Source organism: Micromys minutus (assembly GCF_963924665.1).
Source record: "Micromys minutus genome assembly, chromosome: 21".
Classification (NCBI taxonomy): Eukaryota; Metazoa; Chordata; class Mammalia; order Rodentia; family Muridae; genus Micromys; species Micromys minutus.
The window spans coordinates 51,840,727-51,984,905 of record NC_137956.1 but is presented as its reverse complement, the minus strand read 5'-3'; the positions used below and the strand labels follow the sequence as shown (position 1 = coordinate 51,984,905).

General features: G+C 44.8%; 2 protein-coding genes and 1 pseudogene across 4 annotated transcripts in view; 1 reads left to right on the top strand and 2 right to left on the bottom strand.

The window, feature by feature from the left end:
- Nucleotides 1–27,603, bottom strand: part of LIMD1 (LIM domain containing 1) — a 49,790-nt gene extending 22,187 nt beyond the window's left edge. The window contains exons 1-2 of the mRNA XM_080934776.1: nt 25,775–27,603; nt 4,406–4,507 (exon numbers count right to left, since the gene is read on the bottom strand). Of these exons, the coding sequence (XP_080790902.1) occupies nt 4,406–4,507; nt 25,775–27,131 (1,459 nt within the window). The 5' untranslated portion in view covers nt 27,132–27,603. The remainder of the gene's footprint in view (nt 1–4,405; nt 4,508–25,774) is intronic.
- Nucleotides 27,604–42,856: 15,253 nt separating this feature from the next.
- LARS2 (leucyl-tRNA synthetase 2, mitochondrial) lies at nt 42,857–128,797 on the bottom strand. 2 transcript variants are annotated; one of them, XM_080934719.1, is made up of 21 exons: nt 128,667–128,797; nt 125,213–125,461; nt 119,237–119,365; nt 103,122–103,213; nt 100,928–100,988; nt 93,322–93,411; nt 90,850–90,993; nt 84,876–84,983; nt 84,371–84,530; nt 75,918–76,022; nt 71,448–71,563; nt 67,397–67,680; nt 65,733–65,831; nt 62,077–62,214; nt 53,454–53,554; nt 52,926–53,108; nt 51,600–51,769; nt 50,233–50,310; nt 49,355–49,466; nt 46,012–46,139; nt 42,857–44,220 (listed from the first exon to the last, which is right to left on the bottom strand). In XM_080934719.1, the coding sequence occupies exons 2-21, from the start codon at nt 125,441–125,443 to the stop codon at nt 44,041–44,043; spliced, it is 2,709 nt and encodes a 902-aa protein (XP_080790845.1). In that variant the 5' UTR covers nt 125,444–125,461; nt 128,667–128,797; the 3' UTR covers nt 42,857–44,040. The 2 variants fall into 2 exon arrangements, with proteins under 2 accessions (XP_080790845.1, XP_080790844.1); XM_080934718.1 differs by having other exon boundaries at nt 128,345–128,754.
- LOC308434155 (ATP synthase subunit g, mitochondrial-like) lies at nt 116,269–116,600 on the top strand (annotated as a pseudogene). Its single transcript has one exon. The product of its transcript is annotated as an ATP synthase subunit g, mitochondrial-like (transcript).
- Nucleotides 128,798–144,179: the final 15,382 nt, after the last annotated feature.

Genomic DNA, 144,179 nt, shown 5'->3' with positions numbered 1-144,179 from the left:
GCCTGCTAGCCTAGACTAATTGGTGATCCCTAGGCTAATAAGAAATCTTGTCTCAAAAGACAAGGCAGATGGGTCATCAAAATGTCTTAGTGGGTAAACAATGCTGGCCACCAAGTCTGATGGCCTGAGTTGGATCTCCAGAAGCCACAAGGTAAAAAAGAACAACCCAACAAGTTACTCTACAAGTAGCTACATTGTAGCATGTGCCCACACAAAATACATATTACAAGGAGACTAATAAGCAACACCTACAGTTCTCTCCTGGCCTCTCCATCTGTTCTCACATAAACCCCAACAACAACAAAAATTTTACCTTTTTGGATCCAAACTGTCTGGGGTGATTATATAAGGCCTTACCTACTTTCTCCCTTTTAGCCTACTCCAGAAAGTGTCAAAGGGAACTCCACACAATCGCCACAAGTCAGCACACTCCTTTCTTCTCGTTCCAACCCCAACACCAGAGATGAATGCTCAGCCAAGTTTCTTGACAGTGTGAGCCAGCGTTGCCTAGGCCACTCCTGCTTTCTCCTTTACGACGAACCAACAGCTTTCTAAGAGTATCCTGTTGGGGCCACAGCCACCACAGGTGGGTAGGGCATGAGCATGGACAAGGAAGACCACAGAACATGTCTCCATGGCAACCAAACACTCAAGAGCTGAGGAGTTCATCACGAAACAAGAGAACTTGAACAACCCACACAGATGTTCACACTTCCACTCCCTGAAAGCATATTTCTGGGAAGGAATGCCAAGGAAACAGCTCAGTGAAGGGAAAAAAGCAAGTGAACAAAGACACTGAATAACTCCTAAGCCTGACCACGCAGTGACTGAGTGGGTTACCATGTGAACACTGGGGCATTACTGCTGCTAAGTAAAGGACAAAGCACCATGAATGTATTCTGGTCCTGACTCTAAAATGTGTACAGATTTGGATAAAAATGGAGGGAAACCCTAAAATGAAGACAGATGTACAACAGAGCTAAAGCAACGGGCTTCTTCTGTCTTTAAATTGTTCTTTGTGGTGATCTTGTGGTTCTCACTAGCTAAAAATGAACTAAACAGAGCTAGTCATCAAGGGGTGGGTGTGCAAACCTGTGCAGGAGAACCTGTCATAACTCCCACACCTAAAAGTCGAAGGTCTGTTTTGATTTTGCTGAGATACCTCTTATGTAGCTTCCTAAACACAAAGCAGGTGAGAGAGAGCCTGCTGCCAGCCTCTCATTTCTACAGAGATGAGGCCTCCTGACCAGTGCTCAGAACAGACTGTACATGCTGAGGCTCCTTGATCACAGTGCAAAGTTGCCTCTCAGTGTCCTCCAACTGGCACTGTGGTCCTCCAACTCCTTTAATGTTAGGACAAAAACTCAGCAAGGTGCACTTCTCACGTATTATCTTCAGTTTTCAGTCTGTTTTCTATGCTATAACTGAATAGCACAGCCCAAATAATTTATAAGGAAAAAGTTTATTCAGTTCACAATTCTAAATGTCCTGGGTGGAAAGGCCATCTCTGATGAGGGTCTGCTTGCTAAAGGGGACTTTGCAGAGGCCAAAGGTAGCACAAGGCATCTCAGAATGATAGAGATCTGTTCTCTTACTATAGAGCAATTGGGGAGCTCCATCCTGATAACCCCAATTAACCCTAATCACCATCCAAGTTCTCCCACCTCCAAATACCAGAAACTATGGTTTAGGCCATCGCATATCAACATGAGCCTTAGAGGGAAAGACACTCAAGCCAGAACACAATGTAAGTTATATTCCAAACTTAAAAGAGCCTAGGTACCACCTTAGTCCACAGGTGTCTGTGAGCCGCCACATGAGGCAGTCTAAACAGTGCATGAAGGAATAGATGTTATTCAAGCAACTGCAGGTAAAAATGGCTGACACGTCTACACAGGACTAAATGTCTGCATTTCTCTAAAACTCTCATGCTGAGATGCCAGAGTCCAAAGTGTTCGCTGGGGGCAGGTGTTGGGAGATGGAGCCTTGTGAAGGAGGCCAGAGCTATGGGGTGACTGGAAGAAGTTTCCTTCTGAGAGCGTTCACCCCCCTTCTGTGAGGGCTACAGGAAGGCCATGTATGAACCAGGAAGCAGCCCCCTTAAAACACCAAAACACCAAAACACAAATATGCTGGTGCCTGACCGTGGTTTCCCAGACTCCACTGTGAGTATTCGGTGCAGCTGTTTACCAGCCACTGGTCCATGACATTTTGGTACAGTAGGCCCCATATTCATCAGTAGGCTGCTGCCTGCTAACAGCTTTCCTAGTTCAAACAATAACTGCCTGAAATTTTTTCAAAGACTGAAAAAAATAAGTATCTACTTGTTCCTCAGTAAACAGAGCAACCATTAAGACATAGTTGTTAAGTCTTCCCAGGGAAGAGCACATCAACTGGTTACCCAATAGCAAATGGTCAGTCCTGAAAACAAACATACAAGTAGCATCAGACAGGCTACAGCAGGCTGTGTTTAGGAATACATACTCACACACATGTGAAACAGCATTTGATGAAGAAAGGAAGCCAGTGACTTAAAAGGAAGCAAGGAGGGGTATATGGAAGTGTTTGGCAGAAGGGAAAAAAAGGGGGGGGGGGATGATGTAATTACATTATTATCTCAAAAACAAAAGGAAAATAAAAATTTAAAAAACAGTTGAAAAAGCTAAAGACCAAAGATAACTTTTCTTTTGAACATGTTGGTCAGGTTGTCCTTGAACTCACTGTGTGGCTAAGGATGACCCTGAACTCTTGATCTGCGTGCTGGGATTATAGGTGTCCACCATAATGTCTGATTCATGTGGTACTGGGAATGGAAACCAGGCCTTTGAATGCATGCAGGCAAGCACTCTACCAACTAAGCTGTACTTTTCCTCCTTCCTTCTCCCTCCTTCCCTTTTCTTCTCTACCCTACGTCTTCTCTCTCTCCCTCCCTGTCCCCCCTCTTATGCTTAAACTTGACGAATGTACTAACAGTCATCTCTACTTAATAAATTCGTTAACTTTACTTCACATTGATCCATCTTAAATATTTTTCTTTCTTTTTTTCTTTTTCTTTTTCTTTTTCTTTTTTTCTTTTTTTTTTTTTTTTTTTTTTTTTTTTTTTTTTGTGGTATAGTCAAGGGCCTGGATTTATCTGAATGAAGTCCCCAAGGCTACATCTCCCTGCCACCAATGACATTTTAAAATTTTTTTTTATTTTATATAATATATATGTGTGTTTAAATATTATATATACATATATATACACAGATATATCTTATATAATATATTATATATATTGATCTTTTGCCTGTCTGTATATCTGTGCACCATGTGCATGTCTAGTCCATGTGGAGACCAGAAGAAGGCATCAGATTCCCTGGAACTGGACATAAGAAACAGTTGAGCCTCTCTGTAGGTTCTGAGAAGCAAACCCTGGTCCTCTGAAACAGTAACTGATGGCTTCCTCCAGCCCCACCGATTGTATTTCATCTTGTGTTGTTCTATACACTGTTCCTTACTTCTCTCTAGAATGTGTGTGCTCTGATGTTCACATCATTCACATGCATTTATGTTTTGCCACTCTCCACCTTGGCAGAGTTGGCTCACTCTGCCAAATCACCTGGCAGCGATGACCAAACTCATGGAGTAGAATGCTACAGAGGAAATGATGAGTTGTTAGAGAAAGGTTCATTAAGTGAATTAAGACACAGAAAATTGTTCCTGTATGGCACTATGACCCCAGTAAAAAGATGACTGGCTTTCTTCCTTTCTCTTTTCCTCCTTGCCGCCCTTCCTCCCTCTCCCTCTCTCAGGTTCCTCTGTGTAGCCCTGGCTGACCTGGAACTCACTCTGTAAACCAGGCTAACTGAGCTGAGACCCACCCCATCACCACCCACCTCGAGTGCTGAGTGCTGAGATTAAATCTGTGAGCCACCAGGGCTCAGGCTACGAGATGACTTTCAAAGCAGGCAGGAGGGGAGAGGAACTTCATCTTCAGAGAGGCCGGAATCAATCCATGACTGAGTCCGACATGCACACATCAGGCCTGACAGACTCCACAAGGAGCAGCTGCTGTCAGCTCATTGGCTCACACGAGGTACAGAAACCGAACAATGGTCCTCTAGTCGTGTGGCCCTGAAGTATGGGAGATGACCGGCAGGCCACTGAGCTTCTCCTTACTAAACACTACTCTGAAACCACTCAACTTACCATCACTATCTAAAGTACTTAGAGATAAGCCACCTCACTTCATTAGCTTTGTATCAGGGGTTAAGAGTCCTTACGCTAAAGGATGCTCCACTTGGAGTATTGATTTCATGGTGGAGCAACTGGCTAGGGTGTAGGAAGCTCAGGGTTCCGTCCTTACAGTCTCACCTCCCCTCGGTCTGTGTTCCTCTTTCCACCCCCACTGCTGTACACTTACTGCAGGCTGCACAGGTGAAGCATGCATCATGGTAGAGATCCCCCATGGCCTGACAGGCCTGGCCAGCTCCAAACACCCCTTTGCTGCACTTCACACAGGCTCCTAGAAGGCAAGAAGACGCCAAGTCAGGAGAAAACTGGGATGTTTAAAAAGTCATGAAAAAGCCAATGAACAAAGAATACCCTCCCCTGCCACAACCCCACATCCAGGAATTTCTCAGGGCTCAGTTCTTCTTTTTTTTTTTTTAATATTTATTTATTTATTATATATAAGTACACTGTAGCTGTCTTCAGACACACCAGAAGAGGGTATCAGATCTTGTTACAGATGGTTGTGAGCCACCATGTGGTTGCTGGGAATTGAACTCAGGACCTCTGGAAGAGCTGTCAGTGTTCTTAACGACTGAGCCATCTCTCCAAACCCAGGGCTCAGTTCTTACAAGTGCAAAACCCAGCTACCTACCTACCTACCTACCTACACACACACACACACACACACACACACACACACACACAAACACTGTCCCAGAGCTTTCAAAGACTCCCACCATTCAGAAAATCAAATCCTAATTAAACCATGACAACATAGCTCAGGGAGGGAAAAAAATCTAACCTCAAAACTGTAAAAGTGTTTGCATATGTTTAAACGTATTGAGACAGGGTTTTACAGCCTTGACTGGAACTCATTATATAACCCACAATGACTTCAAACTCATGACAGTCCTCCTACCTCAGCCTCCTGAGTACTGGGATTATAGTTGAGTAAAATTTTAATTTTATGTGAATTATTTGTATGTGATTCAGAGCTTTCCCAGAACTCAGCAGGTAATCAACTTATTGCATTGCTTCAGAGTTTCTATTTTGATTGGTTTACTGACTGAGATAAAATCCCTCTATGTAGTCCTGACTATCCTGGAATTCGACAAGTAACCAGGCTGACCTTGAACTCAAAGAGATCCACCTGCTTCTGCCTCAGAGTTCCTTTTTTTTCTTCTGGAGAGAGGGTCTCATTATCAGAGTCCTGGAACTCACCAAGTAGACCAGGCCTTGAATTAACAGAGATGGGCCTGCCTCTACTTCATACATACTTGGATAAAAGGTGTGTGCCACTATACCCACCCAGAGTTCCTTTCTTAAATTGACAAACCAATTACTACTAAGAAAATCTAAGCTACTATACTCTTTATAAAATGTTTCCACATCAACCACTCAGGCAAAGAGAAAACATTACATACACACTTACATTACACAATACATCTGCCAGCCTAGACCCAAGAGGTTAACTCATCTCATTAAGGCTTGGGGGAAGGAGGAAGGTCAGATAGCAATCAAACCTTGCTCATGGGCTTAGGGCAAATCAGATGGCATCTCCAAGAGGAACTTCACAACCACCAGTCTCCCAGGACTATCAGGGGAGCAAGCCTTCCTCCCCAGTCTCTGTACCCCACCCAGCAATGTCCTCTAGTTCTTCTTCATCTGAGGCCTGTTACCTTGTCTTCCTCTCAGATCTCGTTTGTTTCTTTGGACTACAAGCACTGACACACACAGCAAGGAAGAAAACTCCCATGTTCAAACCGTTGCACATGAAGTAAGGAACATCCCATACAAAACCACATTAGTAGGACAAATATTTGGTGTGAGGGATGGGCGTGGTAAACAGATAGAAAGGTTCCTCTTAGAGAGAACAGGTAGGGGAAAAACAAGTGAGTCACAGTTCACACTCTGGGAAACGTGTGCCTATCACGAAGGCCTTCATAAAAGAGGCCCTACTGTCTCCTCCCCACAAGCCAAATTCTAGAAAGTTCATACCTCTCACAGGTTTGAAAGACAGAATCTGAGCCCATCGGATCTGTATAGCTATTCACACCATATACATGTGGGGCACCTCATGAAGAGATGGGGCTCCTTTCTTGCCTTGATCATTTGTCTTGCTTAGGATTAAATCCAAGAATAGCCATGCCCCTGACCTCCCACTGCCAGACTGGCCCACCTCCCATTTTGTCTTGTTGCCACCAAGCCCACACCAAAGGCATCTCTACCTGAAACCTCACCTACAAGGCCCCTCCCATAAAAAAGGCATCCTTCTGCAAGTGACAGTGCTTCCCTGTGTCCTGTTCCTTTTCCCAGTGCTCTATGCAGCACTCTTCCAATTATAAACACTTCTCTACCACTTGGAGACATGCTTTCTAGATCCTGCAATGGGGTGAACGGCAAAGGTGCCTGGATTCAGCCTACCTGGAGGAAACTGTTCTCCCACAGTGGGCAAAGGGGCTCCCACCTTACCTTGATCCTGCATGAGACCTCACAAAGAGGCTCAGGCTGGGACTCACCATTAGAAAAAAAGAAGCTGTTGCCTGTCCTTAGACTTTATACAATCCTGAGGCCACCAGATTTACATGAATACCCAAAAAGAAAACGAAATGTCAGCTATTGCTAAATCAAGAGGGAAGTGAGTGGGGCCTTTTCTCAGCTAATAACTATATAGCCTGTGGTCCTGGAGGCTCTAAGAGTTCTGGGTATCAACAGGTTCTAGAAATGGACCACACCACTGTATCAAAGGTAGACCAATGATCTCAGCACTACCCCATTCCTCCCACACTAAAGCTGAAATATCCCCAGAGACAGCTGGTGTTGGATGTATGCCTACCGTCGAGCACACCACCTCCTCCAGGCCCACTGTTCAGGGAAGGTGCTGATGGATGCCTAATATCACCTCCAGAGTGTCCAGAATCAAAGTTCACCAGCTGATCCTCATGTGCACATGAGGAAGAGTGTCCGGACAACACAACACAGCATTGCCTGACTCTCTGGATGCCCCTGCCTCTACCCTCTCCTGCGCTCTGCAGTCCCTGAGCCAATTTGTGAGGTCATCACTAACCCACAAAGGAAGTACTTAAAGCCACTTGGTGCTACAGCCATTGCACCAGACCTCTTTCTTCAGCTGCCACCAAGCACACGGCCTCACTTTGCTCAGTGAGAAAGGAAGTTCAGATAGCAACTTCCCAATCACTGTAAATTAGCCCTTGATCTCCAGCTTCTGGTCTCAATGCCCCGCCTCCCCCAAAGGAAGAGGGAGTTTAAGACATCCCCACTTCACTTCAACTAAGCCCACTGCCAGGTAATCCCTAGACACACTCTTCTGGGGAGGAATCCCAAAAGGATACATAGAATTTTTAGAGAACAATTAGACACAATTAGAACAATTTAGACACACTACATGACCCAATAATTTCACTGAATTCCTCCTGAAGGAGAAAGAAATCCAAGGCACTCATAAAAACAATACCACCAAGGGTGGAGAGACAGCTCACAAGTTAACAGCATGCAGTGCTCTTGTGAAGGACCTAGGTTCTGTAGGCATGAAGTTACAGTGTACTGTGTAAAGTTTATCCTCGTGTTGTTCAAATGCTGACTGCTCTGCCCTCACATCCAGTTGCCATAGGAACACGGCACTGTAATGCTTATGTCAAGAATCTCCTGTCTCAGGTTTGTGTAAACAATATTCATCATTTATTCATGTCTTGTCAATAAAAGCTGGAAAAGCCAGTAACTAGGCAATAGAGAGAAAAGACTTCTGCCAGCCCGAGGAGGAGGGAAAGAAAGGGGAAAAAAGTCACCTTGAGAAAAGGGTCCTGTCATGGTTTGTATATGCTTGGGCCAGGCAGTAGCACAATTCGGGAGGAGTAGCCTCATTGGAGTAGGTATGTCACTGTGGGCGTGGGCTTTAATACCCTAGTCTTAGCTGCCTGGAAGTCAGTCTTCTGCTAGAAGACTTCAGATGAAGATGTAGAACTCTCAGCTCCTCCTGCACCATGCCTGCCTGGATGCTGCCATGCTTCCTGCCTTGATGATAATGACTGAACCTCTGAACCTGTCAGCAAGCCCCAATTAAATGTTGTCTTTATAAGAGTTACCTTGGTCATGGTCTGTTCACAGCAATAAAACCCTAACTAAGACAGGTCTGGAGAGACATCAAAGCAGAACACAACTGAAGCCCAAAGGGCCAGAGCAATACAAAAATCCAAGTATCTTAGGGATTTTAGCTGGGAGGTAGCCAGATTGAATTAGAATTATAAATGATTAGAATAAAATTATAATGCCTAGTTATTGTATTTCAAGTAAAAAATAAATCTCAGTCTCTGTTTCTTGGGGGACTATCTAGAATAAAGAAAACAGACACTGCATTAATTTACCACATAATTTATATTAAAATTATTGTTATAGAATTCCATTCCTGGTACCCACATCGGGCAGTTTACAACTGCCTATAACTTCTATGCCTGGGGGAAATCTATTGTCCTCTTCTGGACTCTTTCTAACAATAAAAGTGTTTAGACACTCCTCCTGGCCATCCTTGGAGAAAGTCATTGTGGGAGTCAGGGTGGAGTCTCGGGTACTCTAAGTCTGCATTTATGGTTACCTGCATATAATTAGGATCTGGCTATCCCTGAAAGAAAAAGTGATACAAGTAACCAGATGGAAATGACTTTTTCAATAAGTGAATGGGGGGAAATCACTTCATTCGTAGGTTTTTAACTCTGGTTTTTCATCCCTAGAGTCTTCTGAAGGGTGGAAGAGTATGTTCCCTCAAACAGTTCCCTCTGATATAGGATTACTGGGTTATAGCATTTAAAAGCACACAAGTAGGGGCTAAGGGTGTGTCTCGTTGGGGCACAGGGTTTATCTAGTTTGGCATCCCAGCACTAAAACACAGACAGGCACATGCACAGGTACACACACACCACATTCATGTGTGCATAGTTAAACACTTAATACCTGTCAAGGGACTGTCAAGGTGGCTTAATGAGTAAAGGCACCTGAAATCCAATAATGAAGCCTGACAGCCTGCACTCCTTCCCCAGAACCTATGTAAAGGTAGAAAGAGTGAACCAGCTCTACGAAGGTGTCTCCTGCTTTCCACATATACCTGCCAAGAATGCCTACCTAACCACACACACACACACACACACACACACACACACACACACACACACACACACTGAGGCAAGCAGGCAGTGGAAGAGAAAAGAAAATCTTGTAAAAGATGCTTCCCTTGAGGCTAGAAAGATGGCTCAGAGGTTCAGAGCACTGGCTGCTCCTATAGAAGACTCAAGATCATCTTCCAATACCAACATCAAGCACTTCACAATCACCTGTAAATCCAGGTCCAGGGGATCTGATGCTCTTGTGTAGCCTCTTCTGGCACACTATACATGCTTCCAGACAGACACACATACTTACACACATACACATAAATTTTTTAAAAATAAGATCTTTTTCTAAAAAAGATGTCCTCCTTGTACCCAGAAATAAAACCCAGTTGAGATGTGGGGTCCCAGATGAGATAATCTGTTATCTACTAAACCTGAACCCTAAAAGAGGAGGACACCAAAGAGCACAAAGGGAGTAACAAAGCATCTGAGCTGTGAGTGTCATGGAAGCAACAGGCCACAACTCCTACCTCAGGGTTCAGCTTGGCTCAGTCTCTAACCCTAACACTGCCGACTTCAGCTGCCATTTATGTATCGATTCTAGATGCACCTCAGCCCTGTGGTCTCTGAAATCTTACACCTTACCTCTGAGCCTCCACTCAACCCTAAAATGCTGTGCTACAGCTCTGCCTTTCTTAAGCAACCCTCAAACTGTGCTCATTAACACCTTATCTAGGGATGGAGAGATGGCTCAGCGGTTAAGAGCACTGACTGCTTTTCCAGGGATCCAGAGTTCAAATCCCAGCAACCACGTGGTGGTTTACAACCATCTGTAATGGCAACTGATGTCCTCTTCTGTCTGAAGACAGCTACAGTGTACTTATATATTTACTTGTGGTGACTCCAGTCAGGCCTCTGAACTCTTGATGCAACCTTTGTAGCCTTCTGTCACACACACACACACACACACACACACACACACACTCGAGAGGAGGTGGGGGGAGGGAGACAGAAGAGAACTACTACATGAGATATGAGGTGAGTATGTGATTTGAGAGTTAATTAGTAATTTTAAAAAGGAATAAAAGATTCTGTTTGCCAGCGAAAGCAGGGTATTTAGTACTTCATAAATCTGCCTTTCAATTTCACTTAGAAAGGAAAATTCTTTTTCTTTATGGGTTATGTGGCATGTGTGTCACTTGTGTGTGACAGTTTTTGTACTTCTACTATGTGGGTTCTAGGTATCACACTCAGGTCTTCAGGCTTGACAGCAAAGCACTTTTATCTACTAAGCCATTGTGTTGGCCCTGTAAAAGGAAATTCTTTAAGAGAAATAAGTCAGTTCATGTATTTTATTTTTTAAAGAACTTTATTCAAATGTAAGTTTTGTTTAATCCCTAAACCATGTTATAACTAGATCCTCTGAACAATTTAAATTAGAACACCACAGGGTCAATACATACAGACACTGTAGACACCTAAATATGGTTTTCTTTCCAGAAGTTTGCACACATGTTTTGGGAATGTGTGCTCTCCTTTACCTATGTGTCTCTTTGCCAAAGCAGTGATTCTTAACCTTCCTAATGCTGAGACCCTTTAATACAGTTCCTCGCGCTGTGGTGACCCCAATCATAAAATTATTTCATTGCTACTTCCTAACTGAAATGTGCTACTGTCATGAATCATTAGTAAATATGATATGCAAAAGTGTCATTTGACACCCAAAGTGGTTCAGACCCACAGGTTGAAACCACCGGTCTTAAGATTTATTTTAATTATGTGTGTGGGCATGTAGATGTGTGAATCAGGTGATCAGAAGAGGATGTTTCTGGAATTCCCTGGACCTAGAGTTACAGGAAGTTGTAAACCACCTAATGCGGATACTACAAATCAAACTTGGGTCCTCTGTAAGAACAAGAAACATTCAAAACTGCTATCTCTTCAGTCTAATGTCTCTCTGCCTAAAAATTTACTAAGCTGCTAGCTTTGCTTCACCCTGACTTGTGCTTTCTGTTCAAAGATACCTTATCTAATTTATAGTGTTGATTTGTTAGCATTAAGCCACAAGTAAATGCAATATGAATTCATTTACATTACGGTTTAGAACAAGCAAAACTATTAAATGGGGCCAGTAGGACACCCTGGCAAGGTAAGGTACTTGCAAGGTAAGGTGCTTACTGCCTAAACCAGAGGGATGGCTATTCTTGAATGTCTTTTTTACTATATCTAGAATTAACTAAAACCAAATGGCTGGGCACACCTGTAAGGGACTTCTTAATTAAATCATTTGTAGTGGGAAGATCCACTTCTAATTTGACCTCTGAGGCAGAAAGATGTGCCTTTAGTTCAGATCTCCACCTTTAATCTGGAACAATATCTTCTACTGGCAGCCTATATAAAGGACATGGGAAAAGGAAGCACTTTTGCTTGCTCTCACTACAGAGCCCATTCCTTCACTGACATTAGCATCTACTTCTTTGGGAGTTCCAGCATGTACTGATGACCAACAGAGACATCCAGCCTCGTAGACTGAACAACCACTGGATTCTTGGACCTTCTGTTTTGTAGACAGCCATTGTTGGACTAACTGGACCATACCTGTAAGCTATTCTAAAAGGTCCCCTTTCTGGACAGGCAATAGATGACAGCCAGATGGATAGATAGATAGATGGATGGATAGATGGATGGATGGATGGATGGATAGATGGATGGATGGATGGATGGATGGACGGACGGACGGACAGACGAACAGACATATTCATTCTACCAGTTCTATCAGTTGTTTCTCTAGAGAACCCTGATAAGTAATACACCTGACAACCTGAATTTAACCCCCAGAACCCATATGACAGGAGAAAAATGAATCCCAAAAGGTGTTCTGTGGCCTCTAAATCCATGCTGCAGTATGTGTGCCTCTACACCCATAAATGAATGGAAATAATACTACTAAACGGGGCGGAGAGATGACCCAATGGTTAAGAGCATGCTTCCAGGTCATTTCCCAGCACTCACATCAAGTGGCTCACAGCTGCCTGTAACACAGGCCCAGGGTATCCACTGCCTTTGGCCTCTGGACTTTTGGAATTTGCACTCTCTTGTATATACCCACATGCAGACACATACATACATATAATTAAAATTCTCTAAAAATCTTAACTCTTAAATGTAGGCATAATGTTACTGTGCACTGTATAAAGATTATCCTTGTATTATTCAAATGCTGATTTCTGTGCCCTCAAATCTGGTTGCAATCCGGACATAGGATTGCAATGCTTATTCTGAATATCCCCGGCCTCAATTTTGTATAAGCATTGCTCCCCATTTATTCTCTGATTTGTCACTGAAAGCTGACCAGCCAATGTCTGAGCAAAGAATAAAATAGGGCTGGATTTCTGATCCCAGCTAGGGGGTTTGCAATGAGAAGGTTGAGGAGACACTGTGGGAACAGACCTATGGCAGAGAGAGCCAGACCAATACTAAAAGTATCTCAGAGATTTTTGGCTGAGACGTAGCCAGATAATTTTAGAGGATTAAGATAGATTATTTCTGCTCAGCTATTGGGCCAAAAGCTTGACTAAGTAAACCTTATAGTCTCTGCCTCATTTATTTGCGAGCTAGTCAGAATAAAGAAAAAACTGTCACTTTTAAATTGCACTAACACTTAAATGATGTTTTGAAAAAAAATCTAGAAGAGGGGTTGCCTGTGAGTGGGCACAAACTTGGAAGAGGTAACTTTCTGAAGAACAGAACTATTCTCTGTCAAGTACTCATGTGTCAAGATATTCCATATTTTGCTGCATGGAAACAAGGCACTTAGAAACCAGTCACAGCCAGGCATGGTCGTGCACACCTTCAATCCTGGCACTCAGGAAGCAGAGACAGGCAGATCTCTCTGAGTGTGAGGCCAGCCTGGTCTACAGTTAATTATAGGACAACCAGTTCCAGGACCTCTACAGAGAAATCCTGTAGCTACAGTCACAAACTCCTCTACAGAGAAATCCTGTAGCTACAGTCACAAACTCCTCAACTCTGCGATGGAGACTGGGCGTGTGACTGCTAAGAGTCACAGAGAGTATCAGCTGAGCTGGCACTAAAGGATGGCTGGCCCGGAAAAGGGAGAGGATCAGAGCCTCCAGTGCAGCAAAGACCTCCCAAGTACCATCGCCACTCTTTGCTCTCCGGCTATGAACTTGGGCAGAGCTGTCTCGTCCACACACCACACACCCACCTCCAGTCATGGGTCAGACAGAGAGCTGCAGTCATAGACCACAGGCTGAAGAGGGGTTATTGCCAGGTCCAGTCTATTCAGTTTCTCACACTGACCTCTGGCTGGCCAACAAGGAGCCTCTGTTAAAACCTTGCCACCGAGTGCACAGGCCCAGCTCTGTCAGGCCAAGCATGGAAGCTGCCTGGAACACCTCCCAGCCTGTGCCCCAACTTGGCTGCCTGCCTGCCACCTTCCCTCCCAACAGGCCTCTAGGGAGACTTAAGCCTGGCAAAGCTACAGAGTCTCATGCAGACAGAATATAGACAGACAGACTGGTGGTGGCCTGTGCTCTCCAGAGAGTCAATTCCCAAATCATCTTTCTCTGGACAGGAAGTGCTCCCTTTGATATCCTGGACCCTGTGGGATGAGCAGTCTTAGCACTGTGCCTTCACTCACTAAACAGAAGAGTACATTAAAGAACCAGCAAGTTATCTCAGCTGTAATCACCAACTGTTCCACCCTGCTCCGTGCAGGCAGCAGCTTCAGGCCCTCTATACCCTTTCCCTAGGGAGCACATACTCCAAGCAGCATCTGAACTCCTCCAATCCTTGCCTCTGGTGCATAGCCTTCTTGGCTGTGAAGTAGGTGACAATCCCGAAAACTTTTAAGATTCTGTGTGTTTGAACACATCACTTGGCATCATCTTTCAGAAGGGAAAAGGTAATGAGGCTTTGGTGCTTTTGAGAATAGGGCAATGCATTTTAAACAGCAAGGGACCCACACTATCTGCCATATTCTATCCTGAGTGCTTCCAAAAATTTGAGATGAGCCAGGTATGGTCTCACATTTTCAAACAGCCATACTCAAGAGTGAAACTACTGAATAACATTTGCGTGGCCTATCATGTCCAAAAGTAGGATTTATGTGATGCATGCCTAAACCACTGTCATTCTCAGGAATGTTCTCCTACTCACTGACCTTTAACTTTGCTATCTTCCTGCTTCTATCTCCAAAGTGCTGGGATCACAGGTTTGAGCCACCACACCTAGCTCACATAGAAATACTAACAAGCATTCTTTCTTTGCACCATTCTTCAAACTCCAGAGTACATTTCATGCTCAAAAGACTTCTGAGCTCAGCCCTTGCGATGTGCCTAACAGCTACATGTCTTCAGTTTCCCACACTGGATAGCTCAGATAGCTACACTAGCCACTCAGTTTTCACTACAGCCAGATGCTCATTTACTTATGGGAAAAGAGGCGCAGAGCAGACAGACCCAAGGCCCATGTTTGTGTGACTCTACATTCCCACAAACAGCTCCAAGTCTGACTTGCTCTAATAGGAATGTCTCTTCATCAAGAACCACATGTTCCAGCCAGCACGTAGCTCTGCATTATCCCAATCTGCCTGGGATGATTTGGTGAGCTTATCCCTGGGGATTTTGTGGGGTTCTCTAAGGGACCAGGCGGAAGCTACCCTACCACTCCCCGTCCCACCCCGTGTGAGTGCCTAAGCTGCCTGCAGCTTCCTCAGTTTCTTCCTCCTCTGTCCACTCACCCCACATCCTGAGCCATTCTTTCCCCTCACTAGAGCAGTCTTCAGAAATTACTTTCTGTCACACATGCATTTCTGGATGGCCAACCCTCACATAGTCTTGGAGACCTGGCCTGGGCTGCTGGGAGATTTCGAAGGTGATTTAAAAAGCACCTTGGGGTAGCATGGGGGGTCTTTCAACTGCTCTCTACTTCACCCCATCTCTGCCTCCCAGTTCACAGTACAACTCTTGGCTAGCCCCCTAAGTCTCTAGGGAACACAATGCCTCACTAAGATGTCAATCATCCAAGGACACACCAGCAAGGAACTAGAGAAAAGGGAGAGGTGGATCCTGGTACTTCAGGGAAGTCTCATTCAGCCAGTGACCTAAGCCTGGTCCATTATCATCATCGTCGTCTGAAGATTCTGCCTGAATCACTGTCACCCCCAGAGATGGGACTGTTCTATTCAACAGTAGGAAAAACTCTCACAGCCTGAAAACACAAGTCATCCAGTCTCCAAAGTGCAGAAGGTTTAAATAAAATGCTCGAGCTCACACTAGGGTCCTTCTCCCCACATAGTTGGTTAATACCAGGGACAACTCTGTCAGCAAACTGTGGAGTCAGCCACAGCTGCCCTGAGGTCCAGTTCTTCCTAAAATTGCCACTATGCTGAGTCATCAGGAAGCATTGCAAACTGCGGAGGAAGGAAAGCAGAAGACATGAGCAGATTCAAAAACCTCAGGGTGTGGCCTGACCATTTCTGTGAACCAAGTGGTCCCACCCTGCTAAGAGGAAAGCCTGGAGGCTCAGGAGAATGGGCAAGCTGCAGTTAATGTCAGAAGTCAACAGAAGCAAATCTGCTATTGACACTGTCTGAAATGGCCACCACCTGTTGTCCAGCACAGGGCTGCTGTAATACAATCACCCGATTCGGGCTCTGCACGATGGGGGTGGGGAACTTGTCCACTTGACCCTCCATGGACCTTGGTCATCATAGCTCCCAAACTTAAAGGACAAGCAGCATCTGGCAGGCTTTTATAACTTGTACAACAGGCTTCTGCCTGATACATTCTCCTCAAACCCCCAATAACCAGAGTAACCTGTTCTCCCTCTTCCGGGACACAGAGATAGACCACACAGAGCAAGAAAGATGAAGAAGGAACTAAAACCAAGTCTACGCTCAAAGCTTATACAACTTAAAAAACAACCCAGGTGCAGATCCTAAAGTCATCTACTTGAAATGGTCACGTAGAAAGTCTCTGACAGCATGATAGTCAGGTCCCACGCCCAGCTGGTTTCCCCAGGAGGGATAAAATGAAAAACAAACTCTAGAGTAGATATAAATATTCTCTGGCCAATATACTCCCTGTTTTGGAAACTCCAGTGACCTGTTTTGTTTCAGCATAAAGCTTCTGTTCAGCTTGCCAGATATACTCAGAATAGTTTCATCTAAGTTTGGTCCGTGTCCCTCTGGACACTGCCTGGGGACAAGTGTACAGAATGTTTCCAAGCAAAGTGTGGTCTAGTACACTCCAGCCATGCCTACAGCACTCTGGGAGGTCACACGTGCACGTCCAATGGTACAGCCCATCCATCGAAGCCCACATGCCTGAGAGCAACACGCACAGAGGCTGGGCACTGGGCAGCCACGTTCCCTGTACACACAGACATACAATCCTATCACAGCATGGTAGAAAACACTCCTGGGCAGAAGAAGACATAGATGCTGGGAAAAGCTGCAAGACAAGGATCCAGCTACTCTAGATAGTGTGGGTGCCCGAGAGGAACAAAGCTCCAGTAAGCTCTTTGGTCAGGAAGCCCTTGAACTTCCAGAAATACTGGACGGAGTTCATGGTCTGCAGCTTGGTATTGAGGCCAGCAAAGGTGCTTGCTCAGTGAGCTAAGCAGATTACTCTACTCTCCTGTACCTGACTTCCCCATCTGAAAAAAAGGGGAGATAATGGGGTTGTAGAGAGGATTAAAAATGCATGTTGTATGCTATGAAAAGTAAGTTCCTGGCAAATTTTACCCAACTATTAAGTGTGCTAGCTCAGTTAAAAAGCCAGTCCTTACACCTTCCCACCCTAAAAGGCATCCCTCCTGGGATGCAGAAGCAAACAGTGTGAGGCCCCAGGCCATCAATCTGTGTCAGATGAGGCCCAGCATTGTCTAGAGTGCCTCAGGCATCCAGGGTGGTGGCCAGGGACATGCCAGTAAAAAGGGACAAGTGCCACAAACCGGTCCCTGCAGTTCTTAAACCAATAACTATTATTAAGGTAAACTCCAAGTTCTTTCTAAACCAGTTAATTATGTTGGTTCCTTAATAATTATTTAATGTGTACACACACATAGACAAACACACACACACACTTGCTCATATCACAGCATGCCTATGGAGGTCCAAAGACAATTTATGGGAGTCAATTCTCCATTTCCACTATGTGGTTTCAGGTCACAAGCCATGGCAGCAAGCATCTTTACCCACTAAGCCATCTATCTCCCCGGCTCTTTAATACACTTCTAATTGTGTTTTTTTTTTTTTTTTTTTTTTTCTTTTTGAGACAAGATCTCATGACATAGCCCAGAATGATCTTAAGCTTAGAGCAATCCTCCCACAGAATACTGGGGTTTAGTTGTATAATACTCCCCACATACACTTTGTCTTTTATGTTTTCCAGCTGAGCATAATAGCTATTTCCTTTGATCAAGCGGTTCTCAGCCTGTGAGTCAAGACTCCCAAAAGGGTGAATATCAGACAGCCTGCATATCAAATATTTACATTATGATTCATAACAGTAGCAAAATTCCAGTTATGAAGTAGCAAAGAAATAATTTGATGGCTTGGGGTCACCACAACATGAGATACTATATTAAAAGGTCAAAGCATGAGGTTGAGAACTACTATTTTAATCCAGCATTCCAGAGGCAGACAGGTGAATCTCTGTGAGCTCAAGGTCAGCCTGGTCTAGGACAGCCAAAACTACATAGTAAGACCCGGGCTCAAAAAGATACAAAGGTAATTATGTGTTTTTCAGAATATACAAAGAAAAAAAATTGGCTACTATTTGTCATTGAAAATGTTACTAAAAACAAAGCTTTTACTGATTCTGTAGGGTTTGGAAGGTCTAGGAAACCAGACCTGGATTTCTCCAGGTGTCCAAAAGACTAAAGATGTTACTCAGACTATCTTGGCTGACCAGCTAAAATCCAGATGTTGATCATACCCAGTGCCACATCTTAAGACTTCTGGTTGCTGAACAAGATGCTAGAAGGCTGCTGGCTCGGCAGAGATGGGGCTTCTCAGCATCACCCTTTGGGCTGTTGGCACCATTAAGCCTGAATACCTGGCTTTCTGACTTCCAAATGAGTCCTTTCTTTCACAGTTCTGCCTCCTAGCAGCAAGTAGGCAGCAAACAAAAAGAAAGAGAAATTTCTAGAAGCTCTAGCAAGAATGGTCATGTCAAAAGATCAGCTCTGAAAGGGGGGAATGAAGGGTGGGGTTAAGGGAAAAGAGTAGGAGCACACCCTCCCAAGGATGGGAGGACCTCAGAGAGAAGGCATGATGGGACAGAGGTCTGCTGGTGAGGAAGACAGGTCAGTTACAGATGTTTCCAGAAAATCAAGATGCCTAGAGGGAGATCAGCAGGCAGGTGTCTATCTGTGGAGCAGCCAGGGCAGCTGAGGGAATACCAGTGGGGGAGGATCGCAGAGTGAGCACGGCCAAAGTACTCAAGAGGCCTTAGAGGAAGTGCAGATTTTATCATGGTACCAGACGGAACTCTGACCCCTGTGTCCTTTCCTATCACCTCAGCCAAGAGCAAAGGGCCCAGCAGGGACTGCCCCAGGTACCCAGTGTAACTATGAGATTGACTGAGGGCTGTGCAGCTCTGAATGAAGCCCAGAAGATGCCTGGTCCATGCACCCCTAATATCTCTGAAGAGAGAGATCATAAAAGCACTGCTGGGCAGGCACAGAGCTGAAATTAGGGTAAGAAGTCTTTCAGAAGACACAGAGGATCAAATGTCTGAATCCTAACCACTGACCCCACAGAAGGTACCCTGTCAATTCCTCATGTCAAATCCTGCGGTAGAGCTTTCTGTGAACCAGTGTCACCAATTCCTGGCCATCCCTAGTCCTCATTTCACTCAGATGACCCATGCAATTTCCATTCATTCCCAAATATACTGTGATGTTGCTGTTGTTTTTAATATGCTTAGTCTATGGGGAGTGCTACTATTAGGAGGTGTGGCCTTGTTGGAGGAAGTACATCTCTGTGGGGGTGGGCTTTGAGGTCCTATGCTTAAGCTCCGCCCAATGCGGAAGAGACCCTCCTGGCTGCCTGCTGAAGACAGTCTCCTTCTGGCTACCTTTGTCAGCTCCTTGTCTAGCATCATACCTGCCTGAATACTGTCATGCTTCCCACCATTATGATAAATGAACTGAATCTCTGAAACTGCAAGCCAGCCCCAATTAAATGTTGTCCTTTATAAAAGTTGCCTTGATCACAGTGTCTCTTCACAGCAATATAACCTTAACTAAGACAGAAATTGGTACTGAAGTATTTCTGTGACGGGCCTGACCATGCTTTTGTTTGGAAGAATGTGGATTTGGGGACTTTGGATTTGGAAAGCAATGGAATGCTTTAAGTGGGGCTTAGTGGACTATCCTAGTAGGAATATGAGGACACTGATGTTGATTTGAACTGTGGAGACCTGGCTCAAGAGGTTTCAGAGAAGAATTTTATAATATGTTGCCTAGAGAACATTCTTGTGATATTTCTGTGACGAATGTGGCTGCATTTTGCCCTTATCCAGAGTCTGCCTGTGGCGAAGGTGAAGAGACTCAGACTAACTGCAGTGATAGAGGAAGTCTCAGAGCTACCTATGTTAGACCTTGTCCTCTGGTTCAGTCTTATGAGGAACATTTTGATCAAGCCTAGAAAGGAAAAATACAAAACGTATGGCTCAAGAGTAAAGGGGTACCTGGAAGTAGAATGGAGCTAAATCCTGTGATCAAGGAGAGAAACAGATTTAGGGAGTGGTGACCCTCAGGGTGACCCACCCAGCTAAGTTTAATATATATGTTTGCAGTAGAACAAGTGATAGTTATATCTAGGCATTATTATGACCTGGCTATTGCTTTCATTTCCTTTTAAGGAGATATGATTTGTGCCAAGTTCACAAGGAGTGGATTTTATACAGAAGACAGCAAACCACCCAGCCTCGTGGGATTGAGCAACTATTAGATTCTTGGACTTCCCATTCACAGATGGTCATCGATGGTTTAGTTGAACTGCACCCTGTAAATCACTCCAATAAATTGGATATATGACACTGGTGCTGAAGGCGATTTGATATATATATATATATATATATATATATATATATATATATATATATATATATATATACATATATATAGAGAGAGACAGACAGACAGACAGACAGACAGACATAGAGAGATTCATTCCATAAGTTCTATGACTCTAGAGAACTCTGACTAATGATACAGAAGTTGGTACAGGACAGTAGTTATGCTTGGGCTCAACAACATGGACTTCCACTCACCAAGGCTGACCAGGCTACAGCTGCTGCTGAATGCCAATCTGCTAACAGCAGAGACCAACACTGAGCCCCAGATATGGCACCACTCCCCAAGATAACAGGTTGACTATACTGAACCACCTCCTCCATGAAAAGGTCAGTGCTTTGCTCTTAATAGTGTAAATACTTATTCTAGTATTGGATTTGCCTTTCCTGTCCTGCATGTAATGCTTCTGCCAAAACCACCACAGATATGTTTTTATATTTTCTCATGTCATGATCTGCTACCTCAAATCACACGCTTCCTGTTATGAATCCCAGAGGACAACACTGACTATAAGGCCTCCAGAGGCTTCTGGGGCACCACTGTGCTCCGTGGTCATCTTACGTGAGGTTGTGTGTTTGTTCTGTGAGTAGTCACCCTGTTCTAGACTTCTGCAGCTGCTCCTCCATTGCATGCCCAGCCTATTATTTCCACCCAGCCCCACACTTCACACTGCCGCTAACAACGTCAGAGATGGACAGGGTGGCCTGTGTGCCTGTAATCTACTACGCTGGAGGTGGGTGCAGGGCAATCAGCAGTCCAAGGTCACCCTCAACTACATAAAGAGCTCAAGGCTAGCCTGGGCTATATAAGACCCCTGTTTCAAAAAAGTAAAAGAAAAGACAATAAAAATGTTACACAGAGGAACAGACAGGACAGTTTGTGACTCCTTGTTTGGGCTGCTCAACTCACCTGTATAGCAACTAAAATAAAACCAGTGAGGCTTGCTGGGCCCAGGCAGGGACAGAACCATTCCCAGGGGAAATCAAATCCTATGTCCTGGTACCTAAGTACAGAGCCAACCACTGAAAATAGAGTCAGTCTCTCTGTCTTTGTAGGTAGGGAGGAGTCCATTCTCTACTTTTGGAGAAAAGAGACTCCTCAACCTATTCTCACCTTCAGACCCTCACCCATGCACTAGCAGAGGGGGGCAGAGCCTTCTCCCAGTTGGGGAAGATAAACAGAGGATACCTAAGGCAGACCTGAGAGACCAGCTAGTCCCACCAAGAGGAAAAAGCTGGGGTGGTCTGGGGGAAGTGAGTGAACCTTGTTTATAACAGTGGACAAGCTGTTAAGACCAGCTGGCAACAGTGTCTCCCAATCCTTCGACAGACAGGATCTATAATCAGAACCAGGGTGCCCTAGGTCACATGTCCTTCCCAGCACCAGAAGTGGAGTTGTGATGGGTGCTTCACTGATGTGTGAGACCTGTCATCAGCCCCAGGGGGACTACCCGGGCTGCACAAGGTCACCCAACTCCCAGGGCAGCTCACATTCAGTAGCTAATCCCTGGAGGAAGTATATGAAAGCCAGGTCAGGATGACATTGGACTTCGCTGCCTCCCTATGGAATCAGAGGTGGACCCCAAGAGTACCACTCAGTGAGCACCCTCCAAAATAAAGTCTCAGAGTTAGCTTCCAAGAAAGCCTGGTTTGGATGGGTGCTTTGCTTGGGCCTTAGTAAGGGAGGAGAGGATCCAGAGCGAGGAGGAAAGCAAGGCCATGGCACCCTGAATCCTCATCTCTGCTCTGCAGCATAAACAGCTTCATGAGAACAGAAGCTGTACTGTGAGAAACTGCGAGAACAGTATCTTCTAAGAGCAACGAGCACAAGGAAATTCGGGAGCCCAAAAGCATCCCTGACAGAGCATCAGCAGCTTTCACCGTATGAGATGAAGCAAATCGGGCAGAGAAAGACGAATACCGCATGCTGTCCTTCAGACATAAAAGCGTAATGGTTGATTTAAAAGAAGCAGAGAACAGACCATGGTTGCCAGAGCGGAGCAGAGGCTGGGTAGGGTGAGAAAGGAGGGGTCAGGACTGGACAGGAGGGCGTGATGACTGAATAGAGAGGACTGTGAAACACAAAGAAGTGACAGGAGTCTGAGGAACGGCAACACCAAGCACCTCCACCTGCCTCCTGGCTTTTGTGCTGAAATGGTACACTGTCTACCGTTTTATGAGTATGCACAACCATATTTCCTCATGGACAAGAAAGAACCACAGAAGAGTCCCAGAGAACAGAGGCAGTGGGATGAATGGAAAGAAGTAAGGTCTGTCTAGACACAGAAAGGAGCCAGAGGCAGTAGCTGATACCCATAGTCACAGCACTCACGAAGCTGAGACAGGAAGGTCATTGAGAGCTACAGGCTAAGCTATAGATAGAGTGAGAGATATAATTAATTAAGAGCAAAAACAACATATACATATATACACAATGGCATCCATGCAGAGTTCCAGAAGTACCCTTAGTGCTGAGCTAACAAATAATCAAAACCCAGGGCCAGAAAGACGGCTCAAAAGGTAAAGGCACTTGCTGCCACATGGTAGGGTGAGAACTGACTTCTGCAAGTTTTCCTGACGTCCACACACACACCATGGGACCCACCATGGTACCCACTTAATTACCCCATTAATAAAAAATGTTTAAAACCATTAAATAACCAGAAACTGGACATCTTCAGAATCCAACAACATTCACTGGCCATGACAGGGAACAGTCACATGTTCTGCCCAGAATCAGACGCCCAAAAGACACCTTCAGTCTAGCCCAGGAAGGTACCAAGGCTAACAAACCAAACATCAGTCTTTTTTTGCTTCTAACTAGAGTTCTACTGACTCAGAAGCTGTGCCATGAAATAACATTCTACCTGGAAGTAAAAATTAATCATAATTGAATATACACCAAATCTTCCAAGTGCTATGAGACCTAGGGTCTCTTGGTCTGTTAAAGATTGCCTGCTGAATCCTTAAAGGGAGGAATTTTCCTGCCACGTGATCAGTCAGAGATAGACACTCCACCATCAAAGCAGTCACAGGGCAGACTCTCACCTGGTGTGAGCTCCACAAACTCCACCCTTTCCCTACAAAGGTACATGGTGGTCCTGCCATTCCCTTACCCTTCAAGCTTCTGCCCAAATGCAATCTTCTCAGTTTAGACCTCACTTTATGACCCAGTTCAAAACAAGTAATGTCACCCACAGGACAAGGCTTCATCCATATACTCTACCTAATCTTTCTCTTCCTGTCCTTGATCATTTTCTAATGCTTGTACTGTATGGACTGGCAACCACTGTGTATTCCCAAGGCCTAGTCCAGAGCACAACTCCAGACAGGTGATCGGTGGCTGGAGGCTGAATGAATACAGAGTATGGGTCAACATCATTGCTCTGATGATGAACATAAATTATCGCCCCTAAATAAATGTCTTTGTTCTATGAGCTTTAAATTAAAAACTTAATAAGTTTAAATTAAAGGACCCCCACATCCCCAGCTAAATAATATTTTTCAAGGCTACACTCTGCAAACAAGACGGGGCAGTTCACAGCAGGATAGTGCTTTGTGCTTTAAAAAATAAACAAGAAGCTGGAGAGTTAGCTCAGCAGCTAAGAGCACTTGTTGCTCTTGCAGAAGACCATGGTTCAATTCCCAGCATTCACGTGGGGGCTCATAACTTATCTGTAACTCCAATCCCAGGCAATCTGATGCCCTCTCCTGATTTCTACCAACATTAGACATGCATGTGGTACATATACATAAACACAGACAAAACACTTATATACATAAAATAGTAAAATAAGAGGCTGGAGAGATGGCTCAGTGGTTAAGAACACTGACTGCTCTTCCAGAGGTCCTGAGTTCAATTCCCGGCAACCACATGGTGGCTCAAAACCAACTGTAATGGGATCCAATGCCCTCTTCTGGTGTGTCTGAAGACAGCGACAGTGTACTCACATACATAAAATAAATACATCTTTTTTAAAAATGGTAAAATAAATAATTCTAAGAAGAAAGCAGTTAACAGCAACCATGACCTGTGATAGCTGAGTGTTGTGAACACTAGTTCCCAGAGCTGCTCATAATAGGCAGAGCCCAGTACGACCATGGACTGCATATGTACCCATGGCCCTCCTAAGGCCTCAGGACAAACCTCCCAGAGAGTGGGAAATAGCCAGCGTCTTTCCCTCAAGGGCCTTCCCTGACCCAGCTCCCCTCTACTGGTGAAGCTACTATTTGGTAGAACTTGGACTTTGGAGAAATCATGAATCCATTACTCAAAAGGCCAAAACTGGAGAGAGAGAGAAAATTAAAAGATGAGAAAAGCCACAGACTCCTAAGCACAAGCTGTCTTCCCAAGCTGCCCTCCCAAGAGACAGACAACTGTTTTCAACAAAGGAGCACAGCTACTTTCTTGCTGCCTCCAAACCCCATGCAGATATAAAAGTTGAAGCCAGTAGTCTGTAAAAGGCTTGTGGGTTTTTTTTTTTAGAAGAGAGAATGAAATCTGCTTCTTTGGGTAAACGCCTCAAGAAGCACCTTCATCTTATTTCAGACCACACCTGTGGGCATCCCCGGCTGTCGGCTGCTGCCTGGGTGTGGCCAAGTCAAGAGGCACCTGGCCCAGCTGTTTTTGTGATCCTGCAGATTCATCTCTCCTTCTTTAACCTTTCCCTGAGTTCCTGCTGCAGCAGATCCAAGGAGGGGCTAAAGATTTCCTTTTGTAACCAGCATCTAGGCAAAGATATGATGCTGGTCCAGGTCTACCTGCAGAACCACCAGACTGAACAGCAGACAAGACCCAAAAGCCACACATTCCACACAGTTACACCATGTAGAACAATCACAAATTTGACCCTGGGAAAAATATTCCAATTCAAGTCCAGCTCAGACCAGTCATGACAAAAGGCTTGAGGTGGTAACTCAAATCCTTGAAACCCAAACTCACAGCATTTTCCTCTTTTTGGGGTGAAGGGGGTGGGGGTTGGTTTGGTTTGTCTAGACAGGGTTTCTCTGTGTAGCCCTGGCTGTCCTGGAACCCATGCTATAAACCAGGCTGGTCTCAAACTCAGAGAACCTCCTCCCTCTGCCTCCCAAGTGCTGGGATTAAAGGCAAGCATCACCACCACACACCACCTCGCTTCATTTCCCGTTTTTGAGGGCAGTTATGAACAATCCCACCCTGCTTCACCCTGCACACTCGGGCAACTCCCATATGCAAAGGCCGATTTCAAGTTTCTGAAGGAGCAGAAGTAGCTAAAAGAGGAAGGAGAAAATAATAGCAGGCCACTTCAAGATCAGCCACCACAGGCAACTACAGAGCATCCTTCTTACCGAAGTAGTCTGCTTTGGGGTGAGCATCCATCTCTCGCTCCAGACGCTGGGTGAGGGCTTCCAATTTCAATTCCGCAGTGGAGGGTCCAAGCTCAGGGCCTGGTGCGAGGGTCTGGCAGGGCAACCTCACCCTGGAAGGGCTGGAGCTCTCTGGGAGCACAGGTCCCAGGCTACTACTGTCAATGGACCAGCTGGGAGGACTCTCTTTACAAGATAACTCAGATGGAACGGACACTACCGGACGGACATTACTGGTGGGGCTGGGCTTGGGACTAGTGCCAGACTCCACGCATCCAAGCTTAGGATCCAGCCCCGTAGTCACACCTCTCTGGGCACGGTCCTTGTCAGTCGTTGAAGATAATGGAGCAGAAACAGAGAGGTAAGACTTGGGCCCATCCTGGAGCCAAGGCTGAGTGTCCATAAGGGGTTTGAAGACCCTACCTGAAGCCTCATATCCCAGACCCGAATCTCTTCTCGGACAAGCTCCTGGGCTAGAGCCGCTAGGGACCACTGGTGCTGAAACAGTTGTGCCCTTGGGTTGAGCTGGGGTCCCATTCTCCAAGCCCGTGGAAGAAAAGCCAAGGTTCACTCGCTGAGAGGAGGCAGTGGACCAAAGGCCTGTTGGCTTCTCACTGCTATGGCCACCAATGGCACCATCCTGGCCACCGATACCACTTTCAAAAGACCTGCCAGAGCACTTGGAGAGCTGTGGCCGGTAAGAGTGGTTGTCCCCACAGGATCTGGGCAATGGGGAATCATTCCCTGGGCAACCAGGCCATCCACTCTCTACGCTCAAACTCATGCTGGGGGACGCTTCTGGTTTATCACCCCACTGTGTGCTTGCCAAAGAGAAATTGTCATAATAGTCTCCGTGAGTGAGGCAGGAAGGGTCTTCACAGGGTCTCTGAGAACTCACAGGCCCCTCCCTGGAACCACAGTTCTGACTACCAGGCCTTGCACCGTGGGCAGATGGCCTGGTCCTCTGCTCCTGAGATTCGTATGAGGGCTGCACTGCCACAGTGGCGGTAGCTAATCCAGGTGCTACTGTTGGCACGGCCAGAGGAGGCTTAGCGGCCCCATCTGCAGCCAGCTTGCTGCTCACACCCTGCCGGTTCCCGCCGTTGACAGGGCTTCTGTCTGCCCTAGGTAAGGCCTCCTCCTGTAGGAGCTGCTGTTGCTGCTGCTGAAGGTGGATTTTGGCCATCTTGGTCGCGAACACCCTTCGAGTTTCCTCAAATTCTGGGTTGTTGCTAGCACCTTTGTCCACCCGGAAGAGCCCATCCTTGGAGGCCTCATACATGTTCAGGTCCTCGATGAATTTACTGGCCTCAAGGCCCAGATCATCATATTTATCCATGTTGTAGATCAGTGTCCGGGGCCTAGCCCCGGTACAAGGTGTGTATGGGGTGGGGGAGATTTGGGTGCTGGTCTAGGTTTCAGGTCCAGCCCAAGGTAAAGATTCTCACCTGCCCAGCAAGAAGGTCATGACTACGAAACTTACAGTCCAGCCAAAGTTGAGGCCTTCAGACCGGCGGGGCTAAGTTTACTTCAGACTTCTTTTCCCCTGGGGAGCGTCCACGTGGGGGCAGAGTCGCCTTCAGCCGTGCCCGGCCTGCTTAGAAAAGTTTTCTTCTCCAAGTCATAAAACCAACAACAGGCGAAAGAAGACAAGAGAAATGTACGCAGAAAAAGTAAACTCACATCCACGTCCGGACAGCCGAACTTGCAAACGCACTGCACAGCCCCTGGCCGGCCTGGGGCCGGCGGCCGGGTCCAGCAGAGCTCACCGCAGCCGCGGCGCGCGGCCCATTGTCCGATGGCGGCGGCTGGCGGCGGGACGCGGAAGTGAGAGCGCGGGCAGTCAGTCCCCGGAGCTCGCCGGCCCGCTGTGCCCGCCCCGGGCCGCGCAGGGGCGAGGGCGGAGGCGCGGGGGGCGGGACGGGGCGGGGCGCCCCCTGCAGGCCAGTGATGAGCAAGCTGAGCTCTGGCGTCCGGGGCTGCACACCGGGAGAGCCCCGCCGTACTTCTGCCGCGGACTGTTCGGAATTTCCCGCCGCTGCCGGATAGTCCGGAGTGCGCCCCACGGGCTCCACCCCTGGCAGCGCTGGGGGGGATCGACCGGGAGGAAACAAGGTGTCTGGAGTTCGGTCTCCAGGCCCCTGGCTGCTTGAAGCGCCGTTTCCCCGGTGAACCGGTGTTGCTGTGGTTCGGTCTCTTTGCAGAGAGACTGAGGCAAATAAAAACAAGAGCCCCCAGAGGTCCGCACAATCAGCAAAGCATAGGAGGCCCAGAACCTCTGAAAGAAAGAAAGAGGGAGGGAGGAAAGGAGGGAGGGAGGGAGAGAGGGAGGGAGGGAGGGAGGGAGGGAGGGAGGGAGGGAGGGAGGGAGATTAAAGTAATGCCTTGGAGCACAGTTGTGTCGGACGGTCTACGAGTGCCCAGAGAGGCTTGTCCGAATGGAGTTTCTTGAACCCCAAGCCGGTCCTCACCACTCCAGGTTGCCATGGTTCGCAATAACATACATAGCTCCTAGGTGACCGGGGATAGTTTACGTTTCCCACACAGCCGCCAGCATGATCTAAAACAAATCCCAGGCCTGTCAATCTTGAACTTCAACCCTCAAGGCTTACTCGGGACTTATTTTAAAAATATGCCTTCACTTCTACCAACAGGCCTGACTGCCCCGCCTACCCTCCATCTGATTTGGGGCCTTCCCTCCCTAAACTCCCAGTGAATGGAATTTCCTAGTGACTGCCTAGAGCCTGCTGAAATCACCTCCCCATAAAGTTACCCCACCCACAACCCCTTTACTTCCTGCTTGGTTTTGAACACTATTTAAATCCAGGGATGCTGACTCTAACCTGCAGGCTTCCTCCCGTCCACTTTATAAGTTTCCAGGTCTCTCCTTATACTACCTAACGAGATGTAAACGTTATGCAAATAGTTCTTAGCATTTTAGTTTGATTTTGTTTTGTTGTTGTTGTTTTCCTGGAATCATGACAAGAAAACGAAATCTGTGCGTGTATAATACAAGTACATTTTTTCCCCTGAGTTTTCCACCCTTGTTCAGATGCTCTAGGGATGGAAGGTCAACTCCCGCTGTTTGTCTGCACGTCCTTTGTGTTTGCCAGCTGGTCAGTTATCCACGTCATCACACCTGTATATGCACCGGGTTTGGTTGAACATGTGTCTTGGCGAATTTCTATAGGACTATGACGAGGAACAAGTAAGATAATAAATACGGAAGTGCATACATTCTTATATTCTATAAATACAAGGATGGTTCGCTGACCTGGAGACTCTGAATATACAGGATATTTGTTGAAAATGAAGAGTCCCAGGCTCCAGCCCCAAACTACCCCCAGATTTGCAATTTACAAATTTACATCCTCCATCCGGGGGATGGGACGACTACTTGCACAATAAAATTTGACGAGTGAGTACTGCTATAAAGCAGGATGCTAGAATTAGAGTTATTTTAGATTATGTACGTATGTATCTGTAGGTGGGAGAGAGACAGACAGACACGGGAGAGAGATGGAGGGAGGGGGTAACAGGGGAGGAGGAAAGGAGTGCAAATATTCTTGTAAGCCAGAAACCTCAGAACTGGGGTCATAGGTGGTTGTGTGGCACTGGGGACTGAACTCCAATCCTGGGCAAGAACAGTATATGCTCTTTACTGCTGAGCCATCTCTCCAGCCCAGAATTAAATATTTTTATTTTAAAAGAATGAATCTTCCATATCTGGAGCTACAACTCAATGGTAGAACACTTGATGGGCATATGTGAGGGCTTGGGTTCCATTCCCAAAACAGCTACAGTAATAATAACAGCAGCTTATAAAGATGGTGTCCCAGGGCTGGAGAGATGGTTTAGCAGTTTAGACTGCTCTTCCAGAGGTCCTAAGTTCAAATCCCAGCAACCACATGGTGGCTCACAACCATCTGTAATGGGATCTGATGCCCTCTTCTGGTGTGTCTGAAGACAGTGACAGTGTACTTATATATAATAAATAAATAAAATAAAATAAAAAAAGATGTTGTCCTATATACCATCAAGCAAGTGATCTTTAGAAGTGCTGGGAATGGGCTGGAGAGATGGGTTAGTCATTAAGAGCACTAGCTGTTATTTCAGAGGACCCAGGTTTATTTCCCAGCACCCACATGGTGGCTCACAACTGCTCCAACACACTCTTCTGGTCTCTCTAGGCACTACACACATGTGATACAGACATACCCGTGAGCAAAACACTCATACACAATGTTAGGAGGCTGTGAATGTTTTACTGCTGCTGTGCTACTGACGAGATCATAAAAAATATTCTAATTCTGCACACAATATTTATTTAATGCCAAAATTTTTTTAATGCAGGCCACTTTTGTCTGTTTCGTGTACTTGAAAACATGTGTTGACTAGTATCTCAAAAGATGTGTTCGGGACTTATAAGATGAGTTTAGTGGGTAAAGGCACTTGCTGCCAAGCCTGATGACCCACCTGAGTTTGATTTTTAGAAACTATAAGTAAATCCAAACTCCTCCAACATATACACATTAAATGAAGGGATGAATTAATGGATGGATGGGTAGGTGGGTGGATGATTTTTAAATGTGTTCATTCTTGCCTATTAGTTGTTTAAAAAGCAACTAATCTCCTATTTACTCAAGATAGTAAGTCAGGAGAGTCATAAGCCTGAGGTCTTATGACTAAAAAGTAAGTTCAAGGCCAACGCAGGCAACTTAGTGAGACCCTGTCTTAAAATTTTAAAAAAGAAAAAAAAAAGAAACAAAGAAAGAAAGAAAAAGAAAGAAAGGAAGGAAGGAAGGAAGAAAGAAAGAAAGAAAAAAAGAGGGCTGAGGTCTGGAGATTTATCTCAGTGGAAGATCATTTACCTGTCATAGGCCAGGCTCTGAGTTTGACCATCAGCCCTACAAACACTAGAAACTGAAAACATAATGTAGGTAGTAGAGCCTGCTTCGTAGCTGGCAGGAATGACCCAGTGAGTAGGGCCTGTGGAGAAAGCATTGTTAATGTGGAAGGAAGCGGAGTGTGTGGGGAGACATCCTGCAGAGACCAGGCCTGGACTCCAATGCACTGTCCTGCACCGTAATAGGAAGGCTTTTGAGCAAGCAATGGGACAGTAAGGACAATGACACTGAGATCTTATTAATAGAATGGAAGCCATTCTAATGGCCTGGATTTTTTTTCAGTGGAGTAGGAAGTGAGTGGGGAGCTGAAATTAGGGAAGTGCCTGTTGGAAACTGGCCATCTTGTGGAGAGAGAGGATGAGTGGCTGTGAAGACAGGAAGGTCCTCTGAGCTGCTCACCCCCACCTGGAGTCTCTAGGCATAAAGTTCACCAGAGTGAGTTCACCGAGAGAACTTGTGTTTCTCTAGTTCGACCCATTTGAGCATACATTGGTGATAGGAAGAGCTGTGTCTAATCACGACCAGCACTGGCCACTTAGGAGCAGTGTACCAAGCATAGGTATTTTCTCTACCTAGAAATTCCTTCCCAAGATAAGCAATTTCCAGGTCCCACTTAAGCCCATTTCCTGGGGAAGTGCATCCCAGCACCCTCTCCACCACATTTCTCCCTGACACACGGGGAACTTCTTCCTTGTTGGTTGTTTTTTAATCAATCTCCTCATTAAAATGCAAACCTTGCCAAACCATGGGCCTTTGCTTCACTATTGTACTCCAAGGAACCCAGAATAGTATCTGATACATGACAGTCACTTGAAACACCCTCCCCCCCAAAAAAGGTGAAAAAAATAGGTACTCACAGTAGAAAAGGGATCACCGATTTTCCGACTTACAGTTAGCAAAACCTAATTGGTTACTCAAACTTATAGAAACAAACAAATAAAAGCCATATTGTCACCCTTGTAACCACATGCGTCTCTGCAATCCTTCTGTAAAGTTTAACTGATTATCTTTTAATCAGTGTTTGATCCAAAGCATATTTATTGCATGAATGTTAATGATGCATGGGTTAGTCAGGAGTATGACTTCAGCCAGATGTGGTGGTGGTCTGTGCCTGTAATTCTAGAACTTGGAAAGTAGAAGCAGGAAGATCCGGAGTTGGAGGCCATCCCATAATAAGAGTGTTTGAGACCTACCTGGGCAACATGAGACTTTGTCTCACAACACAAACCACAAAAAAAAAAAAAAAAAAAAAGAAAAGAAAAGAAAAGAAAAAGAAGAAGAAAGAAAGAAAGAAAAGGAAGGCTACGAAACAGTGTGTGTGTGTGTGTGTGCATTTTAATGTAAAGCATATTTAAAAATATCTGTTTACAAACTGGGCACATAATCTCAGCACTCAGAAGACTGGGCAGAACAATATGCAGGAGTTTGAGGCTATCCTGAGCTGAATGGTGAGTTTCAGGTCAGTCTGGACTAGAGTGAGACCCTGTCTCAAAGATTTAGAAAGGCTTAGGATGTAGTTCAGTGGGAGGGTGCTTGCCTGGCATGTGTGACTCTTGGTTTGAGCCCTAAACTGGGAAAAAAATGTTTACATGAAGACATATACATTTTCAATATAGGCTTGTAAAGAATTACAGACTCGGGATCATCTGAAAACTCAAGGCCCGTAGCCTCCAGGCATGTCACTATGTTCCCGGAGCTACCAGACCCACGAGGCAAAGACCCTCTGCTTGACTAGAGCCCTGCTTACTTCGAGTGAACTGAAAGGGCCTTTCTGTGGCTTTTGCTTGGCTGTAGGAAATGCCCCTGTGCACAATGCTGTATGTGTCCCGAAGTGTGTCCCACTGCAGAGACAGCTCTGAATAGAATCTTTATATTTCAGCCACCAAGGTTCCTTTGAGCTCTTTCCATCCCACTGATGCCCAGAGCAGGCCAGGAAGTGCTGGCTGCTTCAAATCTGCTTCCTGAACCTCAGGCCTCTCTGGCCCCAAGCCTCCCTGAGGAACAGTCCCATGAATGGAGACAAGCAGCTGCCTTGAAGGCCCTTTCCTGCTGCCTGTAATGAACCTTTGTTTCATCATTTTTCTGCCCTGGAACACTGCCAGGTCAGACCCAGAATTTGGGACTGTGACCTTACTCTGTGTGTGTGTGGCCTATGCCAGGCCAGCAAAACTCTACACCTACCTAGTTCTGCCTACTGCTGTCTACTGCAGCACACAGATAGCCTTGCTGGAACCATGTGCCTGGTCACATGATCACATGGCTGAGAATGCCTAACATCCACCAGCCCTCCCAAAAAGCAACAACAGGTATTGAATAAGACACAGCTGGCTCTGGGTTGGCCCCCGTCTCATGTGTAGCGGTAAATATTAACAAATGGCGAAGGGTTCCAGGCACCATGTCATGCTACCTCCTACTACTCTCTGTCCCCCGGCAGCGGCAGCCATCTTTGTTAGTCTCTGCACCACTCCCCCCCCAACCCTGCTCACATTCCCAGCATCCGCCCCCTGTGGTTATTGTCACGATTCCCAGTAGCCCGACAAAATCAAAACTCTAGAAGCTTATAATGTATCAGTAAGATTTATATCAGTAAATTTTCACGCCACAAAACCGTCCACACAATAAACTCAAAGCCAATTGATAGGCTACAAACTGCCCACCTAGATAAGACAATTTGTCCTGTAATTATCCATCCCTTACAAGATATTCACTGCTACCTGTGGCTACTTAAATCCACACTAGAGTGGATTATTATCTTCCTCCTCCTCCATCTTCTCTACTCCCTTCTCCTCTCTCTCCCCTTTCCAGAACTCTGCCCCCGCCTTTCTTTTTCACTGCCCAATCACAGGCCTTGTCTTATCTTGTGCCTGCCCTCACCTGTATATAAACAGCAACCACACTCAGACTTACTTTTTCCTTTTTAAAATAACACTCACTACAGCTGAGAGGTTGACTCAGCCTGAGGACCTAAGTTTGCACTCCCAAATCCATATAAAATGCCAGGCATACTTGTGATCCCATCTATGAAGATTCCCGAGGCTATGGACACACAGCCTAGCCTATTTGGTGAGCTCTAGGCCAATAAGAGACTCTGTCTCAAAAAGCAGGGTAGATGGCTCATAAGGTTGAACTCTGGCCTCCATACCAATGCACATATAAACACACAAAATAGGGCAGAGGAAGCTCATCAGCGGGGCTACACGCTCCTCGGGCTCCTGGGAAGGTCTGAGATGAGCCTCCTGCGGCTTTAACCGGGCTCTCCCCGAGCAGGGAGGGCTCCACGCATGGGCAGATGGGCAGGAGAAGCCCCGAGTGGGCAGATGCCTCTCTCGCTGGAGCTTGGAACAGACTCACAGCCAGCAGTGTGAGTTCAATGGCTGAGCCTCATAACCCAATTCAAACTACTCTCCCTCGCCATTTAAAAAAATAAATAAATAAAACACACACTAATAATACACCAGCATGACTTCAACTTCATAAGGTACAAATGAGCACACAGTAGCAAAGATGTCCTTTCTACCCCAAGAGGCCAACAGTGCCCTCTGCAGAACCAGGCATAATCAATCACCTTCCCAAAGTATGTGGAGACATGTTCATCTTTTTTTTGTTTTTGTTTCTCTGTGTAGCCTTGCCCGTCTTAGAATGCACTCTGCAAACCAGGCTGACCTCAGACTCAGAGATCTCCCCGCCTGTCTCCTGGAGTCCTGGTATTGGTATTAAGAACGTGCACCACCATCTTGGACCTGCTCATTCTTTTTTTAAAACAAAAAGTTGTATAAGTTCCCTGCTTCTGGCTTTTTGAACTGAACGATAATTTCAGAAATCTCACATTGTTCTATGTGCAGCTGATATTTCTCTCCTTGATTGATTCAGGAATCATTCAATAATTTTCTCCTCAGACATGGGTGGATGATTGACAAAGAGTCTCCCTGTGACCTGGTGAGTCATATGTCGATTTGACATAAGCCAGAGTCGTCTGAAAGGAGAGAACCTCCATTGAAAAAATGCCTCCAAAAGATCCAGCAGTAGGGAATTTTCTTTTTCTCTTCTTTTCTTCCTTTCTTTTCTCTTGTCTTTATTTTTCAAGACAGGATTGGCATTTTCCGAATTAGTGGTCACTGAGGTCATTGTTGGTAGTGTGCTATTCCTGGGCTGGTAGGCCTAGGTTCTGTAATAAAGCATGCTGAGCAAGCCATCCTGGTAAGCCAGTAAACATCATCCATCCTAGGCCTTCGCATCAGCTCCTGCCTCCAGGTTCCTGTGCTGTTTGAGTTCCTGTTCTGACATCCTTCAATGATGAAATATGATATAGAAGTATAAGCCAAATTAAACCCTTCCCTCCCCAACTTGTTTTTGGTCTTGGTGATTCATTACAGTACTAATAACCCTAATTAAGACACCTTGTAGAAGCCAAGTTATGGGATAAACACCTACCATGCAAGGAACACAGACAGCCAATAAATACTTCAACAGATTTATGATTTTTTTTTTTTTACTTCAGAATAGATTTATTGGGTTAGTAAATACATTTTCAACTTTTGACACTTTCTATACTGGGGTGGAGAGGGGCTTTGTTGGGAACACAATCCCACCATTAACAGAAAAGCACTGTGTTCTCAGAAACTCCAAAATGTGACAGAAAGGACTCAGACCCTTTCTGAACGAGGTTTTCCTTCATACCATCCCAGTCATGGATGTCAAGAATCATGGATCCTAACGCCTAACAGGCCACTTGCACCTACTGTATTCCTTCAACCAGGTCAGCCAGAAGGCTTGCTTCTTTGATAAGGAAACAGGTGCTCAAGAGAAAATGTGCTTGCCTAAAAGTTCATAGCCTAGAAGTAGTGCATCTGAGACTTGAGTCCAGGTAGACGGGCTTTATGCTATACATCTTTCAAAATGTAGTCATTTTGAAAGTCACCTGCGGCAGTCCCACTGCCAGCACATACAATCACCTCCAGATTGTGTAGAAAAGGTTTAATTTTCTGGGAGGTCTTATAGAAAGAAGGGCAGTTTGTATCTTTGTCCATTGGTTGTAAGCTTATTGTGTAGAGGATTTGTGGGCTGAGAATTTAATATATAAACCTGCTTGATAAGTTACTGGGTTGTAGAGTCATGCTTATACTGGGCAGTGAAGGAAAGGAACACACCGGGGCTGTCGTATCCCCCCCGGGACAGAAGCAGCAAAGGGGCAGTAAAGTGAACCTCACAAAAATTCCTAGAGATGGCATCGAACGCCAAGTTATGAGGGGACCGCATGGTGTGTGCTCGGCTCCACACTAGAGTGGTGTCCGCAGAGTGAGACGGTGGGGACCGATAAAAGGTTTAGCCATCCTTTTAATATTTACTGCAACATAGAAGAGACATGAATGTGTAATTAGATGTATATGATGTGTTCATATGTGGTTTGGTATATACAATGTATAGGTGGTGCTGTATGTGTATATGAGTGTGGTATGGCACATGTATGTGTTGGCATGAAATGAGAACCTAAACACTTAGAGGCACTCAGAGGAGTGACCCATTTCTACCTTGCATGAACGATCATCCTCCTTCAGAAATAGAAATCTGAAAGAATCCCCAGTTTTCCTGCAGGACATAACCATACCTTCCAAAAGTTCTTGCACTCCAGATTATTACCTACACAAACCAGTATGTGGGCCTCATGGATGGCAGGGAGGGTTGGGGATCAAAGAGCTAACCCTTGGTGCCAAGGTCAGCTCAAAAAAAATTGCATCACACACCACTATGGGATAGAGAATGGGGTCTGTGCCAGAGCAGAGGACTGGCAGCCCAGTTTGGCAGACAGCAAAGGACTCTGATTGTACAGCTATTTCAGACCACAGTCAGCCGTCCTCACAGATTTAGAAGGGACATGGCTGTTACTCAGGAGGTGTTTGTTAATCAGTGTCAGCAGAGCCTTTCAATACCTGCAAGATAGCTAAAGACATTGATAAGCAAGACAGAAAATTAAGACTGGTCATGTGGCAGGGATGAGGTCCTCCTCTCCAGGGCAAGACTGTTTCTGGGGGCAGCTGCCATTCAAACTGGCTGACCCCTTATGACTCAACACTTGCCAAGAGGAAGTAGGCAAAGGGACTATGTGCAATTTGAGACCTAGTTCTCAATCTTCTTCTGGCTTTCTACCTTCCCACTTCTCGGTAGGCCACTCCAACATCTTCAGCAACCTCAAAAGCCAGGCTTTGCAGATGGTAGCTGCTAGGACTCCACACCCTCCAGCATGCTGGGATTCATGGAGCAGATCCCCTTACCCCATTCCCTCTGTGTGTGTGTGTGTGTGTGTGTGTGTGTGTGTGTGTGTGTGTGTGCACATGCATGTGCACATGCATGCAGGTGAGTACAGGTGTCTTCTGAGGCCAAAACCTGGATCCCGGAGCTGAAGTCACAGGTAATTGTGTCACTTGACATACGTGTTAGGAATCAAACACAGGTTTACTGCGAGTGCAACAAGCTCTTTTAACCACTGAACCAGCTCTCTAGCCCACAGATACCAATATTTTTAAAAAGATTAATTTGTTTTAGGTACATGAGAACACTGTCTCTGTCTTCAGACACACTAGAGGAGAACATTGGCTCTCATTACAGATGGTTGGGGGCTACCATGTGACTTCTGGGAATTGAACTCAGGACCCCTGGAAGAGTAGTCAGTGCTCTAACCGCTGAGCCATCTCTCCAGCCAGATAGCATTAAGTCTGAGGATGGCTGACTGACAATGGAAGCACAAGCAGACTGCTCAGTTAGTGCAGTTGAGGAGTCACAAGAGCTAATGCAGAAACCACTGTCTAGATGCCAGGAGCTGGTGTCTAGATGTTTGCACTTAATTAAAAGACTGACAGAAAACGATTTCCTGACATCTAAGCTGGTTACTAATGATGGGGACACTGTGTGATACTTAGGCTTCCAGTGTTCAGCTCAGCCTGTGTGTGACCTTTAATATGGTGGAGAGTTCTGCCCAATGCCATCTGACAAAACCCCTCCGGCCTTTACTAGTGGAAAGCACTTGTCCTTGCTCTTGAGGAGTGACCCTGAGCGGTGTAGCCTGCCTCCTCTCCAGGGCGGTGCCAATGGCTCTTCTCTTTCCAACCCACATGTCTTATGCCTGTGAGAGGAGATCCCTCTCTTAGGACTCAATCTCCTAATCCCTTAGGAATCCCAGATAGGCTCCTCAATGTCTGTGGAAAGGACATCCTGGGGAAATTTTTGGAAAAGTTAGCAGGCCCCACCCAACTTTTCGGTTTTCCCTTCCATAAACTTTTCTCAGTATGTGCAGCCAAGCTAGGGTTACTTCTTGATGTCTGAGTCCTGGTGACAGTGCTCAGGGAAGACTCACTTTGTCTGTCAGGGGTAATGACTCTAATGACTCTTCAGATTGGTGAGTCTTGGGTCACATGTGCCAAGCTAGGTTGTTTATCAACAGTAGCTAATGTTCTTAGTCACAGGTTAGGAAATGTCCACTGGGCAGTTCCTACGGTAGCTCGGGAACATGAGAGAACCCAGACATCAGGTCCACCTTGGGAAACCCAGAGGGTGCAGGCTGGCTCTGAAAAGCAGTGGAACAGATTGGAGCTATGTACAGCTCTGTCTTCTCTGTATGGCTGAGCAGTGCTCTTTATGTGATAAAGACCGACCCTGGCATTACCGCAGACACCCTTGCTGCTGCTGTCAGCGGGTTCACACTCCACCGCAGCTCCACACTAAGTGCCTGCTGGCTTAGCTGTCCTCCTCCAGAAGCAGAACAAAATCTGGAATTTAGGTTCAGGGTGTGGGGGTCAGGAATCTAAGTCATAGGTGTTGAGTTCCAGCAGGCCTGGCTTCCTCCCCTCGGGCCTCATTACTCCTGGACCTATTTTTTTCTCCAAGGATGCAGGCAAGGGTGAGGGGTCATCTCTGGGAATTCAGACCTGGAACGGAGGCCTCAGATCTGTCCTGGCCTCCACTGTCTTGCAGGGTCATCCCCACCCTCTACACTCCAGGAGGAATTCCCACTTGTCCACTGCTGGTCCTCTCAGATTCCATTTTCTGAACTCATCAGCCTGGATATGAGCCGTTGGCCTCCCACGAAGCAAGTAGCTGTTGCTCTGTTTGCACTTCTCCCTGGGCTCCCCTCCACCTTCCAGCATGCTATGTAGGGCGTGACTGATTCCCACTCCGCAGTCCTTCAGCACATGCTCCCAAATCGGCACAAGGATTCTGCAAAATTCTATAAGTGGGACATTTATGGAGTGGGGATTTCAAGAGAGCTCACCATACTGCTGTGGTCTCAAGCTAGTCACAACCTATGGGAACAGGACTTGACACGGGTTGAGTTTTCTGTCTGACCCCATCTACAATCTTGACGGCTAGATGGGCAGGAGGGCCTTGTTCACTATGGGCACATGAGCACCTTCTACAAAATCACAAGGCCAGCCTAAAAGAAGCCCCCTTTCTACTCAGACCTAGTACCAATGCTGACTTCAAGTGTTGCTGTGACTCTCTGGACTCAGGTTCACACAAAGGACAAAATAGTCCCCAACTGTACCCATATTTCCAGAGAGCTGGACACCCTGACGCAGAAGATAAGTTGGGACTGTAGACATAACACTGAGCCGACTTTACACTTATATCGTCTTTATTATTGAAATACTAGATGCCCCCTCCAAATAAAAGGGAAAAAGAAAATGCAAAATCATAAACAGAAGGAAAGACCCTCATCAAGTGACGTGTAGGGATGAAGAGACAGCTCAAGAGTTAAAAAGAACTTGCTCCTTTTACAGAGGACTCAGCTTCAGTTCCCAGCAGCCATATAGGGAGGTTAACAACCACCTGTGACTCAAGTTTCCGAGGATCTAACGTCCTCTTCTGGCTTCTACAGCCACCTGCACAAACATGGTACACAAACAAGCTGGTACACATAAATAAAAGTTTAAAATTATGATGATGCGTATCGGAAATCCCATACTCAGGAGGATGAGGCAGGAAGATCTGCCAGTTTCAGGACAACTTGGGCTGTAGAGCAAGACTAAGGTAAGAATCATATTGGCTAGGTTATCTTGCTTTTAGTTATGAGGAAATTTTCATATCACGGTTGTAAGAACTGTCTTTAGTTGGCTGCCTCTTCTTCCACTGACTAGATGCTTGTATGTAATGAGCTGTTCTCTGAAGGAGTACACTCTAGCAGGGAGGAGGAATGCTTGGGCAGTCTACCACCTCATTTACTGTTTTGTTCTTGGAGTCAGTTTTATTTCCTTTGGCACATGCTCTCTCTGGCAGGATCCACATAGGGCACAGTTTTTCTTGCTCACAAATTCTCTACATAAATAGCCTTCATCCTCTTGGAGCTTGAATCTCCCAGTAGCTAGCAACAACCATTTTTTTTCTGGCCCTGTAGAACCAAGCCCCAGGTTCAAGGCCTCTCACCGACCATGTGCCCCACAGAGCAGGCACTACTGCTGTGTTTCCCAGACTTGGAGACTAGATTACCGTGAGGGTGTCCCAGCCAGATCGCTGAAAAGGCTGGTATCTCATGTCACATAGCAATCAAGATGGGCATCTAGGTGAGGTCCTGGTGACACAGCAGAACACCATTAAGAGAAGCCAGATAAGAGTTTACACCCGCCTCTTGCTCACATTAACTATGAAACCTAGGCAAATTACTGAGTCTGAGTTTCTTCACATTCATGAGAATAATTCCCACCCTCTAGGGTTTTGATGGAAACTAAGATAATGAGTTTCTGATTCAGATCATGTCCCACCCTATGCACTCCACAGGGAGCAATTTTCTGTCCAAATGTTCCATCATATCTACTGCCTCCTAAGAAGAACCAATGAGCTTGTGTTTCCAAGTTTCATCCTCTTGGAGAGAATGTTCTCCAACTCCCAGCAGGCTACAGACTTTACTGATCCACTGTTTGGGGCAGATAATGCCCAGCTTATTCCAGGAAAACACAAAATAAAAAAAAACAAAAAACAAGGCAAAGCAAAAAAAAAAAAAAAAAAAATCCCCTCACTTTAACCATCATGTGTTTCCTGTGTCATGGAACTGTCACATGTGTCCTCCTGAGGGTCCTCTTCAAACAACTCTCCAGAGTTGTGGCCCTGCTTTCCCTTCTGGTCCCAATCTCTCCCAACTCTACTGCCTCATGGTACTGGGCTAAACTCATCCCAGGTAAGATGAAGGAGAAAGGACTGGGTAGAGATTACGGTTCACAATGTTCATTAATTCCATGGTTTTCAAACTCTGTTGTCCATTAGGATCCCTGGTAGTTTTTCTTTGAGACAGACGAGTCTCATGTAACCAAGGATGCTTCAAACTCATGATCCTCCTTCCTCAGCTTCTCACATACTGGGTTACAAGTGTGTAATTAGTTTCTTTGGTAGAGTTGTCTTGCTTTTTTCATGTTGGAGATGGAACCTAGGATGTTGCCACGCTAGGTCCTTGTGGCTGAAATTAGAGGAGAGCAGGCACAAGATAAGACAAGGCCTGTGATTGGAGAGCAGGCACAAGATAAGACAAGGCCTGTGATTGGACAATAAAAAAGTAAGGTGGGGACAGAGTTTTGAAAAGGGGAGAGAAGCCAAGAGAGAGGAAAGAGAGGCAAGGTGGAGGACAATAAAGAAGATCAATCTCTGAATGGCTTTAATTAACCCTAGGAACCAATGAATATCTTATAAGGGATGGATTATTATAGGACAGTTTGTCTTGTCTAGGTGGACAAATTATATCATATCAATTGGATCTAAGTTTATTGTGTGGACGTTTTGTGGAGTGTTAATTTACTGAAATAATTTACTGAGATAAATCTGATTGTTAAATTACAAGCTTCTGGAGTTTTGAATTTGTTGAGCTGGTGGGAGTTATGACAATGACCACAGGGAACAGTTGCAGGGAATGTGAGCGGAGTCCGTGACAGGGAGCTGCTGAGACCTCTAGAGTCATGATTTTACAGGGCTACAGGAAATGTAAGCAGAGTTCCCAGTTGGCAGAGAGCCAGCTGGGAGAGGGTTGCTAGCAACGGGGGTAGAGAGATCGCCAGAGCCAAAGAGTACCTGGGGGTAGCATGGTGTGGTGCCATGCTAGAACCGGCTGAGATGAATATACCCACTGATGCCAGATGGCTTAATAATGCCGACAATAGCAAGGGTTAGTGGCCATTATTTTTAATATTTACCGCCACAGGTCCTCACTTGTAAACATTTTAAAAATCCTTTATGATAGCTACAATTAAGTTGGAATTGCTAGGCATTGAGACCAGGCGTAGTATCAAGCTTAAGACCCTGTGCATAAGCTTCTCTTGCTTGAGGGCATAGGTGAGCACTGTATGAATGGGGTGTGAGCTGGAGGTAATGGAGCACAGGAATTCCACAAAGGCAGCACAGAGCCAGGGCCTGTGGTGGTAAAAGGCACTGGTCTGCTCCCAATTAACCCTCAGAACTAGAATATATGGTTGTACCAAGATCACAGATATGTCTCAAACTGATATTTTGCAAGATATTTGTCTACCCTGAGACAAACTGTGTTATTTAATGAAAAAAAAATCGGTTTCTAGTTGTGGTGTGGTTCAACCTTAGCACACACCTTTAATAGCTCTGGCTGAAATATAGACTCATCCTTAGTACACACCTTTAATCCCAGACAATGAAGGTAAAGTCAGTTTGCAGAAGGAAGCACCTGTGTTTGAAAGTGACGTCTAGTTGAGTGGCAGACAAAGTGATGAGTCAGAGAAGGATCTGACAGAATAGGATCTGCCAGATCTCTGGAGAAGAGAGGAAAGGGAAGCTACTTAAGAGAGAGCAGTGCAGAGAGAGGGAGGGAAGAAGGAGGCAGTTTTACTGGGAGAGTTTTACAGAGACAGGCTGAAGAGAGAACAAGCTAGACACAGGGGAAGACAGGAGCAAGGAGGTTAGAACAGATTGCTAGAGTTAGTTTGAGGTCAAGCAAAGTCATTCAGGAGGGGGGGGCAGAGAGACAGAGACACACACACACACAGAGACAGAGAGACAAAGAGAGGAGGGGGTAGGAGGGAAGGAGGGAGGGAGGGAGGGAGGGAGAGGGGGAGGAGAGAGAGAAGCCAGACTGGGTCAGTCTGCTTGGGGAGTTTGAGCCACAACAGCTGGGTTGAATCCATCAGCCAGAGCTCTGTAAGAACAAGAAAGGGTCTCAGAGGCTGAAAACACTCCAGGCCTAGATAAGACTATATGGAGGCTTCCAGGACTAGGCCTAGATTAGCAGACCAAGGCAGTCTGAGAGGACAATAACTTCAGGAGAATAAAAGTTATATTTACAGTGATGTGTTTATGACATTAAAAGGCATCTGAAGGCATGAAGTGACATCACAGTCACTCCTGGATGACTTCAGGTTACAGATACAGAGCTTGCTCGGGCCATGTCTGTAACAGTATTTTACTGATGACCCTCAGAAAGTCAGCTTTGCCTAATTTACTGGTAGTCTGGGTCCACACCTGCTGATTTAGCTGTCTCCCACCCAGGAGCTGACACCCAGGAAACAACAGTTCTGTTCTTCTCTGACGATCTTGCTTTTGCTAATGACATGCTGGAGGCCAAATCAATGACAGTGGTGTCACTGTCTGGGGCCCATAAGCCATCTGGGGTTCGAACCCCCCACTGGGCTGTGATGAGACTCTGGTGAGGATCAGCAGCTCAGAACAAGGTTCTCATCACAGAGCACACTCTACATGTTGAAACAGTGGCTATGACACAGTCCTTCTGTTCAGCCTCAGAAGTGGAGCCCTATCTTAGAGCGTACATTAAACTCAGAACAGGCCACCCAACTGGAGTGGAAGAGACCTGTGTGGCACAGTTGAGCGGTGCTGGAGACATGTGCGGGACAATTTGTAGAGGAACCGGTATCCATGTCCAGTTCTGCAGTGAGTGGTTTTATCTGTCCCATAGTCATACAGCCCAGCTAGTACCATCTGCATACCTGACTGTTGTGCAGATCCTGAGCCTAAGTGGCTCCTCTGGTCTACACAACCCCTGAGAAGTGTCCAAAATGGCACATGGGTAGGTCCAAAAGTGTGCAAAAGCTCCTGGCTGCTTGCCAGCCTTGCCCGCTTCTTTTCTACTTCTTGCTCCAACCCAGCAGCACCTCCAGTGGCTCATACCCTGAGTGGGAGTGGAGGGGTACGGGACAACTGAATGCATCTTCTCTCATCCATCTTTGCCGTATACATTCTCATTTAGGTCCAGACAGCAGCACACAGGCCTCCTGCTGACTCAGTTGGTCCTGGCACAAAGGCCAATGTCCTTGACGACATTTGTCTTATTGCTTAAGTTAACATTCCTTCCCTTGGTCTTAGCAGGGAAGGAGGATCTGGAAGCCCTGATCACTCCTGCACCAAGAAATTGATGAGGGCAGTCCTGGGGGAGAGGAAGGCCTTCCTGATGCTTCTCCCCTGTAGCAGCTTGATGCCTAGCTCACTCTGGAGAACAAATTCATGGACTTTGTCCTGGTCCTGGGCAACATGCTGGGGCACAGGGATTTTGCCACAGGCTTTGTTGTTGATCTGAGGAGAAAAAGAACAGAAAGAGTGAGGGGAGTCCACAGGGAAGCAGGCTGTGAGGAGGCTCAGATTCAAGCTAAGCATTCTTTCTGAACATGGGGCTTCTTGTGGTCCAGGTTTGGCACAGGTACAGTGGGGCCAGGCTTGCTGGCCTGCCTTCAGGAGATTTACTGTTTCTTAGCTTCCGGGTGGAATGTAATGCTGGCACCTTCCACAGTACATGTTCATTTTGTTTATTCTTTTCCTTCTTTTGTGCTCTTCCATCTCCCTGGACTTTAAGCTCCATGAAGATACGAACCCTGTTGCCCCACTGGAATTTTGTTTTTGTTGAGACAAAGTCTTATCATACAGCCCTGGCTAGTATCAAACTCACAGTGGTCCACATGCTTCAGCTTCTCAAGTGCTGAGATTACAGAGGAAACCACTGTACTTGGCTTTTGTTTGATTTGTATCCCTAGAACCTTTCACTAGGCTTGACCTAGAGTCAGGACTGGACATGGGTAAAGTAAGTCATTTCTTTGAACTTCTTTCCTTAACTAAGAATGGTATAGCTTCCTGTAGATTAAGACAAGGAAAACCACACTGGGATGAAAATGACCTACTTCCAATCCACCTGTCATCCAGAGAGGATCAGGTGAAAGAAACATCTCTTGGTCTCTTCATCTTCTGCCACATGAGTCATTGACAGGTCAGGACATTTGTCTCATGGTAAACAAATAGAAACTGTATAAAGGGAACACACAGGGATCTAGTTTTTAAATAAAAAGGTTTGAGAAGGAAACAAAACCCCTAATTCTTGCTGGGCCTGGTGGCACAGGCCTGTAATTCCAGAGCCTCAGCTTGGAGGCTGAAGCAAGAGAACAGATAGCTCAGGACTAGTGTAGGTTACAGATCAAGCCCAGGTCAGTTTGAGCAATTTACTGAGACCTGCTCTTAAAGTAAAAAGTAAGGAGAGGGCTGGGAGCGCAGCTTGCCAGGACGCACTGGGCTCTAGGTGCAACCCCAGAACCTAAAAACAAAATAAAACAAAAATGTGAACTTTGGGCTGGGCATGGTGGTGTATTCGTTTAATCCCAACACTCAGGAGGCAGAGGCAGGAGGATTTCTGTGAGTTTGAGGCCAGCCAAAAACAAGTTTCTGGGACAGCCACAGCACAGAGAAACCTTGTCTCAGAACAAAAACAAAAACAAAGCTTCTGACTTTCCCCTCTTAGATCATACTCTTATATATCGAAAATGATACTGTTTACAAAAAAAAAAAGTTTTATGTAGCTTTACTGAGATATGTTTGACATTTTTTTTATTTCGTGTGAGTGGGTAGTCTACCTGCATGTATATTTGTGCACGCTCAGTGCCAGTGGAGGCTAGAAGAGGGCATCAGAGCCCACGGAACTGCAGTAACACATGGTTGTGGACACCAAACTCACATCCTCTGGAAGAACATCCAGTGCTCTTAATTATCAAGCCATTTCTCCAGCACAACAGAGGGTTTCTGTTACCTTCTATGTGTGTCTCCACTGTGTCCCCTAAACATAACCAGGTGCTCCTAAATGCAGCTGGAAGACCCTGGAGCCATTAAGGCAGACTGCATTGATGTTTCCCCTTTCCAGTCCTTCCAGGTCCTGAGGGTTGACGCTTACATGCTTCTGAGATATACTGAGGGCACAGAGAAGGGAACACAGACCTCTGTGTTGTGGGCTTGGTTAGGAGGGGCAGGGTGGGGGCTGGGTTGATGGTTGCTATGAGGAGAGTGATAGTCTGTAGACCACAGTCAGGCCCTATGGGTGGCACTCACCAGAACGGCCATCTGCACCATATCAGGCTTCTGAAGGAACTGTGAGTCCACAGTGGGCCAGGCCTGAAGCATCACGCCGGCATCCCAGGCATAATGGTCACAGAGTTTGCTTGGTACCAGTGCGAGGCCTGCAATGCCAAGGCACAGAAGGTGATTAGTGAACAGGGTGCAAAGGCTCAGCCCTTGGCTTAGAGCCTTTTGAGGAGGCTAGGGAGGCCATGGACGACCTTTTCTACGATGTTGTGGACTGGCCACCCTGAGAAGTACTTGTGCTTCTGTTTTTCGGGCTTCTGCATTGAGTTCTTGTGCCAATATATGAGAGTTCTTATAAATTTTAAAACCTTTTCCCCCTATTTGACACTCTTATGACTGTATGGCCGATCAATAGGATAGAAGTCAAGACTGCTTAGGGCCTGAGGATCAAGTGGTGTGCTTCATCGCAGGGAGGAGCTGACCTCTTCCCACAGCTGGTCTGTGATCCCAGGATTCAGTCGGCCTTTCTTTACCAGCATGCGGGATGTGAGGAAGGAGGGACATGGGAGTCTGAAGTGAGTGGAGAAGCAAGGCTGCCATGTCTTGGGACCACCCCATTGCTGGAGAAGGAATGCCTTCCTGAGAACAGGCCCCAAGCACAGGCTGTCCCCAACCCCTTTCACACAGAGTACACTAGACAGAAGGATGACCTCAGCTCTCCCAGGAACTTAGCATTCTCACCCTACTCCATATTCTCACCTCACTGGATCCCTCTCATGAACAAACCCTTGGCTCAGGGTGGGACACAAGAAGGGGGTATGGTATTAACCCTTTCCAGTCTTCCCTCCTGGATGGCTGGGCCTTCTCTCCTTTTAGAGCTAGGAATGGAACCCAGTGCCTCAAGCATGCTAAGCAGCTCCACTACTAAGATGTACCTCAAGATCCTCCTTTTCTTCTAAAAACAGTGTTTTATGTGTTTTTTTATAAGAAATGTATTGCTTTTATACATACTGCTTATGTGTACATTACAGTTGTACTGGTGATGAACTTGGGGTTTTGCATGTGCTAAGCAAGAACTTTACCACTGAACTACACTCACAGCTCTTTTGTAGGTATTTAAGTATACTGTAAAATCAATTCAATAATTTTCTTCTGGTTTCTTTGGAAGGATTCTTTTTTTTTCCCTCCTATTTAACTTTCAAATTTACTAGTAATTTATTTTGTTTATAATGTTAAAAAATTATTTTAAAAAACACAAAGTAAATTTTATAAACCCAGTTATTGCACAAAGCTTTCTTTCCCCATTGATTTGTGGGTTTTCCTTCAAAATATTATTTATACTAGGATTGGTTTGGGACCACTGGCTTCAGATATTCAAAGTACGTGTATGCAAGCGGGTAGAAACCTTGGGCCAGAATGGGAACCAGCACATACTGCTTCCTTTACTTACAAGAAAAATTCCAGAGATACAGATCAGTAGGAAATGTCTGTTAGCATAAACACTGTCCTGGGTCTGACACCAGGATTGCAAACGCACACAAAAACACACAAGTGTGCGTGCATGTGCACACATACACAGGACCAGCCTCATTGAACCAGGAGTTAGTAATTGTTCGTTTATGCCTAGTGTGAGTTCCCCTTTTCTTCACAGACTGAAACTGACAGACATTAGGTAAGCCTGAGTTGTGGACAGGCCACTGGGTAGTGCTGATACATTTTATTCTACTGGCCTCTGCCTTGACTTGTGTGCTGGCGCTCTATGCATTCACTGTAGCTTTTAAAGTTTTCCTATCTGATACCTAGGTGATCTGGTATTGCCAGTTACTAGGAGCGAAGTGAAGGCTCCTTGGGGCCCAAGGAGTACCAGGCCTGGCCTCCTCCTCCTGGTGCCAAGTTGGTCCTAGTCCTCTTCCTGGTGCACCGCACGTCCCGGCCTGAGCTGTCGTACTTCTCAATGAACGTAATGGCCTTTTGGCAAATGCAGAAAAGATTCTGGCTTCTTCCTTCTCTAAAGTGAAATGGAGGTCACAGAAAACAGACAATCATGTCTTTATTTGCTGAGCTGGTAGTGGCTTGTCCTGTGACCCAGATGTATTGGGAAGGTTTCCAAAACACCCGTATGGAAGTCATACACGATGCCTAGGAGATGAAAGGATCTTGGATAAAAATGTTCTGGACAGAAGCTGTTATAAATTCCACTTAGAAAAACAAGGAAGCCCAGACTTCCTGGAGTAATCAGGATGTTTATTTATAGGTATGGTCCCTGGCCAGGCTTTGGCTGCAGGGATGGAGTATAGTACCCCACATATGTACAGGTTTTTGCCACTTTACTCTTCTAAGTGAAAATAACCAACATGCATATGACAAACACAAAGACACAGCCAAGGTGAGAGGTCAACAAAATGGGATTGGTCTGAATGCAGGAGATGAGTGACAAAGGTCTGGCCTGCAGGGCCACCATGCAGGGCCAGCTGCACCCCTTTTGTCCCCACCTCTGGAGAGCTGACCTTCCTGCAGAAGACAAAAACAAGCCTCCCCACTCCCACTCTGAGCACAGGATCCCAGGCTGCCTTGGCGGCCCACAGTGAATGCTAGAGGGTTGGGAGTGGTGGGCAGTTTCTATGGATGGCCATCCTCTTCTGGTGGCATTTTGGAGCTGTGTCTGCCCCCATCTCCCCATCCTTTTCTGTGAGTATGTCAGGAGGCCTGGGGTCTGGGCTCACACTGCTTGTAGCAACCCTGGCAGTTCCAAGAAGATGAGCAGGAAGCAGGCCACTTCATGCTGACCTTTCCCAGAGAAATGAATTTGCTCAAGTGCTTTTGAAAGGACAACATCCAGATTGTATGAATATACCATCAGCAGCTGGGGTGTAGCTCAGTGGTGTAGCATGTACAAAGCTGGAATAACACCACAAACTTACAACAATCATACAAACAAACAAGCACAACTCGTCAGAGGGCCGGTGTGATGGAGACTCTCCATGAACGTCTGAACCGAGCTCATGAGATCACAATGAAGACAGGTTAGGGGTTAGTGGGTAAAAGTGCTCATTGAGCAAGCTTGATGGTCTGAGTTTGGATGCTCAGAATCCATGTAAAAGTTGGACACAGTAGCCTAAGCATCTGTGGTCCATGAGTGCTGCTATGGGAGACAGGAGGTGGAGACAGGAGCATCTCTATTAGTTCTTGGGCCAGCGAGCCTGGCCTACACAGTAGTTAACACCCTGTCTCAAAACAAGGTAGAAAGGTGAGAACTGACACCCAAAGGTTGTCTTCTGACCCCCTCCCCACACACACAGGTGGGGGAGGGGGCTTGGACAAATGATAGTAGTAACTAGTTAGATAGATAGACAAGGACATTTCTACATACCTGCCCAGAGTTCTGAGGTTATATGAGGGGCCAGGGGGGCAGCCATCACCAGCAGGGCACACAGAGTATCCTCAAACTCAGGACTGTGGAGAACCACTCTCTGAGAGGCTTGCTAAAGAAGAAGAAGGAACATTTAAGACTGAGGTACAAATCAGCAGGGTAAGACAGGCAATGAAGAAAGTACAATCTAGAGGCTCAGTGGTGGGAGAAATAGTCACTAACTCTTTGCTCGGTTCAGAGGACTTCTCTCACAGAACCATATTCTCAGTGCTCACAACCGCCCATCAAGGGTGAGATTTGTGCTGAGCATCAACAAGGGAGGAGCAGCTGCTCTGGGAACAAGTCAAACTTTAAGGCCCTCTGCAAGGTTTCCTATGTGTTGTGGCCTAGGGGAAAAGGCAAAGACTGTCTCCTAAGGTTTTCCACTGTGGAATACCAGGGTGAGGGTCCTCTCTATCTACCAATTATTGACAAGTTCTTCCTTTGTCAAGAAAAGCTGGAGTAATGTGCAGCAAGATGAGCAGCGCGGAGATAACAGGCCTCCTGCCGGTGGGAGTGATTCTGCACCACCTCAGTTACAAACACAAACACTGTCGCTGCCAAGGAAGCACCGGACACACGCAGGAAGTCAGGTCACAGGGGAAGAAGGTTAGAACAGACACACGCCTAAGCCTGGCTGTGGCTTTCAATTAGTCAGTCAGACATGGAGTCTAACCTCTCAGGCCCCCATGGCAGGCCAGCCTGGGCTGCACAGTAAGACCCCGTCTCAGAAAAAGCAAAGGACTCTGCCCAGATACCCTTTAAAACCCTGAGGTAGTATGACAGGGACCTGAGCAGGCATGGAAGGAGCACTCCCAACAATTTACCCAACCACTTACCGAGAGGGCGCTGGTCAGTCCCATCAGCTGAGAAACCACAGAATTCAGGACAAAGTCCTCTGTGAAATGGGTGGTCACCTGTTGATAAAAATGGATTTTTTTTTTACTCACCTTTTTTTTCAAAAATCCCTTTCCAGAAAAAAAAGTGATAAAGAAAAACAAAAAACAAAAAACAGAACAAAACCCAAACAAGAGAGCTGACTGAAAATAACAAAAAATGCATACAAACATATTTACTGCCTTGAATAATGACGAGACTTTATGAGCACAAAGACTTTTAAATTCAAAGTCAATGCTGTCTCCACTACTTAAGACTGCCTCTCTTTCCACACAATATATGCTTACGAAGACAATGCGAGCTGGTTGCCGAAACAGGAGGTAGGGGCTGCTGATGAGCAGCATAAAGCCTTGGGGGGCAGGTGAAACAGACCAGGAAACACTCTCATAGCCGGAGTGAGGCCTGGGGCTCACTCCCCACCGCTGCATCCCTAAGATATCAGGAGCTCACAGCTGCTGGAACAGCATCAATTTTCTGAACTATGTTCCAGGGAGATAAGGCTTGGTGTGAGAGCAACCACCTGACAGCACTTAGACCCCAGACTCACCCTGGGACTTTCTCTATGTGAAAGATGGAAATAGAACTGAAGACAGAAATGCCATTAGATAAGCATGCTAGACCCAGAGCCACCCGCTCAGGTCACACAAACAAAAACAAACAATGTCACCTGAGTTACCATCCAGGTGGGAAGGGATCTTGGAGGCTTCCACAGACTTGAATCAGCACAGTTTTCCCCCAGGCCCTGGACACTCTAAACAAGTGTTCTATCACCAGCCTACACCCAGCCCCGAATTGCAAGTGGAAAACAAACTGGTCTATGAAGAATTTGGTTATCAGAAACCCATTAAAAATAACCTCATATTTGTGGAAAGTAACCTAAAACAAGTCCTATGGAAAGCTCCTGACGAGTACAGGAATGCTCAGGTCCAATCTGTGCTCAGTCCCTCACTAGCTGCAGTACTTTCAGCAAGATACCTGACCTGTGTGGGTCTCAGCCTCATCTGTAGTATTTTATGGCAGTCTGTTACTTTGGATCAACCCGCAGGTCAAGTCCAGAGACAAAGGGAATAGGTGGCTTCCTGAGATCTAGGAGGAGGAAGGTGACAGGAAGGAGGGACAGCCACTATTTGAGAACACCTCTTTCCATTAGAAAGTCTGTGTAAACAGCCAAAGTAATGAGGGAATTAAGACAACAAGGCTTCTCACAAAGAAGTCTCATGTGGCCCTCCAGCATACAGGCTTCACAGACTGCGGGCAAAGGCTCCCTCAGAGTAAGTAGCAACATATGGCCCAGTCCATGGATTCTGACCTGAGTTATGACTGCATTTTTGTACTCCCAGAGGCTTCGGGCCTTGGTTTTCTCCTTGTGGTTCAGCAGCTGAGGTTGGGGGACTGTCCCAGAAGTCCTTGCCTCAATGAATCTTGTTGTTAGGGACCACAGCCGCTGTTGCCATCTTAGCACTCCCGGGAGTGCATCAGCTGCATTTCGTTAAGTCAAGAAGACAAAGAAAGAGTCTGGTAAGAAGGGAATGAGAAAGGCCCCACGGTCCTCCATGGTCAGTGACAACTCTTTTCCAGATCCCTGATGCTCAGTAGTTGCTACCTGCCCTGGGATGGACAACAGTGCACTGCCTTCTGGGTCACAAACTTGCTGTGACAGAGAGGCCTTGGGGACAACAAGGTGCTTAAGATCGCTGCCACTCTAGTGAAGCTGGGATCTCATGGGGACAGGTGACAGCGGCAGTGGCTGCACAACATGATGGGGAACAGACCTGTAGCACAGTGCGAGGTCAGCTAACAACCCCTCACCTTGTTACTTGTTATGTATCCAAATATGCTCACCAAGTCTAGCCACTGTTTTGACCTGGGGAAACAGAGCGGACCACATGGGGGTTCTGGGTCACACAGCCAACCACATTAAGCTTGTGTTCAGATGGCTGAGCCCTGTGGCTCTTGGGTTGGGCATTCTCAAGAGTGGGGATGCAGCAGGGACAGCTGGAGGCTTGTGAAAAGCAGACATGGAGACCTGCCCATGTACGAAAGAGAGAGGACTAGTGCCTACCCTGCTCTGCATGCTCTGCCTCTGTTCCTTAAAGGTAGTTTGTTAGGGTTTTTGTCTGCCACAACTGCCCAGATCCACAGCCAGTCCTCAGACAAAGCAGACTCCTCCCACAGCCACTGGCTTTCGCTTCCCAAACCTACATCCAGGCAGATCACAGGGGCAAAACCAAAGCTTTGGAGAAACAAAACCTCATCCCTGAAGTAGCGGGGAGTCAGGGAGTGGCTGATGGGCTGCATGCGGTCCCCGCATCCAGGCATCTTGGTGAGGGAGGAGGACTCTGTTCTAGAAAATCCTTCCAAGGACTGCTAAAGAAGACTGCTTTTCTGAGTTCTGCAGGCCTAGGTAAGCACAGAGGGTCGGTCTTTAAGGAAGCAGCTGTCCAGAGACCTCACATTACAGTCAGCACTGAGCCTGCCATGGTGTGGGTTTCTGAGCCCCTCTGCTTGTGTGGTGAGGACTGTGAATGTGCTCAGGCAGTGGGAACCTCCTTCACCTGCCCCACAGGCACCCAAGGACAGAAGACTATAGACTTCCCACTTCCGTCCAGTTCCCTCAGAGTTCCGGCAGACTCACTCTTTACATCCCACAAGATGTCCTTCTCAGGAGGGGCTGCAAACAGGATGTAGAGCCGGATAGTGTCAATTCCATACTGGGCCACAATCTCCTCAGGGTCCACACCATTGTGCTTGGACTTGCTCATCTTCTCCCATGTCACCTCTAACTCCTCTTTTGTTTTTGCACACACAGGAGCGGGACCTGGATGCCAGAAGAGACGATACAGGATTCCGAGCAGGTGCTGACAGGGAGGTGCGGGAAGTGCGCAGGGTAGAAATTCTAAGACTCCATGCTCTGAGTCTGAGTCTCTCCAGCAATGGACTGGCAAATAAAGCTAGACAAGATGAAGACGTCCAAGGAAACACTAATTACATGGGAAGGGGCTGGGTTCAAGGGTGTAGCCAGTCCCAGGAGCACCCCACAGAGGCCTGACCAGAACCTGTCTTAGACTCAACTCCCAGCTGGGGTCCAGTAGCAGATGCTGGCTTCTTAAGAGCTTCTGGATCTTGGCTCTTACCTGCCCCAGCCAGGTTGGGCCCTCCTTACCTGAGAAATCTATATCCTCTCTCTTCAGACACTGCCCAGATGGAAGGTGGAATGTCTGTCCCTTAATGAGGCCTTGGGCCAGTAGTTTACGGAAAGGTTCCCTGAGGAAAGATCACAGAAAAAAAGAAAAACAATGTGGATGGAGTGGGTGCAGCAGGCAGGACTCAAGGTGTCCAGAAATCATCACTACCGACCACACCTTAGAGTGGGCTCCTTGGATACAGTGGTAGCACTAAGTCAACGCAGCAGCCAGGTTTAGGTACAGGCCACTTGGCACTGAGGTGAAGTGGGAAGGGCACAGGCCTCAGATCTGGAAAGCCTGGATCTCACCTACTTCTACCCGTGAGCCACAAACACCACTTACTTGCTGCGGGAGTCAGTAACTTATCTGTTGCCACGTGTGGTGGTTTGACAGGTTTGGCCCCCATACACTCAAGTGTTTAAATGCTTGGTCCACAGGGAGGGGCACTATTAGGAGGCGTGGCTTTGTTGGAGGAAGAACACTGGGGCTGGGGCCTTGAGGTCTCACTCAAGCTCCACCCAGTATGGAATTCCCGGCCTTGTTTGCTGCCCTCAGATCAGGATGTAGAATTCTCAGCTCCTCCAGCACCCGTCTGCCTCCACACTGCCATACTTCCTGTCATGCTGATGATAGACTGAACTTGGAAAAGTGGAAGTGTGGCTCCGTGGTACAATGCACTCTTATCACACTCAAGGCCCTGGACTTAGACTCAGCACCAAAACCACGACTAGAACAAGTTAAGTCAGCAGCATTGAGACTCAGTTCCTAGACTCCAGCTACTCAGAAGGTAGGGAAAGGATGATCCTGAGTTTGAGGCCAGCCTAAGCTACACATTACCTTTTCTGAAAGATTTTTTTAAAAAAAGATTTAAAGATAAGGAGTTGGAATCCTGTTATTTATTATCATTGGGGTTTTGTTTTTTCATATAATCAAGTGACGCACCACTGCCACCTTCTGGGGATATGAAGAATTGCAACTTGCTAGCCAGACACCTACCCTGGTATCTACTGAAAACTATACTCTCTGGCTTTTAAATCTCACTCTCTCCCATCATATTCTCTCTCTCTCTCTCTCTCTCTCTCTCTCTCTCTCTCTCTCTCTCTCTCTCTCTCTCTCTCTCTCTCTCTCTCTCTCTCTCTCTCTCTCTCCTCTCTCCCCCTTCCCTCCCACCCCTCCCCTTCCCTCCCACCCCTCCCCTTCCCTGTCCTTTCTTTCCCTCTCCCCCTCCTTCTCTCTTTCCTGTGTTTAAAGCAAATTGTGAAAAGACATTTAGCCTGGGCACTGAAAAGTACACTAGTTGTGGGATAGGTACAAGTTAATGACTCTTCCTGACACAGACACTTGTGTAAACACAGGTGTGCAAACCTAGTGTGGCCCCACCTCCAGCCACTCTGTCTCCACTGCCACCTGACTAGTTTGACTACCACCAGAATCACTTACTTTTCTATTTCAAAATTACTTCAGAGAGTTTCTGGGTGAGGGCCCGGGGTGTGCACACTGCCCTTTCCCCATAATTGGCAGGTGTCCTGTAGAACAGTATTGTCCCAGGACCAAGACTCTGATAACAAATGTGCCTCAATTTCTAAAACTTATGCTACTAGATCCATCTAGACTCCAGCTTCTCTCAGTTACAGCCCAGCAGGTACTGTCTCAGATGATTTAGCACAGGGATAATCAAACTAGGCATGGGGGAGGGTGGGAGCTCAGTAATCAAGAGCACCAGTTGTCCCAGTTGACAGGACCTATGAGGCATCTTACTATCTTTAACTCCAGTTCCAGGGATCTAATGCCCTCTTCTGGTCTCTGGGGCACTGTACATATGTGGTGAACACACACACACACACAGGCAAAACGCCCATATAAATAAAACGTTTTTAAAATGCCATGGGTCTTCAGGCCCCCCTGAGCCTCCGCCACACTTCATTCCTGCAGACTTCTCTGAGCCAGTGGCTCTCCTGTAAAGGCAGAGATCGTCTCCTTCAGCCAAGAGAGTGAACGGCTCCTGCATCCCAGTGCGGTATCCTAAGAGCAGGAACGTGGAGTGTGGGGGGCATTCCTGCGTAAGCAGGGGTTGTCACCATTTCCAGGTCAGTCCAGGTTCCTCCTTTAAAGGATGGAAAGAAAGGAGGGAATGGGAAGAAGGGAGGGAGGAAGCAAGCTCAGGAAGTCCCGAGCGTAGATTGACAGGTTTCTGTGAATACTGAAGCCCTGGACAGACAGCTGACTGCACAAGGTAACTGCAGATGTGAAACCAGAAAGAAACCAAGTTGAGGCCTGCCTTCACCCAAAATTACCACAAGCCTCTTTGGGTCTCTTTTTTGCAGGCTACATTCTGTAAATGGCTGCTTTTTAAAATTATTATATAATCACTGCAAAAGTCTGGCTGGGTGTGGTGATATATACCATAAATAATCTCATGGCTGGGTGTGGTGATATATACCATAAATAATCCCATGGCTGGGTGTGGTGATATATACCATAAATAATCCCATGGCTGGGTGTGGTGATATATACCATAAATAATCCCATGGCTGGGTGTGGTGATATATACCATAAATAATCTCATGGCTGGGTGTGGTATTGCACACCATAAATAATCCCAACACTGAGGGAGGAAGAACAAGAGTTCCAGGATGGCCTGGGCCAGATGGTGAGTGTAGAAAAAAAAAAAAATAAAGAAAAGAAAACACATCAACAAAATTTCCATGAAACCATGGACAGTAACAGGACAGAACCCACAGCCAGCAAATCTGTTTTCTGGACTGAGCAGCATGACCTGAACCACACGTGTTTTAACTGACTGTCTGTCTGACGGGCTTAGCGGTGTCCATGCTTCAGACAGCAGTTTCAGCACGCCATTACAGCCAGCATGGTTTCCATACAGGAGAGCTCAGAGCAGAGCTGCCACACCGGGGGAGAGTGGAGCCTGCAGCACCCTCATTCTAATGAAGCTAAATTTCTGTCTGCTTTATGGAGAGTCTGAAAGTTACAGACACATAGATTTTGGTTGAGACAAGGCCAATATTTGCTACCTTTGCCCTCCAAGTAGTGGGATTCCAGGCATGTGCAAAAGTCATGCATTTTTATCTATTAAAAATTTAAAATAGGGACAGGCAAGATGGCTAAGTGCATAAAGATGCTTGAGGAGCAGAGTTCAGTCCCTGGGACCCCACGGTGGAAGGAGAGAAGCAACAGTGCAAGCACAGGCCCTCCTCATGTGCACATGCATAAACTAATCGATAAGTGTAATACAAAGCATGCAAAATAGATCCTCACTATGCAGCTCTCCATAGCCTAGAACTCAAGAGATTTGCCTGCCTCTGTCCCAAGTGATGGGAATAAAGCCGTGAGTTAACACTCCTGATTAAAAAGTTAGGAAAAAAAAATATTTACTGACCCAAGATTTCAGTGTTACGATTGACTCTTAAGACATACTCCCCTATTTTGCTAATAAATAAAGCATCACTCTTTAAAAACATAATGATACATTAAAAAATAAGCAAATGCTTTAATCATTTATGAAAGACTATTCAGAAGTAAAACATATGTATGTTCTGGTGGAGAAAACCATAAAAATATCTACTAAATCAAAAAATCAGAAGGCACATGTAGTATGTGTAACATTCACAAATGAGCAGTCAGGATGGGCACAGTTACACGTCCATAACCCCAGGACTTGGGAGATGGAGCCAGAGGATCAGTTCAAGGTCGTCATCAGAACACACACATAAGGGGACGATGTGGAATATGGAAAGAAACAAAAGCCCAGGTAGCAGACGGATGGTGGGAAACAGGAAGGGAAAGGAGCACTTCCTGTACAGCTAGTAAGCACTTCCGTACTTAACAGGATGACCTGGGATCACTCTGCTAACAACATGCACAGGAGACTGCAATTTATTGTTCTAACAGAAAAATAACTAAAAAGGCCATGGTAAAAAAAAAAAAAAAAAATATATATATATATATATATATATATATATATATATACTGTTTAAAATGTGTTACTTAGCTGGCAAAACCAAAAGAGAATAAACAACAAAAAACCGGAACACTCAGAAAGTACAGATAGTTTAGCCAGTTCTTCTCTAAGTGATCTAGGGAACTCCTGATCAGAGAAGGGGTTACAAAGACTAGATAGGAGATCTGGAGACCAAAACCTTCCCATACAGCAGGAGTCACTGAAGCCACATAAGTATTAGGAAGCTCCTCACAGTTGGTTAGCACAGACAAGTTGTTAAATTTACGTTCATTGACCGAGGCAAACTAAGAAAGCTTCCTGAGGATCTACATACATAAGGCGATCCTCTTACGGTTCTGGGACTGGATTCATGCTGCTTCTGTGGTCACACAACCTCAGGGAGAATCTGACATGGTTGTGGATTGGTGTCCTCTCCATCAATAGAAGGGCGCTAACACAAACTGCCTATACAGAGGTACCAAGAGTTCCCATAAACAAGGAACCATGACAAATAAGCTTGGCTGAAGAATCATTGTCCCCCCAAAAACAATGAGCCATGGTTAAGAGCAGCAAAAAAACAGTGACAAGTTAGATCACAGTGAGCTGAGCACAGGGTTAGCTGTCATATATAAATAAGTTGTATTCAATAAACTTTAGGAAATAGATAGGTTTGAAATATTTATACTAAAAAGAAAGCCAGGGGTGCTGAAGAGATGGTTCCATACTTAGGAGAGCTTACTGCTCTTCCAGAGGACCTGGTCTTGGCTACTGGCACCCACAACTTCCTGTGCCTCATTCCAGAGGATCTGAAACTGTGGTGGATTCCTGTACAGAAGTGATGCAAATATACTCACAGAGGCACATACAAACTCACGAGCTCGCACACACACACACACACACACACACACACACACACACACACACCATACACACACATGCACACACACACACACCATACACACACATGCACACACACACACACCATACACACACATGCACACACACACATGCACACACACACACACCATACACACACATGCACACACACACACACCATACACACACATGCACACACACACCATACACACACATGCGTGTACACACACACATCATACACACATGCACACACATACACACACACCATACACACACATACACACACATACACACCATACACACACGTGCACACACACACACCATACACACACATGCACACACACACACATGCGCATACACACATACACACAGAGAATGTGAAAAGTTAAATGAACAATGGCTAATATGCTGAAATGGTCTAAATACAGTTAACTGAAATTTCAAAAGAAAGAAATTGGAGGGTGGGATGAGGAAGGGACAATTAAGAAGCTGGAAAGGGGGCTCAGAAGTTAAGAGCACTACAGCTCTACTGGAGACTCTGAGGTCCAGCAACCACATGGTGGTTCACAACCATCTGTAATGGGATCTGATGCTCTCTCCTGGTGTGTCTGAAGACAGAGTACTCATATAAATAAATAAATAAATAAATCTTAAAAAAAGAAAAAGAAGCCCCGAATCCAAAGCAGAATAAGAGATCCACACCTACAGAAAGCACATGAACTTCAAAATGCCAAAGACAATGAGGGTGTGTTGGCTGCAAAGAGCTGTCACTCAAAGGAAACCATGGATGCTCAGAGCCCAGATTTCCATCTCACCATGTACCCGTGGCATGGCTAGAATTCACTATACAGACCAGGTTGGTCTCAAACACACTGAGATCCGCCTGCTTCTGCTTCCAGTGTGCTGGGTTTATAGGCATGTACCACAATACCTGGCCTGTTGCAACTGGGAAAACCAGCTGTGGCTGAGGGCTTTTGTGCGAGCTGAGTCCTGAGTTAAGGAGGAGTCGTCTATGGATGATGTTTGGGCTGAGAACAGAGCTCATTGTAAAAACAACAGTATAGAGCACATGAAGCTCTGAGTTTAATACCCAGCACCCAGGAAGCAGAGGCAGACAGATCTCTGTGAGTTTAAGGCCAGCCTGGTCTACAAAGGGAGTTCCAGAACAGCCAGGACAGTTACACAGAGAAACCCTATCTCAAAAAACAAACAAACCAACCAACAAACAAAAATAAAAAGATGTTTGAAAATATGACGCTGAAATAAAATTACTTTTAGAGAAAAGAAAAAAAAAATACATGGACCATCAATAAAGGAAACAAAAAGACATACTGAAGGATATATCTCAGACAAAAAGATTATTTGAGATGTTAAGACATGAGAGGAGAGATGATGAGGAAGGCCAGTGGTCAATTGGTTACAGCTCAATACCTAAGAAACATGCCCAGTGTATGCTCTGGAATTTGACAGGATGAGTCTAAAACTGCTAAAGAAAACAAGGGTATGATCAGAGAAAAATCCTCCAGAATAAAAGGGGCAAAGAGGAGGAGAACTTCCCCCAAAGGACACCAAGATTTGTATATTAAGATAACAAAGGCTGTAAATAACAAACTAACACAACAGAGCCATCAGTGTGTGGAGCAGAGACCCGAGAGCAGGCCCTGGTGGATGCAATGCATTGACTCATGGTGTGGACAGTGGGAAAGGGCTGAGCTGTTCAGCGATAGAGCAAAGGAATGAAAAGAAATAGCCACAGAGGGGAAGGTTAATTTTTTTTATATCTATTTATTTATTTTGGTGTTGGGATTGGATTCCTGGTCTAGTACACACTAGACAAGTGCTCTACAATGCAACCCAACCTTCAACCCGCGTACTAAGTTTTACTATGTTAGACTAAGGATTTCTGCTCATCAAAAGATGCAACAGATAAAAGATAAGAGATAAGCCAAAAATAAGGAAATATTGGCAATACATTCAATGTAAAAAATCAGCATAAAAAATCTTCAAAGGTGAAGAGCCCCGAGGCTGCTGTGGCTATACAATGCAAGTTCTGAGATGGAAATTCCAGTGTGCACAATGGGATGTCCCTCAGCAACAAAACAGGAGGTAAGTTACTTTGTACTGACCATGCTGAATCACAAAACATGTTGGGTGAGGAAACCCTACAGAATATGTGCAATACCATTCTGAAAATCACAGAAGGACCAATGCAGGAAAAATAAACAGAATTGGATATTTTCCGCACAAGCCTCATGACCTGAGGTTGGGCCCCACAACCTAAGGTGAAAAAGGAAACTGATTCCATAAAATTGTCCTCTGACCTCCACATGCATGCTGTGACACACAAGTCCCTCCCCACAATCATACACACATACAACAGAGTCAGGAGTGATACATCTATAAAGAAATGAGTAGTTAAAATTTACTATGGGAGTTATCTCGGGGGAAGGGGTTGGTGGGAAAAGGGGTGATGTGACTGGCAGGAGGCATCCTGTGAGCACCAAGGTATGAGCAATATATCCTTCTACTTCCTACACTGAGGTGGGAACCATGAATGTTCATTTACTTTTTATTTTTTGGTTCTTAGAGACAGGGTCTTATAATGACAAGTAAGTGACAAATTTTTAGTAAAAAATATTATATAAGGTATTTTAAGAATGTCTTTGTTTTAATCCCAGGTGTGGGGATAGGCGGCTATTTCGAAGCATCCAACTATGATTTACCTCACTCTCTGACAAGAGACATGATTTTGCCAGCTGCAGATAGTTTCTGCAACTTGCTGATATTTGGAATTCTGGGGACCTTTCAGAGGGTGTGTAAATGCTGGGGCTCTGAGAGGTGGGGTGGTTGGTTGTTGTTTGCAGTTGGTCATTGTTTTTTGAGTAGTTGTATGCAAAGAAGAAACAACAATAGGAGGAAATTAGACATCCTGATGGGGAAATCAAACTTGCCCCAAGAACTGGATGCGGCTAATTAGCAGGAAGCTGTATAAGGTCACCCCCTTTCTGACTTTATTCAAGGAACTCTTTCCTTTCCTCTCCATCCTTTCCTTTTTCTCTCTTCTCTAGTGTTTGGGGTTGAAAGGGCGGAAGGAAAAGGGTAAAAAGGGGGTGGAGGAAAGAAGAACCCACAAAGTAGCAAACACCAGTTACAGGGTCTTCTTATGTAGCCCAGACTGGCTTCAAACCATGATCTTTTGGCCTCAGATTACCAAATGAGTTATATAATACATTAAAAAAATACAGTCAAGGCCAGACTCAAGTTTGCAGCCATCCTCCTGTCTCTGCCTCCTGAGTGTTAGTATTACAAAAGCACACTGCCCTTCCTTCCATCTTTTGAACGATGTGAGGAACACCTTATAAGTGAACAGGGGAAGAACTGCCAACGGATTTACCACACTCTGTTCTGCTCTGATACACAAGTGTGTCAGAGTCACGCATTAGAGAAGGATTCAGCCAAGCTTAGAGGTACAGTCTACCCAGAGTGAATGCATAACAACACAGCAACACTCCTCTTCCCCTCACAGGCAAAAGTCTCAAATTACTTAACAGACAGATGCACTAGAAGTTGCATTCCATACAAGCCCAAAACAATCCACACTAAACGATTAACTAAGAGGTTTGTGTAAATGGACCTACAATGGCCTCTAAAGCATATATGAAAAACATTCTTTTTATATATACATATTATCTTGATTCCCAACAGATACCTGTTTCCAGTTACTGCTTGTGAACAGAACTGCTTTGAGAAGTACCACAGATGCTCACCTGTGCTTCACCATCTTTTGATCATGGCAGAAGTGACTAAAGAATCGTGCGTAGAACAAGTGCATGACAGCGTGCTCCTTCCCTCCAATGTACAGATCCACAGGCATCCAGAAGTCTGCCAGTGCTGAGCTGAAAGGGCTGCGAGAAAGGTAAGAGAGCACCTTAATACCCTCTTTGCCACAACAGCATAAGTCAGACATGTTGTAATGTGCATATTCCTTGAAAATAATTAGTGTCAGAAAAATGACTTTCTTTTAATAAGAGAAAAATGTATACAGTAAGTAAAAAAGAAACAGTGTTGACTGGATCATGAGCCATCCTCTGACCTCTGTGTGGTTCACAGCATACATGCACACACACACACACACACACACACACACACACACACACACACACTCCCTCACACACTCTAAACAAATGTAATAAAAATGTAATTTTTAATCCCAGCACTTGGGAGGAAGAGCAGGCTGGTCTCTGAGTTTATAAAGCAAGTTCCAGGACAGCCAGGGCTACACAGAGAAACCCTCTCTCTAAAAAGCAACAAAACAAATAATTTTTGAATAAAACAAGAACAAGAGAAAAAGATACCAGCTGCAAAGCATCTCTCTCTGTAGGACGCATATGTGAACGGTTAGCTTTACTTTTCAGTATGGTTAGACAATTGAGGTTTTAAGATTTTTACCAGTAGAGGGCAATAGTAGCATTTATAATAGAAACTAGCATGATATTAAATGTTCATTTTATAACAGAAATCAATCTTATTTTTAAGGTGCTTTGAAATAACCAGCAAGAGTCCAAATATGGCTTACTGAAGGAATAAAATGTATCTAGGGCCTGTCATAAAACATCCCAATAACTCCCTCATCTAGAAGACACTTTGTGACTAACATGGATATCAAAGGTCAGACTTCTTCCTGTTCCTGTCCCCTAATGTACATATGAGAAGGACTCCCCAGGTTGTGTATTTGTTGGCTGCTGCCTTGGGAAAGTCATTGTGGCTGGGAATAGACCTCCCTGTTCCCAAGGCAACCCTCCATCACAAGTTAACTGAGGAATTTTTGCTTTGGAGGATCTGTGCTCCTGGGCTTCAAAATTTCAGTTTCCTCCCCAATGCCACAAAGTATTTTTCTGGTAGCACGTTGTTGGCCAAGCAGCTCTGGAGTGGAAACAGAAACTGCTGGTGGCAGGTCAAGCAGTGTACTTCTTAGCATAAGCCTATTTGCAGTTACTGTGCTAGCTAGCACTCTCTCAAAATTAAAAATAAGACAAAAGCAAAACAAGGTTATCCAAATCAACCAACCAAATGAACAAACAAATTTCCAACTGTTTTTTCTATTTCTTTATGAAAAAAAAGTTTCTTAAAGAAATTCAACTACTGCTGGGCAAGGGAGCATACACCTTTAATTTCCAAACTTGGAAAGCAGAGACAGGCTGATCTTTGTGAGTTCAGCACCAGCATGGTCTACACAGCAAGTCCCAGGACAACCACGATTACACAGTGAGGCCCTGTCTCAAATTAAACAACAACAACAAAAAAATCTAAGTAAGTAAATAAATGAATTCAACTGCTGCTCTGGGCAACCATAAAGCCAGAGTTGAGGGTTGTATTTAGCTAACAAAAAAGTTTAGGATAAATGACAGTAACTATTCAATTTATGTTCTACCTAGGGACAGCACTCTGGAAGTCTCAGGACAATGCTGAGTCAGGGGCAGCATGCCAGGCAAGGAGTGCAGCTGTGCTGTTCCGAGGGGCTATGCGGGAGTCCTCCCTCACACTCCTCTATAGCTCTGGGGTTCCCCATCTCCTTGCATCTTTCCATTTACTTGGTATCCCACTAATTTCTGAAATGAGCACAAATTATGAAACCACAACTGTGCTGCTCAGAATGTGGCTTGAGCATCTGTCTCCAGGAATATGCTACTGTGCTGCTAATAGAGTGCTTTCATTGCTCGTTCTCAGCAGAACATACAACTGGGTGGAACAAGACCCTTTGAGCTTACAGCCTCCCGCCTCGGTCTCCAGTGCTGGCGCTGTAGGTGTGTGCCACCATGCCTGGATTGGAAGCCGTTCATATGTGGATAATACAGTCAGAGAGCACTCTACCATGCTCAAGAGCAACCTGCTAAGGTCCGAGTAGAGTGTTTTCCTGGTTCTGGAACGGTTTTCCTTAGCTCCCATTCTAGCTTTGCTTGGCTGCCTACTGCTCTCTTTTCTGTTTCTGTCTTGTCCAAGAAATAGGCAGAAAAGTCAAACAGCACTTGAAAGTTTATCATGAAGAACCAGTGGTCTCAACCTTAGTTCTCCTGCACCCTGGCCTGAACCTTAGCCACTTCCGTTTTGTTAAAGTCAGGTTCTCACTGTGTAGCACCCAGATGCCTGGAACTCGTTATTTAGACAGACAGACGTTAAACTCACAGATAGCCACCTGCTTCTGCCTCCTGGGCGTGGGGATTAAAGACATTATCAATCTGGTCACCTACTCACTTTAATGCTATTCCTCTTCATCCTTCCTCTTCTTTCCCTCCCCCACCTCTCTCTTTGACATGGGGTCTTGTATAGCTCAGGCTGGCCTTGATCTCTCGATTCCAGCCCTGCCTCCAGACTGCTGGGATTATACACATGTACCAACACTCTTGGCTCCCACTCTTTTTAAAAAATTCTTTTAAATTGAATATTTTCTTTATTTACATTTTAAATGTTATCCCTTTTCCTGGTTTCCCCTCTGGAATCCCCAATCCCATGCCCCTTCCCCTGTCTCTATGGCAGTGCCACCCCACTCCCTCCAGCCTCAATACCCTGGCATTCCCCTACCCTGGGGCATTGCTTGGCTCTTACTTCAATTATTTTAAAATGTTTATATTCATTTGCACTTTAGGAGATTTATTGACCATGTGTAGTAAGAGTTTAAGTGTCTTAGCTTTTCCCAACACTGTCCTGTCTCTCTGCAGTCCACGTTGGGCACCCCTACCGTCCCTACCGTCCCTGCTGTCCCTACCGTCCCTACTGTCCCTGCAGTCCATGTTGGGCACCCCTACCATCCCTACCGTCCCATGGTGTAGGGTGTTCACATCTTCTTCCTTTAGCTGTTTTTTTCAATTTATATTATAGATGGGATTTACTGGCTGAGTAATATAAATTAATAATTACTATACTCACATTAAAAGAGCCTTCTCTCTGGCACTCTAAGCTACCCCAAGCTGAGAGCCTTGCAGGAAGTATGCAGCTGACCAACAATGGCCACCACTGTGTCTATGGGCTACTCAGGCTCAGCCCCAGGTTTCCATCTACTGCCAGGAGAGAAAAGGAGGGCACCAGTCCAAAGGTGCATCTGGCACCTTGGGTTCTGAATGGACATGTGCACTGGCATTCTTCCCACAGCCTTGCTGAGGCACTGGAAGCTTTGCTATGGTCAAGGTTCCTCTGAATCCTCCCTCTTCTACTGCCTCTGGGTGCCAGTCACACACACACACACACACACACACACACACACACACACACACACACATACACGGTGGTGTGTGTTCTCTCTGCCAGCTCAGCTCCTCTCTCTGTCCTACCAGGATGTTCCCAGCACCTCCCTTGCATATTTAATTCCATCTTGGTTTTGCTTCATGGAGGATGCAAAGTGCTACTTGTTACCCAGGAGGGACATTACCTATGAGTATTGTGAGGGTCAGTGTATCTGAGGTAGTACCATGCAGAATCCACAAAGGTGTCCATGGTGTCCGTCTCTCTCTTGGCTGATCCCTTGCACCTGAGAAAAGAAATTTATCAACTTGCTTCCCCCCCAACCCCCGCCCCTCTGGGTTTCAGTGCACAGTTTCCCACCAGACGTACTTGTGAGATGTTGGGCAGTGTTAAGTTTGACCGAGGGTGCTCTTGGGGAGCAAGGAAAAGAGGAATAGTTTCCAAAAGGAATTTTCCATTCACTGAGCACATAAAAGCTGCAGTCTGTTTGCAATTTACAAAGGAAAAGAAGGGTTGTGTGTTACATCCCAGATCTGTTAAGCAGTCTATACTGGCTCTCTGAAGAAGGAATCAGCCCTCCCACCCCACCTCAGGTCAGATGACCATATTGACCAGGCCTCCCACCTGCATTTTAGTCAGGAGGCCGGGGCATGGTGGGATTGCTCATGGCAGGAGGTGCCAAGAGTCCCTAGGGAATCTGTGTTCCACTAGAGAGGGGCGCCAATCTCCATAGTGGTTCTCTAAGGTAAAGCCAGGTCTTTATTTGGATTGCATCTAACTTCTGACAACAGACAGTATTTTGGGAAGTAACTAGTAGATAAGGCACCTTCTTTTTCTTGCCCAGCTTGGGGGAACACTGAGGAGAAAAGAAGCCCACTACCCAGAACCCACCACCCAGAACCAACACTCACTACGCTCATTTCCATTAATGTCTCCTTGGGCTTGAAGACTGTTTCGGTAAATATTAAAAATGGTGTGACCGGTTCCATCCCATCACCACTCCACGCTTCCCCCAGGTACTCTCGGATCCTGGAGGCCCCTCCCACACTAGTTCCAGCACCGGAGGGCCATATAGAACTAATATTAATTCATCTCTGGTTAGTATCTCTCCCGGTTGCCTTTCTGCTAGCCTTGAACTCTGCCTACACTCCAACAAGCCTGACAAATTCAAAACTCCAGAAACCTGTAATTTAACAATGGTTTTATCTCAGATTTTTCTCAGTAAATTTTACTTTCCACAAAATGTCCACATAGCCAAATGATGTGATATAATCACATCACCAAGAGGACCAGAGGCTCTGTGCTGTCCTGCCTGGTGGCTCACAGGCTTCACTCAGGGAGTGAAGTCAACTCTGAGGCCTACAATCCACCTTCCAGACATTCTGTGGTCCTGTAAAGAAGCCATATTCCCATGCAAGGCTGCAATGCTGTACTGAATGGGAAAACTTCTTCACAAAGGGAAAGAGAAAAGAACAGCATCATAAAAAATCACGCTCCAGGCACTCTAGAAAGAGGAGAGAAGGTTGGCGTGCTTCAGCAAGGTGAGGAATAATGAACACACTGCTGTCTTTCCCATACTCCTTGGCTATCACAGGCTCTGTACTGGCCAGCCATAGCAGAGAAGAAACACCTTCCACACTTCTAGGAATCTCTGTGGAGTAGAAATGGCAGACTGTGTGGTGTGATGAGAACCTGTCTTCCCTCTGCAGGGCCCAGGACAGATTCCAGACTGTTTTCCAAAGGTTCCAATACACATTTGATATTCGTTTAGGCTAGTGAAGAAGGTAGCATTTGGCATCCAGTGAGGGGATGCTATCCAAGACACCTTAGGTGCTGGCTGGAGCGCCTTACCTTGGGCAGGAGCAGTTCACCCACTCCAAGGCCGAGGCCAATGGGGAACCTCCTCTGCCCGTTAAAGACGTGATGCTGGGCAAAGTCACGGGCAGGTCTTGTAGTGGCACAGGCACAGGCCCACAGGCTGGGCAGTGGACAATGGGGATCGGCGTGCCCCAGTAGCGCTGCCTCGAGATCAGCCAGTCCTTCAGCTTGTTGCTTGTCACATGGCCACCCACTCTCATCCCACGGGCTTTCTGAGTCAGGGCTTCAAAGGCATCCTGCCGGCTCAGACCTGTAAACTGGAAGTGAAGAGAGACAACTGTAAGGGAGACCGTGCCCCTGCTAAGCACCCTGAACCACTGCATCAGTGTGTGATGCTCACACTGGTCTGGTTCTATGTGGGGACATCAGGATGCGTTTATCTTCATGGGGTCTTTCCTCCTCCAGCTAACATTAAAACTCACATTTTGCAATGGCACTGATAGAAAATTATGACTTTTGCTCCTAAAAGTTTGAGGGTTCTGTTTTTTTTTAGTTTACAATTACAATTTTATTTATTCTGTGTATGGTTGTTTTATTTTCATGTATTTCTCTGCACCGTGTTGGGGTGTACTGTGTGAAGATGTATCTCTGTACATTCAATTGCTAATACTGCATTGGCAAAGAGCTAACGGCCCATCATGAGTCTCGTACTTTGTGAATATTGTTCCTTCCTCACCTGCCTAAGGCAATCTAGAATTGTATCTGATTGGCTTTAATAAAGAGTTGATGGCCAATAGCTGGCCAGGAAGTGAAAGATGGATCTTCTGGGCAGGGCTGGAACTCTGGGAGAAGAATGGAGAGCCGGAGAGGTTCAACCAGCAGACACTAGGTGAACCAATGGACCAGAGCAGAGCAGACAGACCCGGCCATATGGTGGGACACAGTGCCAGCATTACTTAGGTTAGAGTAGTCGGGAGACTGCCCAGCAAAAGACCTAAGCTTTAGCTATTAATAAGCCTCTGTGTCATTATTCATATCACTGGTGGGTCTGAGGTAGTTCCACTGTAGCACCACATTTGTGCCCAGTGTTCATGGAGGTCAGAAGAGGGTGACAGATCTCCTAGATGGTTGTGAGATGCCATGGAGGTGCTGGGTATTGAACCTGAATCTCCTGGAAGAACAGTATTCTCAACTGCTGAGCCATCTCTCCATCTCTACTTCCAAATTTTAAACATATTAAAATATTTCTAGGAACTTTGAGAAACAATGTTGGCCATGGCACTGTGCCCACTGTGTGTGGTGGGTAGCTGGCCCCAGTTCTGTGGCCTTCCATTTCTGCTATTTCCTGCAGTACCTATCAGTGTCTAACGACCAGATAATCACTAAGACGTCTAGTCACCAGTGAAGAGCTGCACAACATGCACTTCTTCTTGGAGAGAAAATATCCAGAGGTGAAAAAGTCAATGTTCAATCTTAAGGCCAGCAAGGGGCCAGATCTGCCTCAGCTTGAAGAAACAAACCAGTCTCATATTTAAACATTCCCATTTCACAGACAGCAGGGCAGAACACCCCTAACCCAAAGGTGGAGTGTTCTCTTAACTGATGCTCTAGTTAGATGAAGTAGGTCATAAGGCTTGGTAACACTCAGAAAGTGGGTGCCTGGGATCAGTCCTGTTATATGCCAGGCCTGAGACACAGAGACTTGTCAGAGTTCATTGTAAAGGGTGGCTATGCTCTGGGAGAGAGGTTCTCCATCTGTACTCCTGACATCACATAGTCACAATTCAAAGCACTCCATGCTCTCTTCAAAGTCTGCCTACTCATGTACCACTGTCCTCTGCTCCAGAAGCTCACGAAGGAAAACAGCCTCGCACCACCATTCTCCACCCCCTCAGTGACATCATTTTGTAGAGTATTCAGCAATGAGCTAGGGGATAGATCAGGGCTACCTGAAGCTATCTGAAAGCAAACACAGAGGATAAATAATAGTTGGTCCAATTCAGAGGAGTAGGGTCTCTCTGGACCCAGAGAGACAGCCTAGTTTTAGCCATGGATAACCCCTTCCTCACTTCCCAGAGTTAGAGCTCCCTTGTAGACACCTAGGGTTGGCTCTGTTGTACCCCCACTAGGCCTGCACAAATGAGGGCCAAGAAAAAAAAGCTTTAATATCTTAGAATATTATTTATATTTGGAGATACAAACATGAAGGCAGAATAGTAGATAGAAGTCATTATTCTCTTGTAGATAAAAGGATTGCTAGCTAGATAGCTAGATAGATAGATAGGCACACAGATAGGCAGACAGATAAATAGATAGAGATGGACAGACAGAGACAGATAGACAGAGAGGAACACAGAAAAGGCAGAATACCCTTATAGCTAAGTGGTCCCAAACCCGAGACACCTGGATCTTCAGGTATACTAGAACCAGAGCCAGGGGGAAGATCACTAGGTGCTTTTTCAGGATTCATAATTGGACTGATGGAGAACTGACACACTTGCCCAGCAGGTCCCAGATGAGGGTTTACGTCCAAATCTCCTGGGGAGCTGAAACCCAATGTCCACCACTCATGTCTTCACTATCATCCATTATTAGGTTGCAATATCTGGGGTAAGACTCCACTGGATTGTTAGTGTATTTGTTTTGTCTCTTGAGGGGCTCATATAGCTCAGGCTGGTCTCAAACTCTTATGTAGCCCAGTATAGCCTTGAACTCCTAACCTTCCTGTCTCACTTCCCAAATGTTACGATTATACCTGTGCATAAGCACAGATTTCTTCCAAGTGCCAATATTTTAAACCATTTTCTGAGTGTTTCCACTGTGTTGTCAAGTTTAAAACTGAAGCTCCAAGCCAATGCACTAGAGCTTTAATGTGCATACAAATCACTCAGGGATCGTGTGTGACTAGGGTAGGACTCGGAGTTCACAGTCCTAACAGTGATGTCAGAGCCATTAATCTAGGGACCAGACTTTCAGCAGCAAAGTTCTCAGCCAGTGATTCTCAACAGGGGTCCCTGGACCAGCACCACCTCCACCATAACCTCCACCAGTACCGCCAGCAATGCCAGCAACAGCATCACCACCACCACCACCAATACCACCACCACCAACACCATGCAGATGTTGCTGTAACAGAACTCTTGAGAAGAGTCAGGATGTGTATCGCTACACAATGTCTTAACAAGGTCAGCATGATTCTGATACACACTCAAGCTTGAGAGTCACTGCTTTCAGTCACTTCCCATCTTCACCAGTTTCTGGTTCATGTAGCTGGTTTTTGCCACCCTTCCCTAGCCCCCCATTCACCCCCTATCACTAGATAGGAGAGAGAGAAGAATGGGGAAGGACAGAAGGGGTAGTGAGGGAGGGAGAGGGGGGAAGAGAGATCGATCTGAATCTCTAATTTCTTTCCTTTTATTTCATTTTTGAGCAAATGAACAATGACCACTCACCCCACCTATCAGAGCTCTAGCATTTATATACCCTCTGAAAGATTTCCAGAATTCAAATTCTCACACAATCGCAGAAACTATCTGCAGCTGCAAAACTACGCCTCTGCTGCAGCATGAGGCAAATCACAGTCAGCTGCTTCTGACAGTCCAAAGCAGCCCTGCCTCCCTATACCTGGGAGTGAAATGAAAGCATGTTCTTATGTCTCTGTATTTTTTTAAAGAAACAAAATTTCCAAAATTGTTACCACAGGTTCAGTTCAGGACAGCTGGAGTTCATGTCCTGCCAAATGGACCGAATCCAGCAAGAGATAACCCTGATTAAACACTGAGTGTTTACAGAGGGGTCTGTAATCTTTAGCTAAACTAAACAGTCTGTAAACTCAAGTTAAAGTTTAGATGTAAACAGCAAATAATCTGGATCGAGCCATCATCTTCCCCAGGAAGAGTCAGCTACAAGAGTCACTGCTCTAAGAAGCTAAAGAATTTTTGGAAAGATCATTAATCAAGCAAGATTCTCAAAAGCTGTTCTAGGGTTGGCTAAGGAACTTCTAGGAGTTCGTGTTTCATCAGACCAATCTCAGGGTCTTGACTCACAAGTGAGTGAATCTCAGGCACGAGCCAGGGGCACCAACCTCAGCAGATCCACTCAGTCTCTCTGTACCATCTGGTGAAATTTCAATGACCTCAGAGTAGGGCAGGCCCAGGGCTTGGGCTAGTCTGGTGTCCTCTGAGCTGGTGCTGGGGATTCCTGTACAGAGGGGAAAATACAAAATATTAACTCCTCCTACGTGCTCAAAACGAAACCACTGACATGTGGTGTTGCCTTCTTAGCAGGCTCCTTTTACCTCGGAGGACAGAAAGCCCACACCCAATTCACTAGATGGGACTCAGCATTGGAGAACCTGACATCCTAACACAACTGTTCATGTCATTGGAATTGTTTTCTTTAGGCCTTTTTTATCTGGTTTTCCTTCTTAAAAACAGTTGCAACCCAAAAATTTACCATCTATACTACAGAAACTATATATTACATATACAAGGATTGTCTCTTGAATCCCCCCAGTGGCTTCCTGGTGGGAAGCAGTGCTGGCTCCAATGCATTTTACTTCCCTGGAAAGAACCCCCCCCAAGTCTAGACATTGAAAGCTGGTGTTGAGTCTATGCTGTGCCCTGAGGACACCAGAACATTCTGAACAGGCATTTATTCCTCAACCTACACACATCCTCCAGGAAATGAGGTGGGGCACAAGAAAATCACCCAGATTGAGTAGGACCTGCTGTTCTGACTTCAGCTGAGCACAAAAGCAGGCTTTGGTGGTTGGTTCTATAAAACAGGGTTCTGAGTGTGGTGGAACGTGGTGGCAGAGGGACAAACAGCATATCTCCTGGTGTTGGTGAGATGCTGCTTGTATTCTAATGCTAAATACTGGTCTCTCAAGTTTCCCCACAAGCAGATCCTCATATACACCAAGTGATGCTATGTGAACGTTGATCCCCAATTTAACTGATCAGAGTAACAAGCTAGAGCCTGTGATTGGGCAGTGGAGGGAAAAAGGTGGAACTGGAGGATCAAGTGAGGGGTTGCAGGTAGAGGGAGAGGAAGAAGACAGAGGCAGAGAAGTGGAGGAGGCCACCACGAGAGGTGAGCATGTGGCCAGGAGAAACAGCACGTAACAAGGGATAGATAGCTGGAGAGTACGTTAGGACGCTCCACACCTGCCCAATCTAGGCTTATGGCTAGGACTATAAATTCATCCTGCAATTCCCAAACTGGTAGAATGTCTCCTGGTGCTGACACCTCTCTCATGGAAAATGTTGACATATATGTGGAAGGTCACACAAAAGGCTAAGCCAGCTCTTCTGAAAACGGTTCCAGAGGGGTGGCTTGGGGTGCAGAGGACTGAAAGTCCTACAGCAGTGCAAGCTGCGTGTTTTGTTGGGGTGCACATGTGAAGGTTGGGTTGGTATTTATTCACCTGTCAATTCTGTACCAGCAGAGAGCTAAGTACTGGCCAGATGTTGGTGTTGTTATTCTTGTGAGAGAGGCAGTAGGGGCACAGGAAGATTTGCCAGCAGGACATGGAGGAGACTAAACAGAGAGAGAGAGAGAGAGGGAGGGAGGGAGGGAGGGAGAGAGAGAGAGAGAGAGAGAGACAGAGACAGAGAGAGGTGGTGAGGAGTGAGAGAGGGAGTGAGAGAGAGAGAGAGAGAGAGAGAGAGAGAGAGAGAGAGACAGAGACAGGTGGTGAGGAGTGAGAGAGAGAGAGAAAGAGAGAGAGAGAGAGAGGAGAGAGAGAGAGAGAGAGAGGTGGTGAGGAGTGAGAGAGGGAGTGAGAGAGAGAGAGAGAGAGAGAGAGAGAGAGAGAGAGAGAGAGAGAGAGGAGAGAGAGGAGAGAGAGAGAGAGAGAGAGAATGGCAAGACAGGGACATGGACTAGAAGACTTGGGTTAATTAGGTGACATGAGCTAGCTAGGAGGTGGCCCAAGCTAACGCCTAAGCTACAATAAAATATAATAAGTCTCTGTTATTATTCATTTGCTGGTGGGTTCTTAAAGTCTCGCAATGGTGTTTCCACCTGCACTGTGACAGAAAGCACAGAGCCAGGCGAATGAATGTCAGCAGACTGGACTGGGAGGTATGGGTGCTGAGCAATGGTAAACAGTACCAACCGAGGTTACAGTCATAGCGAGGAGTCAAGGGTCATTTGCTAGGTTCTGATGTCCGGCTTAGGGTGACTCAGTTACACTCCAGAGCAGACTCTGCTCAAGTCAGGCAAACATGGATCTGGCAGGCCTTGCCCCTCGCCCCATTCCCTTGGCCTTGATAAAACTATTAGATTATATTCCTAAAGCTGGCCACCAAGGGCTAAACCCTTATTTGGCCACTTCCTCCTCCTGAGGCTGATTATCAAGGTCCAGCTATCAAAGTATTGAAGTCTGGCAACCAAATGCCCCCTTTGGATCACCTAATTGGCACACGCAATTAAAATTAAATACCTCATCCTAACATGGTGTTTCTCCTTTTACCTTTATCAACTGCAGTTTCCCATGGACCACATGTGTCTGTCTGCTCTCTATCCAGAGGCAGTCTTTTGTCCTTCTCTGGGACACCCCTCCCCCTTGTTCCTTCCTCTTCTCCTTTCTCCTCTGCCTCCTGTCTTTGTCTCTTATTCCACCTCCCTTTATACCTCAGGGACAAACAAATTTCTTCTGTGCTAAGAACTTGGTCTTGGGGTGTCCTAAGCCAATACCAGTCACTTTCAGTGGCTACCCCATTTATCTGGCCACATTAGGACAAAAAAAAAATGTGACATATTCTAACTGTGCAGGTAGGAGAGTAAAAATTCTGCTTTATTTCTTACTTGTTTCTGCTTCTATCCTTAGAAGAAACAGTACTTAGAAAATACTAATTACACAACAGAGGGAAATCAAGACAACAGAAAAAAAAGATTCCCATGCTTACCTGAAAACATCTAAGTCCTTCAGAACCTTAATACTAAATGACCTAGTCAGTCATTTAGCCCAAAATGCCAAACACCCCTTGTCTGCCCCAAAATGTTATATCACGGTTTTTCTCACTGCTTACTCTGAGCGGCTGTTAAAATGTTGTACTAATTATAAAATGCGTGGTTGTGATGGTCAGGCGTGGACCCGAGTGCTCAGTGCCAGCTTTCTGCTTTGACATCTCTTCCAAACACCTCATCAGAACTGACCCAAGGTCGTTTTAATAGGGACTGTCACTGCAGCGGCACAGAAAGGGCAGAGCGTGCAGGCTGCTGCTCTGCAGTGGGACTGGGCTCTCGCACAGGAACGCAGGAGAGAGGTGCGTAGGGGTGTCCCGGAGGCAAGTTTTGGACAGGGCTGTATTAGGTACTTATTCTTTGATCCCTTTCTGCCCCAGGACAAGAGAGGAGTGTTTCTAATAAATAAGGTTGCCAATGACAAGATGTCTCTCCAATGCCTCTGCCCACCAGGGTCATATGTGCTTGGAATTCCCATCTCTGCCCTTGCTGGTAGTTGGATGGATTTTATTTTGTTTGGTTTGGTTTTGTTGAGATAGGATCTTACTATACAGCCTGGGCTGACTTCAAACTCAAGATCCCCCTCCTCAGCCTAAGTCACTACACATGGCTTGGATTTTGAAATTAGATTTTTAGTTAATGTTGTATTATCCCCATATCATGTGTCTAAGTATTAAAAACTAACTCATAATGCATGAGCCTAAGCTTTTTAAATTCTCAATATCAACCAGGATGACATGAAATACCTATTATGCTTTCCTTTAAAAAAAATGTAAAACTTATTTATTTATTAATGTGTGGATGTGTGCAGGCACATGTGGAGGTTTGGAAGATCACTTTCAGAATTAGGTTCCGGGAACACCACTCAGGTTGGTAGGCTTGAATGGTAAGCACTCTTACATACTGAGCAAGCATTCTTGTCATCTCCTACCCCACACTCCCAACCCCCATATGCTTTTAAATTTTGGTTGTTGTTATTGTTTGCATGATTGCTTTTTTTTTTAAGATGTGATTTTTGCCATGTTTTGTAGGCTTTAGACTTGTGATTTGGGATTGGAGAGGCAGCTCAGTAGCTAAAAGAATTGTTCTTATAGATGAACTGGGCTCAGCTCCTAATACCCACATGGAGGCTTAAAACCATTTGTAGCTCCAGTTCCAGAGATCTGATTCCTTCTGACCTCTACAGGCACAAGGCACATACATAGTACTCGAGCAAAACACTCAGAGACACACACACAAAAAAAAGTTAAACTTGTGATTTCCCTACCCAGGCTTCTGAATGCTAGGAATTCAGGTGTGTAGTATTCTGCTCCTAAATATGTAGTTCTTAACTGAATGATACATGGAAGGTGGGGGCTGGATGCAGCTCATGGTAGAGCATTTTGCCAATTATGTATGAAACACTAAATATGATTTTCAGCTCCCAAGAGAAGATAAAAAGGGGGCACACATTTTCACTAACAAGTAAAACCCATCACAGAATCAATAGTAAACTCCTCCAAGTGACAGCAAGAGCTGTGAGCCCTTTGTCCTTAACCCTGCATAATTTATTAGCAAGTATGGCACCTAAACAGCCACATACCTATTTTTGAATCTAGAGAGCCTTCCAAGTCAGGATTAGCCATGATAACGATAGGGACCTCCTGCAGGGTGAGCATGTTCACGGCAGTCACTGGGGTGAGGCAATCTGAAACCAAAAGCAAATCCTTAAATTAGACACATCGAAGAGCAGACAAACGAGAAAAAAACGTAACATCTTCCATTCTGTGTGCTAATTGCTAAAGAACTGGCTCTTTGAAGGGCATTAGCAGGTATTTTGCACCAGTGGAACTTAGACGATTAAACAAGCACAGGAGAGAAGTTTTGTCTACGTGCACATACAAGCAAAGAAGTGGGAAGGGTGTTCTGAGTTCCAGATGAAAAAGCATCTCATTACAACCTTTTTCTCTTCAAAAATATCTCCAGCAGTGAAAATAAAACGTGCAAAACCTTCCCATGGTGAAAAGAGGAGACGTGAACTTATAAAGCAAGTGGATGATGATGTGGCTAGCAAGCAGAAAACAGTGGAGCAGGAAGAGAGATTTCCAGACAGCCAAAGGCAGAACAGTTCCTTCTCACATGCACTTGTCTTAGAAGATACTGGAGTATGTGTGTTCTTGAAAGATGAAAGTCTAATGGAAAAAAGCTACAGGAAACAGGAACCTAACAAAGAAAAGCCACAAGAACATTCAAGAAAGAAGTTAGGGGGAATGTGAGACATGCAACTAAGGTCCACACCAATTCAGATATGAACCAAACCAAACAGCATCAGGAGTATCTTTAGGAAAAAGAGGGAACTGGTAAGACTGTTTGGAAGGCTGGAATTTGGAGAAAACTGTATCAAGAGTTTTATAAAGCTGTAGAGAATGTGGGAAGGTTCTGATAGAAATTTAAAAAACACAAAGCAAATGAAAGAGAGACACACAGAAAGAGACTAAATTTCAGGGGAAAAAAGTTACATAAGAACGAGAAAGGGAGGCGAGGCCTGGTGGTGCGTGTCCATAACCCCAGCACTCTGGAGGCTGGGGCAGTATTGTGAATTTGAGGGTAACCTGAACCATACAGCGAGTTCTAGACAAACCTGGGCTACATAGCAAGAGCCTGTTCTAAAAATAAGCAAAGTAAACAAGTAGAACAATGTAATCATAGTATATGTGGCCCAGTTATGAATATTTATGAGGCAGATTGTAGAGAGAATCTCTTATAAGCACCACCTGTCAATAAAAAAGCTTATGGCCAATGAGCTTAGATAGGAAACAGGAGGTGGGACATCCAGCAGGCAAAGAGGGAATTGGGGAAATAGTGAGAGACATGGGAGGGAGATTCAAACTGGAATTCTGAGGAGACAGCAATAAGCCAGCATGTAGCTGAACCCAGGTTAGAATAAAGGGGACAATAAGTGTACGTCAGAGAACAAGCTGAAGCTTATGATCAAGGCATTTATTAATAAATAATTAGTCTCAAAAGAGTTGTCATTCTGGGCACAGGGGCTGGAAGGGAAAGTAACTTTTTTTTTTAGCAAATGATTTGCAATTCACCCAATCATTGAATTCTCATGAATAAAGTTTACTACAAGAACAGTAGAGGGAAAGAGTCATCCATGTAGACATCTTCAGAGAATATATGGACTAGAAGCACAAATATCCAGGTCCAGAGGGAAGGGGCACAAGAACAGTTCCCGACAAATGCTTTCGTTTACCTGTGTTTATAACATCGCCATTAATAAGAGCCACGACTGGCTGGCCTTTCCAATTGCGATTGTTTCAAGCTTTCATATAGTTATCTAAACAGAGTCTACAAGCCCTCAAATAAAAATGAGCCCAAGAATAAGACTTTGCATTTCAAAGAGGTGAAGGCAGGATCCAGGAAGAAGGCAGGGCAGAGGAGCATTCAGTGTGGGCTCTGGATGTTGAGGTACAGCCAGAACTCACATCCAGTTGTTAAACCCCTGTTGCTGGAGGCTGTTGACCTCCATATCTCCAAACAAGGATCCATATTTCTAACTCCATACTGTGTTTTCTCAAACAAGAAATAAGTTTTTTGCAAATTCTGCGATTTATTAGGTGTTGCATTAGGAAAAGGGAGGTGAGGGCAGAATAAGAGCAAAAGCTAATGTGGAGACTCAGTGCAGACACAGATCTGTCAGAGACCACTACTGACCACTAACTACATCCACCTCTTCCAGTGACTCAGCAACAATGTTTAGTTGGGTACACAATAACAACAGCATTGTCCAGCCTCCTTTGCAGCTAGGTATAGCCATGAGCTATATGCAGAAGTAACTTCTAAGTCAGGCCCTGTCTAAAAATAGAAAAAGGTAAATAAGCCTTTCTCCCTAAGAACCGCTTTTTTTAATGGACACAGGCAACATGTAGGACAGATTGGAAAACTCTAGGGGTACAGATACAGAATACAGATATCTAGGATACAGAAAGAAAACTGGCTCTGACCACCTCACATGGTAGATTTGTAACCCACTCAGCTTTATAAAGGCAAAAAAGAGACACCTGTTTATCTAGACTGTCATGCCAGCAAAAAACACACCTGAAAAATTACAAGCAGCTGTATGAAGAGGTCACTGTTAGACTGTTAGGTGCAGTTACACTGCTAGGAAGTACTCTTTAACTTTCATAAAATATAGATGTTAATCTCACTCCCCCCCCACACCCCCCGTGTGTGTGTGTAGCTGGAGATGAAATCCAGAGCTCACACTTACTAGGTAAGTACTCTACCACTAAGCTGCAATGAGTTTTACCACTTAGATTTTCTTTTTAGATTATTTTTAGGGAGAAATGGCTCAGTAGTTAAGAACATTTGCTGTTCTTCTACAGGATCTGAGCTCACTTCCAGCATCCCATAATACAGCTTACAGTTGCCTGTAACTAGAGCGCTAGGGGATCTAATACCCACTTATTGCCTCTGAGGGCACGCTACACACACAGTATACACACAACACTTAAAAACCAATTATGAGAAAGAGGTAAAAATTACTCTTAAATGTCTTATCGTTTTACACTTGGCTAATTAAAGAAAACTCTAAGAAGGGTCACACCTGCTGGTGAGGTTGCTGTAAGACTTGCTTACCACTGGTTCTGCCACCATAAAAGAATAAAGCCCTTTCAGAAGCCAATTAAAAGCAACATGGGCTAGAGCTGAAAAAAACCGTCATACCTTTGAAAAAAGTCTACCCTTGGACATGTCCCTCAGGAAAAATTTATAAAGCAAAAGCCATATAAACGTGTTTACAATAGCTGTCTTCTTTAAACATACAGACACTGGGACATAGACACACACAGAGACACTCATTCACACACACAGAGACACACAAACATACATAGTCTACACAGACACACAAACAAACACAGAAATGGTCATAGACACACAGACACACCGACCTTTTTTCTCCTGATGCTTGGGGTCAAACCCAGTGCCCTGTAGATGCTGGGCACTACCTATCTACTACTCTGTGCTACAGTCTAGTCCTACCTTAGCATCTCCACGGTAGCCTCACACATACTAGCAGCACATCTGTAACATCTGCACTGGGAAGCAGAAGAAGGATGGCAAGTCTGAAGCAGGTCTGGGGGTTACACAGCAAGAGTTTGTCTCCAAAAGAGGAGGGAGGAGCTGGAGAGATGTTTTAGCAGTAATGAGCACTTGCTGCTCTTCCAGAGAAAGAGCTTAGTTCCCAGAACCCACATGACACAGCCAACTACAGTCCCAGAGGATCCAGCGCCTTCTCCTGGCCTGCACAGCACTGCACACATGTGGTACGTAAATATGCATTCAGGCAAAATACTCACACAGCACACAGACGATAAAAATAAGTAAAATTTGGAGAAAAAAAAAAAAGGAAGTGGAGGAGAAGAGATGTAAGGTAACTGTTTACCCTAATAGGTAAGATCTAATATATACTATGTTAATATAGGTTTAAAATAATTAAGAGACAGACAGCTCTGGAACTTGGAAGACATCACTTTCATGATGCTCTGTGTGATTTTCAGCCCTTTCTAGCCATAGCTAATAAAATAACACTGATGCCTGAAGTGAAAACTTAAGGCACAGTTCTTTAGAAAGTCGTTTGGATGGTGTTTTGCTGAGGCAAACACATGAAGGAATGTTTAGTTGAAGCAGACGCAGGTCAAAGGATGTTCTGCTAAAGCAAGCATGTGAAAGGACATGTGATGAAGAATTCTTTGTTAACAATATGTATGTATTGGTCCTCCTTATTTGTCAAGAGTATTGAGCTGTATTTGTCAAGACTCTACAAAGAAAAATGCACCAAAAGACTTCTGGTGGTGTGCTACCATTTCTTGTCGCTTTGTGGACTCAGGCTGATTGGCAGAGTGATGTCAGCTAAGACAGACACATGTGCCGGGACAAGACCCGCAGAGGACACATGATGTTTGGAGGGAGTATGAGACTTGAGGGACAGAGGCTGAGCTAGGATTGCTTATAGAGCTAGCCGCACAGTTCTTGTGGGTCTCCTGTCTTCTTTGCTTCACTGAGAAAGGCAGAGCTGAGAACTTTTCATGACCTCCCTCTGGGTTTTACCTGCTGATCTGAGCCGAGGCTGAGGCCTGGCTGTCTCTGCTACATAATACCACCACAGCTGATTCGCCTTTACCATCCTGATTCTAATAAACTGGACTTCTGGTCTATCTGTGAAATGTTTTCAACCGTGCTTCTAACCTGTGAACTGAACTGCGGATTTCCAGACAACACAGATGGGAGTTACTTCAAAGAACCTTTCTAAACAGGTTCACTTCCCCCATATCCTTTCTTTTCCAGTACCTCTGGTGGGTGATGGACTACTAGGGAGGTTAACACATTTAAGAACTGTCATTGAAAATAAGGTTTAAAAAAAAAAAGTTACACAAGCCAGAGGTATCAGTGGAGAAAAGGGAGTGACATCAGTGATCATGGAAGTCAAGTTCCAGAACTGAGTTAAGCAAGCATGAAGTTTGCTGAGCAAAAATCATATACATTTAGCCAGTACTCAGCAACCACATCAGCCAAGCCAGAGGTCAGGGAGGTATCCTCTGACCCACCTTCCAGATGCTGAGATGGCCCCTCTTCTTCACCGACTCACATTGCTCTGTGGCCTTTATCATTTCCTCCTGTGACTACTGAGGTAAGCTGACCCCCTGTGAGTACTTAACCACTCACGCTTTACCTTGTCTACTTGGTCACTTTCTTATAACTCCTCAGGGTATCTTCTCTTCCCCCCAAAAAAAAACACCTAAAATTATGGAACCCAAGGACCAGCCACCTGCTCAGTTAAGAAAACTAAATATAGTACTGTGTCTTTCCACAATGATAAGATTCCTTTATTTGGTTATTTTATGCTGTCAGGGATTGAACCTGGGATCAAACCTGTGCACAGGCTAAGCAACTGAGATTCATTCCTGGCCACGGGACCAGATTCTTGGTTTCAGAAACCAACTTAGTGAAAGTCGGAATTCGAATGGTAAAATTTAAACTGAGAGTGAAAGACTAAGTGCCCTGTGCTACCATGACCCTATGGCCCTAGAATCCTGACAATGAAGGGGAGAGTAAGCCAGCTGGCAAAGATAAGCAATGACAACAGCTGAGGCTGAAGTAAAACCTGCAGGCTGCAGGAGAAAGAGGCTTTAGCAGGCATGGGCCCACAGCAAGGAGGGGTTCACAGTAAGCATGAAAAAACTGCACTGCACTCAACACACCACACTAGTCTGTATGTGATCATGCAATGTGGCAAGACAAAATCAGAGTCTTGATATACAAACTTAACTGATCTATAGACTGAACTGTTCCAGACTGAATGAAGCGATGTTTCTATTCTGAAGATTAGAACTGGAAAAGCTCAATGCCAAGCATTTGGAACAGCTTCAGGATTATTGAGAGAACTGTGTGTGTGTGGGGGGGGGGGCGGGGGGGGACTAAGGAGCTCTTTCAAATGGAATGTTAGAAGTGTTTTTTATTTGTCAAAATGAAATGACCAAGCCAGTCTGGTACACTAGCACCAGAGTGGTCTCAAACATGTAGCTGGTCATATGTACTTAGATACTGTGGTGGTTTAACAAAAGATGATTCTCATAGGCTATTAGATTTAAATGTTTGGTCCCCAGTTGTAGAACTGTTTGGGAAGAATTAGGAGGGGTGGCCTTGTTGGAGAATATATATATATATATATATATATATATATATATATATATATATATATATATATATATATATATATCATTGGGGGTGGGCTTTACTCTCTCTCTCTCTCTCTGTGTGTGTGTCTCTGTCTGTCTGTCTCTGCCTCTACCTCTGCCCACCCCACCCCCTCTGCCTTGTATCTGTAGATCAGGATTTAAGCTCTTAGCTACTGTTCTAGCATCATGTTCCCTTCCATGGTAGTCATGAACTCATCGTCTGAAACTGAAAGCCCAATAAATAAACTCTTCTATAAATCGTCTTGGTCACAGTGTTTTAGCACAGCAATAGAAAAGTAACTAAGATAGATACTCCTCAGCTTATCATGTGAAGGTACTTTGAATTTATGGTGTCCTTTACCTCAGGGACTGTAATCTTTTATAACTTACTAGTTCATTAATCATTAAAAGTACTTCAGTCTGTGGTCCCAAATGAATTATAAGGTGGGGAAATGTGTGAGTTGGTTACTTATAGTATTTAGTTTTTCAATATCTACTTTTCAATCATCATAGCCTCAAGGAATCTTAAATTACTCAAAAGTGTAAAAACTGAGTTTTCCCTTTAAAAAGTTGAAATTAATTCTTTCTTTTCTTCTTGTTCTTGTCTCCTCCTCCTCCTTCAACAGTCAAAAACAAACAAACAAAAAACCCCACCCAAGCATTAACTTTCATTGTCAATTCATCTGGATTTTAGAACCTCTGGGTATGTCTATAAGGGTGCTTCTAGAAGGACTTAACAGAGAGGGTAAGACCCACCCTGAATAGTGTGGCCCCACAGCATGAACTTGGGTCCTGTGCTTTGGGAAAAGGAGAAGATGGGCTGAACAGTATCTTTCTCTGTGCTTCCTAACTGTCTAAGTCAGTGTTCTAATGCTGTGAAGAGACACTATGACCATGGCAACTTATAAAAGAAAGCCTCTAATTGGGACTTGATTACAGTTTCTGAGGTTTAGTTCATTAGCATCTTAACAGGAAGCATGGCAGTAGGCCCATGATGGCAGGCAGGAGTGGTTCTGGAGTAGCTGAGAACTACATCCTTATTTGTAGGCAGAGAGATAGATAATGGGTCTAACATGGGTGTTTGAAACTTCAAAGCCCACCCAAGTGACACACTTCCTCCAACCAAGTCACACCTCCTAATCCTTTCAAATAGTGCCACTTAATCCCACCTCAGGGGGATCTGAGTTCCAGGCCAACCTGGTCTACAGAGGAAGTTCCAGGACCACAGTGAAACCATGTCTGGAAAAGTCAAAGTGTCACTCTCTGATGATCAAGCATTCATGAGACATGGGCACAGAGATCTCAAAGGGACACAAGGAATTTTAACTTGCATCTTTTCTCTACTTCAATATATAACAAAAAAGGTGAAGGCAAACAACAAGATCTTAGGTCTTCTGCCCTAAGTCCAGCGGCACTTACAGTCAGGACTGTAAAAAGCTTGCGTCTGAGCCAGGAGGCTGGCCCAGCAGGCTCCGAGGAAGGGCAGGTGACCGTTGCCTTCAGTTCTCTCAGGAAACAATCACTGTCTGGAGCAGAAGTAAATTGTCATGATCCTGCCTCTCCAGTCTACATCATCCACAGCAGTCTGCAACCTCAATAATTCAGAGGTGAGACGCAGGTTGAAGTTCACAGTGTGAGGAGAAGCATAGATGTCTGAGCCTTCTCCAGGGACCTACTTCTAGTCAATAAGGTCTTTCTTTCAACCTCCAGGCTCTATACCTCAAAATCCCTCCCTGGAGGGCTGCAACTCCATGTTTAATCAAAAGTGTGTGGTCCTCCCTTTTGCACAGAAAAGGCCAGGAGTCTCAGTGACAGCAATCACTCACTGCCAGAGTTCTTTTTATAGCCTCGTGTTTTGAAATATAGCACATTAATTTATTTTTTAGGGGTGTGTGTGTATGCCAAGGGGCTGTGGGGTTCTTGGGGTCTGCTCTCTCTTTCCACCATGTGGGTTATCAGGGTTGGCAAAGATAAGCACTTTCCCCACTGGGCCATCTCACTGTCCCTTTCTAGTATTTTTATTTGCTAGAGGAATTAAAAATTCAAGAGAAGATTCTCTCTCTATCGAAAGAGAACTTTAAATTGATACTAAACCAAAACTAAAGAACCAAGCTTCTGGGCAGTCTCTGGAAGGGGCTCAGAGAAACCTGGGACAATCCATCTAAAATGTTCCCAGAGCTGTTTGACCTTCAGATTTTGAGATTAAAAAAAAAAAAGTAAAAAGTATGGCTAAGGTGAAGAACAGACAGTAAAAAGTGCAAAGGTGGGAAGTGTGTGGGTAACTCCAGAGCCCCTGCTTCACACTGTAGCTCACCTCTGCCAGGTACTAGTGCCTTCTGCAAGGTTTTCTTCAGAGAGCTGCAGCCATGTAGAAGCCCATGGCTAGGAGAGATGGCCACGTGAGAGATGCCGTAGATGGCCTCAGGAGTGGCTGTGTATGCTGTCAGTTTCTCTCCTGTGTCTTGTCCATCAACCTGGCAGGAGAAACCATGTTTTATTTTCAGTCTTCTTCCTGAGCTCCATGCCACCCACTCCCTCATTTCCAAACAGCCATGGCAGCTTCTAACCACAGGACCAGGAATGTGTGCAAGAGGTGAGGCCAGGCAGAGCAGAACAGGGAGCCTTTGGTCAGTCTCCACTCCCGCACTCAACACCAGGCATCCTGAGATGAAGAGAGAAAGCATGATCGGAAAGACACCTTCCCGGTTCTCTTTCTGCTGGGCACTGCTGCAGTCTGCTGAAGAGCTGCTGTGCATTCAAAGAGCCCCAAAACACAAACGAGGTCTGTGGGCACGAATGCTGTACCAGTGTCTTGTTACCTTTAATGTGAAGTCCAGGTGGCAGCCTACACAGTCTCCAATCCAGTGGGCTTGCATGCCTTTTATTCCGTACCACTCTGGGAGGTCTGCCAAAGCATCCTGCATGGCCTGGGGGTGGGGGGAAGAGCAGAAAAGCAGCAAAGGTCATGTGAGAACAAATGGTGTGAGGCTTGAGGTAGGAAAGGTGAGGAAACAAAAGGAAGTTCTGGATGGCAGACTCTCTCAGGCTTCCTTATTCTGCTGCCTCAGCTGAGGTAGCAAAACACGACAGAGACACTTGATTCACACACCACCCAAGCAAGATAAACCTGACCTACCTCTGTTCAAGATTTCATGGAAGAAAGAAAGCTAATAGACAAAGACCTCATCTGTATCTTTGCTGAATGTGTTTATAGCTTCTCTTCCCAAGTCTGGGGGTCAAAGAAGTTCCAGATCTACCACCCTCCCCTTCTGTCCCTGCCATGGAACACTGCAGGTGACTGCCTCCAATTCCCACAGAATTTTGTATCACTGTCCCCAGAATCCCTGGGCCATTCCTCTCCCTCTTTCCAGCCCCTTTCTTCCAAAGGTCTTATTCAGCCCAGGCTAACCTTGAAATTCCAATCCTCCTGCTCCCTACAGGGCTGACATTATATGCTTGGCATTCTACCAGCCAGTGGCTTTGATTTGGTTTTTTTTTTTTCTTCCCAGATTGCAAGTCATGGATGGAAAAGCTTCTGGTGGAGGTACTTAACTTACATTCAGATGGAGATGAGGCCCAAACATTCAAATGGGAAGAAATGTGAATGTTTTCATGTGCCAATTCTAGATAGATGCTGGCCTAAAATCTAAGCAAATCTATGGATATTTTTACAAAGTAAAATAACTTTTTAAATTGACCAAACGAAACCAGTATCTTGAAGCCCCAAACAAGTTATTTTCAGTCCCTTGTGTGACACTTGCTCGGCTTTTGCTAGCCACAGATATCCATACTCTTTGTGGGGGCTGCAATTACCAAGCCAGTAAGCGGTTCTGGTCTAATCTACCCATCCCAGACAACCACAGCTCACAGAATACAAAATTTGGGTAAACACTAGGTTTTCAGACTTTGCTTTTTTTAAGTGGTATGAAATCCTGAGGAATCGGGTTTGGTGAAACATGTTGAAGGCCAAGGCAAGATGAACTAGAGTTCCAGAGACCGTGTGCACAGACACACAAAATGAAAGTGTCTACAAACAAACTAACTAACTAACAAAACCCCATAGCGCTCACTTCCCAAGGAATAGAGATGGTTTATTCTGGAGTAGAACCAGAAACAGAGATGCAGGTTACACCATATTCCATGTTCCAATGTGGTAGGTAACATGTGATGAAGTTTTTATAGCAACTGAACAAAGAAAGTCATAAATCAAGACACCTTTTTAAAGGCACTGGTACTAAGAGCAGTTAGGCAGCCACAGCACAGTGAGGAAAGTTCTGCTTTAGGCCTCACATTCCATTTGACAGAGCTTCAGCCCTTTTCTTATTTGAAACTGGAGGTCTGTTTATATATTCCAAAGAAAACTAACTTTATTTATTTATGTATTTATTTATGTATTAATATAAGTACACTGTAGCTGTCTTCAGACACACCAGAAGAGGGCATCAGATTCCATTACAGATGGTTGTGAGCCACCATGTAGTTGCTGGGACTTGAACTCAGGACCTCTGGAAGAGCAGTCAGTGTTCTTAACCACTGAGCCATCTCTCCAGTCCCCTATTTATACTCTGTCAAGGATTTCCCTAATGGACACAAAGGTGCCCAGTCAAGTACAGACGGGCAACAAATGGCTAGTAAAAGGGCTTGAGTTACCCCAAGAAAACCTGGGTCTGGATTTGTAATATCTTAACCTCTCTATTCAGTGAACCAGCAGCTTTCATTCACAAAAATAAATCTGAGGAAGCCCATATATAAGAGTTGGAGGAAGGAAACTATTTACTAACTATCCCTATTTTAAAAGGGCATTAGCTAAAACTGATCATGGGAATGAGGCATTCAACGCAGCAGACCCCTTGCCTTGTACCTGGAAAAGCCCATTCATCCTCCTCCCCTCATGGTGACAGCACAGCTGCCCATGAGAGAGACATCACCCACAATGCTCTGCAGGTCTGGCTTGAGTTCATGCTCACACTTCACAGTCAACAACTCTGAAGGGCAGGTTGAGGGGAAGCAATAGAACACACTGCACAGCAGCCTTTAGTGAAATGCTCTCGGTTCCAGAGTGAGTTCTGATTCCGAGTTCAGGGTCTCTCTGTTCCAGAGTGAGTTCTGATTCCGAGTTCAGGGTCTCTCTGTTCCAGAGTGAGTTCTGATTCCAAGTTCAGGGTCTCTCTGTTCCAGAGTGAGTTCCGATTCCGAGTTCAGGGTCTCTGTTCCAGAGTGAGTTCTGATTCCGAGGTCAGGGCCTTTCGACCCTGGAATACAAGTGCATGAAAGGGCTCCTAGACACTCTGGGGCAAACAGCAAGCTCTGAAGGTTTCAAGCCAAGCCAGGTCCTAGTGCTCACTCCTCTGCTGGGGCTGCGGAGCTGGAAACCACGTCCATTCTGCAATCTCCTTTAATGCTGTGGGTGACCATGACACAGAACATGAATGGAACTGTGCTGTGGGCTGTCTGAGAAAGCTCTTGCTTTCTACATTAAAGAGAACGTGTTTGCACTGCTGCTGCTGCATCTGTCCTGATCGGAGACGTGGTATCTGGAGTGGCAGTAGCCATTTAGCAGCCCTTTGCAAGCAGGAAGAAAAGGCCAAGAGAAACCTTGGGAAGCCAAGTCAGACCCGGTCTGTTCCCAGCAACTGCTTCTCATTATGTGGGAAAAGTAACTTCCTACTTGCTTAAACCACCACAACTTGGGTTTTCAGTTGCTTGCAGCTGAAAGCATTCTTAGTTGATCCAATGTCTCATCCTTGTATTCACAGCAGGACTTTACTGGTTCTTGGCTAGTTTACTTGTTTACTAGTTTACTAGTTCCTATCATACCAGGTGTTCGGGATACACCATCTCAGTCATCTTTGAGATTTTGGAGCAAAATTTCCAAGCTCCTATTATTATTTTTCCCTCTCTGAAGTGTCTGATGGCCACCTGGAACTCAAAAGGACTACCCCTAGCCATGAGGGCTAGCTCTACCCAAGAGAGTAGTCGAACCCTGAGCTTCCCAGCCAAGTCAGGTCTTCCGGGATGTTATCCCTCTGCAGCCTCCCAATTCTGGGAACAGGTGAGATGGCTTGACGGTTAAGAGTGCTTTCTGCTCTTGAGAAAACCTGAGTCCAGTTTCCAGCACCCACTCTGGGTGGCTCACAACCAGGTGTAACTCCAGTTCCAGGGATCTAAAACTTCCTCAGCACTTGTGTTCACACGCACAGGGCCACATACATACACGTCAGTTTTGAAAATGTATAAATCTTTTTTACATCACTGCCTTTACAATATTTCATATGGCTCTTGTGCTGAAGTCAAAATTTAAAAGAATTAATGCAGCTCCTAATTACCTCTCCAGACCTACTTTGAGTCTTCCTGGATGGCTCTCAGTTTAACATATAGTGTTTATCTCTTAGCTTTTCAACCCCATTATGGTGGTTTGGATAGGAATGCCGCCCCCCACCATAGACACATGTTTGAATACTCAGCTCCTAGAGAGTGACAATATTAGGAGGTGTAGCCTTGTTGAAGGAAGTGTGTCAATGTGTGGGTGGGCTTTGAGGTCTCATATGCTTAAGCTACACCCAGTCTCCTTCTGTTGCCTGTGGATCAAGATGTAGACCTCTCAGCTCCTCCTGCACCATGTCTGCCTGTGTGCTGCCGTGCTTCCTGCCATGATGACAATGGACCAAACCTCTAAACGTAAGCTGGCCTCAATTAAAAGTTCTCCTTTATAAAGTTGCCATGGTCATGGTGTCTCTTCACAGCAATAGAAGCCTTGGGACACCTATCACATGTCCCTCTCTGCAGAGTTGGAGTTCTATCTTTTCCCTTTAATGTCCCTCTGCAGTCAGCACTGAAGCTTTTGATCCAGATGTGTTCAGTGGGTCCAGATTCTCAGTCAGTTCAGGGTTAAAGGTGGCTTCTGCTCTTCTGAGATTCACAGCAATTACCTTTTCTTTTAAGTTCTGTTCATTTATATAACAAATGCCTTCATGTTATCAACTAACTTCAACTTCTGGGTCTGTCCATTGGGTTGCAGTATCCTGCTTTTTAAAAAATGTAGTAATTTTGCTTGTTTTTAAGACAAGGTTTCTTTGTTCTTATAACCTTTATTTTTGATAGCTTTGACTGTTCTACAACTAGCTCTGTAGACCAAGACTGCCTTGAACTCACAGAGGTCTGCCTGCCTCCATCTCCCTGAGTGCTGAGATTAAGGTGTGCACCATCTCAACCAGGCAAATGTAGTAACTTTTATTACCTGTTGGGCTCTGCAGATGATACTCTACAGGGGTTCTGGGTCATGCTGGACTCCCTTTGTGTCTATTTTATTCTAGAAATTCTATTTGACCCCTACAGAGGCTACTTTTAATCTTCAATAAGGCCACTCAGTTCTGTTTCTGTTCTTAGTCATAGGGTGTTATCCAAGCTTCCAATTATGGCCTTTGGGGACTTAATATCTCTCTTAGCCAGGTGTAACATGTAGGTTTCCATGTGCCTCACAGCCTTGGGACTGCTCTCCTACCAAAGCCACACATGTGCCAGCATCATGGACGCTCCCTCTTCTCCCAATTTTCAGGGCTAACCTCCTAAAAGCTTTTTCAATAAATCTGCACAGGAGTTCAGCAAGAACCAAGAGTTACCATGGCAACTCACCATTCTGCTGAACAGTTGAAAATTCACAGCTGACAGCTTAAAGAACAATGCCCCTGGTCAGGTTATTACATTTCCAACTAGAAGCAGAGGTCAAAACACAGGAGCTAACCAGGTGTCCTTCCAATACTGCCATCAGAGTTTCATGGCACGTCAGGGAGGAGACTAGCTCCCCTCCTTTCCAATATGCCATCAGAGAGTCCCTGGAGGGGAGGGAGAGGGGAAGGAAGAACCCTCCTCAGGAATATGATGGACCAGAGGCTAGCGGAGAGGGGCTGCACAGAAAGCTATGCTCTCAGCTTTGCTCTTCTCCAGGCAATGCCCAGAGTCAGCTGAATCAAAATGAACTGAAAGGAAATGAGCCGCACTGCAGTCTTTAGAGGGGGACACTGAGGGGTCTGCTGAACTGGTGGGATATGGTTTTGATTTGGTCCAAAATGGTATAAATCAGAAGTTGCTTAGGACTGTGCTTTCTCTACACATGAGCCTTATATACTATATCTGACCTGAGTCATCTGCAGATGAGACCCAGACTTGGTCTGGGCATGCCATGGGTTGCCTTTGAGACTCAGCTCAAGACAGAAGCACTGAGTATTACACATACAGAACTCAGGACTCTGTCCAAGCCAGTATGACTCAATAAAGAACTCTGATTCCATGGCTGTCTTTGTCTTGAACTCTGAACACAGAATCAGCCAGAAGGTGCTTGAAGCATCATTGGGTTTAATTGCTCATCCTACTTATCAGGAAACGGAGGCCCAGGGCAACCTGCACAATTAATCAGAGGCATAGAAGAGCCACATCTGGAGCCTTGGCCTCGCTCACTCCTCCTCTGGCCTTCTCTCCTGGAGACCAGTCAGCTTTTCACTATAAGCGAAGGCACAGAGAAACTTAAACTCGAGCCCTCTGGGGCATCACAAAGACTCATTTCCCTTTTTGGATGTGTAATTTCAGATAGAGTTACTGCTGCTTTGTGACAGCTCACTGGAGAAGAACTGTAATGACCTCCAGATGTCTTTCTTGTTAAAACCCTGTATGTATGTTAACAACACTGAGGTTCTCTGCCTCCCATATCTCAGGACTCTGCTTAGGCTTCTTCAACAGAGTTGACAGTGTGTTTTAACCACACACTGAGCATTACTGAGAGTCTCTGACCCCACTTACCTTTGCATATGCAGTTGTCTTAATGAACCACTGTCGGAGGTATTTCTTCTCTACCTTGGCTCCAGAACGCCATGAACAGCCATATTCATTCACCTGCTCATTGGCTAGCACTGTTTGATCCACTGGGTCCCAGTTAACCAAGGCCTGTTAGGAGACAGGAGACAGGGAAATACACTGTGGTGAATGCCCTGTGCTTGTATGTTACACTGTTGACGTGAAGCCTGAGGGCATCTTTAGGGTGAGCCACCTAGCCAACGGGCCACTAGCAAGCAGTAACAAGGACACTGGGGAAGATGGACATCTGTGAGCATGTGGGTAACTCAACCTCAGGTTTTTCTTAAATGATACGATGAACATTCAGGATTAAAATTTTTAGAACACTTTGGAAAAGAAAAAAATGGTATCTATTGAAAGTTTAGGAGAATAGGGTTAGTGCAGAAGAAATAAATATACTGGTCTTAAAACACAACACTGTTTACTGAGTGATGACCAAGTATTAGTTCCCATGCTAGGTGGTTTTACAGCTAAGTGACTGGCTCAGGGTTAGCTTCAAACTTGAGATACCCCTGCCTCAGTCTCTTGAGAGCCAGGATCACAGTTGTAAGCCACTATCTCGACTGATCGGCTGATGTGAGACCCTTTAATGCTCAAGATCAGCGTTGTGCTAAGTAGGATTGTCAGAGAATCCTACCTCAGAGAATCCTGTTACAGAGAATGAAGAAGCAGAGAGAGAAACAATATCACAAACCTAAGGTCCCAGAGACACTGGCAGCCAGGAAGGAGTTTGGTTCTCAAGAAACTAAATTATGCTTACAATTCTTGAGGACTATAGTTTAAGTTAGTGTGAAATATACAAAGTCTTAAGTGAACAACTAATGAATTTTTAAATGAGTAAACATGTAACCACTACTCATGTGAAAATATAGAACATTTTCCTTTCTTTTTGTTTTCCTTTCTTTTAATTTATGTGAGTACACTGTAGCTGTCTTCAGACACACCAGAAAGAGGGCATCAGATCCCATTACAGATGGTTGTGAGCCACCATGTGGTTGCTGGGAATTGAACTCTGCACCTCTGGAAGAGCAGTGAGTGCTCTCAACAGCCGAGCTATCTCCCCGGCTCTCAGTTTAGACCATTTTCAGCACCTTCAGAAAACTGTTATACTTTCTACCTCTAACACTGCACCCTGAGGGTACCAATTCTGAGTCCTACTCACAGACTCACTTGGCTGGGAGGACATGATGAGTTCCTGCTAGTTTTTGTCTTTGTTTAAGACAAATTCCTCTGCCTACACTCACCACTCTGTGACATTCAGGTACCTCCTGGTACAAAGAAGGTACCAAGTACACAGCAATTGTTCTACTCATTTGAGAAGCACTGCTTAAAAACTGAATGGTAGACTGTGTAACACGTGCAATTCCTCAGCACCAAAACATATTCACAGTACTTCTGGGAGAGACAGTGCTAGCAACTATGTGCCTCCTGCACCCTTCTTCCTTCCTGATCATGGCCTGCCTCCAACTCTACTCTGGCCTGAAAGCTGGTTTGCTTTCTGTAAGAAACTATGGTGAGCTGAAGGAGGTGCTACTAAAGCCATAACACTGTCAGACAGCCTGTCCTGCTGCGTCAGAGGCCTGGCACTGCCCTCTGGCCTGAGTCAGATGACAAGGGTATTCTCTGTCATCAGTGCTAGACACTTTCCAGCCCTTTGAGGCTGTGCTAAAGTCAGCACAGTCTGGCCCTTTATTATGTTCTCTCTTCAGTAGCTCTTTCAAGATGTGTTGGGATCTGATTGGTTCTGGATGTTTCTCACATTTACATAAAAGTCAGGGTGGGGAGAGTTAGCCATGAGCCATAATCTCGGTTATGATTTTACAACTGCAAGTAGTATAGTCACAAAGAAGTTGAAGCTGTGCTGTCTGGAATCAGATGAAAAGATGAGCATTGAACAGTTTATTTTCTCTAATGTGGGGTCCCCTAGGACCTTATAAAGTATATAGAGACAAGATGACCAGGGCTGTAAATATCTAGGACCTAAAAGTGTTAGGTTCATAAACCTAAGAAAATTGGCTCAACTTTTATTATCACTAATATCAGGGAGATTTCAGGAGGTAAAAGAAAGGACTAAAGACATCTTTATTTTTGGTAGTGCTCAGTCTTCAGCAGACGAGTTTATGAGCCTGAAGTGGCCTTCATCTTTACCATTATGGCAAACAGGACTTTCTCTGTTTTTCACATAAAAGTTACAACTTTTGTTTTGTTTTGGTGTTTTTAAGACAGGGACTCATTATGTAGCTCTGGCTGTCCCGGAACTCACTGTGTAGACCAGGCTGGCCTGAACTTACGGAGATCTGCCTGCCTCTTCCTCCCAAACACTGAGATCAAAGGTGTGCGCCACCACACTTGGCTAGCAGTGAAGAGTCCACAATGGAGATTTATAAAACTTCCAGAGGGAAGCTAACACGAACTTACCTCCTTTTGATAGGCTAGTCCAGCTTCGAAGAGTTTGATAAACAGGTATTGAGTCCATTTGTAGTAATCTGGCAAACAAGTAGTGATTTCCTGCCAGAAAGGGAAGAGGTATAAGTGCAGTCACACACCACACACCACAACTTAGAGATTCAGTTCTAAAAGCAATTAAACTGCAAAGTGTCTACCAACCTATTTCCACCAAGTCTCAAAGTGAGTTAAGAAGCCGTTTATGCTGGGAAGAAAGAGGTGATGTCACTGGACTGTCTCCCCTATCTTTTTTAGACATGTTCAAGAGAATAGTCTCAGGTCTCTTGCGTATCACCCATGGAAGAAACTACAGTACAGGAAACAGCTGTGAACTTTTTAAAAAAGATTTAATAGTTTTCATATGTAGTGGGTGTGGGGATACACACACAAGAATGCGGCTGTTGACTGACCAGAAGAAGCTGTCAGATCCCCTGTGACTGGAGGTACAGAAGTCTGTGAGACCAGATATGAGTGTTGGAAACTAAACTTGGGTCATCTGGAAAACCAGCCAATACTCTTAACTGCTGAGCCATCTTTCCAATCCAGCCATTAACATTTTTTTTTTTTTTTTTGCCAGGATAAACACATGCTGGGGCCCAAGAAAATAGCTCATCTGAAAAGCAATTATAAATGTCAAGAGTATGTGTTCACTGTGATGTGATTCTCATTTTAGAAGACATCTTTTGTCTACATAGAACCTAGGTCTAATAGCTTATCGAGCCTCATTATTTTCTCTTTATTATATAATATGAATCAAGCTATTGTCTACATGGGGAGATTAATCGAAAGTTCCTAAAGTTTACTTTCTGCCTGAAAAACAATAGAGAATTTTAAAAACCATGGCTTCATGCGTGTTAGGCAAGGACTCTACCAACTGAGCAGCAGTCCTAGCTTTCCTTGGTTGGTTTATGTGCTGCTTTGTTACTGTTGTTGGTTTAAGAAGCAGAGTCCTCATTTTAAAAAACAATTACATTATTTGGGTGTTACTGGGAATCAAACCCAGAGCCTCAGGCATGCTAACAAGTGCTCCAACATTTAGCTATAACCTCAGCCCAGAAACAAGTTTTTACAAATGCAGAACAGGGGTTGGAAGAGTTTAGCTTAGCAGTTAGTAGCTTAGCAAAGAGAACTGGCTATTCTGCTAGAAGGTTTTGAGTTCAATTCCCAGCACCCACACAGTGGCTCACAACCATCTATAACTGTAGTCCCATGGAATTCGATGTCCTATAGTAGTGTGGAAACATGGAAGCAGACAAAACACATAAATAAGTAAACAAACATTTTTAAAGATGCAAAATAACTCAGCTCTAACTACCAGCTCGGTCTCCCCATCATGAGTCACAGACAAATCTGCCAATCTAATGGAGGTTCCAAGAAGCTTGGCCTGTGCCAAAACCTAAGCTGTGGTTTCTCTGCCACATGCATGAATCATGAGCAACCAGGGACTCCACAAGTACCTGATATATAGGGTGCCAGGCTAGACTAGCAGACAGGGAGTCACCTGCCTCCCCGGATCCCGTCACCAGTGCCAACACTGCCTTCTCAGCCCTGATCTGCTAGCATGACACAGACTTGCTCTCTGTAGTTCTCTAGACAAATACCTTTAAAACTTCCATTTTTAACAAACATGTCTCCAGAGCCATCTTTTGTTCTGTTTTATTCATCATTCTGTGTTCTCCAAGACTGAAGCACCCCTCAAATGCTGCTGCATTAAGACTAAACCAGACACACGTAAGTCTATATATAAAAGCAAATCTGTATACCTAGTGGATAAGTTTCACAGCTAAATTCTCACTGTACTGTGGTCACAAACACACAGGGAAAATTGAATTAGAGGGTAGAATGGGTGAGGATCATGAGAAATATATTAGACCTTGCTATTGTAGAAATATTAAAAAAAAAACTTTTATCCACTATAGTTTTAAGGAAGCACATAAAGCAAATATAGAAAAGTCAAACTGTTAAGTCTAGGGATGGGGCCCATTAACACTTTATGTTTATTTGAGCTGCTCATAATGAAATAGCAAATCTTACTGATTAATATAATAAAATAAATGAGTTATTATGAATATGCATTATAATGAAAACATTTTATAAAGAATGTTTTCTAATGCACTCTCTAAGCCCTTGGAGCTGTTTCTAGACACTGAGTAAAATTCACATAGCAATAGAACAGCATCATCTTTGATAGATTTGTGGTTTTGAAAATCAGTTTATCTGATGTAGAAAAGGAAGGGTAGAGTGAGTCTTCATCTTCCCAACCAGCCACCTGTGTTCCTCTTGGGCATCATTAGCTCAAGATGAAAGAGTCTGTGCCCCCATTTTCTCCCTAATTTCCCATGTGGACTTGACCACTTCTTCTTGGCCAGCTTCTGCAACTGCCATGAAGAGAAAACCTCCGTGTAGCCCTGGCTGTTCTGGAACTCACTCTGTAGACCAGGCTGGCCTCAACTCAGAGAAACTTGCCTGCCTGTCTCCTGAGTGCTGGGATTACAGGCTTGTGCCACCATTGTCACCAGGACAGCTGATGGGTCTTTATGCTAAGATATTCACAAGTAGGCAGGGGGGTTAAAGGGAAAAAATAGATCTGCCACTATGCACATACATTCAGTCAACTCAACTCTACAGACTCACAGAGTACTGTCCAGGAAAGAGGATGACAGGAAGAGCTGGCTGGCATGCCAGGTCTGGAAAGGATGACCTTTCCTCTACCTCTGAGGAGTCTGAGGACATTTACCGTCTCATCATCTTCCTCAGCATTTCATCCATGTCTGTCTACCCATTCCTTCCCATCTGTCCCCTTGGGAAAAGGAGAGCAAGCCTGCTGGCACCTTTGCATCCACCAGCTTCTGGGGCAAGGGTCCTGCTGCATCCCCTCCTAACTGCACCTTTTCCAGTGACCCCTTGACATCAGCACCACACTAGGCCACATGGCCTCCCTCCTCCTTTCTGGACCAGCCTTCCCATGGTCCTTCATCCAGGCTCGCTGAGACCCACTGTACCTCTCTGCCCTTTGATTGTTCCTCTTCCTTCATCTGTCAGTCCCTCTCTACCTGCATCTCCTGTTTCTTCCCTGCTCACCTATTTGCAGAACTGAAGAAAAAGATGTTGATATAAAGGTAATTAATTAATCTTGAACCTAACTTTTGTCTAAGCACTCATTTTCATGTGATTATATTCTTCTGTGCAGGACTATCTTTAGGCTGAAAATAAACATTTAAAGAAAACCAAAACTGACAAATGCCAGGCACCACACTTTTATAGTATGTGTTTTTTTCTTAAAGGCCTTGCTTTCCAAATCCAGGGCCACAAGTTCTTAAGTGATTTGAAAGGTTCACTTCTACATTTCTAAAAGAAAATTTATAATACTAACAGCAGGGAGATTGGGGTCTGCAGTTTTAAAGACACTGTCTTTCTTATTGAAAATAGCTCCTTTACAGAAGGGGCAGGGGAGAGGCAGAGAGAAAGGGGGTGGGGGTAGATGACTTTTATTATGTACCTGGTATCTGGACAGTTTCTCCAACCCTTAGTACTCAAGATCCTAGGAGCTGCCCATATGCAGATAAAAAGCCACGATTTGGTAAATTTCTTGGTAATTATTCTTTGCCAACCAACAAGAACTTCATCAAGGCATTTTGACAAAGCACAGCCTTGCTAACTTGACATTTAGGGACAGAACACCCTCCATAAAGCAACAGAAGAGATTAATTAGTCTGAATTGCAATTTGTTGTCAGTCTAGGTGAACAGAGACCAGCACTCCCATTTTTCTAGAAGAAAGCAGCACTGATAAGTGTTATGATTGGAAACATCCTCAGACTCTCAGGTTCACCTGGGCAGGATCTTGCAGCAGATGCTTTCACAAGGCTGCTTCCCTAGGTTTCCTGAGGATGAGAAGGCTTTTTTTTCCAGACATGGATGAGGGCAGGAGTTGGAAGCAAAACCTTCTTCATCAGCCCACAAAGCAAACAGTGGCAGCCACAGAGAACATGCATTTCCACTAGACAATAAGTTGGAGAAACTTGCCACAGTGTGAACAATTTCACCTGAGACAAAGACCAAGATATGAAACCATAAACTTAGAAAAGGTCATTAAAAAATAATAATAAAACCCTAATAGCCCAGCAGTGTGTGTGTGTGTATTTGTATATGTGTGTGTATTTGTGTGTGTATGTATGTATATGTGTGTATAATATGTGTGTGTATGTGCTTGTGTGTGCATGTGTGTGTGTATGTGTGCATATGTGTGTATGTGTGTGTATATTTGTGTATGTGTGTGTATATTTGTGTATGTGTGTGTATGTATATATATGTGTATGTATATATATGTGTGTATGTGCTTGTGTGTGCATGTGTGTGTATGTGTGTATATGTGTATATATGTGTGTATGTGTGTATATGTGTATATGTGTGTATGTGTGTATATGTGTGTATGTGTGTATATGTGTGTATGTGTGTACATGTATGTGTGTGTATATAGGGGTGGAGTCTGCATATGTTCATGTCTGTGTTCACATATGTTCATGTTGAGACCAGAGGTAGACAATGGACATCATCAACTACTCTCCCTTCTGTTTGAGACAAGGTCTCTCACTAACCTGGAGTTTACCAATTTGGCTCGGCTGTTTCCAGGCATCCTCCTGCCTCCACAGCCCAGTCCTGGCCCAGACTTTAATGTAGGTGCTGGGCATCCAAATCCAGGCGCTTGTGCTTGCACAGCAAGCACTTAGTGACTCAACACTTCCCCGCTGTAACCTGGAAACTCGGGGTGTTTGGGTTGTTTGTTTGTTTGTTTTCTTTTGTTTTGGCTAGGGTTCCAGTAGAGGAAGAAAGGTAAACACTGGCTTAGTTGGACATGCTCATGTGCCAAGACATGGTCAAAACTTCAGGATGACTGGAACATGTTCGTCTCAAAAGATACACAGCAAATTCACTTGGAAGGTTCCACCTTGCCCCTCCAAGGTGAGTTTGGACTCCAGGGAACACCTACAGGAGGTGCCCATTCTTCCAGGGAACACCTACAGGAGGTGCTCATTCTTCCAGGGGACACCAGAAACCCCGAGCCAGAGACTGGGCAGAACAACTGGTTTCACCTGTGAGGACCTAAAAGGAGGCTGGCTCAGTCAAATACTTGCAGCAGCGCCTGCCACATGTTGTCAAGGCAACTGGCTTTGAGCTCTCACAATGGGAGCTTCTCCTCAACCTGGTTGCGAGGCATTTACCTGCCTCAAAGTATTTTTTAAGATGTTTTTAATTCTCCCAAAATTAAAAAAGAAGAAAAAAACCTCATTTAAAAATATATCTGCTGCCCTGTAGGCCGTGCTATTTCCAGGGTTACAGTTCTTCTGATTTGATGTTTAGTCATATGTGTAAATAAGGAGCCAGGACCTTGAAATAATATGACTTTTCATTCTGTCAGCTTAACCATGGTGTCTAAAAATGGACTCAGGCAGGAAGGATGCAGGGCCTGTGTGTTTGGGATGAAGAGGTCATTATTCCTAAATTGTGATCATCATCTAACAGTGGGATGGAAAAGCTGAAACAAATCATGAAAAAATCCCAACACAGCCCTGGAAACGAAATGTGTAAACTGCTATTCCAAAGCATGCTTCTTTCTCTTTCTCTCTCTCTCTCTCTCTCTCTCTCTCTCTCTCTCTCTCTCTCTCCTTCTCTCTCTCTTCCCCCACACTCCCACCCTCTCTACTTTTCCCCTTCCCTCCCTCCTAACTTCCCCTTTCTTTCCACTCCCCCCCCCGTGTATTTGTACACATATGTGTGCAGGGACACACACTTGTACGTTCATATGAGTCCAGAAGAGAACACCAAGTATCCACTTCTATCACCTTCTGCCTATTCCTTGGAGGCAGGGCCTGTCTTTGAACCTGAGACTCATATTCTGCCATTGAGGCTAGAATCTAGCAAAGCCAAAATGATCCTGCTACCTCCACCCCACTCTACTCTGGGGTTGTAAGTGTGTGTGTGTGTGTGTGTGTGTGTGTGTGTCTCATGTTATATGAGTTATATATGTGCTGGGATTCAAACTCAAGACCTTATGATTGTATGACAAGCATTTTTACCTGCTGAGTCACCTCTCCAACCCCTCAATTCTTTACTGATGAAATTACGCCATGATGAGAAAGCAGAACTGTAAGCTCTGACCTCGTACAAACACAGACTGCTCTGGCTCCTACTCAGTTAACTACAGTTGTCTTAGGACAGCAATTCCAATGTTTGTTTGACCTCATGCAAGAGCAATCCAACCCACCCTGCTGACTGTCGTATGAAATCCAATAGCTTTTCTGCCATTTTTCAATTCTCTCTGCCACCCTGCCCTCCATGAGCGATAACCTTGGCAGTTTGATCCCCAATAAACCTTTTTTTCTACCCATAGAGCAGCAACAATGGTTTCACCGTACTCTTGCTTACAAAAACTAAAATTCCTGAAAACAGGGCTATAACAAAAGTAGAAAATGTAAAAGGGCTATCCTATATTTTTAGTACTTATATCTAGCATGTGTTGCTAAAAACAAACAAACAAAAACTCTCTGGTTATGTTTCAGCAGAATATTATCTAGAACTGATATTTCATATGCCTAGAGAAAAAAGAAAACAAAATGTCAAATGTAAATCATGCAAAAAGGGATACTTATAACTATTGTTTCAATTTTTAAATTTTATCTTATGTATTACGTGCTTTGTGTACATGTATGTAAGCAAACCACATAAGTGTTGTGCCTTCAGAAAGGACCACATCCCCCTGGTTGTGAGCTGTCATGTGGATGCTAAGAACTAAATTCTGATTCTTTGCAAGAGCATCCCACAACTGTTTTAAAAAGTTGAACTTGAGGAGCTAGAATGATGATTCAGCAGTTTAAGAGCACGTTCTGCTCTTCTACAAGCCCCATGTTTGATTTCCTGCACCCACAGCCATTTCTGATTCCAATTACAAAGCATCTGACACCTTCTTCTGGTCTTCACAGTCAACAAGCAAGTGCATGGTGCTGAGAGGGATCATGGCATGGAAGAGACCTTTCGCTGAAGGACAAAACAGTCTCCCTTACTCAGCAGCCTCCTCCTTCAAGCCTCCTCCTGGGCTGGGCCTCTCAAGGTCTCCTTTCACAGTTGACATGACCCCCAGGTACTTGGTGTGTAACTTCTCAGAAGATTTACACACCAAAGACTGTATGTGCCAGAATCACCATAGGCTTGCACATACACCAATTCTAAATTCAGAACAAAATATAAATGGCTAGTTCATCACCCAAAGGACCAGCAGGTTAATATTTAATCACTTTTATGCTTATTCCAATAATCCTTTTAAACTGTTGCTGTGAGCGAGAAATCCTTGTGCAAAGTCTTTGCCATGCACACATGGTCCAACCTACTATGAAATCAAATAAGACGATAGCTCTCTTAGCTTAATCCCACAGAAAATGATTTGTATGTAGGCAAAATACCCACTCTGGGTTGTTTTGTATTTGTGGGGTGCTAAGCCTTCTCTCCAGAGATCTGTCACTTCTGTTCTCTCCTCCCAACCCAGATGGGAGGAGAGCAGAGCCCCGGGAGGACAAGCTGACTCACTCTGTCCCAGCTGAAGCACAGGCCGAGGCGGTCCAGCTGACTCCTCATGTGTTTAATATTGCTGTGAGACAAAGGGAAGCAAGTTTAGTTCTGAGAGGGATCGGGCCACAGAGGAACTACATTTTAAGAATATTTTAGAAAACTTAAAAAGTCTAGCTTAGTCATGGAAGTTCAACTATTGCCTTGCCCAGCCAAGGAAGAAAAAAGAAAAAAGCAAACAATCCCTAAAAATTAGTAAATTATCAGTATGCTAGCAGACATCTGGACTTGCTCATCTACTAAAGGCCACTTTGGTCTCTGCCCTGGGGGCAGTTCCTTCCTGTGGCCACTCTAACAAGCAACCTCTTGAATGTGTGATCCTGGCTTTCCATATGTCTGTGTTCTACATAGTTAAATCAAGCAAGCAAGTTTTTGAAAAAAACAAAAACTAAAGCGAACCCTTATGTGTTAGTTGGTTTGAAGCTCAGTGGAAGAAGCTCTTGCCTGGTGTGTGTAAACCCCAGAACTGAGTGTGCAAATCTCTCTCTCTCTCTCTCTCTCTCTCTCTCTCTCTCTCTCTCTCTCTCTCACACACACACACACACACACACACCTTAATGTATAATCGGGGAAATAATAAAAAAAAAAAAAACACCGTGTTCCATCTATCAGAACCTAAAACTGCTCTCAAATTGGATAAGAGACAAGTGCACTAATCAATTATAATTCTTGTTGCTGAAATCAGCTTATGCCATGTTTGATCTACTTTATTAGAGTTGTCATTTCCTCTTTTTTTTCTTTTTGATCACTTTCATTAATCTAGAATTATTTGTATGATGGATAGAAAGTACGGTGAGTTTGCTGCCATGCAGCTTTGGGTAGAAACAAGAAGGTGGTAAAGGAGAGAAGGGGGTGTGGGTGGAAGGATGCTGGGTTCACAAGCACAAGGACCTGAAAACAAATCCCCACTATACCTGTAGAAGCCAGGCATGGCTCACATGCCATACTGTGGCAGACATGGCCAAGCAGGTCTTGAGAGCTCACTGACCAGCCAGGCTAACGGAAATCTCAGTGAGAGACCCTACTCAGGACAGTAAGGTGATACAGGAAGATACTTGGATTCCTAGTACATATGCTCCGCTGGGCACATTCATGTGAATATATTTTACACACACAAAATGGGGAGTAAGGGGATGGGAGAAGAAAGGAGGAAAGAAGAGGGGAGAGGAGAAGGAGAGGGGAAGGAGGAGGAGAAGGGGAGAGAAAGGGAAGAGAAGGGGAGGAAAAGGGGAGGGAAGAAGGGAGAGGAGAAGGAGAGGGGAAGGAGGAGGAGAAGGGGAGAGAAGGAGAGGGGAAGGAGGAGAAGAAGGGGAAGAAGGGGAGAGGAAGAGGGAGGGCAGTTGGAAGAGAGGAGAGGAAGAGGCAGTGAAGGTTCCAAAGACAGGCAGGCCTGGACCTGTCCTGTATCTAAAGAGTGAGATGATGTGGGGTCCCAGAAGACTCTGGAGAACAGCGTTCAGCACTTGACTAGCAGGGAGAAGGCTAGGAAGTCTGGGCCATGGGGCAGTAAGAGAAAGCCACACCCAACCTCGGGTAGCTGTGTATCTTACTAAGTTGCTCCATGCTCATCAATGAAAAAAACAAAAATTTAATCTTCAGAGAAAATCAGAATGTAGTGTTTGATTATGGTTCAGACTCAGGTTCAGCAGCCAAGAAGCACTGTTGAAACTGAACAAATGCAATTATCTCTTCTTTTCCTTCATAAAAAATAGTTTGTACACAACAAGCATCTGAACAACATATGAATAAGCAAACACAAATCCTGGTATTCCTCAGGATTACAGAGCATTAAAAGGAAAGACTCAGGAGCTTCAGTGGCTCAACGGTAAAGGTGTGAAGGTGTTTGCCACCTAGCCTGACAACCTGAGCTTGATTCCCCACAATGAGCAAGATGGAAGAGAGCTTCCTACCACAAACTGTCCCCTGACCACTACATGTGCACTGTAACACATTCACCTTCCCCATAACTGACTAGCTAGCTAGACAAACACCGGTAGACACAATTCTGTTTATTTACATCTGAGCAGTTTGCCAGTGTTGTGGTGGTTTGTTTTGTGTTCCTTCTTGCTTTCTGTTCTCTCTGGTACATAGGCTTTAAAGGGTTTGTAGAAGGTTTCTCTATATGTAAGGACTTGAGTATGTCTTCAATACTCACCTTTGGGTCCAGCTTTCGGGGTGCAGATCCCTCTCTATGGCAGCATTTTCAGCAGGCAATCCAAACGCATCCCACCCCATGGGGTTGATAACCTGGTACGACAGAACAAAGTGAAAATTGAAGAGAAAAAATAAAAATGGGTTTATGAAAGGAACCGTGCCTCGCCCTCTGTCTGACCCTAACAGGTTGCCTTTTCACATGGTACCTAAGTCCCAGGACAGACATTGGTCATGATTCCTCCTTCCTTTGCCTATCACTGTCTTTCATTTTTAGCAGAACCCTATTAACAGGATTCAGGAGTCTGATCTGAAGGAAATGTTCAAAGAAAATGATAGAGCAACTCTGCTCTACAAACTCTTCAAAAAACATGTTCCAAGTACAGATGCAGAACCTCTATCAATCATCCCGTAACACCTGAGATGTCTTCATAACTGGACAGTGAGGTGGGAGTAATTGTTTGAGTGATATCCAGAAAGCTTCATGTAAAGTCTTAGAAAATTCACATAGGAAAAAAGTTGGCCAAGAGTAAAACTAGAACACTCTGACTAAAACGTGTCACTGGCTCAGGAAGAGGCATGCCAGAGTGTCTCAGAATAAACTGTAGACCATTAAAAGACCCAAACAGGGTTTGGGAGATGAGATGGCTCAGTGATTAAAGTGCTAACCTCCGAAGCAAGAAAATGGGAGTTTGGATCGTCAGGATCCACATAAATGCCAGTGGATATAGCAGCCCACCTCTATCTGCAACCTCTGAAGGTAGTAACGCAACACCCTGAGAACAGCTAGCTGGAGATCTAGGGTTAATTAAGAGGCCCAGCCTTGCCAGGCTTGCCTTTAATCCCAGCACTCTGGAAGCAGAGGCAGGCAAATCTCCATGAGTTCCAAGTGAGTCTAGTCTGCATAGTGAGATCACGTCTAACAATCACCAACAGACAGGGAGAGTTTGTCTCAGAAAAATAAAATGTCAAGGATCTCAAAATGTCCATCTCATGCCAGAATTTTCCAGTTATAGAACTGTGCTCTCTGGTGTGGCAGTCACTAGCCACATTTAAGTTTAATTAAGACTAAGTAAAAACTGGTTAATAGGTCCGTTCCTGTGGTGGGGGTTGGGGGTAGGTAGATGGTTCAGGCTGTCCCTGCGGGCTTTACAGCTAGCAGGGAAACAAACATTCTAGGTAAGGAAAGAATGAAACTTGGTTCAGCCCAACCTCCGTACCTGGTGCTGGGCCAAACTCTGAGAGTCTGACACCAGTTGCTTTATTTTAGCTATATTTAAGAACAGCAGAATTCTGAGGGGAAAAAAAAAAAACTTTCTGATAACAATTAATTCAGCCCAATGAGTCCAGCAGAATCTAAGAAGACATGTTTACATTGAAATTCTCTGCAAAGCACATCTGGCTTTTTTCACAAGGATGAGTTCTGTTGACTCATATACCACCCAAGATTTAAGGGCTAGGGAAAATGCCTGTGGTGTCAGGATTGGCCTGGACCTAAGATAACATAGAAGTCACTTAGGCTGTTGTAAGGACAGGTGACATCTCTCATATGGATGGGTTTTATGCTCAAAATTTAGGGGGAAAGGATCTGGGATAAGAAAGGCATAAATACTAGGGGATGTGGGCTTGGCTCAGTAGATGACCAAGGAGAGCCAGGTTGTAAACTACATCCATCCTCAGCATTCCAGGAGGAAGACAAGTAAACATCTTCCTTTGAAGGATGGCTGCGTGTCTAACTTTCGTGGCTTCTCCAGTGCTTATCTGTGCTAAAGGACTTTCTGCTCTTTCCAGGTTCCCATATTCATAGCTCTTCTGGAGTCAACCAGAAACAGATTTCTTTTCTTAGTTCATTTGATGTTGTTCAAATTAAAAACACAATATAGCTGGAACTGGAGAGATGACTCAGTGGTTAAGAGCACTGGCTGCTCTTCCAAAGGAATCAGATTTGATTCCCAAAACTCACGGGGCAGTTAACAACTGTGTAACTCGAGTCCCAGGGCATCCGATGCCCTCTTATGGCCTCTGTGGGTGCTGTATGCACACACTGCACAGAGATACATGCAGGCAAAGTACTCACCTAAACACACATAGGAAGGTGTGGTGTTTATGGGAATAGAACTGGCCATAAATATTTCATGACCTGCCCTCTTCATTTAACATTACCTCACAGGCACCTGTACTAAATACAACAGTACTGGTGTGGAGTGTCTGAGTGTGATGGGATCTTTCACAACATAGTTATGCATAACCGAAAGATATAAGATGTTCAAATTCACAAAAGAAACACAAGAACAAAACAAAACAAAAACCAACCTGGGACAGCAGTGCTGAGTTTGTTGTCTCATACCAGTGAAAATTAATGACACAGATTCTCATGGGAGTATATAAGATGGGAGCAGGCCGTATTAAGAATTATCACAGAACAATCAAGAACTTAAGAAAAAGTGAGAAGAAACTCTCAAGAAAAAGCTTGGAGTTCCCAAGACAGAAGAAACATTTTCTTTGCCCAGGTTCTTATAGGGCAACAGCAGAGACTGGGCAAAAGACTGAGGTAATTTCTATTGAGGATGGTTAATTCTCTGGGTTATCATGGACAAAACCAGGGGAAGGCCCACATATTCACCACATGTCCCCTGGGCCAACCAATAAGACAATCATCTGATATTCATGCCCTGCCCCAGTTAAGGGTAGTTGAGGGCCCCTCTGTCTGCTAAGCTGCCAGTTACATTGGCCAGGGTCATGCCCTTCCCAGTTTTACAGGTGTCTTGCTAACTGTTAACTTCGCTCCCTGACTGTGCTAGTCTTCATCTTGACTGACTGGCCACTGGTCAGGTGCCAGCAGGTGCTGCTACCTCTGACCTTTGGTTGACCCAGGTGCTGCTATTACATGGAGCTCTCTTCGCTCTCACAGCTACCAAGAGCAGCTGCAGTGTTCTTGGTTACAGCCTTGTCTTCAGTATAATTTGGGATCTCGGATCTCTCTCCTGAAATTGGGCTGGCTTGTTATAAGCCCTCCTTACTATGCCTTGAGCTACAATTAGCTGCATAGAACTAATGTATTAAAAGCAAAAATATGTAATAAGCAACAGTACCTAGCATGTATCTCCCAAAGGGGAAAGGTTTTGTGAAAGCTACCCAGCCAACCTGTTATCAGTGGCCTTGTTTCCTGGAGCCTAATTGTCTCTTACAGTCCACCTGGATGGCTCATATCCAGATGCAAGAATAGCTAGCTGTCTCTATTTTTAGTTCTCTTGGTTTAATTTTTTAACCCTTACATTTCCTTTTGACCTTAGTATCCCCTTCCTGCCATAGCATATATGGGAGGTTTGTAGTTTTCACCACGGGTCCTTTGCCCTTATTGCCTACTAGAAGCTCACTCCTGCCTAAGAATGATGAATGCAGATCTCTAAAAACAGAATTCTAACATTTGCTGAGTGAATCTATTCTATGCAGCTTTGGGAACAGGACTAGACATACCCCAACCCAGTTGGGACATATGGTCTCTTTCCTCCCAAGAAATATGGCTGATCTATAAAGTGTTCCATCCTCCCTAAAAGCATCTGCCCCTCTCAGAAACTGCTTCCTCTAAAGCTTCACACAAGCCTTTGTGTGGATGGCCAGTTTAAAAACCCTTCCCTGATAGAGAAGGAAGCATGGGTTTGGACCCTTCCCTGGGCTAGCCTGAAGCTAGGCTGGCTGCTGTAGTGATGGGAACTCACAAGGATTCTCAGTGCTGGATCAACCTTACAGTGACATCTGAGAAAGCAGAATGGGAGCTGAGGTGGGTCCATGCTCAGATGAACCTCAAGGACCTGGTCCAAGTACCCAGGGTGCCTGGGCTCTTGCAACATTCCCTTGGATACTGTGAGTTTTACCAGGATCTGTTAAAAACAAACAATCAACAAACAAAACAAAACACTCCAAACTTCCTTTTTGCTGAAGTTGGTCTAAGCTGGGTGTCAGTCCCCAGGAGGCAGGAAGCCTCATTAAACAAGCTCCCTTGTCACACAGCCTGAAATATTGCTTTTATCTGCAGATGACACAGTCCTCCTGTGTTGGCTTCTTTTTTCCCAGGAACTAAAAAGCCCTGTCTTGGGTCATTCAGGAGTCCTTCCATTCTGCCAGGCCTACACTTGGATTCTGTATGCTGTGCTGAATTCTCCCAGGTTGCTTTCTGGGAAGAACACGTTAGCTGTTGTGTAACTGTTCTGCAGAAAAGGGAACTTAATCATCGCTTGGTATCTTTGTCAAAAGCACCAATGGCACCAGTCCAGAGCTTCTTCCCATTAACATTCTATTAGACACTGTCCTGATTTTTAGATAAGGTCAACACAGAGAAACACTGTCACACACATATGCACACACACACAACACACAAAGTCTAGATTTGTGTAACAAACATATTCACTTCTATTTTAACTTCCAGGTGGAACTAATGTGAGAAGATACTCTTAAGTCACAAGTTATCCAAGCTGCCTGTGAACATAAAGTCAGAAAAACCTCAAGCTTCCTTAATATTTCAAGTTCTTGGCAAAATTAACAAACTCAACTGTCTAACCTCTGAGAGAGGTCCTTCTTCTAACTCAACTGTATAACCCCTGAGGGAGGTCCTTCTTCTAACTCAACTGTCTAACCCTTGAGGGAGGTCCTTCTTCTAACTCAACTGTCTTGCTACCATCCAGCAGGACACTGAACTAAATGTCCCTGCAAGCAAAATCTCTTTAAACCAGGAAGACATCATAAGCCCTGGGGACCACATGCAGAGCCTGTTCCCATGCTGTAGGATGTCTCACTGCCAGTGTGGGAGAAATAGAGACTCAAGCACCACTGCACTGGGCCCAAACGTCTGTATTCTGGTGGGCTGCATCTGTAACTCCAGTGCTCAGGAAGCTCGGGCGGGAGCACTTAGCACTCAGTCATGCGGCGCTGCACAGTAAGAACCTGCTTCAAAAACAAAATCAAGTATCACGTATCACAGCCCGGCACATGACAGCATCTCTGGGCTTCGGGTAGTGAGCAGAGAGTGCACTTAGAAAAGCAGAGCTGTAGGCTGAATCCCAAACAACACAAAACAAAAAGGACAGATATAGTTTCTCACCCTTGACTTCTGAGCCATTCACTAGAAGAACTTTACACTCTGCTGGTTAGTTTTTAAAATGACTGTCTTTATATCACTGAACTTCCACAGTTAAAATAAGTTACTATACCTAAATCTCACATGTACAAACATGGCAATCTGCCCTAAAGAAAAAGGGCACCTGCACTTATGTACCAGGGCCCAGCTAGGTCTGGAGGTCCACACCGATGACTCCAGCTACTTGGGAAGCTAAAGAAGTACTGAGAGTTAGAGGCCAACCTGGGCAACAGGAGGCCCCTTCTTGAAACAAAGGAATACATGGCAAACCCTGAGCATTCCTGATTTCCTAAGCTAGCCTCTTTATTTTCTAAGACAACCTCTTCTTGGATGTGAATGCTTCCTCCAGCTTTATTTTTTGGATATTTGACCTATTTTTATAATTCCACTTAACATATACTTTTAAATCCCCATCATGTCAATCTCAGAACAGTGGCAATGTGACATCATGAAAGGTAGCAGAAGATAAAAATGATAATTTTAAGATAATAAATGTAAAAATATTCAGAGGCTGAATCAAGAAGTACCAGTTGCTTGAATCAGAAATCAGCACACTTCAGCATTTGAAAAACCACAGTGTCTATCTAGTTTTCACAACAAATGCTCCAGTATGTAAGTTTGGGTGAGAAGCTACAGCAACAGTGAAGTCACCCCAAAATAAAAAGAACAGGACATCGTCACTAGCTGAGACCTGACAGAGACACCATGGCCACCTAGAGCCCAGGAGACAAAAGCAGCAGTGGGCAGGACTCAAGGCTGGTAAGGGAAGGAGTGTAAATGCTTACCTTACCATATGGAGCCACAGGAGCCAGGCACTGGCTGGGGCAGGTGGGGGCTGGGGTTGGGGTGGGGGTAGGGGTGGAAGTCCCTGGCTTGAGAACCACAACTTAATAGGAAGCAGGAGTAGAACTGTGTAAGAACACATCTCAAAGAGGAGTTGGAGCTGGCTACTACTGTGGAAGATGGACAACCCATGTGACTTCTCAAAGGAGAGTCGGGGCTCAATATTACGACAGATGGAACATCTCCATGTGTGGTCTCAAAGGGGAGTCAGGCTGGCAAGTGTCCTCACAGACCAGAAGCAGCTAGCTCAGGATATAGTCACACGTGTCACAGCTCTGTAAGTCAGACCAGAGCTAGAAGGAGAGTGAGGCTGGGAAGCAGGTCTTGGCATCTGGAGTGCAGTCCTCCAGAACTGAGTGCCTGGGCACTTCAGGGTTGACAGGCAGGCTTACTCAGCAAAAAGGACACAGGGCTGAGACACGGCTACAGCCTAATCTATGTTGCATTATTTTACAAAAGAGACAAGGTGGAATCTTTTAAAATTTAAGACAATCTTAAAATACTTTAAGAAGGCAGTGGGGAACAATGGAAGCAAGAGTGAGCCATGCAGAGAGGCGTTTGGGGGGGACAGAAAGGAGACTGAGGCATCTGGTCCCTCGCCTTTCCACCAGAGACAGGAGCATGCCTCCAGAATAGGGCCAGCCCCTTGGTTGCAATGGCCAGCTTCTCTCCCTCCCCCATAAAACAAAGCTTTATATTTGAAACCAATTCAGCTTCAGATTCAGGCACCATGGTTACTGCTTCACAATGAAAAGCTATTTTCAGTGTCTTGGCTTCTCTGGAGTGAGTTCAGCACTCTATTTCCAAGAAATGAGAAATGCAGTGTTTAATTTCATTTAGCCAGTGTAATAAACCGCCATTATTACAGCGTGGATATAAAAATCAACTACTTCAGAGTATGAAAAACAGCGCACCTATTCCCAAAGGGCATGCCTCCTATGGAAACACAGAAGAGCCTGACTGGTGGTCAAGTCAGGCACTTGCCCATCAAGGCGCTGGACCAACATGCCTTCTCTTCCCAAACCACACCTGAAAATCCACCACACTGAGCACTCTGGGCACATCACAGACATTAACTGCAGACTGCAGACTGAGGAAACATCGACAATCGCTTGCTCGCTGAGAATGTCCCTGGCACCTAGCCTTTGTGGGTGGTCACATGGTGGTTATAGCTGCTAGACGCTGAGCCTCAGCTTCTTCCTGTACTTGCACAAGGCTATGGCTTTCTGCCTGAGACTCATTAGCCCAAGCCCAGCTCTGCAAAGGTAATGGGTGTGTCCTTACGATGCTTCACCACCTTGCTCCTGGACCAGAAGGTGCTGGGGACACCAGCTGAGGCAGGAGGCAGGAAATTTATTCTCCAGCCATCTGTGCAGACATCATATGAAGACACAACAGAATCACCATATGGAGCTAAGCTTAAGTATGTCATCAGGCTTCTTTAGAGTTTAAGGAACAACCAACAGTCAGAGCAGCCTTTTCTGACTGAAGGAAAAGGATGTAATTCTGACTTCAAATTGCCTTTGAGTAAACGTGCAAGTCTCAGGAAAGCTTCATTAGGGCCACCGAAACTGGGTACAGTCGAAATGGCATTAAACGTTTTGTTTGCTTGCCTTTGGACACAGAGTCTCATATAGCCCAGGCTGCCCTTTCTTGGTTTTCCTGCCTCCCCCTCTTCTGGGGTTCTGGAACTTCTGAGTTATGCAACATCCATGGGTACACCACAGGTCTGAAGGGAATTTTTGCTCATCACCTCTGAGTAAATCAGAACATCACTTCTCTGACTTACCACCCCAAACCACCAGGTACTCACAAGTGCTTATCCAGCCTACGTGTGTCTGTGGTTAAGGTCAGCTGCTAAAGACCTTTAACTCTCTTCTCACATGTCAGTGTGGCCTGGGCTCGAACCCAGATAGCCATGCCATTTGATTCAGCAGAGATGCCATTCATCCACCATGTAAAACTGGCCTAGCTGCCTAAACTGCTCTTTCCAGCTCTACCTCTACCCACATCGAGAAAACTGTCATTCCAGAAGAGCTTACAGAACATGAATGTTTGAATGCTGCACTGGCCGGCAAAAGCTTCATGCTTTCACTCAAATTTGGAGACCCAGTTTCCCTAATGGGTTTCAGGGTTCACTTAAATATTTTTACTGTTATTGCGAGGGTACGGGGCACATAGCATGGAGTGCATGTGGAGGTCATTGGACAAGTTCATTAAGTTGATTCTCTCCTTCCACCTTCATGTGGGCTCGGAGGCTTAAACTCAGAGCATCAGGCTTATTTGCAAAGTGCCTTTATCTGGTTCTGAAATGTCTAGTGTTCACATTCAGTGATACTCTTGAAAAGACTGCTGAGCCAGGGACACTATGGTTATCTGCATTGCTGCCGTATGTAGACGCCATGAATCCCATCAGCTCATGTCAGCTCATGATAAGAGCACAGAAACACAGAGGACCTGTGAGCTTAGCTGAAGTCCATAAGTGCTGATAGATGTGACCTACAGAATTGAAGGCCAGTTTACAGTTCAAGGAAGACTAAGACCTTAAAGAATAGTAAGGACTTACTGATAGGGCAGCATGAGACAGTCTAAGGAGACACTTGGAAGAAAACCTCAGAGGTAAGAATGAAGATATTCACTATGAAAAAAATCATGTATGTCATTAAGGACTGGATTCAGGAGGCTTGGGCCAGCAGACCAGAAAGAAAAATCATTATAAAGGGGCTAGAGAAATGGCTCAGATGTTAAGTGCACTAGACACTTCTGTAGAACCTAGTAGGTTTTGTTCCTAGCACCCACTTGGTGGCTAATACCTGACCACAAGTCCAGTCTCAGAGATCTGTCATCCTCTTCTGGCTCTGTAGGCACTAGGTAAGCACACAGTTACTCAGTACACAGACATGAACGCAGGCAAAACACCCATCCGTATAAAATGAAATAAAGGAAAAAATTTTAAATTGTTATAAAAAGAAAACTGAATGCAGTTACAGTCTAAAGGTTAGCTCTGGAGGACTGTGATCAGAGATTCATACAGGCTAGCTAGTCTCTGGCACAGACACTGGAAGACTGTCCTGTCATCTGGTACAGAAAGAATGTCAAGGCCTGAAATCTGAGCCTAAGTAACAGCTTCCAAATGGAGGGAATCGCTGTCTCCTAAGAAGGATGGTATACCTGAGTTCTCATACCTTGGGCTGGAACAACCTTGAACCAGGTGCTTTTAGGTAGCTTCCATAAGGACATGTGTGGCACCCTCGGGACTACATTCTTACCTCATTTCCTCCCTATGCATAATCTGAAAAACCTTCAACTTTCTAAATTACATTCTTGCCTACTCTCACAGCCAGACTGTAACCTATCATACATAGTCTTTAGTCTCCCAAACTACAAACAGTTCAGGGCCTGAGAGAGGATGTTTGCACTGTGCTCTACTGACAGGGTCAATAATTTAGACAATACATAAAAAACAATATAGAGCAATAAAAAGACAAACTTGGCAACTAAACTAAAGTGAGCAAACAAACCAGAGAAAAGGGAGATTATGCAAAAATTATACATGTGCATATTTTAGTCTCAATGGGAAGAAGCAGGAAAACACAAACTAAAACCGTGGTCAACAAGATGTCTGGAGCAAAGTCCAACAACAGATTCAGTCCCTGGGGCCCACTCGGTGGGAGAGAGAGCATTGACCTCTGCATCTGTGTACACATAAATAAAATAAATATGGTAACAGTTCTGGCTGGCCTGGATCTCACTCACACAGATCCTCCTGCCTCTAATTCCTTTCTGTGTGCTGGGATTAATGGTATGTGTACCACACTGGACCAATAAAAACAAGTTTTTAGGAACTGGAGAGATGACTCAGCGGTTAAGAGCACTGAGTGCTCTTCCAGAGGTCCTGAGTTCAATTCCCAGCAACCACATGGTGGCTCACAACCATCTGCAATGGGATCTGATGCCCTCTTCTGGTGTGTCTGAAGATAGCTACAGTGTACTCATATAACTAAATAAATCCTTTAAAAATTTTAAAAACATGTTTTTAAAGTTAGCGATTTAGCAGTTATAGACAAAGCAGAATTTGACAGAGGTTTTCCTAGTCAGCTGCCTGCTTTTTACTTAAAACATCAGTTTAATAATTGATACAAAAGGAACTGGTGGTTGTAATCAACATAAATCCATCCAATCTTGTCTGGCTGCTCTGAGCAGTTACTCTCTCCTATTGAGTATAAGGACTATTTAGGGACCAGTACTGACATATGACAGTGTATAAAACCAGCAAGGTCGCCCAACAACCTTCTTGTACACTCTTTTTGGTGTTTTCTGAGAATATGCCTTGCTGTGTAGCCAAGACTGGTCTGGCTGGCCCCAAAGTCCATCCTCTTGCCTCAGCCTCTCAAGTTCTGGGCTTATAGACAGATGTGTGCTACCTTATTCATCTCTAACACTGCTGACAAAAGAAAAAGAAAGAAAAAGAAAGACAGATGTCTATTTCTCTTTTCCATATTAATTCCACATTTAAAATAGCCTGGTGAGTTCTCAGCAAGCTTGGCACTGTGCACACAATGCTCTGACTTAGACAGGAACTATAAAGATAGTTTCTAAGTAGAGGTGGCTAGAGAGATGGCTCAGCATCAGTGGCACTGGCTGTTCTTCCAGAGGTGCTGGGTCCAAGTCCCAGCACCTACACGGCAGCTCATAACCCTATCAAGTTTCAGTTCCAAGAGAGCAATTGTCCTCTTCTGGCCTCTGAAGGCAACAGGCATGTAAGTGGTACACGTCATAGGAAGTACAGGCAAAACATCCACACACATTAAAAAACAACACTAATAAAATAATTCTAAAATAAATACTTTCTTAAACAAAGAATCTGGGCCAGGTGTGGTGGTGCATGTGGGAGGCAAAGGCAAGTGGATCTCTTGTGAGTTCAAAGGCAGCCTGGTCTACAAAATGAATCTGGGGCAGCCAGAGCTATTACACAGAGAAACCCTGTCTTGAAAAATCAAACAAAACCAAAGAGAGTATCTGAAACAGAGGGGAAAGGACAGCACAGTGCACCTGTTCACTATAGAAAACTGCTATTCTTGGCTGTCGTCTTGACTACATCTGGAATTAACCAACCCAAGTGACTGCACACACCTGTGAGAAGTTTTCTTCATTAAATCATCAGGAGGGGAAAACCCCTTCTTTAGTCCACATCTTCTGAGGTGGGAAAATCTACCTCTAATCTGGGCCACACCTTCCACTGGCAGCCTACATAAAGGACATGGAAGAAGGAATCTTTGCTCTTGCCTGTTTGCCCTGGTTGTTGATGGCAAGTCCATTTCTTCACTGGCATTAAAGCCTGTTTCTTCAGAACTCTAGCATACGTTAAAGACATCCAGCCTCGTGGGCTGAACAACTACTAGATTCTTGGACTTTCTGTTGGCAGACAGCCAATGTTGGACTAGCTGGACCACACAGCCTGTAAACCACTCTAATAAATCTCCCTCTCTCTCTTCCATCCCTTCCCTCCCCTCCCCCTTTCTCTCTCTCTCTACTATTTATTCAGTCAGTTCTGTTCCTGTTCCTCTGGAGAGCCGTGGCTAACACACTGACATTAGCCCTAATGACGTGTAACAGTGTCAGACCCAAGGCCCAGACTCAGGCAGTGTGCAAACAAAGGCATCACTGGCAACAGTGAGCAGCAGCAGCTCCCTAGGAGTAGCCTGCTCCCAGCCGAAGACTACAGGGACTCCTTGATTAAATGGAGTGAAATCACTTTCCTGAGCAGCTCAGAGCAAATCAATCAGTATAAATCATAATTACAGCTATCATTTATTAAGGGATGTATTCTGCACCAGACTTGAGGCATATGCACTACCTAATGTGACCTCATAGCAACCTGAGGAGAAATCAGCCTCAGTGTCTCTCTCTACCCCTCCCTTCATCTCTCCCTCCTTCCCCTCTCTCCCCTTTCTCTCTTCCTCCGTCCTTCCCTCCCCTCTCCCCACTTCCTTCTCCAGGGCCTAGATGCTGGCCTATGAGCGAGGTGAGTGTTCTGCTGCTGCCCTGCATCCAAAGCCCTTCCTTTAGATCAAATGAGGCTAGTGGAAGTCTGAGAAGCCACGTGACTATGCAGGGTCCCTCAGTTAGGAACGGCAGAACAAGGGTCAAGCCAATGCCGTCTGCTCTGATTTTGGACTTCAGCCATGAGTGGACACTCCCTTATTTTACAGCCCTGAGCTGCCTCAAGGCTTCAATTCCTCACGTACATCTTTTGTTAACATCTCATCCTATCCATGACAACTAGACTCCCACATATACCCCCTCACTTACCTATCTGCTGGCAGGCTTCCCTATACTCTGTCACCGATAATATGCTTTTGTTAAATGCTCCAGCTTAGCGACGTGCCCGAAGCCTGCATACACTGATCAAATTAAGGTAGCTTCATTTTTAAAACGACAAATCTAGTTAAAGTTAGTTACAGAATTTCACTTTCAAGGGCTGGGGTGTAGCTCGCTGGTAGCATACATTCCCAGCATATGCAATATTCTGGGTTATACACTTGGGAATGAAATGGGGGTGGGGGAAGGAGGGAGAGATGGAGGGGGGGTAGAGGGAGAGAGACCCTGAGGCTGATTTCTCCTCAGGTTGCTATGAGGTCTATTGTACTATTGTTGCTATTATAGTTCAGGCAAAAGGCCAATTAATTCATTCCTGGGTTCTCTGTTGTTTTTTTCCTTTTTAAGATTTAAAACTTTGTTTTTGTTTATGTGTATGAGTATATGCACACCACATGGTACAGGAGCCATTGGTAAGAAGGCGCCTCATTTTCTAGACCTGGAGCTACAGTGAGAACATGAGTTCTGAGAACTGAACTGGGACTTTAAGCAAGAATAGCCAGTGCTCAGAACAGCTCAGCCATCTTTCCAGCCTGTACTGCCTCCTTTCAGGAAATAGTAGGAAATAGTGTCTGAGAAAAATATCTTTCCTAAGCCAGGATGACAAATAACTGTGGTACCTTTCAATTTCACAGAAACCCGAGTTCAGCCATATAAACTGTTAATTCTCAAGTGACACAGGATAACATTACTGTGGTTTTTATAGGATACTTCTGATAACAAAAAAATCTCCAGCCAGTTGTCACAAGAGATATTCAGCTGGTGGTTCCAGGCGACGTACCTTCCACCTTAGACCATGGCCAAGTTCATCCGTAACTTCCTGGAGAAGGCACAGTTGACGGTGGCCACTGCCATGACTTATTCAAAGCCTCAGTTGGCCATATTTTGGCACTTTGCCAAGGTTGAGCTGATTCCCTCAACCCCTGGTGAAATCCCTACAGCGATTCAGAGTGTGAAAAAATAATTCAGAGTGCTAAAACTGGTAGCTTCAGACACCTTACAGTTAAGGAAGCTGTGCTGAATGGTTTGGTGGCCACTGAGGTGTGGATGTGGTTTTATATCGGAGAGATTATAGGCAAGCGTGGCATTGTTGGCTATGATGTTTGGAGACCAATCTTTAACTTCTGATTTGAGTTCTTAGACAGAGAGAGAGACAGACACACACAGAGAGACAGGGAGATAGAGAGAGAGGGATTACCCTTCCTAAAAGCCTAGAAAGTATAAGATGCCACCTGCACAAAGCCTATCAGGTTCATAAAAGTAATGGCCAGTGTTGTACAATAAATGGTCTCTCAAGTGAAAAAGTCCCAGTTTGGTGCCAGGCAATGTAGCACATCTCTGTCATCCTAGAGTTCAGGAACTAGAGGCAGAAGATCATCCTTAATCAAGTTTGAAGTCAGCCTGGGTTGTTGAGACACTTTATCAAACAAAACAAAAGATCCCAGTTTGTAGGTTTGCTGATTCCCACTACACTAGATCTCCAGCTACCAAGACGATATAAACAGAGCTTAGCAGAGATATACACAGCTGGTTCTCAGGGACTAGCAGAGTAGGTTCTGCTCACAGTAGGGACCTGCCAATGCTTACTGCTACACTTAGTGTGATAAGTGTATGCATCTTGAAATGCCAAAGGGAAGTAACTATTTGCGGTCCTGAAGGCACAAGCAAGTTACATCAAGAAGCTGCCCAAATGCCCACAGTTTCTACTCTTGTTACAATGACACCTGCTGCCACATATGCACAGCAGAGGTTCTCAATCTGTGATTGCACACAGTGGTCACGGATCAGACATGCTGCATATCAGGTGTTTACATTATGATTCATTACAGTTTGAAGTAGCAATGAAAATGGCTGTATGGCCAAGGGAGTCTCCATGAGGAACTATCAAAGGGCTGCAGCATTAAGAAGACTGAAAACCACTGCTTTAGGGCACTTCTTGGTTACTATATGCCCTGTGACTAAAGGTCATAGAAGAAGGAGATTTTGCTCTTCGCCCTCTTGTCCTCACCCTACTAGCAAGTCCATTCCTCCACCGAATTAGAGCATTAGAGTCTACTTCTTAGGAATCCCAGCATCTGCTAAAGACCAGCTGAGACATGCAGCCTTGTAGACCAAGCAACTTGGACTTCCCATTCATAGCCAGCCACTGTTGGATTAGCTAGACTTCAGCCTGTAAGTTATTTTAATAAATCCTCTCTCTGTCCTTCTCTATATATGTAGGAAGAGAGGGAGAGGGAGGGAGGAAAGGAGAGAGAGAGAGAGATTCATTCTAAAACCTTTCTTACTCTAGAGAACCCTGACTAATTTGACTAATGCACATGATTTTATTTTCATCCTGAAAAGGTAACTAACTGATCAAAGATCATGTAATCTGGATTTGAATCCTGGTAATCTGGCCCACATCTCCTACTGAGCCTCTGTACGATCTCCCCTCTCTCTTTCTGTGGGTGGTTAAGCAAGATACAGTGATTATTTCCACCCCATCTTACAGACACGGCATTGTTAAAGGCCACAGAGAAGGCTCTGGGACTGTGTTGGTTTCACTCCCTGTTACTATGATAAAATACCTTGACCAAAGCAACCTGAGAGAATGAGTTATTTTAGCTCACAGTTCCATGTTAGTCCATTGTCACAGGGAAATTACAGCAGCAGGAACTTGGAGCCCGTTCTTACAGCCACAGTTAAGAGCAGAGAATGAACGAGTGTGTATTTTGTGCTCAGCTCTCTTTTGTCTACTCCTGAGCCATTCAGTGGTTGAGAGCACTTACTGATCTTGCAGAGGACCTGGGTTCAGTTCTCCAGATCTGAGAGGATCTGATGCTTCTGACCTCCTCAGTCATCTACACTCACATGCACATACCAACACGCACATAATTTTTAAAAAGTCTTTTAAAAAGAAGAAGAAAAACCAACTATAAAGGGGCTGACTGGCCCATATCAGCCAAGGAACAAGCACATCCTCTTTCTTCTTTAGGTTTTATTTGTCTTTCAAGACCATTATTATCAGGTGGCTCCTCGGGGTCAGTGAGATGGCTCAGCAAATAAAGATTCCTGCCATCAACCCTGAATTTGATCCCTAGTACCCACATAACAGAAGAAAATGGGTTTGGGCAGGTTGTCCTCTGACCTCTATATATACCATGACATGTCACCTCTACCAAACATAAATGTAATAAAATAAGATGTTCCCTCTTTAGGGAATTCTTTTCCACTCACCACAGTTATTATTCTCCAAATATTTTTCCTATAAAATATTTTTCCACTATAAAATAAATACATGTTCATCAGAAACCATAAAAAACATCCAGTAACAAGGGGGAAAATCTCTTGTGATATCCAAAATCACAACGTAGCCAAGACTAGTCTTGAACTCCTGAACTGCCTGAGAAGGGAGCTGTGTGGAGGGGGTGTCATGCGGACCTAGTGACAGAGTCCATGCTGGGCACGGCTCCATATTAAAACAGCACCCACAGAGTGAGACTGTGGGGTGGGGGGTGATAAAAGGTTAAGCCACCATTTTAAATATTTACTGCAACAGTTACCCACATCTGTTCTTGCCTTCCCCAAGCACACCCATGGCCATCCCCAGCATCACACCTATGCCCTTACAGCTGCTCCAGGTTTACCCAGATGCTTCCTTATAAGGCTTCTCTGCACACACTTAAAGCCATTCAATCTTAACTAGAGTTGGCTTTCTTCACTGTTCTGAGCACAGGTGACCATGCCACACTCCTGTCTGGAGTGACAAAGACACTTGTCCTTACCTGCATGCCTCTCATCTTCTGGAACCGTGCAATGGTATCGCTGAGGGTGTAGACACGAACATGGCCCATGTGCAGCTTGCCAGAAGGGTATGGGAACATGGAGAGCAAATAGAATTTGGGCTTTAATTTCTAGAAAAGAATAACAAAGGATGACAGAAAGTGTTTATTACATATTTTCTGGATGCTCTGCATATAGTAATATTTTGGTGCTTTTCTCAAGGTAATAATTTAACTTTTAAAAAGTCCTTAAAGAAAGAACTGTTCTCATTATGTAAAATGACAAAGATTCAAAGGTCCTGGTTTAAGCTAAAGAATGTCTAAAATAATTCAGATTAATGTGTTAAGGGTGAATTAGCCTCGGTGTTTTCAATTTTTCTCCTTCTTTTCAAAGCTTCTCTACTAAAGCAGTTTCTATCTAAATCTTATAGGACTGCTTTTCCAAATGAGCCTCTAACATGTAGATCCCCATTATTCAAGTGGAAGAGGTTGAAGTACTCAGAGATCCCCAAAACTAGAGTTCCCTCCTCAGCTCCTAATGGCTGCATCTGCCTGAGATCCAGTGCTGACAACGGGGTCTCCTGGTACTAGGACGGTCCTAAGTCTAACCAGCACACTGAGTTTCTCTTCCAACAGAAAGGCTTACGTGGGAAACACCATGAGGGAACATGCATTGTTTGTTTCCCGGTGGTGACAAACAGGTAACCACAGATCAGGGTCATATGACTCTCCAGCTTCAGGCAGCAGCAACATGAAAACACAGGAAATCTACATCTGACTATAATGAAGACTGGGCAGGGAGTCCTGTGAGGTCACTGCCTTTGGGCACCCTCAGTCTTCCATTGGCAGGAGGTAAATGCTGTCAAGAGCTTGTGCACATCAGAGGACAGAGGCCCAGAGGAATAGGTCTAGTCTTGGAGTTGCTTACCGTGGAAGACTTGACATTTTTGGTGCTTGTGCAAAGTTCTGCTGAGGATAGAACTGAGGACCTGTTGGGTGAGAGCTGCTATCACTGTGCTTCCTGCCACCCCATAGGACTACAGTAACTCTTAAAGGAATGATTGTTGGCCTTTGAGAAGCACCTTCTACCAAAGGCTCAGCCATCCATCCCCCAGCAGACTTTACAAATCCTGTCCAGGTAACTGGAGGCTCCTCTAACAGAGCCTCAAATTCTTCCATGGGGCATCTGGGGGAGTGACAGGTAACCGCTGCTGGTAGTCAATGAGGATGGGTCATCTATTGCCACCCTGTTGTTAATTTCGGCCTTCTGGTTCTCCCTTCTTGGTCCCTACTTCTAGAGTTTTAGAGGTACTAAGGCCTTGCCTAAGCACCTCTCTGAATACAAACAGAGAGAAAAATTCATACCCCTTCCTGTGCATGTGTGGGAGGTGATGATTTAAACACCGCTGGCTTGTATCTTCATAACTGATAGTAGAAAATGCCTACTGGTGATAGTTAATACCAACTGTTAACCTGGCAGGTCCTAGAATCACCAAGGAAGCAAGACTGTGGACATGTCAGTCAACCTAAGTTAACCAAGATAGGAAGACCTAACCTAATTGTGAGTGGTGCTGTTCCATGGAACTGAAAAAGAGAGAGCAAGAATAGTAGCCACATTTGTCTGTCTCTGCATGCTTACTGTAATGCAATATGATCAGCTGCCTTCCCCTCATGGTAGACTGTACTCTCTGAAACTGTGTGCCAAAATGAACCTTTTCTTATGTTGTTTCTGCCTGGTATTTGATCACAACGAGAATGACTAATACACAACTCTAATTAGGAAAGCAGAACTAGAATCCAATTTGCAGCAAAGGTTTTTGGTTTTGGGATACAGGATGTTGCTATGTAGTACAAGATGACTCTAACTTTCAACAATCCTCCTGCCTCTGCCTCCAGAGTGCTGGGATTTCAGGTGTACGTTGACACATGTTGCCATGTCATGTCCAGCTTCTTGCCAAGTTCTTGAATGTCATTGAAGGTTTTAAATCTTTAACAAAACCACAAATAATAGCTAACCACCACCACCCACCTATCCACCCACCCTTGCAAAAATGCAAAGCACAACTTTTCTTTATTCCATCTGTCCTCCAGAAATGGCCAAGCTAAGGAGGTGAATGATGCCACCTGGAGAAGGGAACACTTTTTAAAGCTTTTCTCAGAATCTGAAGGATACAAAACCAAAGCATCCTCTGTGCTACTGGTGATGGTCATTTCAATAAACAGAGTGGCAGGTGGGGAATGGAAGATCGCAGGAGTAAGGAGGCCCTGAGGTAGGGGCTGGTGTCCGCTCAGGGGCTTTGCTGCTTTTAAGAAGACTAGGTTGGGCTGGTGGCTTAGCTCGTACTTACCTAGCTTGTATAAGCTCATGGGCTTTATCCCTGGCATTGGGGGAAAGAAAAGGCTAGTGACAGAAAATCCCTTCCCCTTGTGAACAAACTCTTATAAAGGTACAACAGCTATTTTCTACTAGGTACAAAAATAAAACTGTCTCCTTTACTGAACACTTTCTCCTATCCACCATAGACTAGACCCCACAGCTTTTCTCTGGGAGTTTTTAGGACTACAGGAAAAAAAAAAAGCCTATAATCATGTTCTTTGGGAGCTTGAAAAGAAATAAAAATTCTTGACATAGACATTTAGGGTGGTGGTGTTTGTCTGTTTTTTTTTTTTTTTTTTTGTTTTTTTTTTTTGTTTTTTTGTTTGGACTGAGTCTTGCTTCATAGCCCAGGCTGGCCTCGTGCTGGGACTTCAGGCCTGTACCACATCTGGCCTATTTCTAGTCTCTGACTTTCAAGTTATTATATAAAACGATTTTCTTCTATTATAATCACCCTATCTTCTTGTAATACTTATTATGTCATACTAATTAACAACCTTGTCCAAAATTTTTCTACACACAGCTTTCTCAGGAGCCTCTCCTTTTGTGTATGTTTGTTCAGTGAAGAGTATATTAATGGCACCATCAAATAACCATAGGCTAGCACAGCTGACCTCCAACCCTGAGTCTCAGAGACACACAGGAGAGCAATGCTGCTGAGTCTTCCAGATTCACGAACATTTCTGTTTTTGCAGAAAAACTCAGCCTACTGCCTGTCTCTGCCTTGTGCTTTTCTGTGTGAATTAAGTCATTTTCCTCTGTGACAATGAAATGGGTTCCATCATCTGGAGGTGGAAAGAGAAGAAATGACAGGAGTTTGTGTTATAATTGAGTAGGAATCTGACTGAAAGGGAAATTTTCATAATTACATAAAAGTGCAGGCATGCAAGCCTTTAAGAGAAAGTAAAAGTGCCAGCGATGGGAAGAGGGTGATTTTTAAAAGCTGCTCCCTATTTCCACCAGACTGTGATTTAGAACGTGACTTCTGCATCTCTGGGGATTGCTCTCTGGAGCTGTAACAGAATCCACACAGGCAGGGCCTCTAATCCTGACCCTCACTTTGCCACGAGCTCTGAGGACTCAGACAAATCCCCATGCCTTTCCAGGTTCAGTTTAGTCTCTATCAATGACTGATACAGGGGTTTTTCAGAGACCAGGGGCTCTCAGAGGGTTCTAACTCTCCAGGTAAGGGTAATGCCTAGTCTCAAGGCTGTTCTGCTATTAAGTAACTCAACCAATGGAAATGGTACCCAGTACATGGTAAAATGCTCACTAAATAGAAGTTGTCGGGGTTTTTTGTTCTGGGTTTTTATTGTTTGGTTTTTGTTTTTGTTTCTTTTAATGGTGATTTGATGATGATGGCAAGACACTTGGCTTCTAAAGACTCACTTGGATGGATTTCAAATACACTTAATATCAATGTGAGGTGAATTCTAAAGCTTCATATACACCAGTGTTCAGTCAGGTTCTCAGTCCCCAGTAAAAATAGCATACAATCTTCCTTCCTTCCCTCCTTCCTTCCTTCCTTCCTTCCCTCCTTCCTTCCTTCCCTCCTTCCTTCCTTCTTTCCTTCCTTCCTTCCTTCCTTCCCTCCCTCCTTCCTTCCCTCCTTCCTTCCTTCCTTCCCTCCCTCCTTCCTTCCTTCCTTCCCTCCTTCCTTCCTTCCTTCCTTCCTTCCTTTCCTCCCTCCTTCCTTCCTTCCTTCCCTCCTTCCTTCCTTCCTTCCTTCCTTCCCTCCTTCCTTCCTTCCTTCCTTCCTTCCTTCCTTCCCTCCTTCCTTCCTTCCTTCCTTCCTTCCCTCCTTCCTTCCTTCCTTCCTTCCTTCCTTCCTTCCCTCCTTCCTTCCTTCCTTCCTTCCTTCCCTCCTTCCTTCCTTCTTTCCTTCCTTCCTTCCTTCCTTCCCTCCCTCCTTCCTTCCTTCCTTCCTTCCTTTCTTTTGGCTTATAGGTTCAGAGGCACTGTGCATTATCAAGGTGGGAGGATGGCAACATCCAGGCAGGCATGGTGCAGGCAGAACTGAGAGTTCTATATCTTCATCTAAAGACTGCAAGCAGAGGACTGGTATCCAGGCAGCTAGGGTGAGGGTCTTAAAGCCCACACCCACAGTGACACACCTACTCCAATAAGGCCACACCTCTTAATAGTGCCACTCCCTGGGCCAAACATATATAAACCATCACAAAAATGTTCAGTCATATTTTCTCATTTGATTTTTCAAAACAAGCTTGTAAGATAAACAACGTAAGGAACTGAAAACCGTGGGATTAAGGAAAAGACCAAGTTTTCCTTGTAAATTTCTCGACTTTCTTTTTTAGTGTTCATTTATTTATTTGATACTATTTCTCCTCTTAATTACAGATCTTCTTTCTAAACAATGCCAAAACTACCTTCCAGCTGAATATAAACAGCTCTCACTCTCGGAAGGAATGAGTGTGACTCCAGTAAGAGTCAGGAGACAAAAAAGCCAAGTCCGACAGTGTCAGCTGCAGGAGCTCAGATCCTTGCCTTGGCCCCACCTAATGAATTCCACAAATGTCTTTATTATCCCATTGTAGCTATTACAAAGGAAAGCCAATTAGTCTTTTGTATTTGCTCTGATCCACTTATAACAGGAAGAGGAGGATTTTCTGAAGAAATCAATGACAGCCAAATGTTTCATACAACTGTTAAGGGTAATAGGAACAGAAGTCAACGTCCACTGATCCCCTGAGGTGTTGAAGGCTGGACCCCCAACTTCAGATCCATCAAAGAACATGCTGGCTGCCTTTCTCAGGCCTTGATGCTCAAGTATCAGAGCTGGCTGCCAACCAAATTCACAGCAGAAGAGGCAGATACTACCTCACACAACCTCCTGACAGATCCATACACCTCTCTGTTAATCTCACCCACAACCTGTTAGATCTGTGGGTTCCATCCTACTACACAAGGATCAAAAAGGACCCGCACAGGCTAGTACTTCTGCTTTGTTGCATTTCCCTAATCAAAGCTGCTCCAGAATATTTACAATGAGGCTGCCTGTCGCACAATCATGTACAGTATTAACACGGACACATCTACCATGCTGCAAAGTTTTTTCGTCCCAACCTTATGCCACTTCCTTTGCTCCTCTCAACAATCCTCCTGGGAACCAAGTAAGTGCTATTATCACCCTCCATTTTAGGTAAGAAAAAGAAAGCACAATTATTTGGTTTAAGGCCACCCATCTAGTAACTTATCCTAGACCAAGCAGTGTGAGCCCAGAGTCTGAGTCCTTAGCTCCTCTTCTCTACTAAGGTGGTTTGAATGTGCAATGTCCCCAAAGGACCATGTTTGCACACTTGATCCCCAGATGGTGGTGCCATTTGGGATGGTTGCAGTAGCTTTAGGAGGTAGAGCTTTGCTGAAGTTGAGGTTCCATAGCCCGGTCCCATTTCCAGTCTATTCCTTGCTTCCTAACTACAGATGCAATGTGACCAGCCACCTCACATTCCTGACCGTCTGCCATGTCTTAACTGACGACCCACAATAGACTTTATCCCCTCAGACTGTAAACCATACAAACTCTTCCTCCGTTAGGGTGCTGCTTATCAGGCGCTTAGCATCTACCCCCTCAGAGTACTCACGTCTTCCTCGGAGACTCTGGACGCCTGCTCCTTTATCTGCTGGTGCCACCACTTCTCCACATCCTTCCTTGTCTGCAGTGTGTACTCCTTCGTCCACTTCCCAGTGGCACTGTAGATGCTTCTGGAACACCCTGAAAATATTCTTTCCCACAGGATGGCAGGTGGCCCACTAACTAGCTGCCTTTTCAGAGGAGAGACATAAAAACTCAGCCTCTGATAAGCGGATGCCATTCTTTAGGAGGAAAGACCCTACAAAAGAGGGCAAAGGAACATGATATACACTACCCAGATCTATATTAAGATCCTCAGCACCCATGTAAAAAGCCCCCACACGTACGGTAACACATGTGTTTATAACCTCAGCACTGGGGGATGGGGTTTGTGGAAATAAGAAGACCCCAGCCAAGTTAGTCAATTAGAGACCCTGTCACAAAAACTTATGTAGAAAGAGATAAAAGGCATCTAACAGTAGGGAGCTGAAGAGATGGATTATTTTACAAGAGTACCACAGCTCCTACAGAGCACTCACAGCGCAGCTCAAACAATCTATACCTCCAGTTTAAGAGATCTGATGTCTTCTGACCTCCGAGGGTTTCTGCATATATATGATATACAGACATACACTCGGGCACACACAAATACACATAAAATTAATAAGTAATACACATGAAATAAAATAAGTAAATATATTTTAAAACACCAAACATTGACCTCTGGACTCCACATGTGACTTCTATATACACATATGCACATCCAAATAAAAATAACAGGATATCACTATATAGCCCAGGCTGGCCTCTAATTCTCTATTCTTTTGCCTCAGCCACCTCAGAGCTAGGATTACATGTGTACCACCATAGCCAGCTCTGCAAATGATCAACTGTTCAATGTATTTAAGAAAAATTTAAATTAGAGCTCCAACACAAACCATAAACTGGCATAAATCCCACTGTTTTGCAGGGATGTGGGAATTTGAGACAGGGCTTCATCTAGTTCAGGCTATCCTTGAACTAGCATTGCAGACAAGGATGACCTTGAACTCCTGATTTCCCTGCTTCTGCCTCCCAAATGTTAATGGTTACAGGCACCACACACCATCAAACTTAGCTAATAAGATTATTTTTTAAGTACCACAATTAATCAATCTTACTCCAAAACCATAAAATATCTGTAAACCAAAAATGTTGAAGATGGTGAGTGAAACATGCTGGTCATCTCAGCACTAAGGAGGCTGTGACAGGAGAGCCTTGAGTCCAAGGCCAGTCTGGACTATACAGTGCACAGTGAGACCCTGTCTTCAAGAAAGAAATATGAACAAATTGCTAAAGAGTAAACAATTTGCTGAAGGAAATTATCTGTCCCAAGCTACAGTGACAAAAGGTTATACAACTCCATAAAGAGTTCACATATGAGGAAAGAACCCCAAAAACATGTTTAAAATAGGCAAAGGTATAGGCATGGAAGTATAACTCAGTGGTAGAGCACTTGCTTAGCAAGTCCAAAGCCCTGGATTCAATCCACAGAAGCAGGAAAAAGGGGAGTTGGAGCCCCAAGTGGGGGATAAACAGAGGATAAAAGCTAAGAAACATGAAAAGAATCAACTTTACAACTAATCAAAGGAATAAAAACAATTAGATATCTTCCTTATAGTTGTAATGAAAATAATTATGTGTATACACTATTGGTAAATATAAATCGAGAACACCTCTCTATAGCAATTTGGCAATGTATGTATACCAAGCGAGTTAAGAAACAGTGATATCTCACACCCAGAATGCCAGCAGCTTGGGAGGCTGAGGTAGGAGGACTGTCAAGAGTTCCAGTACAACCTGGGCTACCATGAGTTGTAGGGAATCTTGGGCTATATAGTGAGACCCTGTCTTTAAACAAGCAAGGAGCAGGAGATAGCACAGCAGTTAAGAGCACACACTGCCCTTGCACAGGATCCCCGTTTGGTTCCCAGCACTCACAGTGAAAGATTCACAACTGCCTGTGATTCCAGCTTCAGGAAGATCTGATGCCTCTGGACTACATGGTGTGCACACGCATGCACGCATGCACACACACACACACACACACACACACACACACACACACATTCCTCAGCACCAAAAACAAAATAAAACAAACACTGTAATGTGAGGGCCAGGGATATAGCTTAGTGGTAGAGTAATTCCCTGACAGTGCTTGAGGCCATTGGTTCCATCCTGAGCAGTGGGGAAAAAAAGAAATTAACCCCAAACCCTTAGGCATGGGTTCAAGACCACCCTCAAACTCTGTCCACCAGGGGAATATACTAAGAACAAATAGTCTGTGCTTGTTCAAGCCTATGAATTTACAGAGCTTTTAGAGTTCAACCACCTTCTGCTCGTTTACTTCCTAAGCACAGCTCTGGGCCATTTTAGCAGAGGGTGGTGTGGATACACTGAACGGAACAGATGTGACTCCCGTTTTACATGTACAGCGAGCTTGGGCCCTTTCTTCCTTTGCTCTGGCTCATCTTATTTCTTTACTTGCTGGAGTGTTGTCTCCTCTGCCTCTTTCCAAAGCATCACCCACTCATACTCTTCTTTCAAGTTAGACCTGACCCGACTTTACGTGAGGCTTAAGGTTAAAGTGCTTGGGAATATGAGGGACCTGAGAAATGGGCCCAAAATTATGATCATAAACAGAGAAACCTCGGGCAACGGTAGAAAACAGGTGAAGAATGAGAACACTAGGTAAAACCACACAAAGGCATCCATGCGCCCCCAAAAGAATATGCTGACTATCTAATTAGAGGCAGAGGCAGGGGGATTAGGAGTTCAAGGCCAGCTTCATAAAATCCTGTTTTAAAAAAAGTCAAACAAGGGGGGAAGAAGGAAACCAGGGTAGGTCAGGCACAGTGGTGGGTACGTGGCCCTGAACTCTGATCACAACACTCAGCTCAGAAGGCTAAATATGAGGACTGACTGTAAGTTAAAGATCAGCCTGTTTCATAGTAAGACCCAACCTCAAAGAAACCAAACGAGTGAGTAAACACACACCTCACCCCAACAAACATGTCTTGTAAAATACAAATGTTAAAAAGCACATGCCACTGCTAATTTCCTGCAGGATCTCAAGCAAATTATTTCGTATCTGGAACTCCACCTTCTCTGTAAGCTGTGAGCCTGTAAGATCCAGACGACTTCTGAAAGCCTGCAGGTCCTAATTAATACGGTGGGTCCCCCAAAGATGTACTATTGATGGTCCTTTTCTGGGTTCAAACCCCCAACCCCAGAGCGAAGATCCAGGCACCCGGGACAGGCGACTAGTAGAGGAGAATTCGAATACAAAGCCATGTAAAGGTGTGCGTTCTCCGAGCAAGAGTCCGGAGTTGTCAAAAGGGTCCAGGGCTGAAAGAGCCTATAGACTAGAGCTTTTCCCAGTTTGGAAAACTGCAAGGTCCCGGGACTCCCGGGCCTGTCCGCACCTTCAACTCCTGGGGCTAAGCGGGGCCTGTCTCTCGTCCTCTAGAGCCCCACTTGGAGCTTTCTGCGCACAGGCTCTGGCCAGCTGCTCCCTTCTGCCTCGGTCATTACAGGAACAAGACCAGGCCAGTCACTATGGGCGCCGCCATGTTGGCAAAACAACAACTTTATCGGAAGCGGAGGCCGCGGACACAGACAAGAGAGGCGGAGCCAAGGGGGAAGGGCAAGGTGCCTGAGCGACGGCACTGACTCCGCCCCCAGACTGTTCTCGCCCAGGGCTGGCCCCGCCCAGGCCTCGCCCTCTACGCTCTCCAGATTAGAACAAATTCTGCTTACCTGAAAGTCAGGGTTTTACAGTAAGAACAGAAGCAGGAGAGATGCTCTGGGGTGATTCAAGGCCAGGGTTTGCATCTCAGCGCCACAGAAGCTGCCTACTGGTCTGGTTTTTTCGACATTTTGATCCATTATGGGCCTGATGAGGGTTGAAGTACTTTTTATCCACCATATGAGATGATCTTCTAACCCCAGGAGGAGAATTACCTAGCCCAGAGTAGAGCAGGAACAAAATGTACTGACAGGAAAACAAGTTGTCTGACCTCCTTTCTGATGGGGTTAATGTGCCCCATCGCCCTGCACACACTGGAGCAAGTGCTTCTTGCTGTAACAAACTGCAAAGGAACAATGGGAAATCTTTAAGGACACATGAGAGAATTTCAGAATCCTAAGATTTGCTAATAGTGCAAAATGGTTGCTATCCAGTTCAGCAAAACACAATGTCTGAGTGCCATCTTCTCCTACGGGGCTGAAATTATAGTGCCTTCACAGACAATCATCCAGTCACTGCATATTCTCCGTCTTGGTCGTTACATGGGTTAATGCAGTCCATAGGGAAGCCAGCAGGGGTATACACGCCTACAGAATAAAACTTTATTCTGTGTGCCACCCAGGAAACATAGGAATCTTCTGTCCGTTTCCAAGACATAAACAACAGTTTCCTGATAACTTAAAGCTCAAAACACCATGTTGTTCTAGACCATCATCAAACCTCACCAGGAAACCAATTCTGTGCCACCATCATACACCCTGGTATATTTTGCACTAGGTTTCCACTGCACTATCTTCCCACATACACCCCAGAAGTGCCCTCCTTCAGTTCCAGCTGACTCTCCTCCACACAGTCCCCTCCTATCCTCACCCACCCCCAATCCTCCCATAATTCTACTTCCCAGGTAGGTTCGTATGTCTCCCCAGACCCCTTCTCATTACATAACCTCTCGGTTTCTGTGAATTGTTGCTTGATTTTTATTTGCTGAATGGCTAGGTTTCCCTTATAAGGAAATGCATACTATATTTATCTTTCAGATTCTGGGTCACATCACTCGGGGTGATTTTTTTTTTTCTAGTTCCATCTATTTGCCTGCAAATTTCATGATGTCCTTTTTTTTTTTTTTTTTTTTTTTTTTTTTTTTTTTTTTTTTTTTTTAACAGCAAAGTAATACTCCATTGTGAAAATGCACCACATTTTCTTTATCCATTCTTCTGTTGAGGGACATATGGGTTGTTACCAGTTTCTGACCATTATGAATAAAGCAACAATGAACATGGTTGAGCAAGTATCCTTGAGGTAGGATAGAGCATGCTTTGGGTATATGCCTAAGAGTGGTACATCTGGGTCTTGAGGTAGATCGACTCCCAATTTTCTGAGAAATCACTGTGTTGGTTTCCATAGTGGCTGTACAAGTCCACACTCCCACCATCAGTGGGGGAGGGCTCCTCCTGCTCCACATTCTCAACATGTGCTGTCACGCGTGTTATTGATCTTAGCCATTCAGACAGCTGTAAGATGGACTCTGAAAGTAGTTTTGATTTTGCATGTCCCTGATGGCTCAAGATATTGAACATTTCCTTAAGAGTTTCTCAGCCATTTTAGACTATTGAGAATCCTCTGTTTAGATTTGTACCTAACTGCAGTGTAGGGTAATGTCAGGGTGGGAAGGTGGGAGGGGGTGGGTGTGTGGTGGGTAGGTGGCCATCCTTATAGAAACAGGAGGAGGGGTGATGGAATAGGGGATATGGAGGGGAATCTGGGAAAGGATATAACATTTGAAATGTAAATAAAATATATTCAATAAAATAAAAAAATAAAGACCTCAAAAAATCTATTTCTAATCCTTGAGTTGGATTGTTGGGGTTTTGTTTTGTTGTTATTGTTTGTTTGGTTTTTTGGCTTTTTTGATATCTAATTCCTTGGATTCCTTATATATTTTGATATTGAGTCCTCTATCACATGTGGAGTTGGTAAAAAAAATTTCCAATCTGTGGGCTGCTGTTTTGTCTGATTGATGGTGTCCTTTGTTTTACAGAAGCTTTTCAGTTTCTTAGGTCCAGTCTATTAATTGTTTATCTTAGTGACTGCACTGTTGCGCTAGTGGTGCTCTGCTCAGAAAGTCATCTACTATGTCAAGGAGTTCAAGGCTCTTCCACACTCTCTCCTCTTTCAGGCTCCATGTATTTGGTTTTATGTTAAGATCTCTGATCTGCTTGGACTTGAGTTGCACACAGGGTGGTACATATGGATAAATTTGCATTCTTCCACTTGCACTTATCCAGTTATACCACTTCAGCCATGGGAGAAAAGCAAAGATTTCATCCCAGCCATCTTCTTTACTTTTTATTCTGAGACAGGGGCTCATTAAGTTGTCAGGCAGTCTTGAATGTGTTGTCCTCTTATCGAAGCTTCCCAAGTATTTAGAATTACAGATATGTGCCCTCACTACTGACTTAGCAATCCTCCTGCCTTAATGTCAGATAGACTTGAAATGTAAGCATATATCACAGTGCCTGGCTTCCTTTTCGAAAATAGAAGGAAAGAAAGGACGTAACGCCGTCTACACAGCAAGCGACTTGTCTCTTATTTAATGACGCGTCTCTGCAGCTTGATCTTTAAAAGTGAAAGGATTTACTTCCGTGCTACTGTCTTTGATGTAAAAATAGTTACTTTTCAGAAAAGCAAATGACTTTTAGGAAAATTCCACTTGAAACAATCTTCTGAAAATGTCAGTGTTAACGTTACTTCGTAAGAGGACAGAGAAATTTTGAACCAGAGTCAGGATAGAGGTTATATGTCCACGTATGGGGGCAAAGGCTCTCTGGTTATATATGGATTGAAGACATTAAGAGTGCCAGTTTTCTCTCAGTTTCCCCAGACCCAATCCCCCAGACTCCCACTGCTCCCACTGCAGCAGATCCCGAACTGCAGCCTTCTCTCACCCTGCCATATCTCATGTGGATCCCACAAGCCATTCTCTCCTTACCTGTCTCCCCTACAACTCCAGGAGGCACCCCTGATAACTCAAGGGTCTCTCCTCTCAAGACAACAAATAGGCTGAAGGCAGACCCACACCCTTCCTACTGCTCCCAAGATTCAATCCTCTCAGTCCCTTCCCCAGCTCTGTAACTAGAAACTTGCTGTGGTCCCCCTTCCTCTCTGATCCCATCTCCTTCTCCTGCCTCCACTCTTCCTTTCACCAACTTATCCCAGTACCCAGCCTCCAACACCAACAGATATTCTCTGTGAATGAACCAGCTGAGCAAGCCAGGAAAACAAGCAGCCTGCAGCCATTCACACTTTCCAAAATCCAGAGAGGAAACAGAAACCAAGGAACAAAACATTCACCCAACAAAGACAAATATAGAAGGCAGCACCTAGACCTACCACCATTCCAAACCCAGACACCTAGACACTAGCTTAAAAGAAAACAAAATAAAACAAAACAAACAAACAAACGAACCATTCAGGGCAATATGTCTTTACTAGAGCCCAGCTATCTTACCACATCAGGCCCTGAATATTCCAACATAGCTGAAGCACAGGGAAAAGAGCTTAAAACAGTCTTTATGACTATGATAGAGGTCCTTAAAGAGGAAATGTAAAATTCCCTTAAAGAAATCCAGAAAAATGCAATTGAACATTGAAACAAAATAGTGTTAAGACCTGAAATTGGAAATAGAATCATTAAAGAAAACCCAACCTGAGGGAAATATGGGAAAATGATCTAGCAGTTTGAACAGGAACCACAGAGGCAAGCTTCACCAACAGAATACAAGGGATAGGGGAGATAATCTCAGGAATTGAAGATACAATTGAAGAAATGGATACATCGGGTCAAAGAAAATGTTAAATCTAAAAAGATCTCTAACAATAAACCTCCAAGAAATCTGGGACACCACAAGGAAACCAAACCTAGGAATAATAGTTACAGAGGAAAGAGAATAAACCCAGCTCAAAGGCCCAGAAAATGTTTCTCACAAAATCATAGAAGAAAAATGTTCTAATCTAAAGAAGGAGTTGCCTATAAAGGTAAAAGAAACATACAGAGCACCAAACAGATTGGACCAGAAAAGAAAATCCCCTCAGCACACAATAATCAAAACACATATAGAACAAAGAAAGAATATCAAAAACTGCAAGGGAAAAGACAATCATAGAAAGGCAGATTTATTAGAATTATACCTTACTTCTCAATGGAGACTCTAAAAGCCAAAAGGCTTGCATAGATGTGCTGCAGACACTAAGAGATCACAGATACCACCCCAGACTACTATACCCAGCAAAACTTTCAATCACCATAGATGGGGAAAATAAGATAGTTCATGATAAACTCAAATTTTAACAACATTGATCTACAAATCCAGCCCTACAGCAAATGAAATGGAGTTATACTCAATGCAATTCCACTAAAATCGGGAACAAGACAAGGCTGTTCACCTTCCCCGGGTCTTTTTAACGCAGCACTCAAAGTTTTAACTAGAGCAATAAAACAACTGAAAAAGATCAAGAGGATACAATTTGGAAAGGAACAAGTCTAAGTATCATTACTTGTAGATTTTTTCTGCAGTATACATAAGTAACCCTAAAATAAAATCACCAGGAAACTCCCCACAGCTGATAAACACATTTAGCAAAGTATCTGAAACAAGATTAACTTAAAAATAATTGGTAGTTCTTTCATACATAAATGATAAATGAATTGGGAAAGAAATCAGGAAAGTGACATCCCACGATAGTTTCAAATAATATAAAATACCTTGGGGTAACTCTAACGAAGCAAGTAAAAGACTTGTATGATAAAAACTTCAATTTTTTGGAGAAAGAAATTGAAGATGGAAAATATCAGAAGATGGAAAGATTCCCCATGCTCAATGATTGGTAGGATTAACATAGTAAAAATGGCCATCCTATCAAAAGCAGTCTACAAATTCAAATTCCCTATCAAATTCCAACACATTTCTTTACAGACATTGAAAGGACAATTCTCAAACTCATATAGAAAAACAAGCAGACACCAGGATAGCTAAAACAATCCTGAACAATAAAAGAGCTGCCCGATGCTCTGCCATTCTCAATTTCAAGGCATATAAACAGACATGGTGATCAATGGACTCAAACTGAAGATCCAAATGTAAATTCATACACTTATGGGCCCTGACTTTTGATAAAGAAGTCAAACACACAAGACAAAAAAAGATAGCATCTTTGATCAACGGTGCTGATCAAACTTGCTCTTCCAGAGGTCCTGAGTTCAAATCCCAGCAACCACGTGGTGGCTCGCAACCATCTGTAATGGTTCTGATGCCCTCTTTCTGGTGTGTCTGAAGACAGATATAGTGTACTCACATACATAAAATAAGTAAATCTTTAAAGAAAGAAAGAAAGAAAGAAAGAAAGAAAGAAAGAAAGAAAGAAAGAAAGAAAGGAAGGAAGGAAGGAAGGAGCATCCATAGGAAACGATTCCCCTATACGGCAAAAAGGAAAAAAGAAAAAAGAAAAACCTAAAGAAATCCATTAGTCTTCTCCAAGCCTGCTGTTGGTTCTAACAGTCCCAGGCCAGGTCACTCACATCAAGGTTCTTTATCACCAAGCTGAAGTGAAGCTGTTCAGTTGATCTGGGAGCTCAGGATTAGAGAGAGAATGGGCAGGTTTCCCAACTAGCCCAGGGAAATTGAGCTGATAATAAAGTCTCTTCTGTCTGCTTTAATCTTCACACAAAAGAAGTAATCTGGAATACCACAGTGTTATGGGTAATCTATTATTTCCTCGTGCTGTTCTGGCTCCTGCTCCTGCCTTTCGAGGGACAAGCTTGGGAATGACTCACTTCCTTTCATTCTTGTCTCTAACCCCTTTTGCCCAGGTCTTTAAACCAACCCCTCTCTGTTCTGCTTGTTAACAGAATCCTGATTCAGTGCAACAACTCATTTTCCTGAATTCCACGAACATTAGGAAATGGAAATTAGGAAGGGAACTAGATTTACTGCATGGCTAGGTGCAGATTGCTGCTAATTTCTCCCCACCATGCCTGAAGAGAATGTATAGAAACCTATGGGACAAAGGCCAGAAGATGCATAGACTGAGTTGTGAGATAGTTGTCTAAAAAGGAATAGAAATGGTTTGCTCTAGAGCCAAATATGAACGGTCATGCCAGAGAACACAGATTCAGGTTATCCTCAAATTTGCATTCCAGCACAGTAATGATTATGAAGTTTCTATGGCAACAGAACAGGAAAAGTTATAAACCAAGTATTACAAAATATAACGCAGCAAGTGGAGGTACCTATGGTGGGCCCATGCTAAGTTGTACTATTGAGAAATTATGCCGGGCAACAGATCTGGTGTAAAAGTGCTTTACTGGGGGAAGGGAGAAGAGTGAGGATCTGGGGGAAGTGGACATGTAGACAGAAAGACAGGGAACAGAGAGCCATGAGAGCAGAGGGGGAGGAGAGGGGGGGAGAGAGCACGGGAAACACACACACACAGAGAAAGAGAGAGAATGAGTTTGGGTGGTGTGTAGTCCTTTTATCCAGTGCCCACACCTGGCACACCTGGCACACCTGGCACACCTGGCAGCTGCAGCAGGCCATGTGTAAGCAGCTGCTGGGTCCCCAAGAGTAGGTCAGCGGAATTGCCTGTACACTAACACCAAGACAATTTTCAAACACATCAGAAGAAACATCAGGAGAGTGGGTTATAGTAAAATGGGGGAAATCTGCTATAGGCCTCAGGTGTCTTCTGTTAACTGGGTAACAAACCGCTGCACATAAGTAAGACATGTCCCTGTATTGTCAGTTGTTAATTACTGGGCCAGCTGCACCAGGCTATGTAAATATTTGTCACTTCCTCACCTGCCCCAAAAGGCAAGGAGTTTCGGGAAATATTAAAATGGACACTCCAATGTGGAGCTAAATGCACAGACTCTGTCACACAGTCTTCAAGCTGCCCTCTCCACGTGGTTCCCTTTCCAGGTGAATCACTCCACCTGCCCTGTTGCTTCTGTCCCGGGGGAATACGACCGGCCCGGCCTGTTTGTTTCCTCCAGTGCCCGGCACAAACATGACTCCACAGCCCGGTAGCTTTTCAAGCAGGTTTATATATTAAATTCTCATACCACAAACCCTCTACACAATAAGCTTACAACCAATGGACAAAGATACAAACTGCCCTTCTGTATGAGATAAAAAGACCCATGGAAACCCTTAAGAAGAATAATAACGACCTCATCAAGCTAGAGATGCGCCAAAAGAAACATACATATCTGCCTCCATCTTTGTTCCTAGTACCTCTTCCTCTCCTCCTCTGCCTTCCTAGACCTTTCCCTGTCTGTCTCTCGCCTGTCCAATCATGTATCACCTTAACATAAATCTATAGCCTGGTGCCATGGAGTAGATTGAGTAGGTCATTAGGACCACAGTGCAAACTGGATAAGTAAGGAGTGTGGCTTTTTGCATAATAAAGAGCTGGCAACAAGAGGTGAGGCAGAAGACAGACACAGGAGACAGAAGGAAGAACAGGAGCAAGACCAGGAAGCAGCAGTGGGAGCCACCTGGAGAGGCGCACCACAGAGAAGTCCGGTTCCCTTAGGGGCTAGGCTGAGGGACTGCCTCAGAAAACAAGCCACAGCCTTGTACTGTACAGACACTTTTGTGTCTTTATTACTAAATCCCAAGCAGGACCCTGGGAGCCCTGTAATAGATAACATCTGGACATCGGAAGTGAGCGGCCTGTTTGACCTTCAAGTCGCAAGGATGTTACGTCACACGTAAACATTGGCCGTGAATGGCTGTTTCGGGGCTAAGGCAGCCCAAGATAATTTGGCTCCCAACCAAGATGCTCTAGTTCCCCATCGACATTTAGCCAGGCTCATGGAATGTTTAAGTAGGTATGCGTTTGGGGGGAGTCTGCTTTTCCTCTTGGGGTACCCAGGAACCACTGCATACCTGGCTGGACAGAAAGGAAAGAAGCTTAGCTCAGGTGGGTGGATTAGGCTGAATCTGGTTGGTGTGAGTGAGGGAAAAACAGCCTTCGCTGGAGACGGGCTTTCAGTGAAACAGCTTCTCTATATTGGGTGAAACAAGGGCTATATAAATCTTGGGGAGTGGGTAGGGGCTTTGGGGGTGAATGTACATCATTGACTGAGGCCCAGATGCTAGGAATGTTTCATTTGCATGAAGAGGAATTCTAGGTGCTAGCTGAATAAGGAGAGAGGACACTTAACCTGAAACCTGACCACCAGGCCACACGATCACCTCAAGGACAGCAGAGGTGGGGGTCATAAGGCATACATGAGTTAGGACATGCAGGCTCAGAGCATAGAGGAAGCAGCCCTACTCTTTCCTGCCAGTCTCAGGATGAGATTTTTGGGGTTTGGACACATTTCAACCTCACTCTTGCTCCAGAAAATAGTCTCTCCCCCATGTCACATGACTTTCTAGGTACACATCACCCCCTTTTTGTTTTATAAAGGGGAGGTGTCATCACAGTCATCAGACTCTATGCTGGGAACCGCATTGAACCGGAACCTGTAAAACGGTATTGGCCTCTGTGAAAGGGTGGAAACCTATAGGTGTGGGTCTCCTTGCCCTTGTAGATCTTTGGCCTATTTGGTTCACAAGGGCAAAAGGAACAGAGACGTCCAGCGGGGTTTTAGAAGCCCTGTGAGAACATCATCAGTAAATATTGAGGGGGCCCTGGTGATGGGCTTCTGGAGACTTCAGCTCACACAATAAAAAGGTCTTTTCCTAACCAGGAGGGAAGACTGCCTGGGCTTCAGATTGTCTTCATTGTCTTTGGTATGCATGATATGGGAAGGATGGGTCCTGTTCCGTGGCATTCCTATGGAGATCAGAAGGAAACCTTGTGGAACTGGCTCTCTCCTACCTTTATATGGGTTTTGAGGCTCAAATTCAGGTCATCTTGCCAGTCCCTGGTACAGTTATTTTCATCCAAAGATGTTTTCTTTAGAAAATTAGATTATTGTGGGGCTTAGGAGAGGCACTGTTCAGGTTTATGGATTAGGAAAGAATGCTGTTAGCTAAAAACATGGATCTGGAAAAATCAAAGGGATTCTTACTAAACATAGACCACAAAGAGGTCAAGACCTGTTTTAACTGTAACTGTGGCTCATCGGCATGTGTATCAGATTTTCTCAGAAAAAAAAAGAAAGTGGAGTTCTTTGAGGTGCTTTGATCAGCCCTGTTAAAATTCATGACTCACCCAGTAAGAGGCTTAAACCAGAGCCAAGGTTCTTTTGACTCAAGGGACAGCTCTTCTTCAAAATTCATAGAATTACCACCTTTCCCATAACATAAGAGGCTTCCACACAACAGAAATTGGGGAAATCCCTTTTTCCTCCAGTGTTTCCTTTTAAGATATTTGATCACTTTACTGCCCCACCCATATCTTCACCACCTTTCGCTCTTTCAGACTCTGATGTGATGTTCATTCAAATAGTTCCATGAATACCATAGCATCCAGGCTTTGTGGCAGGGGTTAGGTACACAATGAAAACAGGACAGACTCCTCCAGACAGTCTCTACCCTGCCTTCTCAATTCCTCTCTTACCTGAGTGTTCCTGACTCTCTCCCTCTGTTTCTTGTCTCTGCTGTCTTCCATATTAAGGAGCCTGGTCTTCTCTTTCCTTCCTCCCCAACGCATCTAGAATCAGAATGGGAAACTTGCTCAGATTGCATGAAGTGGCTTGTGAGATCAAGTTCTGCCCGAAACCCACATTTCTCCTTGAGCTCCCATGCACAGGAGCTAATAAGGACTCTTAATTATTTTATCCACATCTCAAGCTTTCTGTTCATTGTAGTAAGCCCATCTTCTATCCCCCACATACTTTCTTTCCCCATAAAAGTTATGGTGTCTGTTCTCTCAAGTATCTTCCATGACCCTCTACAGAACCACGTATCTGTGAAAATCCTCCTGCCCAGGTGTTCCTTCCCTCTCAATTCTTTCGACAACCTCTAGTCTTTATTGCTATTGTGTTTATTTATTATTTGTATCTGGGGGTGCTCTGCTATGGTATATGTGTGGTAGTCAGAGGACAACTTTGGGGAGTTAGTTTTTTCCTTCCACCATGTGTGTCCTAGAAATCAAACTCAAGTTGTCAGGTTTGGCAACAAGTACTTTAATCCATCTTACTGGACTTTGTTCTATATTTTTGAGACAGAGTCTCACCATGTAGCCCAGAGCATTCTAGAACTCACTAGATTCTCCAGCCTCAGCCTTCTGAGCATGTGGTATCACATCAGCTGCTGAGTGTGCTCTTTTTGCAAAGAGAATATGAAATTGATTCCCACTAATCACAGATTCTGCATTTGCAACTCTCTGTTTGCTAAAGTTGATGTGTGATTCCATAATTGATAGTATAGAGAATTATAATCCAGCAACTCTGGCAAGGGATCACATCCAAAGACTTTCCAGATTTATGCAATCTGGAATGACACACCTTTAATCCCTCTGGCTGGAATACAGACACAGCTTTAATGCACACCTTTAATCCCAAACAATGATGTCTAATTGAGGGGCAGACAAAGTGACAAATCAAAGAAAGATTTGACAGGATGAGTCAGAAATAGGATATGTTTAACTTTCACGAGAACAGAGAGGAAAGATTGCTGAGGGACACACACATGCACACACGGACACACACACACACACACACACACACACACACACGGGGGGGGGTGGAGAGAGAGCGGGAGAGAGAGGAGTTTTTCAGGGACAGTTTTAAAGAGACAGATTGCAGGTGAAGACAAAATGAGCCAGAGAATGAGAAGGAGCCAGAAGATTGGAACAGATTGCCAGAGTTAGTTTGAGGCCAAGCAGAGCAATTCAGTCAGAAGCCAAGAGAAGCCAAGTTGAATCAGTCAGCCAGTCAGAGTTCAGAAAGATCTAGAAAGGATGAGCTTATTATTTAACAGTAAGTCTCCAAGACAACAATTGCATCTGGTAAATAAAAACTTACATTTATAATAATATTCATGTTTCTTTTGAGATCACTTATAGACATGGACAAAAAGTTAGCAAAAAGAAAAAAACCCAAATACACTTCAGATTCATATTCTCAATTGAAATGCTGTCAGCCCAATAGATAAAGATCCTGCAGGTACACCTTGGACTTAAGACCATCTGTTACCACTTACTAGCCCAGTACCAGGCCCATCTGGTATCTGATCAAAAATGGACGTCTCCACCTGAGTGAGCCCAGTCATGCCGTGTACCCAGCTTCTGAGCAGCGCACTGGGTTCCCAGCAGCTCTCAAATAGAGATGGATATCCTGAGTCCTCTCAACAGCAAGCCACTGAATTGTAGTCTGAAGGAGTAACTGAACCATTTAAGAGCAACCAAGCCAGGGAGAAGCGATGTAGAAACAGATGATAGAAGAAGTGAGAGATGATTAAAGAAAAGTAAAAGGTACAGGAGCCACAGAAGAGAACCAGAGGTACAGGTCACCAGAAGTGTTTCAGAGAGATGCCAAGTCATAGGACCAAGGTCTTAGACCACAGGCAACACTAGTTGCTGCCGAAAGCAATTGCAAGATTAAGGGTCCCCATTGATGTGTTTATAAAAAGGGATAAAGAAAAGATATGTCCCAGGTTTCGGCACCAATGTTAGAAAAAAGATAAAGAGAGTATGTGGAGTATGGTCTATGGAGGTGTGGTGAGGCTCTGGCAGACCCATGTTGTGAATCCTTCCCCCTAAGGGACTAGTCACACGATGGTATAGTACAGAATAAAGTTTATTCAGGGCATGGGGAGGGGAGTTAAGAGGATAGTAGAGGCAGAGAGAGAGAGAAAAAGAAAAGGAGTAGAGAAGCAGAGGCCAGTCATGAGCATGTAGAGAGAGAAGGGGGAAGGGAATGGGGAGAGGAGGGACAAGGGGAGCAAGAGAGGAGCAAGAGAGCGAGAGACAAAGAGAGAGAAGAGGGGGCAATCAGCCCTTTTTATAGAGCCAGGTAACTATGGGGCGGAGCATACCTGGCTGTTGCCAGGTAACTGTGGGGTGGGGTTTACATAACCCCAACATCCATGTCCCAGGCCTGCATGAGGATTCTAACACTTGTAGAGACAGTTCCTGTTTTACCCGAGGCCTGCCATGATTTTTTCTTAGTAGAACAAATGGACCATCAGCCATCTGATTGGTGACAGTGTGGCTGCCACCACCATTCTGCAGAAATCAGGACACTTTGAGGAAACTGAGGCACTGAACATCTATGAATATTGTTTGACAGCGCTGCCTTATATAGGATTTTCATAGCTATGATAAAACATCATGACCAAAGGCAAACTGGGGAGGAAGAGGTTTATATGGTTTATACTTACACATCAATTCCATCATTAAAGAAAGTCAGTGCAGGAACTCAAACAAGGCGGAAACCTGGAGGCAGGAAGTGAAACAGAAGCCATGGAGAGTCCTGTTTACTGGCTTGTTCCCCAAGGCTTGCTCAGCCTGCTCCCTCTCTCCCTCCCTCCCTTTCTCCCTTCTTTCTTCCCTTCAACATTTTTTAATATTTATTTTATTTTGTATGTATGTTTGGTTGGCATGTACACATCTGCCCACATATATGTACACATCTGCCCACATGTATGTACACATCTGCCCACATGTATGTACACATCTGCCCACATGTATGTACATATCTGCCCACATGTATGTACATCATCTGCCCACATGTATGTACATATCTGCCCACGTGTATGTACATATCTGCCCACATGTATGCCTGGTGCTAATGAAGGCCAAACAAAGGCTCTTCTGAAACTGCAGTTACAGATGGTTTCAAGCCACCACGTGAGTACTGGGAATTGATCCTGGGTCTGTTGAAAGAAAGAACAACAAATGCTCTAACCCACTGAGCGATCTCTCCAGCCCCAACTTAGTCTGCTTTCTTATACACCACAGAACAACTTGCCCTGGAGTGGAACCAATCACAGTGGGCCGAGCCCTTCCACACCAAGCTTGTCCATGGGCCAGTCTTGTGGAAGTCATTTTCTTAATTGAGGTTTCCACTTTCTAAATGACTCTGGTTTGTTGACGTAAAACTAGCCAGCACAGCAGCACAGTTGTGAAATGTTTCAATTTGTCTGGCTCCAGAGTCTAAGCCTTTTCCCACTAAAGCCAGGCTGTCTCTCTTTGTCTTGCTGCACAAATTTATTTGAAGAAAGGGAGCTAAATGTCTGAAAAATCACCAAATGTGTCACCTGGTCATCACCCCCATATAACCACTTGTCCTCTCCACAAAGAAAAGGAAAGGTGAAGGGGTGTTGGTTGCCTACTCTTGAAGGTCATTGCTGTGGTCTCTGCATAGTTGAGCCTCAGCTGCTCCCCTTTAACGTCCGAACAGCCTTGATTCATGTACTTACCCTGTGAGCACTGATAAAGTTTTAAATTGTACTTTTTATTTATTTATTTACTTACTTACTTACTTACTTACTTATTTGTGTGTGTGTGTGTGTGTGCTCATGTGTGTGTGTGTGTGCTCATGTGTGTGTGTGTACACAAGTGTGTGTGTTTGTGGGTCTACGTGAGTGTACATACACAGCTCAGAAGCCAAAAGAGGGTGCTAGATCTCTTGAAGTGGTTCTCAATTCTCAGTGCTGTGGCCCTTTAATACAGCTTCTCATGCTGTGACCCTTTAATACAGCTTCTCATGCTTTGGTGACCCCAAACCATAAAATTATTCTCATTGCTATGTCACAACTGTAACTTTGCTGTTGTTGTGAATTGTAATGGAAATATCTGATATGCAGGATATCTGCTATGTGGCCCCTGTGAAAAGGGGTCATGACCCACAGGTGGAGAACCACTGCTTTAGTGTCAAGGTATCTTTAAGCAGCCTTTCTTGGTCCTGGGATCTCAACTCTATTCCTCAGGACTAAGCAACAAGCGCTCTTGACTGAGCTATCCTGCCAGCCCCAACAAAGTTTTAGTTAATTATTGTTCAGCATCAAAACACACACACATCCTTATTCATGGTCACCTTGGGAATAAGATGGGCCCTGTAGTACTTGTCTATTACTGTGATAAAACACAATGACCAGGACAACTTATAGAAGGAAGGGTTAACTTTTGGCTTACAATTCCAGAGGGGCAGGAGTCCATTATCATGTTGGGGAGAAGGGGGAAGCAGGCATGGTAGCAGGAATAACTGGGAACTCATGTTTCTAGCCTCAGCAGGGAGGGGGAGGGGGTAACATTTAAAATGTAAATAAATAAAATGACCAATGATTAAGAAAGGAACCAGAATTGAAAATGGTGCAGGTTTTTAGGCTCTTAAAACTCATCTCCACTGACATACCTCCTCCAACAAGGCCACACCGCCCAAGCCTGCCCAAACAGGGCCACCAACTGGAGACCAAGCATTTAAACATCTGGCCCTAAGGAGTCCATTCTCATTCAAACTACTATAGGCCATTTTCCACCTTGGTACTTGCTGACCTGTGGGCTAAGCCTGTCATTCATGGGCCAAAAGCTCAGGATCCCCTTGTGGGAGAGGAGATAGGGCTGGGAGCTTTTCTGGAAGTTGCTACCAAGCAACTGGGCTTTGAGCATCCTGGAGTGAGAGTCTTATTTTCCTAAGAGCCCAATAGTGCAAAGGATTCATTACCAAACATCATCTCCTTAATTAACTTTCAAAACATCGTATTTTTTTCCTCCCAAAGCCTTATGATTCTCAAGTGCACATGAACATATCCCACTTGGAATGACTCATACCACAATTATACTTTGACACAGAAACAGACCTTGGGATTAAATTTTTAATCTGTTGATAAAAGGAAAGGGGGGAAAATCCATTCAAGTGCTGCAAATCTCCTTAGGCCTATGATTGCTTCTAGAAAGAGATAATCTTATTTGAAGAAAGACCGAATTTATAAAATTGTATTAGATACATTTGGCCTAAAGATATTTACAATTTGTTATTATCAGGCTAAGAAGAGGTTATGGACAACACACATTTATTTCCAAGTGCCTTAAATGTATCCTGTCCATATTTTGATGATTATCTACAATTTATCCACAATTTTAATGAACTTACTTAACCGAACATCTGTAGATCTACATTTTGCCATTAATTGGTCATACCATGTTCTGGGATCACTTGTATTTTTATTAATTTATTAATTTATTATAATACAGTGTCAAAGACCAGTTTTGACTCCAGGGATAAACTAAGATG

Coding starts and splice junctions, on each gene's coding strand:
- LARS2 (XM_080934719.1), bottom strand. CDS start 125,443: ATGGCATCCGCTTATCAGAGGCTGAGTTTTTATGTCTCTCCTCTGAAA. Junction 84,531..84,875: donor ACCTGGACTTCACATTAAAG/GTAACAAGACAC, acceptor TTCTCCTGCCAG/GTTGATGGACAAGACACAGG. Junction 65,832..67,396: donor GTGAACTGCTCCTGCCCAAG/GTAAGGCGCTCC, acceptor TTCTTTTCTCAG/GTGCAAGGGATCAGCCAAGA.